Source organism: Suncus etruscus, chromosome 4 (genome assembly GCF_024139225.1).
Source record: "Suncus etruscus isolate mSunEtr1 chromosome 4, mSunEtr1.pri.cur, whole genome shotgun sequence".
Classification (NCBI taxonomy): domain Eukaryota; kingdom Metazoa; phylum Chordata; class Mammalia; order Eulipotyphla; family Soricidae; genus Suncus; species Suncus etruscus.
In genome coordinates, this window is record NC_064851.1 from 148530748 (window position 1) to 148674926 (window position 144179).

At 33.1% G+C, this 144179-nt stretch overlaps 2 protein-coding genes and 1 non-coding gene across 3 annotated transcripts; 1 reads left to right on the top strand and 2 right to left on the bottom strand.

The window, feature by feature from the left end:
• Positions 1-483: 483 nt before the first annotated feature.
• Positions 484-82868, top strand: LOC126007258 (A disintegrin and metallopeptidase domain 3-like). The gene is made up of 18 exons (XM_049772715.1): positions 484-488; positions 11868-11946; positions 17608-17684; positions 18585-18759; positions 21828-21893; positions 26994-27065; positions 27256-27422; positions 32863-32944; positions 42207-42343; positions 45402-45594; positions 50830-50928; positions 58188-58383; positions 61330-61420; positions 61659-61839; positions 64771-64869; positions 75892-76006; positions 77581-77743; positions 82814-82868. Exons 1-18 carry the CDS (start codon positions 484-486, stop codon positions 82866-82868), a joined length of 2052 nt encoding a protein of 683 aa, XP_049628672.1.
• Positions 5593-5699, bottom strand: LOC126008473 (U6 spliceosomal RNA). Its single transcript, XR_007495802.1, has one exon. It is a non-coding gene; the product is annotated as a U6 spliceosomal RNA (small nuclear RNA).
• Positions 82869-96839: 13971 nt separating the features above from the next.
• Positions 96840-111778, bottom strand: IDO1 (indoleamine 2,3-dioxygenase 1). Its single transcript, XM_049772716.1, has 10 exons — positions 111680-111778; positions 108277-108372; positions 108033-108155; positions 104976-105094; positions 102525-102539; positions 100583-100682; positions 99986-100103; positions 98914-98965; positions 98190-98338; positions 96840-97192 (listed from the first exon to the last, which is right to left on the bottom strand). The coding sequence occupies exons 1-10, from the start codon at positions 111776-111778 to the stop codon at positions 96840-96842; spliced, it is 1224 nt and encodes a 407-aa protein (XP_049628673.1).
• Between the last annotated feature and the right edge of the window lie 32401 nt (positions 111779-144179).

The following is a 144179-nucleotide window of genomic DNA, read 5'->3' on the forward strand; positions in this document are numbered from 1 at the left end:
CAGAGAGTTTATAAATCATACTTAGCAGACTCAAGGGTGACACCTGACTTTTGCTCAGTGACACCATATATTGCATCAGTGATTAATCAGTTTATCATCTGCAGCCCCAAGTACCATAATGTCTGTACTCTCTCTGGTCTCAGCTTATAGATCTTTTTCTTTGATAGTGTCATTATTTAGTTTATATTTGTGCAACACATGATAACAATTACATAACAAATGATTTACAACAAACACATGTTTAATAATATGTTGATATAAATCACATAATTATATATATTTATAAATCATTCATTGTACATATGTACATAATAAATTATTAATTGTACATATAGAAAGAATAAACTTTATTTAATCCTCTTTTATGAGCAGTTAGGTTGTTTTAAATACTTGGTGGCTATAGTAAACAATGTTATAGTAGTCACATGGGACATATATCTCTTCACATTAGTGTTTTTGCATTTTCAGGTAAATAACCTCGAAATGGCGTAACTGGCTTATATGGAATTTCTATTTTTAACATTTCAAGTAGCTGCCATAGACCTTCTTAAACTAGTTTCAGATATTTACATTCTTACAAATAATTTTAAATTATTCTGTTATGTTTATGTCCTCTCCAATTTTTCTTTTTGTCTTTTGGAAAATAGCCATTCTAACAAGAAGTAGTTCAATGGCCTCTTAATTATCTTTTGCTAATAAGAGGTAATGAGCATATTTTAATATACCATTTAGGTATCTGCAAATGTTCTTTGGTTAAGAGTATATACAGATTCTCTGCTTATTAATGTGTTGCTTAATATGTTGTGATTTGTTGTTAGTTTCTTTCATTAAATATTCTTTTAGTATATTAATAGATTACATTTGATGTAGCACTATTTGCTCATTTTCTATTTTGTTTCCACTTTAAAAATATTTAACTTCCTCTGTATGTTTTTATGGAGCATATTGACTTTGCATTTTATGCATTAAGAAATCAAATACAATTCTTTTCATGTCTATAAGCCACACTAAATAGAAAACGAGAAGTCTTGGAACCAGAGCATAGTACAGTGAGAAAGGCTTTTGCCTTGCATGCTGCTGATCTGTATTAAATCCCAAAGCATTGCCAGGAGTGACCAGCACCTGAGCACTGCTGAGTGTGGACAAAAACCAAAACTAACAACAATAGCAACAACAAAAGAGAAGTCAATTCCAATATCATACAAATAATTTATGTATTTAATAAACATATTAAATATTTTCTCTTAATGAATAAAAAGCAGGTGTTAAATATCTAATGCTTTTCATATAGTTAGTGATATTATCAAAATAAAATTTTAATGAAGCTATTTTACTAAAAGATAATTTCACCCTAATATATTAAATTCTTAAAATTACTATCAAATAAGGAAAGGTTAAAAATACTAATTTTAAGTATAAAAAATGGAAATAAATGAAAATAGTATAAAATAGACACGAGGGCAAAAACTGAATGCTTTTGCTACATATTAGAAAAATACACAGACTTATCTATGCTTAAATAAAATTTTCTTCTGTTAATAATTTATTACTTCAGAAGACATTTTTTGGCAGAAACTTAACTACAATAGGAAATATTGGAACATGAAAGCTCTGAGAACTATCTGTGGCAGCCCCCAAACTAAAAACTAATCTAAAATAAAAATAAATCCTTATTTTGACTCTTTCTACAAGTCAATATTTTACTTTCTGTATAAATATTCCATGTAGAGAATGCATATTATATGCATGTAAACATTACTTGACAACGAAGTTTTTTTTTTTCAAATGTGAAATTGTCCGTGTCAAAATGTTCATATTAAGACTTAAAGTAAAAACTTTTTTCAAATCAATTGCTTTGGCTCACCACAAAGCAATAGATCTACAGAGATGAGGAATAACTATTTTGGTAGCGAAGCTTACAGCCCAATTCTTCCTTCCCCTCCCCCTCCCTCATCAAGCCTAGATTATGGACCAGGAGCCCACGAGGGGTGGCCGTTGAGCAGTTAACAGACATCACCTTGAAGCAACTCACTGCCCACAAAATGCTGTCTCTCTTACTGATCATCTCAAGCCTGGGCAGGCTGACAGCAGTACATCAGAGTAAGCGAAGGAGACTGCACTATAGTAGAATGCACGATAGTACTCTGCACTACAGGAGGGGGAACCCTCTGGCCCATTGATCCTCACCCTTGTTTGGCTTCTCCATCTTTACAATGAATCCAAGCCAGCTGAGATCCTTTCTAGGAGTGTCAGTGCCCTCTACTTCCGGCATCCTCTTGGGTGGGCATGCTGGGTGGAGCATGAAATCCAGGCAGGGATAGATGGTCCCTCATTAACCTGACCTTGCAATTACTGGAGAACTTCTTTATCTAAATTTACTTGAGATAGAGGAAGAGTAGAAACTGGATGGGGAACTAGGGATCCCTTACTTTTCTCTAATTCAATCCCTGCTGGAGAAATAGATTGGAGAACGTTCACTCATATTTTGCTTCTTGCAGATTCTGAAGCATCACTACTACAAATTACAGTGCCAAAGAAGATTGGGACAGATAGCAGTAACTACGATATACCAGAAATGCATGTAATTAAGAAATCGCTTAAAATTATTGCTTTACTTTTTAAGATTATATGGCCTGAATTAAGTCTTTCATATTAGTTGTAACATTTATGTTCTAATTTACTGTTACTTTTGTTTTCACTAAAGCACTTTAATTTTTCTCAAGATAACATGAAGTTGAATATAAAAATTTTTAAATTCTATAATTTCTATCACAAAATATTATCTTGCAAAATATAGAATACACACACAAAGAGAGTGAGAAAGAGAGAAAGAGAGGAGAGAGAGGAGAGAGAGAGAGAGAGAGAGAGAGAGAGAGAGAGAGAGAGAGAGAGAGAGAGAGAGAGAGAGAGAGAGAAGGCACAAATGATAATACTGCAGGTTGGGAGCTTGCCTTGCACATTGCCTTGCACATGGTTAACACAGATTTAATCTATCACTCCTGGTAGGCTCAGGGGACCAGATGGGATTGCCAGGAAACTAACCTGTGTCGGTCCCAGGTAGGCTGCGTACAAAGCATTACATATATCTAAATATCCAAGTATAATTGGATATTTAAAATATCCAAACAAAGATAATATTTTAGAAAAATTCTGAGATATATAATTAAAAGAGATAGAGAAATTATAAAGTATCATTAGTCTTCATAAATTTATTTGGCATACTTAAATAAATGAAGGCAGTTATACAATTTAAAATTGTATACAATTGTTATACAATTTAAAATTTATTATTCTGTATTTGATATGAATATATGTATATATAATGAGAAATATAGATAGCTTCACTTGTTGTACCATTAGTTCTTTGATCCAGGAAAAAAATCACAAAATCTGAAATAAACTAGATTAAAAAATCAAAAATAGGACCCATAGAGATAGCACAGCAGTAAGGTGTTTGCCTTACACACAGCTTATTCAGGACGGACAGTGGTTCAAATCCCGGCATCCCATATGATCCCTCGTGCCTGTCAGGAGCGATTTCTGAGTGCAGAGCCAGGAGGAACCCCTGAGTGCCACCGAATGTGACCTAAAAAACAAAAAAAATATATATGTATATATATTATATATGTGAAATTGTAATTCGATTAACTGTTTCACAAATTCTGCTAATAAAATGTTCTAAAGATCTTAGACAATATTGAATGAGATAAATACATTTTCCAGATAACAAAAATCAAAATAAGCTTTCATTTCATTTATTTTATTGTGAGAGTAATTATTATATATAAGTTGAAAATTTATATTACCTTTTACTAAATTATAGTTATTTTACTTACTATATTTAAAAATGGAAAATATAAAATAATTTCTACCATATCACTAATTTGGTTTTCTCCCTGCAGAGATAGTACATATATAACAATATTTAATGTGTAATGTAATGTATATTTGTACATATATACTAATATATTATATTCTTAATATTAGAAAAATATTAAATTAACCCATCAAAATATTTAAAATATATAGTCATTCAAAAATATTTAAAATAATTATACATTTGACTGTTATATACAGTATGTTATAGCAGAGAACATCCTCAATATTAATGATCCCAAGTAACATTGATAGCACCAGAAAAGCAGACTACAAAAAATATCATTTATACATTATTTCACATATATCAACATATGTTTTTGGTTCAGAGAAAAATAAGTAGTTAAACTTTAATAAAAACAACTCACTACAGGAACTTTCAAAAGAAAGAAAAGAAAAAGCTAAAAGCTAAAATCTTAGTTATTTACTAGGATATAACAGCAGGGGTTTGGGGAGGAGGGAGATGGGGAACATTGATGGTGGGAATGTTGCACTGATGAAGGGGGTGTGTTCTTTTTTTGACTGAAACCCAACTACAATCATGTTTGTAATCATGGTGATTAAATAAAGATATCATAAAAATAATAGAGACATTCTCGAACAACACAATAAAGGAAGAAGTACTAAAAGTTGCACATATGTCGACTTTACATATAGTTTTCTTATGTTTACATGAAGTTATAAAATCCATCATAAAACAAGTGAGAATTTGGTATGATTGAAGAATCATTGCATATGTATATGTCTAAAACTTAAACAGTTTAATCTGTTAGAAAAATTTACATTTTTATAAATGAAAATTAAAATGAAATTTTATTATACAAAATGTGCCAAAAGTTTGTATTTTAGAAGTCACAGACATAGTCTAAAGAACTAAGGAGGAGCTTTATGATATGAGAAATCTGAGAACCAATGGGAGCAGCCTCTCACAGAGCTATTAGCCTCTGAGGAATTCAAATATAAATTACCACTATCAGATTAACATTCAAAAAAGCATTCTAGACATGAACAAAAGGTACCTATCATTGAATACTGATATTTATAGGGTCCAATTTATCTTGACAATATTTTGACAATATCATCCTACTAAAACTATTTTATATTCAATAACATATATTTGTTTTTTGGCCACACCCAGTGATGCTCAGGGCCTACTCCTGGCAATGAGCTCAGAAATCGTCCTTGGCTTGGAGGTCCATATGGGATACCTGAGATGGAACTATGGTCTATCCTAGGCTAGCTTAAGCAAGGCAGATGCCTTACCACTTAAGCCACCATTCTGGCCCCTCAACAAAAATATTTTTAAAATGTATGATGATACTACAAATTAAAAGGAGAAAAATAATTTGTTATTCTTAAACAATGCCTATTGATTTTTATTAACTGAAGTTGTGAGAACATTGTAAGTATAAGAATTGAACCTATAAGAGGTTTACATTCAGATATGTAGTAAACTGTACTTAAAGACAAAATTACATTACTTAAACATGTGGTATATATATACCATATATACATATATTTACATATATACATATATTTACATGTATATAAATATATATATATATAAATATATATATATGGTTTTTCTGCCACACCCAGGGATGCTCTGGGATTACTCCTGGCTATGTGCTCAGAAATCACTCCTGGCTTGGGGGACCATATGGGACACCAGGGGATTGAACCACAGTTCATCCTATATATATGTGTATATATATTTAAAATATGGAACACTTCACGAATTTACATGCCATCCTTGCGCAGGGGCCATGCTAATCTTCCCTGTATTGTTCCAATTTTAGTATAAGTACTGCCAAAGCGAGCACTACATGTGGTATATTTTAACAGTACCAGTTATGTACTAAACCACTAAGACTACATGTTTTACAAAATGTTGCATACTCTGGATACTTGGGAAAATAAAACAGCCACATATTGCAAATATATACGGAATAAACTCATATGTGTGACTTAAAGTTACACCACAAAGTAGCAACAAAGGTCCAAAGGAAGCAAAATGGGAGAACACTTCATATAATTGAGCTAGGAAGGGTAATTGGAAGGGAGACAAAGAGAACCATGGGAAAGGGAGAACTGGTACCATGGCAGAGTATGGAGTTAAAGTTATGTACAGGAGATTATGTACAATTCCATTACATTTTGTTTCATTAACAATATTATCAACATATCAATTCAATTCATGGGAAAAATCACATTACAAAAAGAAGGAATATGAAGTTGAAGATACCCAATTGAGTTTCAATGAAGTGTGCAGTAGAATTGGTTGAGGGGGCTTCTTATTCATTGTGTACTGGCCCCAAACATTGATTGTGTGTGTGACCCTCAGTTTGAGGCATTCATAAAGAGTACAAGAAGATGAATATTCCTTGCATGTTTGCTAGTAAGTGAATTTAATCTTTCTTCTTATTTTTTCTTTATTTTGCGGGGGAGTTTGGGTCATACCCAGTGGCACTCATGGGTTACGCTTGGCTCTGAGTTCAGAAATCGCTCCTGGCAAGCATGGGGGATTATATGGGAATTTGGGATTTGAACCATCGTTCAACCACATGCAAGATAAACATCCTACCGCTGTGCAATCTTCAACCCTAATCTTTATTCTTAAAAGGGGATTTGTATTATATATTTCAATAATATTAATTTTCACCACTAAATATTTATAAATGTGTAATCATTTATTTGGTTTGATTTGGTTTTGGAGCCACACCTGGCTCAGAAATTACTACTTGCTTTGTACTCAGTCATTATTCTTGGCAGACTTGGAAGACCATCAGGGGATACCTGCAATTAATCTGTGTCGGCCACATGCAAAGCAAGCTCTGAAACCATTGTCCTATCTCTGAGGTGTCTGTCTAACTATATTGAAATAAAATATCACTGTGAAACTTAATGGATGTAAATACCCTCACTTTAAAATTAACTTGAACACCTTAATTCAATAAAAATATAATGATAATCAGTTCAGTTATACATTCAAAGATTAGATATTATATTTATATATGTACACTTATATAAGATTTACATTTTATATTTTATGTTTAAATAAGAGTAAATCAATTTAAAAATGAAGATTGACCAATAATTTGAAATAGTTAATTATTATTTTCCTTGAATACATTTCTATAGGTTACTTATGCCATCAAAATTTTCAAGAACACATACACTTTCCATCTCAAAAAACAGTAAGTATTCTTTTTAGTTCTAACATTTTTACAATAAAATAAATACTATTTAATCATTTTCAGATTAATGTATATATGAAAGATGAATAAATGCATGCCATTCCTTAAAATTATTACAACTGAGAAAATGAATACATTTGTGATTTTTGTTTACTTTTAGGGCTTTTTAAGAATATATTTATATGAATCTAAATTCAATTTGCTTATTTTCATACTATGGTTTTTTTCATTTGCCAACATATACATATTTTCATCTCTTAAATATTCTGTTTTTCTTTAACCATGTGAATAAGTGGTGATCATCCACAGTTTTATACTCTAAATGTATTTCTTTTAAATAACACACAAAAATTTATCCTCAAATTTCTGCACTTATAAGAATGGCAACTAGTGCTTTGCAAATGTAAGATTTTGTTTAATAATACTTTCTATTAACTTTCGCTATTTGTATAAGTATTTTTCAGGGGATCTCACTGAGCTTTGCTTAGGTACTACTCTTGCTTCTTGTTTTAGCAGTTACTAGTGAACTCAGAGGACCATTTAGCGCCTGGGTTGAACACATGCCTTCCACATATAAGTTATTTGCTTCAGATCCTGACTATATCTGTTGTATATCTTAGTCGTTTTTAATAAATAAGATTTTATAGTATGCAGTACTGATAAGTTTTAAATTATTTTCAGTAATCTTTGCTATAGTGATCTTCAATATACATCATTGTATACATACTTTTACAAAACAGTTTTTTTTAAATTTTAGAGATAAACATATGGGATTCTGTATCAGGAAGTATAGATATAAACAGACATAATAGTAATAATTATAGTAATATTTAATAAATTAACTACTATTTATTGACTATAAACATTGCCATGTATCTTCTAACCAAGTTGCAGGTAATAACTGATATTATTTTCACAAACACTCTAAGGCAGGCATTAATTAATATTTCATTTTAAAGTAAACTATTATTTTGAGAAAATGTTGCCAATTCTAAAAAGGTGGACCTGGGAACTGGAGAGTATCATGATCAATGCAGTTAGTCAGAGGGAAAGATACTGACACAGAATGATATTTTTTCATATGTTGTATATGAAGAACTATAATGGTAGAATAATTAGTACCAAAAATAATGGAAACAACAAACGTAAGAACTAATTTTCAATAGAAAAATACATCATTGAGGGATTTCGGGTAGGGCAGGGAGCATCAAATTCTATGATAGATGGAAACATTGAATCATCGGTAGGAGGTGATACTGAAAAGTGATATAGTCTTATGTATGAATCTCTATCAGCAATAGTACTGTAAATCAGAGTGCAATATATAGTATATGTAATACACATATATACATACATATGCTATATACATACAAATGTATGTATATATGTTCCTCTTGTATAAAGACTGGTAAGTGGGAAGTAAACGGGGTGGAAAGGACATTGGTGGAGCGAAATAGATATTAGTGTGAAGGTATTAGCACTGAAACATTGAATGCCTGACAACCAATCATAAATAACTGTAATTGCAAGGAGATTACATTTAGAAATATAAATAAAATATGAGCCTAAAGATAGTACAGCAATTAAGGCATATGTCTATGATCTACTCAATCTAGTCTTAATACACAGTACAACATGGCCTTCTCTGCATCTTGCTCTGTGGATCTTAATGTGTTTGGTTTTTTTTTGGGGGGTGGTCCGCACCCGGCGTTCCTCAAGGATTACTCCTGGCTCTGTGCTCAGAAATTTCTCCTGACAGGCTTGGGGAACAATATGGAATTCCAGGATTCGAACCACCATCCGTCCTGGATCAGCTGCATGCAAGGCAAATGCCTTACCACTGTGCTATCTCTCCGGCCCTGGATCTTATGTTTTTGATGCATCATTGGAGTGACATCGTGGTCCCTGTCACTACAGGACCCAAGCAGCAGTATATTACTTTAAGCAATGAACTGGTGCCATTAGCCAAGTATTATCAGTAATAGGCTCTGTGCCCCTGAAGTACAATTAGGGAACTCTTTGTCAAAAAATAGTATGAAGGGGCCGGAGCTGTGGCACAAGTGGTAGAGCATTTGCTTGCATGTGCTAATCTAGGATGGACCGCGGTTCGATCCCCCAGTGTCCTATATGTCCCCCCAAGCCAAGAGCGATTTCTGAGCACATAGCCAGGAGTAAACCCTGAGTGACACCATGTGTGGCCCAAAAACCAAAAACCAAAAAAAAAAAAAAAAGTAATAAAGCCTAAAAATGCATTTACAATTTCCAAAATATAAACAACATGCTTAAGTTTAATAATTCATTTTACTATAGGTTTTTACTTTCTAAAAACTAAGTTATTTTTGTTTCCCTATATTTTCATATAGTTTTCCAATAACTATTTATTATTATTACTATTATCTCAATATGCCTTATTTTTAAGGTCAGAAAAATTATCATTTTCAAGTGTTCTCTTATACCTCTAGTTATATATGTCTAAACTTTGTTATCAATAATGTCTATCAAACTGCTATATATTTTATGATTATAAATTTTCAACCCAGAATCATAATTTAATATATTGTATAATATATTTTGAAAGATTAATAATGAGAAAGACTATTTTGAGACTAATGTTTACTATTAGGTTCTTACCATAAACAGCATACATGAAAACATTTTGCATACATAAAAACTTTATATGGGAAGCAATCGTGAAATTTATTGTTTCAGCAATCAGATATCTTGAATTTTCTAACTAGTGCTAATAGTAACTTTATGTGACATTTGGCACATACTCTATTTTTTCTTTGTGCATATGCCTGTTGATAAATAAAAACAACATATTGAGTATTCTCTAAATATAAATGCTATAAAATTGTATATTTCAACTACAAAAATAAATGATAATTTAAATTTTTATGTTTATGTTTTAGTATATGACAAAATTATGTCATTAAAAAAGAGTAAAAGAATACAAATAAAGAAAAATGTTCAGGGAAAACCAGCCCTCAGACTCTGAGCACATAAGAGATCACCATATTCATGGGCTGTCAGGGTGCCAGGGACTATGTTGGAAAGATTTGGTGGTGGACATGATAGGATAACATTTAGAGCTATAAGCATTTACAACCTTGTAAATAATTGTTTTTGTGGAAAATTTTAAATCAGGTCACCATTACTTACAAAGTTCTTCAGAATAAACTTTCAGGCATAAAATGTCCCAACATAATTCTATCACCAGTGTGACTTTCCCTCCACCAATGTTCACAGGCTACCTATTTCCAGTTTGTCTCCTTGGTAGGCACGTTCTTAAGTTTAATCAGTGTAGGTTGGGTCTACTGTTTGCAGTATCTTCCTTTCCTGTCTTCCTTTCCATAATCTAAGGTCCACTGTAATTATTATATCATACCTTTAATACTGTGTATTTTTTCAATTATTCTATATACAGTATAAAATGAGGTGTATGCAAACCTCCTGTCTGTAGTTTTCAGCCCTTGGATCTTAGTTAATGTACTTACTCACTGAATTAATTTACTCATGTAAATTCTTGAGGTACTTAATTTGAGGGTGAGTTTAATGCTCTGATCTGCTGCCCTGAGATTCTAAATTTTAATGAGACTAGTTTGCGAGTCACATTAGCAGTTCATTTTTATTTTTATTTTTTTGTTGGGTTTTGGGCCACACCTGGTGGCATTCAGAGGTTACTCCTGGCTCTATGCCCAGAAATCACTCCTGGCAATTTTGTGGGACCATATGGAATGACAGGTATTGAAGCTGGGTCAGCTGTGTACAAGACAAATGCCCTACCTACCTTGTACTTAGGGCATACACCTAGTTCTGTTCTCAAAGATCTCTACTGGAGGGGCTTGGGAAACATATGTAATGCCAAAACTTGAACCTGGGTAATTGTACATAAGTCGAGTGCACTCTCTAGTTTATCTCTCACCCAGGAATACTCTTTTCTTTTATTGCAAGTCTTATAATTCTCATAGCCATTATTTGTCAGCGTGATTTATTTAGCAAAAATGATATTAACTGACTTGATTCAATCAGAAACTTTAAATGTCCCTGTGTCTTTCTGTTTCCATGGTTTGTCATATCCATAAGATTATTGAACTAACTTTTGGAATGTAAAGGTAGGGAAGCACATCTAAAAGACACTATATATGTCTTACTCCTTATGCTGCATTTAGGAATCATGCCTGGCAGGTCTTGGGAAATCAGGGATCATACCTAGCCTGACCTTTTGCAAGACAAAATTTACCCACTGTACTATTACTTTGACTCAGTGATTTTTTCCTGTCCTTCTAATACACAACAAGGCATCTTTCAAAGTGAGGATACACATTTTTTAAGGAATCAGAATGGAATCAAAGAGGAATCAAACTTGTGAGGCTATTTGTTGTTAGTTTAAGGCATTGAGAATTTAGGATTATTTTTTACCAGAACAACATGAAAACTAACCTGAAGACTAAAAATTATAGTAAAAAAAACAAGGTTTCAAATGTTTTTTTCTATTCACACATTTTAACATTGATGCCATAAAGTTTTTGATTACTGAATTTAAAAGACTTGTTTATGGTGATCTTATGTAACCTTTGGTTTTACAATGTGCATGTTATTATAACACTCAAAAGTGTTGTAGTTATATTTATTTACAGAATATATTATCAAGACAAAATATATATGCTAAGATTATGAATTTATTTAACATTAGATGTTTTCCCTTGCAAATAACATTAAATTTATATATTTTCATGCTAATAAATATTGTTATATCAGCACAATAAAATGTCATGATTTTGGCTGTATTAGATTCTTTTTAGACCCTCATTTCCGGATATATTTAAGAAATAGAACGGGGATATTTTCTTTAGATTCTTCATTTATAAACGTAAGTCTTATAATTTTAATTATAATTCTATAATATTAATATTTTAATATGGTTAAGCAAATATGTGCTTAGAGAAAAAGAAGTTTATGCCTAAAAGAACTGCTGTTCAAACATTTTATAAATTCAAATATATGCAGCATATTGACTTCAACAATAGTTACCTAAATCTGCAATACAGAAGTTATATATTAAAAAATTATTTTAAATTATTGGTAAGAGGTTTTTAGATAAAAGATGAACAAATAAGTAAAGAAGCTACAAAGATGGAAATTATAGAATAAATTTAACTGAAATAATGGGACCTGAGTCCAGGAGAAAATAGTAGAAATAGTCTTAAAAAAAGACTACAGAAAAGGGTGATTTCAAAGCATTACTGACACATAACCTAGTACTTCTGGTGAAGCACAGATATTTTTATTGTATCTCCAAATGCAAGTATAAGTAAAATATTAAAGTATACGTGAAGGTAAAACTCAATTTTAGGACTCATATAATTATTAAAATCAAGTATGATTGCTCACATTTTTTATATTTCTTTGAAAGTGTAGAAGTTTAACAATAACTCGTAAACATTTTACATATCTCTACATATATAATTAATAAATGTATAAATTACACATGGAATCTGTTTTCAGACATTTTTCAGTTTTAGTTTTAAGTTTTGATGAAATTTATAAAACAAAGGTAATCACAATCAACTTGGTTCTGCATATGAAATTAAGTAATATTAGCAGGGAGTTTAAATAAAGGAAAACTCCAGGACTTTAAACTTTAGTTCTGCTGAAACTCCTTCAAATTTTATGACATAAGACCAAGTATACAGAGAGTTTGTGAGTGTATTTTTAGGGGCAATAAGGGCGGTGATTTTATATTTTTAAAAAGTAGCTACATATTTTTAGATCAAAGCTATTTACAGAGACAAGAAAATATATAATAGAATAGCTACTATATTGGAAAGTGTCTAATGTTTAGAGCAGGTGGAATACCAACTTTAAATGTCAGGTATTTAACAAAAATTAGAAAAACTTAGGAGAAAAATTATGTTTTTGAAGTAACCCACTTTTATATCATTTTCTCAATATAAAGCTAAAATCTAGCAACAATGAGATTAGACTCTTTATATAATAAGACTTGAAAAAATGCTGGAATATTTAGTTATAAGTGTCTAGACCAGATATAACACCTATCAGACTTATAAGTCACTACTCCAAAGAAGTAAAATAAGATAGAAGAAAATGGAAGTATTGATATATTAATGGTTTTGAAAAATGAATATTGTCAAAATGACAGGCTACCCTTAATATTATACAAATTCTTAATAAAAATATCCAGGACATTTATTCAGAAGCCCTCTGAATAGTCCTCTGAATAGCCTCTTTTTTTTTCCCTAGAAAAAAATATGTGTCATTTCTCTTTCAAGCTTATATTATATCAGAAATTTATCATAATCAAGACAGTATGACATAGATCAGTAAAACAGAATTCAGAACACAAAGACAAATCACGAAGAATACTGACTTAGCCAATATTCACAAAAGACTACAAAATATTAAATGGAGCAATGAAACCTTTTTCAACAAATGTCAACTAATAGTAACATATAAAAATGACCTTAGATTCTTGACTCACACAAAAAACCTAGTTCAAAATAGATTAAAGACTTTGATGAATACCTAAATCCATCATTTATTTAGAGAAGATGTGCACAACTAGTACTGACATTAAATCTAGAGTTATATTTAATGGTTCAGTGACATTGGGCAGGCAATCAAAAGCAGAAATAAACAAATGGAGAGCCATCTGATCATTCAGAAGAGCATTTCTTTAATTCAATGAGTCATAGCACAAAACATAAAAGAGAAACACACTGCAAAAGTCACAATAGAAAAAGCAGAACCCTACCACACTTAATGAATGAATATGGTAGTTATGAAGATGTAACTAGTACTAGCCAACTATGCAGCCTCTCTAAGAAAGGCTTTAGAGAGAAAAGTGTTAAGAAGTCTACAAAGAACTCAAAGAAAATTTGTATGGAACAAAATAAATAACCAATAAGACTCTATAGGATATGAGAATAGATATGAAAAAACTACAAACAGTAATAGAATACTGAAAAACTTGGTAGGTAAAATGAAAAAACTCAATGAACTGAGCTCTCTCATGGACAGAGAGAGCTGTTGAGGTAGAATCAGTGAACTGGAATTCGAGCTTCATAGCACCTCCATACAACAGAAGACATGGGAAAGAGCCTTTTTAATAAGCTAACAGAAAATAAAAAAAATCCTCCAAATATGTAAACAGATAGCAACAGAATTCTGGAATTAATTTAATAGAAAAGGCATGAGAGTCATTGGAGTTCCAGAAACCCAGGGGAAAGAAAAACCCATGAAGAATCAACAGTCAAGGACATTGTTGCAGAGAAGTTCCTAGAGCTAAAGACTGCATGCAACCACATCCTGGATGCCTGATGAGTACCAGTTAACAGACCCAAAGAAATAGAGATGAAATACTAAAAGCAACAAGATCAAAAAGGGAAATTACACACTAAGAAGCATTCTTCAGATTTACAGCAGATTTGGGGCTGGGGCAATGGCGCAGTAGTATGGCATTTGCCTTGCATGCGGCTGACCCAGGACGGATGGGAGTTCGATCCCCCAGCATTCATCTGGTCCCCCAAGTCAGGAGCGATTTCTGAGCAAATAGCCAGGAGTAACCTCCTGAGCATCACCGGTTGTGCTCTGCCCCCCTCCCCCAAAAGATTTATAGCAGATTTATCACAGGCAAGCCTCCAGATCCAAAAATATTGGTGGGATATAGTGACAAAACTCAATGAAATAAATGCTTCATCAAGAATACAGACTTTACAGACTCAAAACCAACCTTAAAAGAAAAAATGAAAGGTCTGCATCAAAGCAAGGCAGACTCAAAAACATACTAACCTCCTACACAAAATGCCAACAAATCCTATGAAAATCATCTCTCTCAACATCTATAGACTATGCTAATTAAGAGAGTTGCAAAGTGAATCAGAAAAATGAATTCTCTATTTTGATTCCTGCAAGAAACATGTCTGAACAGTCAGGCAAACAGACACATTGTCAAAGATTGAAAGACTATCCTTCAAGCTAACAACTTCCTTAATAAGACTGGAGTAGTCATACTAATATCAGAAAATACATACTTTAGGCTTAAAATGTTATGTGATTAAGATGGAAATTTATTATTAATCAAGGGATATGTAAACCAGGAAGAAATCATACCCAATGAGGGGCCAGCATAATACTTAATTAGCCAATCAATTCAAAGAAATATACCAACAGCAACACAATAGTAGACAGAGACTTTGACACTGTACTTTCACATATTATAGATCATGGAAGCACAAACTTGTATATATATGTATATATTGTATACACACACATATATATGTGTGTGTATATATATACACATATATATATATTCCTTTCCAGAAATCTGTATACACATTCTTTTCCAAAGCACATGACATTCTCTAAGACAGACCACATGCTGGGTCATAAAATATACCTGCATAAAATCATCCACGACTGAGCAGAAAGTTTCCAAACACCACAAAAAAGAGAGTAAGAGAGCATGTATGGAGCCTGTAGTTATTCCCATGACTGTATGCTTCAAGGGCGGTGAAATCTTGTATCTCTTAGGCCAATGGAATTAAATTTCCTTTTTAATCTCCCCAATATTTACTTACCTTTACAAAAGAGGTGGAAAAAAGAAAGCACTTTTTTCTGTCTTTCTTTTTTTTTTTTTTCGTTTTATTTCAGGCTCATGATTATTGCTTGGTTGTCTGTATTGCGATGGTGGTTTTTTAGGTTTTTTTTTTTTTGTCATTGTGGTTTTCTTTTGTTTTGTTTATCTATTCTTTTTTCTTAATTTTTGTATTTTTGGGGTTTTTTTGTGATTTTTCTTCCTTATCCCTCTCTTTTAAATTGATATTTATAACCCTCTAGATGGACCCCTCCCAGATTTTATTGTTTTTTATTTTTTTTGCTTTTTTTGGTTTTTTCTTGTTTGTATTTTTTTTTTGTTTTGATTTTTATTTCCCTTCAAACAGAACCACGTAACTTGAATCATCTTGTTCTGCCTCATAAATTGAGGGGGGATGGATAGTACAAGATGAAACAGTTGTATAAGCATTGAATAGAAAAAAATGATCAGTCTTAAACACCAAATCCAAAGCTAATGACAACAGAATCGATACCCATTCTACAACAAATTATGTCACTTATGGAATTGAACCATTGGAGTCTGCAGCTACATATGAACATATAATTTAATAAATTAATAAATAAAATTGTTTATAGAAATAAAATGAGATTAAATCAAATTAAGATTCTTTATTGCAAAGTAAGTGATTAATACACCCATAGACTGGTAGATAGTATTTTCTCACCACTAATCCTGCAGAGTTAATATCTAAAAATATACCCCTATAAAACTTAATGAATCAAAAAGGGGTTGGAGTGATAGCACAGCGGTAAGGCATTTGCCTTGCATGCAGCCAATACAGGACGGGCCCCGGTTCAAATCCCGGCATCCCATATGACGATCTCCCAAGCCTGCCAGGAGAGACTTCTGAGTACAGAGCCAGGAGTAACCCCCTGAGCACTGCTGGGAGTGAACAAAAAAAAGAAAAAGAATGTTAAAATGTTGAGAAGATATGTACAGGCATATCCTTAATAATATGCAGGTGGTCAATAAGTATATGGGGAAAATGGGTACCACCACTTCTTGAAAAAATGCAAATTAAACAACAGTAGAATAAAAGAGAGAGAAAAAACAACTAGTGCTGTTAGATTGAGTTAGAAAGGAAACATCATCCACTGTTGGAGGGATGTGAATGGGTTCATACACATTTGAGAATAATAGGGACACTTTTCAAAAAAGTAGTATTTGACCTTCCATATAATAAAGCAATTTCACTTATTGGTGTTTGCCTCAAGAGCCAAAAAGCATTGTTGTGAAAGTGCACTTATGCCCCTTAATTCATTGCAACACTATTCAAAAAAGCCAAATTCTGGAAACACTTTGGTGTTTAAGAGGTACTTAGGTAAAGAAATTATGGTTCATCTGTGTTTATTGAATCACTGTTTTTCTTAAAGAAAAGATAAAATCTTTTTCCACAACATGGGTGGAGCCCGAGGGTATCATGCTGAGAGAGGTGGATGATCTCTCATAGAGTCTACATAAAGAATCCCAGCAAATAATGAAAGCAACAGTACTGAGTTTACACAACTGATTTTTTCTAGTTAGTGGGGAAGGTGATTTGGACATTGATGGAGGCAAGAGGGCATGCTAGCGGTGAATGTTGTTTGGAATTGTCTATCTATAAAACCATTGTATGTGGTATTGTAAATAATTGCCCCTCAAAAAAATGGGCTATGGTAGAAAAAATAAAGCTTGTCAAAATTTGAAAATTAAGACATTATTAAGTTTAGGGGGATAATAGGAATTATTAGCAATGAACTATAAGTGGAAGAGATAGTAGACAGATAAAAAGGAAATATAATACTCGATCAATATTATGACAATTGCTAAATATGAATTTAAATTATGCCTTAATTTAATCTGTATAATACTAAAATAAATTTATTTATGAATAAATCTTCATGCAATCCTTCTTAGGATCATTGCTTTTATCAAGGATATGCTGCTGAGATTACTGAATCAGTTGTGACACTGAGCACTTGTTCAGGACTCAGGTAATTGTTTATTTCAGAATATCCATGATTGAAAATTTATTATGTTTTTCTGAACCTTTTGACAACTTTGGACTTTTTTAATCAAATTTGTTTGCTGTAAATCTTTTCTTGTACTAGTTGGTCCTCTGGTCTTGTGCTATGGTCCCCAATAAGTAATTTTTTATTTGTAACCCTCTTGCAATTACCTAATGGTGTCACAAATTGCCAAAAGGCTCCAGTTGATAAATACTGACTTAGTGTGTTTATTTAAAATTAAGAAGCTTCTTGAAGGGAACTGAGCAGTGGTTGGATCCTCCGGTGTGCCATATGGTCCCCCAAGCCAGGAGCGAATTCTGTGCGCATAGCCGGGAGTAACCCTTTAGCGTCACTGGGTGTGGCCCGAAAAATCAAACAAGCAAAAAAAAAAAAAGCCTCTTAAAGAAAAGAGTGAAGGTAACAAAATAGACTTCAGAGATGTTCTTTTTATATATTATTATGTTCTCTTGTTACTCTATTTTTCTGTTTTGTTTGTCTCCCAGACTGCTAGGTAGTCACAAAATACAGAAAAATCTTCCTCTAGTATAAATATTACATGTTTTTATTACAATAAAAGTACAAGTTATATACATTTTACTTGCTGCTGATTTATATTTTATTTAATTTGGGGGTGTACCTAAAATTACTAAGGGGTTACTCTCTACTATGCTCATGACTATGAGCATACTATACTCATCTATGACTATATTTCTGCATTCCGGGTGTAGCTCTTAAAATGACATGAGATGCTAGGGATGGAAGCATGGCATATCACATACTAAAAAATTAGTACATGATCCTCTATACTACCTATCTGGGCCATTATTTACATTTACATTATAGTCAATATTAATTACTTTTTTATTTTTATCTTAAAATATTCAGGGGACTATTTCAGCTGGAGAATGTCACTTATGGAATTGAACCATTGGAGTCTGCAGCTACATATGAACATATAATTTATCAAATAAATGATGATAAATTTGAATCTCACCTTTTAAAAGAAAAACATCACACCCAATTTATAGATCCATCCTATAAGATTATTGTAAAATCAGAAGTGAGTAATACCATTTATGAAATCTTTATTCTAATTTAAACTTATTTATATTGAAATCTGCTGCATTTTGTAAATTTAAACTAATTTTATAATAAATTTAAACTAAACATTTAAACTAATTATATTTAAACCTTTATAAGCATTTAAAATATACTTCACACTTATATACAATAACTATGTCAATGTAATAGATACATACTTGATAAAAATAAAGCAAATGACTATTGAAAGGGCTAAGATATAGTTCAATAGATAGATTATATGCCTTGTATATGCCAGGTCTTGGATTCAATACCCAGCACTGCTTAGTTTCCTAGTGTTCCATGGAGCACTAGTTTCTTTGAAAAATATATCATTTTAAGTTAAGTCAGAATTAAGCAATAAGAAATACTAGTAGATGAAAATCAAGAATAATTAAATCAAATTAAAGTAGCTTAAATAAAAATAATACAACTATAATGCATTCATATGAATTTCAGTTAACCTACAAAGAAAAATAAATAAGTATTTGCTGAAGTAATAGTCCAAGAGGTGAGGGAATAGAAAAGTAAAAGTCTGTATCAATAAATTTATGGTGACAGGGTCAAGAGGACCCATCTATGGTAGAAAGCTTGCCACAAAGGTAGGGGAGTGAAGTTAGTACAGAGAAGGAACCATAATGAAAATGATAGATGAAATGATCATTCTGAACATAAACTGAGTGCTCAAAGGAGATAAATTGATATGCATTTACTCCTTCAGTAATAATATTGCAAACTACAGCATCTAAGTTTGAATTCTACTGCCAGCTAGTGCTGAAATTTCAGTCTGTTCATGGACCTGCTCTAGTACTGATATTCCAGGCATGTCTGTCTGACTAAGGCACCTTAGCAGCAGAGGAATTCACTACCAGGCTAACTTGATCTTTGCTCTACATCTGGTTCTAGACAAAAATCCCAGTTTTCACTCAGCACATTTGAACTTTGTGTCATAATGCTGACGGATACATATGACTGTGAGTTGCATAGTCATTATCTTTTAAGTGTTTTTCCTTATTTTTTTATAATATATTTATTTAAGCACTAAGATTACAAATATATTTGTAGTTGGGTTTCAGTTGTTAAAAAGAACACCACCCATCCATGGTGGCTTTTGTATTCTGGTCACTGTTTCCTTTGAGGTGCAGAAGCTTCTCAGCTTAATATAGTCCCATATGTTTATCTCTGCTTCCACTTACTTGGACAGTGGTGTTTCCTCCTTGAAGATGTCTTTAGTCTCAATATCATGGATCATGGAGTGTTTTAACTATGTTTATTTCTATTTGCTTTATGGTTCCAGGTCTGATATCAAGGCCTTTAATCCATTTAGATTTATCTTTGTACATGGTGTTATTTGGAGGTCTGAGTTCACTTTTTTGCTTGTAGCTGAAAAGTTTACCCAACACCACTTGTTGAAGAGGCTTTCCTTGCTCCATTTTGCATTTCTTGACCCTTTATTAAAGATTAATTGATTGCATGTCTGGGGAACATTCTCTAAACACTAAGTGTCGCATGAATGAATGTGATGCAAATAAATCATAACACTAAATGCAAAATGTATGATAAAATAAAAATTATTAATTCTTAAGACAGGATTACCTTAAAAGGTCATATTCATATTATTTTACATATTAACATTTATGAAGATAAATGAAAGGATAAAACTGAATAGGTATAAAGAAAAATATTCTTTATAATTGGCAAAATGTCTAAATAACACTATCATCAAAGAGAAATGTTAATAATAATACATTTTTTTTGTTTGTTCTGGGGCTATACATGGCCATGCTAAGGGGTTACTCATTGCTCTGTACTTAGAAACAACTCCTGGTAACATTTCTACCATGTTGTACTGGTGAAGGGGGGGGGTGTTCTTTTTATGACTGAAACACAGTGACAATATATATGTAATCATGGTGCTTAAATAAAGAAAAACATTAAAAATTTAAATTAACAAACAAAAAAACTCCTAGCAGGCTCAGGATGCCCCATTCGATGTACTATTGCTTAAGCCCCATTAGAAATAATACATTTCTGGGGCCCGGAGAGATAGCACAGCGCTGTTTGCCTTGCAAGTAGCCAATCCAGGACCAAAGGTGGTTGGTTCAAATCCCGGTGTCCCATATGGTCCCCCGTGCCTGCCAGGAGCTATTTCTGAGCAGACAGCCAGGAGTAACCCCCTGAGCACCGCCAGGAGTGGCCCAAAAACAAAAACAAAAAAAAAAAAGAAAAAGAAAAAGAAATAATACATTTCTAAAATGGAGCAAGAGGCTAGAACATAAGCTTTATATGTCTTAGCACTAGATTCAATCCCCAGTCCCGATGGTGCTCCCTCCCATCCAGTTAATACCTGTAAGTAACTATCTGGAAATATCCCCCAAATGAAAATGACCCACAGAGTAGCAATACATTTAATGAATTACTAATAATCATATCAGCACAGGTGATTATAGTGTGTTAGATAGAAAGGACTAATTTCTGCAAATAAAAATGTTAATATAAACTTTTAGAACTGATTGTAAACTAGTGACAAAAAATATTTTGAGTTGAGTCACATAACTAATGATGTAAAATATTTTTATGCAAAATTTAGCTGTATAAATGTGTGTATATCTTAGTGCCAACTTGCAATTATAACTTAAATGCATTTTGTTAAGTATAAAACAAATTATTAATGTAAGTTATTAAAGGTTTACTATTTCTGATTCAAAAGCTACATTTTAAAAAAATAAATGGAAATTTTTAAAAGGCAAATGATGTTCTTATAGAAAGATTGTGCATTAAAGAAACATTAATAAATAAGAATTTATTGATAAATAAAAATTTTTGGATCCGAATAATATAGTATTAAATCTTCAGATGTGTTAATAAATTTATTAATTGGAATTTAACTCATGTCTATAATGACCATATTATTTGTATATATTAATTTTTATAATATGTATTTTTGTATTAAGCATGTCTCAACTTATAGTTATATGTACATATAATGTAAAATAATAATTCCAAAATATATTTTAATTATTTATTTTATCCATGTCAATTTCACAGAAAAATACAGATAATGCTCTAGTACATAGATTTATGAAAATAAAAATCATTATGGATAAATTCTTGGTAAGTAATAGTAAAATATTTTCTCATGTTATTTTTTAACTTTATTTATTTATTTATTTATTTATTTATTTATTTATTTATTTATTTATTTATTTATTTATTGGTTTTTGGCCACACCCAGTGGTGCTGAGGGGTCTCTCCTGGCCCTGCACTCAGAAATTGCTCCTGGCAGGCTTGGGGACCATATGGAATGCCAGAAATTGAACCAGGTCCCTCTCCAAATCAGCCGCATGCAAGACAAATGTCCTACCACTGTGCTATCTCTCCGGCCCCACATGTTATTTTTTATGTTTAAACTAAAATGGCAGATTTAAAATAGCAGATTACCTATGATATAGTTATGATTTTGCTGTTCAATAATTATTACTGAATAAAATAGAAATTTATCTAAGAATATTTCATCCAGATAAATTATCATTTAAATTGTATCATTCAAATTATAACATTCAATATGATATAAAATATTGCTGTGTCTTACAAGTTCTGTTGCTTATTACCTCATTCTCATTTGTTTCCAGAGATCTTTTAATTTCCTATTTGGTCCATTGGTTGTTCAGAAATGGGCTATTTAATTTCAATGTGTTTGAGTCATTTTCCAATTCTCTTAGTAATTAACTTCATAATCTGGGAAGATAGTTGATACAATTTATGTCCCCTTGATTTTATGGACCTATATCTTATGTGCCAGAATATGGTCTACCTTGGAGAATGCCCCACATGCATTGAAGAATAATATGTATTTAGCTTTGGGGATGAACATTCCTATATATATCCCTACTGATGCCTTCTCTTCCATATTTTCCCTCGAAGCCAGCAGTTCTTGCTGAATCTTAGTCTGTTTGATCTATAAATAAGTGATAGAGCAATGTTGAAGCCTCCAACTACTGTTGTTTTGATAGCCATATCCTTTGTGAAATCTATTAGCACTTGTTTTGTCTATTTTGTTGGTTCCTTCTTGGATGCATATATGTTTAGGAGTGTGACTTCTTTACTTGACTTTTATGAAGTGATCTTCTTGTAACTTTATTGAGCTTGAACTTTATGTTGTACATTAGCATGACCACCTCAGCCTTTTGAAAGGAATTGTTTGATTGAATGATTATCTTCTAAATTTTGACTTTGAGTCAGTATGAGTCTGAGAACTCATTAGTGAACTCACTGGAAATGGCCTTTGTTGTTGAGTTCAAATTTTCTTACTTGTAAGCTTTTCTTCCTAAATACTAATTCAATATTGTGATGATGTGTTATTCTAACTATGCATTTTTTAGGTTTTTTTTTTAGCTTGATCTATTGTATTTCTGAGGGTTTTTTTGGTTAGTTTTTCATTTTAATTTCTGGTCTTTGTGATTTCTTTATTTCCCCTAATGAATATAGCTGAGGGTTTGCAAATATTACTCTTTCAGATGATAGTTTTTGATTTTATTAGCTCTTTATACTGATTTTTGAGTATTATTTTCATTCTTTATTGGTGCATATATTTTACTTAATTCCTTTTGACTATCGTGAAATTCATATCTACATATTATTATTTTACTTAGCTTGAATTCAACACCTCCCAACCATTCTTTTTTAATATTTTTATTTAAACACCTTGGTTACCAACATGATTGTAGTTGGGTTTTAGTCATATAAGATGACACCCCCCTCATCACCAGTGTAATATTCCCATCACCAATGCCCCAAATATTCCTTCTCCCCTCCCCGCCCACACCTGTGCTCTAGACAGGCTTTATATTTCTCTCATATATTCTCATTGTTAGGATAGTTCTCAATGTAGTTATTTTTCTAACTAAACTCATCACTCTTTGTGGTGAGGTCCATGAGGTGGGCTGTAACTCCAGCCATCCTCTCTTTTGTCTCTGAAAATTGCTGAGAAATGTCTTTCGTTTTTCTTAAAATGAGTGAGACCATTCTCCGTCTCTCTCTCTCTCTCTCTCTCTCTCTCTCTCTCTCTCTCTCTCTCTGACTTACTTCACTCAGCATAATAGATTCCATGTACATCCATGTATAGGAAAATTTCATGACTTCATCTCTCCTGACGACTGCATAATATTTCATTGTGTATATATACCAAAGTTTCTTTAGCCATTCATATATTGAAGGGCATTTTGGTTGTTTCCAGAGTCTTGCTATGTTAAATAGTGCTGCAATAAATACAGGTGTAAGGAAGGGGTTTTTATATTGTATTTTTGTGTTCCCCAGGTATATTCCTAGGAGTGGTATAGCTGGTTCATATGGGAGCTCAATTTCCAGTTTTTGGAGGAATCTCCATATCCCTCTCCAGAAAGGTTGAACTAGTCAGCATTCCCACCAGCAGTGGATGAGTTCCTTTCTTGCCGCATCCCCACTAACACTGCTTGTTCTCATTCTTTGTGATGTATACTAATCTCTGTGGTGTGAGGTGGTACATCATAGTTGTTTTGATTAGCATCTCCCTGATGATTAGTGATGTGGAGCATTTTTTCATGTGCCTTATGGCCATTTGTATTTCTTCTTTATCAAAGTGTCTGTCCATTTCTTCTCCCCATTTTTTGATGGGATTAGATGTTTTTTCTTGTAAAGTTCTGTCATTGTATATTTTGGATATTAGCCCCTTATATGATGGGTATTGGATGAATAGTTTTTCTCACTCAGTGGGTGGCTCTTGTATCCTGGGCACTATTTTCTTCGAGGTGCAGAAGCTTCTTACCTTAATATATTCCCATCTGTTAATCTCTGCTTTCACTTGCTTGGAGAGTGCAGTTTCCTCCTTGAAGATGCCTTTAATCGCAATGTCATGGAGTGTTTTACCTACGTGTTGTTCTATATACCTTATGATTTCAGGTCTGATATAGAGGTCTTTAATCCATTTGGATTTTACCTTCATACATGATGTTAGCTGGAGATCTAAGTTCACTTTTTTGCAAGTGGCTAGCCAGTTGTGCCAACACCACTTGTTGAAGAGGCTTTCTTTGCTCCATTTAGGATTTCTTGCTCCTTTATCAAAGATTATATAATTGTATGTCTAAGGAACATTCTCTGAGTATTCAAGTCTACTCCACTGATCTGAGGGCCTGTCTTTATTCCAATACCATGCTGTTTTGATAACTAATGCTTTGTAGTAATGTTTAAAGTTGGGGAAAGTGATGCCATTCATATTCTTTTTTTCCCAATAATTGTTTTGGCTATTCTAGGGTGTTTATTGTTCCAAATGAATTTCAAATGTGCCTGATCCACTTCTTTGAAGAATGTCATGGGTATCTTTAGAGGGATCACATTAAATCTGTACAATGCTTTGGGGAGTATTGCCATTTTAATGATAATCCTGCCAATCCATGAGCAGGGTATGTGTTTCCATTTTCGTATTTCTTGGAGCAGAGTTTTATAGTTTTCTTTGTATAGGTCCTTCACATCTTTAGTCAAGTTGTTTCCAAGATATTTAAGTTTGTGTGTCACTAATGTGAATGGGGTTGTTTTCTTAATGTCCATTTCTTCCCTATTATTATTGGTGTATAGAAATGCCATTGATTTTTGTTTGTTAATTTTGTAGACTGCCACCTTGCTATATGAGTCTATTGTTTCTAGAAGCTTTTTGGTAGAGTCTTTAGGGTTTTCTAAATAGAGTATCATGTCATCGCAAACAGTAAGAGCTTGACTTCTTCCTTTCCTATCTGGATTCCCTTGATATCTTTTTCTTGCCTGATTGCTACAGCAAGTACTTCCAGTGCTATGTTGAATAGGGGTGGTGAGAGAGGACAGCCTTGCCTTGTGCCAGAATTAAGAGGGAAGGTTTTTAGTTTTTCTCCATTGAGGATAATATTTGCCACTGGCTTGTGGCAGATGGCCTTAACTATATTGAGAAAGGTTCCTTTCATTCCCATCTTGCTGAGAGTTTCGATCAAGAATGGGTGTTGAACCTTATTAAATGCTTTCTCTGCGTCTATTGATATGATCATGTGATTTTGTTGTTGTTGTTGTTGATGTTTTGTAATATGTTGATAGATTTACAGATGTTAAACATCCTTGCATTCCTGGGATGAAACCTACTTGATCATAATGAATGATCTTTTTTTTGGGGGGGGGGCCCACACCTGTTTGGTGCTCAGGTGTTACTCCTGGCTAAGCGCTCAAAAATTGCCCTGGCTTGGGGGGACCATATGGGACACCAGGGGATCCAACCATGATCCTTCCTTGGCTAGCGCTTGCAAGGCAGACACCTTACCTCTAGTGCCACTTCGTCAGCCCCATAATGATCTTCTTGATGAGGCTTACTATGAATACGTCCCCAAACCAATATATATATATTTTGGGGGGGGACCCACTTAGTGATGTTCATAAGTTTTCCCAGTTATTCACTCAGGAATTACTCATGCCAATCATATGTGGGATCATACGTAGTATCAAGTATCTAAACTGGATTGGCTGTTCTTAAGGCAAGCACTTACACACTGTATTTCTCTCCAGACCCGGATCTGCAATGTCTTTATTATTTTATAAAAATTATATATAAATATATCTAATCATATATATATAATATGATATTATATATAGCAATATGTCTAATATACAGATATCAATATATCTATTTAATATAGATTTTAACAATAGATCTTAATATATTGTATTAATATTATATATCATATAATATATAATTATGTATAATATATGCTATTATATATTAAGATATAATACATTTAATATATTATAATATTTCATATATTATATATCACAAACTAAATTTTATCTTATTTAGAGATTATTGACAACATTATTCACTAGGTTTACAGAATGCACCATTTTCCCAGAATATATATTTCTGTAATTTTTTTGGATGCAAAGAAAGTATGCTGGATTAATATAAAGTGTATAGTTGGAGGTTTAAGTACTGGAGCTTATCTATATAATTTATCAATAATTGGAATATTTTTCTCATTAATTTCTGTATTTATATAATTTGTGACCATTTTATTTTTATATTTAATATTCCTAATTTACTAAGTAGTTGACAAATTTTAATTCTATTTTTCACTTTAATATTTCAATATTTTATATTAACTTTACATTCACATAGATGGTAATTTTTTACTTTTCACTAGTAATTAGGAAAATATCTTCTTTCAGTATGACTATATGGGCTCTGAAGTGACAGTTGCAACTGAGAACATTGTCAATATATTTAGTCTTATCAACACTGTGAGTATTGATGTTGCTTAACATATTTATCAATTCAGAAATATAAATTGGATGTGTTTTATATAAAAGAAAATATACTTTTAATTATTTTGGCAACCTAGATATCATCTCCAAGAATATTAAATTTGTTAGATATTATAATAATTAATAATAATAATAATAATTATGTATCATGTATTTCTGTTTGCAGATGTTTTCCCAGTTTAAATTGACTGTTTTCCTATCTTCATTGGAAATTTGGTCTGATAAAAATTGGATTCTAGGCGATGGAGATTCTGGTGAAATACTACAAATATTTGATTCCTGGAAAGATAAATATTTGCCTCACAGATCCTATGAAATTACATATTTATTAATGTATGAGTTTTAATTATATTAATATAATGTTAATATCTTTGTAATATAAATATTAAGATATTTTAAATTTATTTTTACAACAAATTACAAAATATTTTGTGAATATTTTTATTATTTTTATATAAACTATTTAAGCACCATAGTTACAAACATGATTGTAGTTGGGTTTCAATCATTAACAGAACACCCTTGTGTGAATATTGTGTTGCTCAAGTGAACAACAAAAGCAACCCCAAAACTATATTATATGAGACACTAATTTATAATAGCTAATTATCTCCTCAGAATGAACTGTTTATATATTTGAAAGTAATATTATTTAAAATTTAGAAAGTGGTGGATTAGGTGTTAGATATAGTTTAGATTTCTTTTTTTATTGCAATCTTTATTTAAGTACCATAATTACAAGCATGATTATAGTTGGATTTCATTCATAAACAGAGCACCCCCCCTTCACCAGTGAAACATTCCCACCACCAATGCCCCCAATCTCCCTCCTCCTCCTCCCCTGCCTGTATTCAATAGTCTTTCTACTTCTCTCATTCATTAACATTGTCATGCTAGTTGTTAGTGTAGTTATTTCCCTATCAGCATTCACCACTCTTTTGGTGAGCTGTATATTGTGAGCAGGTCTTCTGGCACTTAATTCTATTGTCTCTGGAATTATTACAATAATGTCTTCCTTTTTTTTTTTTTTTTTTTTGGTTTTTGGGCCATACCCGGTGACGCTCAGGGGTTACTCCTGACTATGCGCTCAGAAGTCGCTCCTGGCTTGGGGGACCATATGGGACCCGGGGTATTGAACTGCGGTCCGTTTTAGGCTAGCGCTGGCAAGGCAGACACCTTACCTCTAGTGCCACCGCACTGGCCCGTCTTCAATTTTTTTAAACCCATAAATGAATGAGACTATTCTGTAATATCTCTCTCCCCCTGACTTATTTCACTCAGCATAATAGATTCCATGTATAGCCATGATTAGGAAAATTTCTTGACTTCATCTTTCCTGACAGTTACATAATATTTCATTGTGTATACATGCCACAGTTTCTTTTTATCCTCTTGATTTTATGAAGGTATTTTTATGTGCCAGCATGTGGTCTATCCTGTAGAATGACCCATGTACACTGGAGAAAATGTGTATGCAGGTTTCTGGGAATGGAGTGTCCTATATATATCTACTAGACCTCTTTCTTCCATTTCTCTTTTCAGGGTTAGTATATTTTTGTTGGGTTTCAGTCTGTTTGATCTACCAAGTATTAACAGGGCTGTGTTAGGTCTCCCACAATTATTGTGTTATTATTGATATCCTCTTTCAAATTTGTCAATAATTGTATTAGATATTTTGCTGGTCTCTCATTGGGTGTGTATATGTTTAGTAGTGTGATTTTTCCTGTTGCACATATCCCTTGATTAGTACTAAGTGTTCATCTTTGTTTCTTACAACTTTTTTGAGTCTAAAATTTGTGTCATCTGATATTAATATAGCCACCCCAGCTTTTTTTTTATTTCTATTTTGATCATATTGGCTTACATATCTTTCACAGTAGTATTTTAGGTACATATTAACATTGAATCAAGGGAATACCCATCACGAAATTTGTCTTCCCCACTTCCCCATTCTCTTCCTGCAACCCATATCCCCCACCATCACCCCCCGGGCTGCTAGAGTAGGTCGTCTTCTCTTTGTCTAGTGTACTATTAGTGATCATATATCTGTTTGGTCCTGGTATCCTCCCTTGTTTTCCCCTCTATTTGAGAGGTGGAGCTCGATAAATCGAGTTAATGTGGTTTCGTTTGAAGAAAAGAAAAACAATAGAAAGGAGTAAAAAAATAAGAAAAAATAAAAATTTAAAAAATCAAATAAGCTGAAAATGGTGGAGTCCTTCTATAGGCTTTTGATGTCAGTTTGAGTGAGGACATGAAAAAGGTAATTGAAACACCACATCAATACAGAAAGGAATATCAAATTAACACCCAGTGAGCACTACAGCAATAAAGATAAACACCACACAATAGTCTCGGTTCTGAAATCAAACCATGCCGGAGTACAAAAACAAAGAGAAAGATAAAATAAAATAAAATAAAATAAAATAAAATAAAATAAAATAAAATAAAATAAAATAAAATTGGAGACATCAATTTCAATATCTTCACCAAAATAAAGATGTCAATAAAAATTGATCAATCAATAAATATATATGTGGAAAAATGATTATTTGTGCTTTTTTTTTTATCCTGCACAGGCACAGTAACTATTGGGGATATTATAGAGGAAATTCCCTTGGCTTAGGAGATACATGGTTTCTCCACCCCTGAAGTATACTGTCATGGGATTAACTATAGATGCCTTGCATGATAATTTACTCTCCCCTCGGTGCTTTTTTGGTGTATAGAAGACTTCTGCTTCATCATGGATAGTAAAATTGGACCTCTGTATCTAGAGATCTTGGTGTCTGTACAGCTCAAGGAATGGAGCTTATGATGAAGTCTTTCTTTGTGGTTCTAGCAGTTCTGCTTCTTCTGTGTCGTTTTAATCCATCTTCTATAGTTGGTGGTCTTGGTCATTATGTTGCTCCTAGCATGGAGCCTGGGCCACCCCAGCTTTTTTAAAGGTGTTGTTTGTTTGGATGATTTTCTTTAAGCCTTTGATTTTGAGTTTATGTTTGTTCCAATTATTCAGGTGTGTTTCTTGTAGGTAGCAGAAGGTTGGATTTATCTTAATGATCCATTTAGCCACTCTGCATCTTTTAACTGGTGCATTTAGTCCATTGACATTGAGAGAGATGATTGTCATAGGATTTAATGTCATCTTTGTGTATAAGTTTGGCATGTCTGTTGGTCTGTCTTGTCTTAAAGTAGACCTTTAAGCTTTGCTTTTAAGACTGGTTTTGCATCTGTAAAGTTTCTGAACTGTTGCTTATACTTGAAGCTGTGTATCCTTCCTTCAAATAAGAACATGAGTTGGGCTGGGTGCAGTATACTAGATGAAGCATCCATTTCATTCAGTCTTGTCACAATATCCCAACACTGGCCTTGAGAGTTTCTTGTGACATGTCTGCAATAAATCTTAAGGATGCTTTTTTAAATGTAATTTCCCTTTTTAATCTTGTTGCTTTTAGTATTCTATCTCTATCTGTGGGATTCGTCATTGTGACTAATGTATCTTGGGGTGCTTTTCTTCAGTTCTCTTTTAGCTGGTACTCTTCATGTATGTAGGATTTGGTTGCATGCAATTTTTAGTTCTGGGAGTCTCTCTGTGTTGATGTCTTTGCTGTTGATTCTTCCTGGGGATCTTCTTCCTTGGCCTCTAGACTCCAGTGATTCTTATGTTATTTCTATTGTTTATCAAAGACTTCTATTTTCATCTCTTCACATTCTTTGTATACTTTTTATTGTCTGATTGTTTGCCTTAAGGTTCTTTTCCAATCTCTTCCGCTGTATGGTGTTCTGCATTTTATCTTCCAGTTCACTGATTATTCCTCAGCTGCTGCTACCCTGTTGGAGAGGCTTTCCTTTGAAGTTTTCAGTTTAGCTACCATGTTTTTCACACCTGTTCTTTCAGTTTAGAGTTTTCTGATTTCTATCTTTGTGTTCTCTTCAGCTTTATAAGTGCTTTGTTTGATTTCTATGAGGATCCACCATATTACTATTCTAAACTCCTTATCTGAGAGATTAATTAGATGGTTGGTATTTTTGTTCTCTTCAGCTTTATCTACACTTTCTTTGATTTTTATGATGATTCTTCATATTACTATTCTAAACTCCTTATCTGAGAGATTAATTAGATGTTTGGTATTTTTTGTTCTCTTCAGCTTTATCTACACTTTCTTTGATTTTTATGATGATTCTTCATATTACTATTCTAAACCTTTTATCTGAGAGATTAATTATATGGTTGGTATTTTTTGGGTCATCAGAACTATCATCTTCATTCTCTGTGCATGGTATTTTCCTACAAGGTTTCCCCATTATCATGCTTATAGTGTAATTTTTTCTATGTGTTATGATGAGGTTCATTAGTTAGAAAGAACATTTGGTCCTGAAGCAATGTGGAGTGGCCATGCTCTTCTGGAGCCTCTAGGAGACAGTTTTTGCTGGGACTTTCTTGGCCTTCTTAGAAGAGTTTCAGGAGACAAAAGAGAAGAGTAATGGGTGAATGCAACAAATCCTTTCTGTCTCTCTCCCTGTTGCTACACTCCTTAAGATGTCTAATTTGGGGGCCGGGCGGTGGCACTAGTGGTAAGGTGCCTGCCTTGCCTGCGCTAGCCTTGGATGGACCGCGGTTCGATCCCCCGGTGTCCCATATGGGCCCCCAAGCCAGGAGCAACTTCTGAGCTCATAGCCAGGAGTAACCCCTGAGCGTCACAGGGTGTGGCCCAAAAACAAAACAAAACAAAAAAAAAAGATGTCTAATTTGTAAATAAAACTGCCATTCTATTCTTAAAGTAAAATTAGCTAACAATGTAATAGTTGTATAACAAACTGCCTTATTATAAAAATTAGTCATCTAATTAACTTCTAATATCTAAGTGATATATTTGTAATTACACTAAACATTTATTAAAACGGTCTATAGCTTTTTTGTTAATGATAAATGTATTTTAATTGAAGTGAATATTTAAGCACAATTATAAAAATATTAAGCAACATGGATATATCTGATATATATTTATAAAATCACTGGTAGTTCCTGTGCAATTTACAGTCAGATTTAAAGATTCAAGAGCAACTTTTACTATGGAATAAAGTGTATCAGGATACTTCTGTAACACATTTGTTTCTTGTTGTTTTTGTTGTTGTTGTTCTTTTTCTCCTCCTCCTCCATCTTTCTTCCCTTTCCCTTCTCCTTTTCCTCTACTCTTTCTCCTTTTTCTCCTTCTTTTTCTTCTCCTCCTTCTTCATTTTTCTTCTTTCTTCTTTGCAATACTTAGGGATCCTTAGGTGCTACTCCTAGTTCTGTGCTCAGAAATTTTTCCTGACAGGCTCAGAACACCATATGGGAAGCCAGGGATCAAACCGGGGTAAAATGCATGGAAGGCAAATGTCCTACAACGATATGCTATCACCCCAGACAGTAGATCTGCCTTTTGTTTTTACACACTTTTTCTTAAGGACTCCTCACACACATGTTGAGAAATAACTTATGTGTAAAAATTACGGTTAAGCAGTCTTGAGTTATATCTATATGTTGGTGATAAAATTGTGCATTTAGGAGTTAAATTAGTATTACTAGGTATTTTAGTGTTTATATTTATAATGTTAATCATTAGAACTTTGATGAATTATGGATAATAGAATACCCATCTTAATTATTGAAAATAATAGGCTACTATTTATGTAATTTCCATATTTTAAATAAAAGTTTTATTGAGCCCATGCTTTTAAGTCTATTCAATAATCAATAAGGTAAAGCACATTTATTTACAAAATGTATTTTTAGTTTTAGGGACCACCCTAATCATGTTGGAGCAACATTTCATGGAAAGGCATGTGACCCAAAGTATTCTTCTGGGATTGTTCTGGTATGCATTTTACTCATACCTTTAAAATATTTAAGTAAAATATTAGATGTTATCATCCTATTATCACTATTACATTTCTGAAGAGATTTTCTGTAACTGAAATACATTTACATTGTTGTAAGCAATATTCACGATGTTTTATCTTTTGTAATAGAATGTTTATCTTTTTATAATCTTGCCATTTTTTCCTATAGCATATGATTCCTAGAAGCAATCTTAATAATCTAAGCTACATAAAATAGAAAAAAAATTATATTTCATGCAAAACTGATGTCAGACAATGGTTCTATTTCTTGTTGGGGGGTCACACCCGGCAATGCTCAGGGGTTATTCCTAGCTCTATACTCAGAAATCACTCCTGGCAGGCTCAGGGGACCATATGGGTTGCCCGTATAGGAATCACCATCCTCCTGCATACAAGGCAAATGCCCTATCTTCATGCTATCTCTCTGGCCCCAATGGTTCTATTTCTATGCTTAGGTTTAGTTTAGATTGTTTAATTTATTCAGTTTAATATAAGGCCTACAGATTCATCTATGTTGTGACAACAAGCAATATATCATACAATGGCCAAATATCATTCTTCTGTGTGAATGACTTTTTTGTAAATTGCCATAATTATACAATAAACATATAAAATTGGATTTTTAAGGGACCCATACCAGGCTTTTCTCAGGTATTATGTCTGATGGGGATCAGGGGACCATACATAATGCTGGGAACCATAGCCAGGGTGGCTATGTGCAATGTAAGCTCCATACCTTTGTACAATCTTGCCTACCTAAAAATTTAGATATATTTTAAGATTTTTATCTCCTCTGAAAAGAGAAAGATATCAGGCTTAAAGCCATAAGGTATATAAAACAGCACATAGATAAAACACTTCATGACACTGAGATTAGAGGCATCTTCAAGGAGGAAATAGCACTCTCTAAGCAAGTGGAACAGATAAACAGATGGGACTATATTAAGCTGAGAAGCTTCTGCAACTCAAAGGAAATACTGCCTAGGATACAAAGCCAACTACAGAATGAGAGAAACTATTCACCCAATATCCATCAGATAAAGGGCTAATATCCAACATATAAAAGTTATTGACAGAACTTAACAAGAAATAAACTTGTAATCCCATTAAAAATGGGGAGAAGAAATGAACGGACACTTTTGTCAGAGAAGAAATAAAAATGGTCAAAAGGCACATGGAAACATTCTCCACATCACTAGTCATCAGGAAGATTCAAATCAAAACAGCAATGAGGTACCATCTTACACCACAGTGACTGGCACACATCACAAAGAATAAGAATAATCAGTTCTAACAGGGATGTGGAGAGAAAGGAACTCTCATTCACTGCGGTGGGAATGCATTTTAGTCCATCCTTTATGGAAAACAATATGGAGATTCCTCAAAAAGCTGGAAATTGATCTCCCATAAGATCCAGCTATACCATTCCTAGGGATATACCCTAGTTACACAAACATACAATTCAAAATCCCTTCCTTACACCTATATTCATTGCAGCGCAACTTACAATAGCCAGACTCTGGAAATAACAGATGTCCTTCAACAGATGAATGGCTAAAGAAACTGTGGTACATATACACGATGGAATATTATGCAGCTGTCAGGAGAGATGAAGTCATGAAAATTTTCCTATATATGGATGTACATGGAATCTATTATGCTGAGTGAAATTAGTCAGAGGAAGAGACACACACATAGAATAATCTCACTCATCTATTTGTTATAAGAAAAATTATGGACATTATTGTAATAAACCCAGAAACAATAGAGATGAGGGCTGGAAGGACTGGCTTACAACATGAAGATCACTACAAAAAGTAGTGGTAGAGTTAGGGAAATAACTATACTAACAACTATTATGAAAATATTAATGAGTGAGAGAAGTAGAATGACTGTATCAAATACAGGCAAGATTTGGGAAGAAGCAAGGGGGGGCATTGGTGGTGAGAATGTTGCATGGGTGAAGCCGAGGGTATGCTCTTTCTGAAGCCCAAATACAATCATGCTTGTAATTATGGTGCTTAAATAAAGATTAATATATTTAAAAATATTGCTATTTCAATTTATTTAGACATAGACACATAAGTTATTTTTATATATTTTATGTTCATTATCTTGAGCAATTATATTGATTTCCAAATATTTATATTTACATAAACCAAGTATTAATATTAGAAAAGCTGAATTCTCAATAGCATGTATTATGTTTATTACTATCCTATTGTATCCGCCCTCATGGATGCGAAATGATACTCATAGTTTTGATTTATTATACCAAAATACTTTTGGTTTCTTTACATACCAAATGTAATATTTTTGGATTTTTTATTTTTATAAACATTGTATATATTCTTTGGAGAAAAACTATTTAACTTATCAGTCAATTTTTAAATCAGATTACTTAATTTTCTGTTTTTCAATCATAGAATGTTTTAATATTTTATCAAACCTGTATTATATACATTAGTCGAAACTATTTTCTCCCATTTTTTAAAATATTTGTGAACTTTGTTAGTTGTGTCCTTTGAATCAAGAGACTATATATTCCTATAGTAACATTTCTTTGCTTTGGCATTATTAGTATGTTGTTAGCATCTTATCAAAAATGTCAAGGCCAATGTTATTAAGCATTTTATCTTATTTATTTCTTTTCTAAAATTATTTTAGTTTAGGTCTTATATTTTAATATTTACTACATTCCCATTTGAAAGTTTTCTATGTTATATAGCATAGAATCAAACTTTTTTCTTGTTTTTGTGCCACACCAGTGACACTTAGGAATCCCAACTCCACTTAGGAATCATTCCTGGCATGCTCTGAACATAATATGCACTACTGGAATAGAACCTGATTATATAATCAGGTGCAAGTCATGTGACCTACCTCTTGTACCACATTTTGGCTTTAGCTTTTTCTTTTTCTTTTTTCTTTTTTTGTTTTTGGGTCACACCCGCCAGGGCTCAGGGGCTACTCCTGGCTCTACGCTCAGGAATCACTCCTGGCAGGCATGGGGGACCATATGGGATGCCATCATTCTGAATGAAAGGCAAACACCTAATCTCCATGCTGTCTCTTTGGCCCCAGCTCTAGCTTTTTCTTTTTCATTTGAGCAATATATGTTTTTTAATTTTTTGAAAAACAAATATTTTGAGAGTATTTTTAATTATTTATTGAGATATAATTAGTTTATAACATCTAATGTTTAAAATGTATTAAAAATTTAGGGGCCAGAGAGATAGAATGGAGTTAAGGTTTTGTCTTTCATGCAGAAGGTCATTGGTTTAAGTCCCCACATCCCATATGGTCCCCTGAGCCTGCTAGGAGTGATTTCTGAGCATGGAGCCAGGAGTAACCCCTGATCGCTGCCAGGTGTGACCCAAAAACAAAGCAAAAAAATTTTTAAAGATTTAAAAGATTTTGAATCTATTTAAAGATGTTATTTCCCCTTTAGTGGTCTTGACTTACTTTTATTGTTTATTTAACATACTGTAAAGATTTATTTTTAGGCTCTCTATAATAGTCTATTAATTTGTAGCTCTATTTTTATCTTCATGTCATACCTTTTTAGTTATAAAGCTTTTTAATATGATTTGAAGTTAGACATTTTTAGTCCAAACTTTTCCATTTTTCAAAATCATTATTTTTCAATCTCCTTTGAATAGTATTTGAGTTTTGAAATTAGTTTATTGAGTTTTTTGTTATGGAGGTCATAGTGTCCTAAAGTAATCATAGGTGTACTGGAGGCACCATTAGCTATTCTCAGCTAATTGCAAATTTAATTGAAGACAACTTTAATACAAGAGTCTGACAATGTATTGCTGCTCAGATCTTATCGTGCCAAGGATCCAAGTAATAATTGGCAGGCAGCCTTTATATCGGTTCTCAGAAATGCTTATGGGATATTACCATAACTTGTTTTATAACAAATGTACTATATCTGATTTCCTATTTTTTAGGGGGTTTACATATGGCAGTGCTCATAGACTACTCTTGGCTATTCATAGTGATACTCAGGGAACCAAATAAGAAGTCAGGGATTGAAGCTCTGTTGGCCACATGCAGGATATATGTCATATTTGCTATGCTATCATTACTTCCCTTCTGATATTTATTTAAAAATAAATTTTTAGGGGCCTGAGTGATAGCAGAATGGTAGTGTGTTTGCTTTGCACACAGCTGACGCAAAACGAACCTGGGTTCAATCCTTGGCATCCCATATGGTTCCCCCAAAGCCAGGAGCAATTTCTGAGCACATAGCCAGGAATAAATCCTAAGTGTCAACAGGTGTGGCCCAAAATTAAAAAAAATTAATTTTTACGTATAAAAAACTGTTGAGATGTAATTATTATTTGTATTGAATATAATACGCAGAATACTTTGGATGGCAACAATGTTTATATAAATATTAATATCAAATAAATAATCCAAGAATATGTAATGCATTGACTTGTATTTTACTTTTGCTAATTTATTTCAAGAAAAATACAGTCGTTTTCTAAAAAATTATAGTTACAAATAAAATTATGTTAATTTGGATCAGTCACTGTTATTTTATTTTAAAGTGCTATAGAATATTGTTTTAGTCATTTACTGATTCTAACAGCTTTATTGATAAAATTTGAGGGTTCTATAAATGCTATCTTCTCTGTATGTGAGCAGAGTTAATATTACCTCTTCTTATCCAAAATATGTAACTTTTATTTTATTCATGATGTATTTATTTATTTAACTTTATTATTGCTCTTACTGTTTCAATCTCTGCTAAATAAAAATTTTAAGATGAATTGTTTTATCTTGCGCATGCCCTTTGGAGAGAAAAAACTGAGTAATTTAATCTGAGATAGTATTTCTTGTCTGTTGATTTATATCATCTTAAAAGGAATTATTTATTGTGAAATCATAGTTTGCTTTTGGCCCTTCAACCTGTAAAAGCATATTTCACTGATAGGTATTCACATATTGAAAAAATTTTAAAGGAACAGTGACTTGATAATGATGTATATATCTTCTAATGTGGTATTGAATTTAATTAAGTTTTTGCACCAACATTTTAAAAAATATTATTGTATTTATTTCTTGTTCAATGTCTGGATTTGATTCCAAAATATTTTAGGTCTCACAGAAAGAGTTTGGAGGTTTCTATTTCCATTTAATTATTTGTTCATTTTATAAGTAAATGTGATGTTAAAATGTTCATGGTTGTTCTTAATGTGTGCATATAAAACCCTTGCTTTTACTAAATTAGAATATGTTGTCTCATGTGAATTTCTCTCACAGCATTTTCCGATGTTCTATACAGCTTTTTCTTTAAGTAGTTTATATGAATTACTTGTTTAGGGTTGAAATAATAGTACATCTGACCTGGGTTTGATCCCTGTTTAGGTGTCCCCTAAACACCACCATAAATGATTCCTGAGTGCTCAACTAGAAGTAACCCCAGAACATTGGTGGGTGTAACCCAAACAAATCAAACAAAAATTATTTGTTAAAATTTTTGATGTTTTATATACTTTTAAATTCTTATATATTCTTTTATTTAATTGAACTCAGAAAAAATTTATTTACAAGGATGTCCGATTATTTAATGAGCTTAGTATATATAGCATTTTGGGGAAATAATTCTAAACATTCTTTTAAAAGTGCATTCTGAGCTTGAGAGTGAACTCGGTGGATTGAAATACTCAGAAGGGCCTGGCTAAGCTTTTTATTGGCATCACATAGTCCCCCAAGCACCACTAGAAGCAATTCTCAAGCATAAGCAACCTTCAAGCACCTATCTTGGAGATGCTACAGGTTTCTACAGGACAGAAAATATAGATAACAGTGCTTGAGAGGCTGGAGCCATGGACAGCTGGTTGAGTGCTTACCACTCAGGCAGCCACCTGGGTTTGATCACTAGCATTTCATATAATCCCCCAAGCACAGCCTGGAGTAATTGGGGGGGGGGTTTTCACACCCGACCGACGGTGCTCAGGGGTTACTCCTGGCTGCACTCAAAAATCATTCCTGGCAGGCTTGGTGAACCATATGGGATATTGGGAATCGAAACCGGGTCCATCCCAGGATGACTGCATGCAAGATAAACTCCTTACCACTATGCTATCTCTTTGACCACAGCTGGAGTAATTTTTGAGTGAGTCCTGAATAAAATCTGAGCTTCCTTGGGTATGTCTCCCAAACAAAAGTGGGTGAGATCTTTTTAGTATTCTTTTAAATTCTGAAACTTTATTCTAGAGCCACAGGATAAAATTGGGCACATGACATAAATTTCTGGAAGATTCCAATGGATGTGTTTAATAAACATACTAATATGAAGAACATTATAAAATACAGTTTAGTATTTAAGGTTTATAAGTTTAGAAATTAAAATTTAGAATTTGTATTCACAAAAATATCTTTTAAAAAGCTTTGGTTAAAAATAACTAAGAATTAAAGAATGGATTTCCAAAGTTCATAAAGAAAATGTTAAATTATATTCTGTCATTGAATGTATCAAAAAAGATAGATAAAAATTATATATATCCAGAATCTAATTCTATAATTCAATGTACATCATGTACGAAGGTAAAATCCAAATGGATTAAAGACCTTGATATCAGACCTGATACCATAAGCCTTATACCTTAATAAGGTATATAGAACAACAGGGAAAACACTCCATGATATTGAGTCTAAAGGCATCTTCAAGAAGGAAACTACACTTTCCAAACAAGTAGAAGCAGAAATAAACAGATGGGAATATATTAAGCTGAGAAGCTTCTGCACCTCAAAGGAAATAGTGCCCAGGATACAAGAGCCATCCACGTTGTGGGAGGAAACTATTCACCCAATACCCATCAGATAAGGGGCTAATCTCCAAAATATACAGGGCACTGACAGAACTTTACACACACACACACACACACACACACACACACACACACACACACACACACACAAAACCATTTAATCCCATCAAAAAATGGAGAGAAGAAATGGACAGACACTTTGATAAAAAAGAAATACAAATGGCCAAAAGGCACATGAAAAAATGCTCATCATCACTAATCATCAGGGAGATGCAAATCAAAACAACGATGAGATACCATCTCACACCACATAGATTGTGCAGATCACAAAGAATGACAACAATCATTGCTGGCAGGGATGTGGAGAGAAAGGAACTCTTATCCACTGCTGGTGGGAAATGCTGTCTAGTCCAACCTTTATGGAAAGTGGGTGAGATCTTGATTAACCCTAACTGAACCCAGTACCACATGCACATGATACCACCTACCCCCACAGCTCTACTAGATTTCACCTAATGGTCCATTAACTCTATTAACCCTAGCAACACCACATTTACATACTCTAGTACCAAACTGTCATAAGTTACTACAGTTGAAATTACATGAATAGATATTACTGAGAAAATTTCTAGGAAAAAAAATGTAGTTACTCCAGATTTTAAAATTTAAGGTTTTACAATAACCTGGCCCAACCAGCAGAAAAAAAATCAGGGACACACTTGTCTCACAGTTAATCACTGGTTCCCTTAGGGAGGGGAGGGCAAGTTCCCTACTGTGACAAAGCCCTGTACAGATTTGCCCTGCAACTATCACTACGGCAATGGTCCAGCTTCAAGGCTTCTCCACTATTCTTTGTAGATATTCTTAGACCCCTAAAACTCCAGGTTTGCTGGTTTTATGGCTGTCATCTCTGGGGACCCTTAGATACAGGCTGGGCCACTTCCCTTGTTACCTTTGTACTTGCAGAAACCCCTGGAAGCCATAACCATGATTCAGAGTCATCTGTCAGATGTATGCAAGCCACCAACATCACAGACACATTTAACTCTAGAAAAAGAGACCGAACTAGCTGGAAACACTCATGGAAATACTGGCCCCACAGCTCTGCAGATCCTCAAATAATGGGCCACAGGCTTATGCAGCTTCATGACACATCCATAATTTTAATACTGATTTCATAGTAGAAATTCACCAAATTAAATGTGAAATTATCATAAAAGTGAGATAGCCTCAACAAAGTCAATAACAGAATGCCTAAGTGGCAATATACAGCTTAGCAGATCTTAAGATATATAAGATTCTATTGCAAGATATAACAATTTTCACAACTTTTATTTTAATGCATTTTTCTATCATTTCATACATCTAGTTGTACCTCACAATATTAGTTAAATTATTAATACCTGCCAAGAGGCAGGCTTAGGGAAATTTCGGAAACTGATGGCTAGAGAGGATGTAATTTGGTGGAGGGATTGATTTTGAAATATTAAATTTCAGAAATAACTATTATAAACAACTCTATAAATCAGTGTCTAAAATAAAGAAATTTAGTAGATAAAAGAAAAATAAAATAAAATGTCTGCTCAATGTTCTTGAAAACATATTTATTCATAATTGTGAACATTAAAAATAAGATGTGCTTCAATAATAATCAGGTCAGTAATTTCATAAAAAGAACAGATTTATTAATGATTTAAGAAGTCATCAGGGGGACTGGAGGGTATATTGCATGTGGTAAATCAGGCTTTGATCTTTATCACCCTAGATGACCCCTCAAGCATTTACAGGAGTGATTCCTGAGCAGAGTCAGGAGTAAGCCCTAAGCACAACCAGGTGTGACCCTATGGCAAACCAAAAGGTCATCAAGCCATAAAAGGACATGAAAGAAAGATAATGTATAAGGGTTTATGTAATAATCAATTTTTCATAGGTCTTATTGTTGAGTTTCAATAATAATATTCAGGAAAAAGAAATAACTTTTGAGATATTAAAATAAAAATTTTAGGAGTTTGTACTTGGCTCACATAATTCTTCTCAAATTGTATCCTTTAAAACAAGGATTTTAGTGTCCTCTGACTTGGATAAATTAATAATTCTACCCTACAGCAATTTCTGAGATTGCCATTTATTGTCAATTACACTCTTATGAATGTAGTTGCCATGTTTTGACTTGAAAATTGATATTGTTAATGAAGTAGTACTTAAACTTTAAATTATTTTTAGAGTTTAAATAAGTAATATAACATAATTCTATAGGACCATTTTTTATTTTAATAATATCTGAGTTTAAAAAATAATTATTATTAATTTTATATATTTAAAATAAAATAATGAACTTTGGTATATATGATTAAAAATTAAGTTAATACCAAAATAGATATCTGAAAATTTTGAAGATTTGAAGGTAGTAACAAGCAACATTTATTTCTGTTTATTTTTTTAAATTTAGTATCCGAAGATGATAACTTTAGAGTCATTTGCTGTTCTTATGACACAGTTGATTGGAGTCAATTTGGGTTTAACTTATGAGGAGAGCTCCCAATGTCAATGTCCAAGAACTGCATGCATAATGAACCCTGAGGCTATGTAAGGTGTTTTTTTTTTACCATTTTCTTTAGAAATATTTCTATAATTCCTTGATTATAAATTTTATAATATAGTTTGAGAAAAACGTTGTTATTCAACACTGTGATGCATTAAATTATTGAATCTCATGAGAATTTTATCTTGGAAAAAATGGCTTACTGTTTCCTATTTTGAATTTTATAGCAGGAAAGCTAATGTTAATTGTGTTTTAGTAGACTATTGAGGTTGATATATTTTATTCTGAGTATATAGATTAAGTAAGTATCTCTAATATTCTAACTTTTTTTTTTTGCTTATTTGAGGAAGGCAATACCATTGTTGCTAAAAGATATTATTGACTTTGTGCTCATGATCATTTTTGTGCTAGGTATCTAACCTAGGCTTCTTGTTTGCAAAGCAAGTCCTCTTTGAGCTTTCTCCTGCCCTCCTTTTTTCATATATACAAGCTATTTAAGACACATAAAAAGAAAATATACTATGTACCATATACGTATAACTTTATAAGACAAAGGAAAAAAATCAATAGAGAAAAATAGGAATAAATAATGAAATAAAATCCTGCATGTTGAATCACAAATGTAGGAATGAACCTGAATCTAATTATGCAATAGTGAAGCAGATGTTGGAATTTGGTAAAAAAAAAAAACAAATAGATTATAATTGAAATGTATTTGATTTATGCAGTATGAATAATAAAAATAATCATGGAACTTGAGAGATATTACACAGGATGTGAGGGGCTAGTATTCTAAGTGGCAGCCAGAGCCTTTGTTTGGAGTTCTCAGGTGTGGGCCAACAACCACTACCCCCCAATTATCTATTAAAGTTAATGTAGCTGATATTTAAATAATGTTACAAATCAGAGTCAATATATCTCATAATAATTCTAGCAGTATATTTAGAGGAAAGAGATAGTATTATATATAGTTTTTTTTATATTATACTTAGCAACATAGTAAAAATTTGGAAAATGAAACAAATAAATAATGAAATCTTTAAAAAGGTTTAAATAGACATATGTATAGGGGTTTGAATTCTAAAGTAGAATTAAGAGACAAATCAGATCTTAAGGGAGAGAGAGAGATCTAAAAACGTGTGAGCCAGCACCATATTAATGATATTAAATTAGTATGAATAATTAAAATCACAAAAGGATTTATTTATCTCATTACTTAGTTTTGGGGCCACACCTAGTAATGCTCAAGATTACTTCTAACTCTGTGCTCAGGGATAACTCTTGGCAGTACTCTGGGAACCATATGAGGGACTAGGGATATAATCCCAGTCCTATGCAAGGCAAGTACCCTACACACTCCATTATTACACTGGCCCTTAATCAAAATTTTAAGTAGGGAAAGATATATTTTTTAGGAATAAAGTACAGGAGCAGAGATATTTGCTTAACATGTGGTCTAATCAAGTATAATCCCCAGCACCACACAGTAAGTACCCAAAATACCATGAGAAGTGAACTCTCTGAACTATCAGTTGTAATATTAAAAAAAAAAACTTTCAAAAATTGAGGTTCAAATTTTATGTCCAACTGCCAAATAGTGTCCCATGAATAAAACTGGGCTCAGAATGCAACCATAAACACAGAATTGATCAAGATATTCATGAGACCCCAAAGAGTAAATATATGAAAGTAATTAGCAAATAGTTCTGGGGAACTGTTCATGGGATAATTTTCAAAGAGAAAGCAACTCAAGAGGCATGTCTTTATATTTGAAAAGGGTAGAAGAAGATGAATGAAATGAGGAATAACAAAACAATAGAAATTTTATGGGCCTGAGCAATAGCACAACGGGTAGGGTAGGCACATGTCTGACTGAGGTTTGATTGTCGATATCTTATATGGTCCCTGGAGTCTGCCAGGAATAATTTCTAAGCTCAGAGCCAGGAGCAACTCCCGAGCGCTGTGCTATAGCATGTGCCCGCCCTATGCCCAGGAGTTAATTTTAGAAATTAAGGAAGGCTGTATGTTTGAATGGCTTCCCACACCAAAAGACTAACTCAATAGGATCAGAATTTTGTTAAAAGTCAATAAAATGTAGTCAGTAAAAATACTCTTGTCATAGATGCACAACATTTAACAATCCAAAACCGAGGGGATATTTGTCAAATAACTAACCTGAAACCATTAAACTCATAAAGTTTATGCATCCAATAAAAAGCAGTATTCACACACTAGAATTAAAGAGACAGAATTGTGATCCAAAAGATATGACAGTGAGTAAGATATTTTCCTTGCATGAGAGTGACCTGAGATTGATCCTTGTCACTCACTTGGTTCCTTAAACACATAATGTATGATTCCTGAATGCAAAACCCTGAGTACCACAAAATATGGCCCACTCTGCCCACCAAAGGTAAAAGAACTAAAAGCAGGGAAATTAAAAGGGGGATTTGGCTGTAGTTTTAGGATTAGACACTAAAAAGGTACCCTGATCTTCTGCTATTGATTTTCCTATATAGAATAATTTATTTATATTCAAAATTACATATAAAATATTTAGTTACCAAAATATTTTTTGCTAAATTAATATTGTTTTAGGATACAAAGTTATTGTTTGTACTATATTTACATAATCAACATCTACTTGATATTTTTACAAAAAAATAAACGCATTAGACACTACACAGACATAGAAATGAAAAATAAAAGGCAAAAACGATTTAAGGTTGAGATATGTAACCTTGATTTTGTTACAGAAATAAATAATACTGGCTTTTTTTATTAACACAATTAGCAGTACATATTCCTTAAGTTTTCAACACAAATTCTGTGTTGAAATTCTGTATATAATTTTATTGTACTTTTTTGTTTTTTTTTGTAATAGTTTTATAGATGATAATGATAAATAAATATTTCCATAGTAAGTGAGGAGAATAATATATAACACAATTACCTAAATAATGTATCTTTTGTTGAGAAGCAAATGTTTTATTCTCTCTTGACTCGTCAGTAAAGTGAAGGGATGAATCATTTATAACACTTTAAGCAGATTATTTCGATAGTAAATTTATTCCACTTATTTGGGTATAATTTAATTTATAGACATTATCGTGGTGCAAAGTTTTTTAGCAGTTGTAGCAAGGAGGAATTTATACACATAGTTTCCAAGCCTGAATATGCCTGTCTTCAGAAGAAAACAGGTTTTGAAGCAATCCAACCAAGGAATAAAGTAGAAGTAATATGTGGAAATGGAATTAAGGAATATTCTGAGCATTGTGATTGTGGCCAACCAAAGGTTAGTTATAAGTATTAGTGCATTATCTAAAAATTTTATTTAGTCATAAATATGATATAAAGAGATTTTTTTTAAAAAAATGAACATATTTTATCATACACTATTATATACTTCATTAATTTGTGAGGTATCAAATAGCTGACATGTCCTAAGATTTTAAGTATGGGGTAAGTGTAACATGGACTACAGAACTACAGAAGTAGTTTTTTTATTGTGTTCTACTATTTTTCTTCCTTCCTTCCTTCCCTCCTTCCTCCTATTTGTTTATATTTGCTTCTACTTGTTGGTCAGTGATACTGTATCTTTGAAGATGTCTTTAACTTCACTATCTTTCCAAAATTTTCTTCTATGTACTTTATGATTTCAAATCTGATATCACAAGTTTTATTCAACTTGATTTTGTTTTACATACAATGTGCTACAAAGTTCTGAATTCAATTATTTTCTTTACTTTTCTTTTTTTTTTTTTATTTTTGGGTCACACCCAGCAGCGCTCAAGAATTACTCCTGGCTCTACGCTCAGAAATTGCTCCTGGCAGGCACGGGGGACCATAGGGGATGCCAGGATTCAAACCACCACCATCCTTCTGCATGCAAGGCAAAATGCTCTACCTCCATGCTATCTCTCCGGCCCCTGAATTCATTTTCTTGCATGAAGCTCACCAGTTTTTCCCAGCATCAGTTGGTGAAGAATCTTTCCTGTTCTCCTTCATATTTTTTTGCTCCTTTATTGAAAATTAACTTATCACCTGTGATCTGTCTAAAAATATTCAATTCAATTCTAGTCTACTGATCTGCAAGTTGTCTTTATTCTAATAGCAAGCCAAATATAATTACTACTGATTTTTAATATAGTTTAAATTTGGGGAAAGTTATGCCTTCTATCTTCTTTTTGCCAAAGATGATTTTAGTTATTCTTATAGGTTTGTTGTTTCAGGTGAATTTCAGAACTGTTTGATCAATTTATTTCAAAAATGGTATCTTTATGAACTGCATTGAATCTGTATAATACTTTGTAAAGTATTGCCATTTGAATGATATTAATACATAAGCAGGATTTGTGTTTCGATTTCTTTGTATCCTCTTTTGTATTTTAAAATATGTTTTGTAGTTTTCTTCATATAGTTCTTTAACCTCTTTAATTAGTCAAATTTGAGGGGCTTAATTTTCTGAGTAACAATTGTGAATTTCGTATTCTTATGTTATTACCTCTTTCTTCTCTTTCATTATTGCTATATCAGAACATCATGAGCTTTTACATGTTAATTTTATAACTTGTGAATTTACCATAAAATTTATTATTTCTAGAAAGTTTTTTGGTAGAGTTTTTAGTATTTTCTAAACATATTATTTTATCATCTGCAAATAGTGGAGTTTGTTTTACTTTTATATTTTAATGCCCTTGATAACTTTTTATTGGCTAATTGTTATGACAAATACTGATACTTTCTGTATTTGAAAAGAAGTGGTGAGAGTGGGCAACCTTCTCTTGTTCCAGATATTAAGGGGGCAGGCTTTTGTTTTTCCCATTAATGATATTGTTTACAGTGATCTTCTGGTAAATGGCTTAAACTATATTGAAGAAAGTTCATTCCATTCTCATTTTATTGAGTTTTATCATGAAGGGGTGCTGGATCTTGTCAAATGTTTTTTCTGCATCTACTTATATGATCAGAAAATTTTTATTTTTATATTGATATGGTGTAGTTTGTTGATTAATTTGCTTATTATTTATTATTATTTAACAACCATAATTGCATTCCAGGATGAATCCTATTTGGACATCATATATAATGTTTTTTGAAACATTATTGGATTTCATTTACCATTTTTTAAGGTCCCACCCAGCATTATTCAGGAGTTATTTTTAGCTCTGTGGTCAGAAATTATTCGTGCTAGGCACGGGGGGTGGGAGGGAATCATACGGGATGCCAGGATTTAAACCACCATCTGTCCTGGATTGGCTGCATGCAAGGCAAATGCTCTACCGCTGTGCTATCTCTCTGGCTCCATTGGCATTATTATTTTTTTAAAGATCTTTGCATCTTTGTTCATCAAGGATATCAGCCTGTAAATGAGATTTTTATGATATTTTATCTGCATTAGTAGCAGGAAGATGTTAATGTCATAGAAATTATTGGGATTGTTTCTGTTTTATTAAATTCCTGAAAGATCTTGGGAAAATAATTAGCAGTAGTTTGTTTTTAGAGGTTCACTGCTAAATCCATCTAGGTCTGGGTGTTTGTATTGAGAAAGAATTTTTATTATCATTTCAATTTCCTTAATAATTGGGGTATTCCAAATCACCTTGGTAGGTTACAGTAGTACACAAATTTTCTCATTTCTACCAGGTCCTCTCTTTTTGTGACACATAGGTTCTCAGGTAATCTCTGGTGATTATTTTAATTGATGAGTTGTCTTTTGTGATGCCTCTCTTTTGTTTCTAATTCAGTTTATTAGGGTTCTCTGTCTCTGCTTGAGTCTTGCTAGTTGTTTATCGATCTTATTTTTTCAGATAATTAGTTCTTTATTCAATCCTTTGGATTATTATTATTTTTTTGGATTCCAATTCATTAACTTCTGCTCTAAGTTTTATTATTTCTTAACAACTGCCTGCCTGCTTTCTGGTTCTTTTGTTGGCCTTTTTCTATTTACTAAAAGTGTGCAGTCAAATAATTTATATGAACACTTTCTTCTGATGAATGCCTGCATAGCTATGAAGCTTCTTAACACTTTTTTCCCTGTGTCCCACAAGTTCTGGTAAATTGTATCCTCATTGTCTTTTGTTTCCAGTCATTTGATTTCTTCATTGACTCATCAGTTGCTCAGTAAGGAGCTATTAATTACTAGCTGTTTGTATTCTTTCTTTTTGTTTTCTATTTTCAGTGTTTCGTGTTCAGAAAAGATAGTTGCTATGATTTCTATCAACTTTATTTAGTTAAGGTATGCTTTGTGTCCCAACACATAGGTACCCGGCAGTGCTCAGAGGTTACTCCTGGATCTGCCCTCAGAACTCACACATGATAGCTTGGGGGGCTGGGGCATATGGGATGCTTGGATCAAACCTGGGTTTGTCCCAGGTCAGCTGTGTGCAAGGCAAATACCCTACTGCTGTGATATCACTCTAGCCTCACATGGTCTATTCTTGAGACTATCTGATGTCACTAGATTGTATATTTCACTTTGGGGGCATAGAAAACTATACAGATTTTATTAACCCATTCTTTTCCATTTCTTCCTTCAAAGAAATTATTTCCTTACTGTGCTTTTGTCTATTTGATCTATCAAGATGTGACAGAGCAGTGTTGAAGTTGCCTTTTACTGTTGTGTTACCAGGTTCAATCCAAGCATCCCATATGCCTCCCCACCCCAAGCCTATCATGTGTGTTATCATTATCTTTAAATCTCTTAGCACTTATTTTAAGTATTTTTCTGTTCCTCATAAGATGCATATATGTTGAAGTGTGTGTTTCTTGTGATTGTATATGTCCTGTAGACATTATGAAATCACCTCTACTGTTCATGTATGTCTTAGTCTTATAACTATTTAAAATCTTATTTTTATTTTGTATACTATGAATTCTGTTCTAGTCTCATATCTTTAATTCACTCTGAATGATGTTTTATGGTGCCATGGTTTTAGCAGTTTTTCTTCTTTTTTATTTTTTACTTATACCCAGCTATTTTCCAGAGCATTTAATCCTTTTTCAAATTATAGTTCATAAATCTGAAAATTTATCTGTGATTTTTAATTCTCTTATGTCTGAGAGTCTCTCTGTATACCAGTAACACTCAATCTTTGTGACAACAGCTCCATAAAACAATTTAAGGTCAGTAAATGAAATAAATCTCCCATCTTTTTGTCAGAAGGCTTTTTATTATTTGGGCAACTTTATAATTTCATACAATTTTTTATAGAATTTGTTCTATAAAAATAAAATTATAATTTTGAAACACTGACTGTAATGCTTCGGGTTGGTTGATTTATTTTGATAGTATTAAACACTCCAAATCCATAAACATACAATTTATTATCATTTCCTCTATTATCTCTCTTAATAGCGAGATTATAGATTATAGATTTCAGTATATAATTATTTAAACTTGAGTTGAAATGTAACTATGTTGATTTCTAAATATTTAATGATTTGGAACATGATTTGGGGACATGAATTGAGGACATGGACTACACTTTTAATTTATGTTCATTCTAGTTGCTTGCGTTTTTGGCCCACTACTCTTGTATTTTATTATTGTTTCTAAATTTTTTAGTGGAATCTTTACAGTTATCTATGTATGTTATGTCAAAATCAAATATGACAGGTCAATTTATTTTTCTTTTTCAACTTGGATCAATGAGATTTTTTTTTCTTACTTGATTGCTATGAAGAGGATTGTCAAATATATATTAAATAGAAATAAATTTTTTGGTTACTATTTGAACTTAATTTTGATGAGTCAGAGATTACGAATTCTTTTATATTCTAGGATAATTTTTATGATAATGCAGCAGACAGGGCTTTGGGTTATCCAGGCATGCCATATATTTCACTAAGGCAGTTAAGTGATTTCTGAACACATAGCCAAGTGTAACCCCTGAATGCTGCTTGGTGTGACATCAAAACCAAATTTATATATATATCACTGAAAAACTAGTGATTAAGTGATAAGTAAATTAATATTAAAATAATAACGAAAAAGTAAATAGCAATAAGTAAAGTGATTTATATTTATGGATTTATATGTAGATATATTTATTTTAATACATTTATATTTATGAATAAAATTTATATTATATTAATAGTGATATGCATTTTATTATAAATTTTATTTATTTTATTATAAATGTATATTATAAAATATAAATATATTTACAAATAATAAAATACAGAGGACTGTGTCAGAAATATTGATTATAAATATAATAACAGCACAATGGTAATAAAAATAATTGTGTATGATTAAATTTTCAGCATATAAAGAAAATAATAACATTGAAACAAATGTAAGCACTTAAATTAGATTTAATTTTACTACATTAATTTTTAAAATATCTTATGAAGCATTTTTAAATCAGTTTTCAATAGTATAAAGAACTATAAAGAAAAACAAATACTATTCCTTAAAATTTTTATGATATAGAGCATAATATTTTCCATAACTAGTCTATACTGTATAGTCTTAGATGAAAAATAATAACACATTTTTCTTCTAACCCTGTATATTTGTTTGTAGTTATGCACACATCCAAAATGTTGTGACCCTAAAACCTGTAAACTTCTTGGAAAGTCGAAGTGTGGCAGTGGAACTTGTTGTGATAAAGACACATGTCAGGTAAACTTTATAACTATTATTTCATAATTTTGGTTTAATTTTAGATATTTTCCTTTTAATTAGGAATAATATAAATAATAGTGTTAATATTGGTGTTTTAGGTTTATAATGCTAATACAATCCAACTAAGATCAGAATGAGTATCAATATTGTCCCTAATTACCTTCTTTTCTAGGTCTGTTCCTTCCTTCAAATATATAGGGAATATCTCAATATTTTTATTTATTTTTTGTTTTTTTTTGTTTTGTTCTTTCTACATAATGTTTTTCTATTTCTTTCAAGTTGTAATGAAATCCAAACTTTTATCTTTATTTTCAATATATGAGTATTTTGTTCACTTATATCTTGCTGGACAATTGGTGTTGTTTTCAGATGTTGGCTCTGATAAAGTTCATCAAAATGAATGCAATCATGCAAATATATCTGAATTTATTTATATGCATTCTTGAGCTGTGTAAAGAACTGAAATCACTGTCCTATGAAAGATCAATTTTTAATTTAAAAAATATCATAATATATTTTATAGCTGCTAAACAACAATCTTACAAATACTCAGTGACAGATTTTACTTGCCACATCATACATTACAGTCAACACTGGTTCTTTTTGATTGCTAGGTCTTTCTCAAGAGGGTCAGGTAATGTCTCATTGTTATTTTAATATTTTTTCTGGAATTACTGATGATATCTAATTTGTTGGTCATTAAAAATTTTAATTGTGATTTATAAAGTTATTCATAGCTGGTTTTTTTACACACATGTTTCAGGATCAATCCCATCACCATTGTCAACCTCACACAGGCACCTTTTTATGTTCAGTTGTTAATGTTTGGTCTCATGAATTCATTGCTGTTGACTCTGGCTTGTATATTTAGTTTTGTCCTTTTACTAACATCATCAATATACCTGAGACCCCTTGGCTCTGTCCTGATATTTCATATTTATTTTTCTCCTTACTCACTATACTCTAGAGCCTAAAGTATCCTTGACACCCCATTTTACCATTGCTTGCAGTTATTCTAAATACCACATATAAGTGATATCAGCCTGATTTATCCTCCTTATCCTTGATGATTTCATTTAGTATAATATCTTCTGGTTTCATCCTTGTTGCAGCACAAGTGAATGATTACATCATTTCTTACAGTTATGTAATACTCTACTGTTTATAAGTACCACATAGTTATGATTCACTCATCTGTTTCTGGTTATCTAGGTTGATTCCAAATATTAGTAGTTGTACTGAGAGCTGTGATGAATAGCAGTGTGTATGCAACCTTTGGATTAGTTTATCTGTCCTGGGAATAGTTATCCAAAAGCATAATTGTCCTGTCATATGACAGCTCTGTTCTGAGTTTACTAAGAACACTCCATACTGTTTTCCATGGTGTTTGGAAGAGACTTGCTTTCCCACCAGCAGTGGATGGGAGTTGCTTTTTCACCACGTCCTTATTTTTTATTTTGCCAGTTTACATTTTATTATTCATTAATAAGTTGATGGACATTTGGGTTATTTTCCCTTTGGAGTTTTTATAACAGTGTTGCTGTGGATGTTCATGCCCATTTATTGTTTATATTTAGGTAGCATTAGTTTACAAGAGTTAAATATTTCTAAGTTTTAGGTGTACAATGTTAATCTCACCACACCTTCCATCAAAATAAAAAATATCCTTCCAGCTTGTCTATAGGACCCTTTAATCTAGCTACTCCACAACATACACAGGTTTTTGTGTTGACATATATTTGCAGAGGCTGGAGAAATAGCATAGTGGTGGAGCATTTGCATTGCATGCAGCTGAAAGGGATGGACCTGAGTGATTCGCAGCATCTGATATGGCCACCAGAGCCTGCCAAGGATGATTTCTGAGTGCAGAGCCAGGAGTATCTCCTGAGCATTGCTGGTATGGTCCTCCAACCAAAAGTGAATATCGTATTTTCTGGCATATGACAACTTTTTAACTCATGAAAAACATCGTAAACGTCTTATGCACCTGTATAGGGCATGCTGAAACTTACTCCAGATTCAGGGACAAGTGATCTGCCCCCCTCTTACCACTGCATCCCATCCAGCTGCCAGGTGTCATCACTCAGTCATCTGCTTGTCCTGATTCATCTTTCAGGGCACACAGAGGAGCTGAGTTACTGAGTGCTGCATTCCATCCAGCCTCCGGTGTCATTGCTGGTATGTGGCTTTCTGGTACTCAATCTTCTGTTCAGCTTTTATGGGACACAGAGGAGGCACTCTGTCTTCCTCTCGCTGTCTTATTAATCATTGCACCCCAGCCAGCTGCTCTTGGAGGAGTCTCCTTTCCCTGCTCTCAATGTTGATCACAATTAACAAATCACAGTCACTCGCTACAAATGACAAATGTAAAATGATTGTTGGCACTCCAAAGTCTAGCTTTATTAAAACATACACTGTTAACCTTTGAGGGTTCTAGTCTTTTTCTCTTACGTTTTTTAATTTCCATTTGGTGTGCCTTAAAAGAGAGGTAGTCTTAATATGGCGAATATAGCTCAAACCCTATATTTTAACAGGAAGAGTAGGGGGTCGTCTTATACACCCAATCATCTTATATACCGGAAATATGGTAAATAAATAAAACATACGTTTGCAGATCTCTTGAGAATATGATATACCTCTGATTAGATTTCTGGGTCATCCAGTAACTTTCCTGTTTTTTCCTCATGTTTAGTTTTTTTTGTTTGATTCTTTGAGCACTGAAGGTACATATATTAAGTTAATTTCACTCTTTGTGTGAAATTTATTGTTTACATAGTTATAGTGAAATGACTCTCTTTCTGTCATTTATGAGCCACTCCCACTGGCCCTCAGGGATTATTCAGGCTCTACACTCAGAAATCATTTCTGGTAGACTAGGGAGACCATATGGAATGTCAGGGTTAGCTGGGTCCGCCATGTGCCCTACCCAATGTGCTCTCACTCCAACCACAAAAATAACATTCTAACATTCTTATGTTGTCGTAATCACTTTTCCCATCTTGCTGCCAAATAAAAATTTACACTCATCATTTTCAGTGGTAAAGCTAAGGGGTGGTGTGTGTTATAGTGGAAGGAGTGCGGCCATTCTGACCATATTTGGGTGATCTTGAATGAAATCACCTCACCTCTCTGGAGAGAATATTGTTTTCTAAATATTTTTCCAGACTTAACATTCTTTTTTTATATTTCTTTTTTTAAACACTATGGTTACAAAATAGTTCTCCTAATAGTTCTGCACTGTATTTTCTTTTCTTCTAGAAATTGTTCATTTTAATTTAATCATACAAAGTCATTCCATAAGTGCTTTATATTTTCTTTATTTTTCTTAGTTATTATCTACTTCACCTATTTTCTTCATTTTTACCACTAATATATTTTCTCATTACCCTTCTTCTTCCAGAGCTCACATAACCCAGAATCTGAAACTGATACTTATTAATTTTTCTGATATTCCTGATATTTATTAATTTTTCTAGATTACTTTTTCTTAATTTGTTATTTTTTTCTTTTTTAAAAAAAATAATACCTTTATTTGAAAACCCTGATTACAAACATGATTGTAGTTAGGTTTCAGTCACAAAAAGAACATTTCCCTTTACCAGTGCCCTCATTTTCTCTCCTTCTCCCATTTGTATTCAAGACAAGCATTCTACTTCTCTCACTCATTGACATTGTCACCATAGTTGTCATTGTAATTATTTCTCTAACTGCATTCCCCACTCTTTGTGGTGAGCTTCATAATATGAGCCAGTCCCTCCAGCCCTCATCTCTATTGTATCTGGGCATTATTACAATAATATCCTTACTCTTTCTTAAAACCCATAGATGAGTGAATCTATTTTGTGTCTATCTCTCTTCCTCTGACTTATTTCACTCAGCATAATCGATTCCATATACATCCATGTATAGGAAAATTTCATGACTTCATCTCTCCTGACGGATGTATAATATTCCACAGTTTCTCTAGCCATTCATCTGTTGAAGGGCATCTTGGTTGTTTCCGGAGTCTGACTATTTTAAATAGTGCTGCAATGAATATAGGTGTGAGAAAGGGATTTTTAAATTGTATTTTTGTGTGCCTAGGGTATATCCTATGAGTGGTATAGCTGGATCATATGGGAACTCAATGTCCAGTTTTTTGAGGAATCTCCATATTGTTTTCTATAAAGGCTGGACTAGACAGTATTCCCACCAGCAGTGAATGAGAGTTTCTTTCTCCCCACATCCCCATATCCCTGCTGGCACCATTAATTTGTTGTTTTAATTTTTTTTGTTTATTTTATTTTTGGACAATAATTAATTTCTCAACTTTGATCATTCTTCTTCAGAGTCTCTCTTTTTGTTAATTTTACCTACTATGTCTTCACTGATAAATTCTGGTTTAATTTTTATCATATTTTTTCTCAATTTAGTGACTGTCATTTTGAAGTCCATGCATTTAGATGTTTCTTATATGCTTATTTTCTTCTAGGGATTTTGTTTTTATTTGTTAATAAAGGTAAATTTGTATTTCATAACGGTCTTGAATTATATAAAATCTAGGGGTGAGAACTTAGTTTTGTGAAGGCTTGTGTAACAATATTTGACTATTATTTGTAGATTCTACCTAAAAAATATTTTGTGTTAATTAAGATCACTGCTGGAACTTTACTATCAAAATCTTATTAGGTCAACTGTAGCCTAGGATAAAAGACCAGTGCTATCACCCAGAATTTACTGTTGTCAGTGCCAAATCATTCCAATAGTACACCAGTCTAAGCAACACATTGTATCTGATGTTTAAGAGCACCCAATAGATCTGCATTGCTTTCTAGACCTAATAGCTAACAGGAAACCATTGTTAGCCCATACCCATGCTCAGATTTACCTGGGAATTATCTGACCCAATATTAAATATAATCAAGACTGAAAATTTTCATAAATCACTGAACTGGAGACTGAGAATGTATGTAAAGTTTTCTGATATAAAGTGGGAGGTCTTGTCTCATATATGCTGGTATGTCCATTCATTATCAGTTGTTATTGCTCTTGATTATAATCTGTTCTCTCAGACTGTAGTGGTTAAACTTCCCCCAAAGATGAGTGACTTCCTGTTTATATAGGGCTAATTAAGTCATTTTTGCATTCACTTTTTAGTATTGGAAGGGGCACACCTGTATGTACTTTTGGCTTTGTATAAAGATTACTTCTAGAAGGGTTTGAGGTATATATGTATTGCAAAGGATAAAAGCCAGATTGTCTGCAGAAAGAAAAACATTTTATCTACTATACTACATTTTAGCCTTTATTTATTTAGTTTTCTTAACTCTGAAAATTTTAAAAATTATTTTCTTCATGTGTCTAATATGTGTGAAGCTTGTTTCAAAATTCAGATTATTTGCTACTATTGTCTTGATTGAAATATACTATGTTATGACAGACTTATGAATTTTAGTCCTCTGATTATTGAGTAGGTTGAGAATTATACTTGTAGAAATGCAAACAAAGAAATATAATCATTAAACAGAATTTTATAAATAAAGGAACAGCTAGCACCTAGCATTGAAGTTAGCACATTTTATGAATATAATAATTTCTAAGTAATAAAAATATAAAAATAACAGCTATTTTTATAAATTGCTATACATTTAAAGTAAGTTGATTTTATTTAGAAAATATGAATTTAGAGAGAAGTAGAGGGGAGAATTCTTCTACTACTTCTGAAAAGGAAAAATCTCAGGTTGAAATGTCAAAAAAATTCCAAAGTGGAGAATAAACATACTATTCACTTCTTTGTAAATATTAGTGATAGAATATTTTCACTATAGTAACTTTCAAAAAGGTATTTAAATATATTTTTATTAAGGCACTTTTATTTAAAGTTATTTGTAATTAATGGTTGGAAATAAAATGTTCCATCATATTCTCATTATCAAAGTTAACCTTCCACCATGCCTACATTCACTTCTACCACTAGCCTGTGTCTTGAAAATACACATTTTTAAATTTTGGTTATTGTAGTTTGGATCTCATGCCTTAAGTAACTTCAGTAACTTAACAATATAGTAAAAGTTTTTCTGTGTTTGCTCTGATTTAGATATATAAATGTACCACACCTTTTCCTGATTTCCAATCATTCTGTTCTCACTTCCTTCTTTGATTTTTTTTTACCACCCCTGTCCTCATCTCTATATTCTAGGTTCAAGATTAATTTAGGTATCTTCTTTTTGATACCTTGCATTCCCTTATCCAATTATTTTATATACTACATATAAGTAAAATCATCCAGTATTTTTCTGATTCACTTCACTTGATGAGAAATCCTCTAATTCCAAGTTTCAGCAAATGGCATGTTTTTATAATTCTTTACAGCCATGTACTTTTCTATTGTGTATTTATGCCTAGTAACTTCAATATCCACTCATGTTGTACATGCAGAAAAATTTTAATTTTATACATTTTTTGTTGTTTTATTTTTTGTTTTATTTGGGAACCAAACCTGGAAATGCTCTACATTTAGGAGTCACTCCTGGAGGTACTTGGGGGACTATATAAGATGTTGGAGAACAAAATTTGGTGGGACACATACAAGAAAAGCTCCCTATGTGCTGTATTCCAGCTCCCACATTGTTTTTGTTTCAATTTCTTTGCCAATCAGATCAGATCAGATAATTGTAAGTATCATACAATTAATTTTTTTAAAATTATAACTTATTTACAAGTTTAAGTTCTTTAGAAAATTACAAAGGGGCCAAAGAGACAAAAAAATTAAATAAAACTGTGAAACATCTTAACTAACCTTTAAATTAAGCCAGTGATGTCATTCACATATAGTGCTTTATAAGTATAACTTGCATATTGTTCCAAGGCAAGGTAATCAGTAATCAAAAGATTCCTACCTATAAACCAGTTATTTTTAATCATTTTAAATTAACAATGATCTTTTCTCCCTATAGATTACATATTTTCAGATTATTTATTATGTTGAGTTTACATATATAATATGTTGTACATAGCTTTCTTACCTCATGTGTTTTTGAAGTTCACTAAAGTTCATATAATATACCAGTATTTTATTTACATATTTAAGATATTTTTGTCTGTTCATAACAGAATCTAGCATATATTATTTGCATTATCAAATATCCTATTGTTTAAGCAAATTTATAATATATTCTTATGGAGTGCAATTGTAGAATAATTAAAATAGGAATTACAAATTCAGTGATTTATTTTTGCATTTTCAATATATTGCTTTGTTTCCCATTTTCTCACAGATAAAAGAAAGAGGATTTCTCTGTAGGGAAAGTACTGGTTTGTGTGATTTTCCGGAATTTTGCAGTGGAATATCTGAATCATGTGGTCCTAATATAAAAGCTCTTGATTTAGAGCCATGCAATAATTTCACATCCTATTGCTATAATGGAGAATGCAAAGATCCAGATAAACAGTGTTCAAAGTTATTTGGAAAATGTAATATTTATCTTTTTGTCTGGTATTTAATTTAAAGTTGTATTTTACTAAAATTAGTAGCACTTCATAGTCATAAAGTGTGATATTTTTATAATCAAATTTAAAAGTGAAATTGAAAACTACAATAGAGCAAATCTATAAAATGTCAAGAGATAAAATGGAATGGATCTAATAACTACAGTGCCAAATAAGCAGATTTGGATTACTCTGGCTCTGCACTCAGAAATTGATCCTGACAAATAAGCAAATTTGGAATAAAATTTTGTGATTACTGGAACCTGTAATGATATTTTAATTATAGAATAGGAGAATAAGTAAATTTGTTAGTTTTTATGAAGGAAAATACTCATTTTTCCATTTTTTATTTTCCATTTCTTTTTTTTTTTTTTTTTTTTTGGTTTTTGGGCCACACCCGGTAACGCTCAGGGGTTACTCCTGGCTATGTGCTCAGAAGTTGCTCCTGGCTTGGGGGACCATATGGGACACCGGGGGATCTAACCGCGGTCCTTCCTTGGCTAGCGCTTGCAAGGCAGGCACCTTACCTCCAGCGCCACCTATTTTCCATTTCTTTTTTTTTTTTTTTTTTTTTTTGGTTTTTGGGCCACACCCGTTTGACGCTCAGGGGTTACTCCTGGCTATGTGCTCAGAAATCGCCCCTGGCTTGGGGGGACCATATGGGACGCCGGGGGATCGAACTGCGGTCCTTCCTTGGCTAGTGCTTGCAAGGCAGGCACCTTACCTCCAGCGCCACCTACCCAGCCCCTGTTTTCCATTTCTTAATGTGTTATTTTAAAATAAGATTTAAGTTAAATGTTTGAGTTAATTCATAAATAATTTAAATTAAAATAAATTAAAAATAAAATTTTATCTCTTAAAGATTTGCAACCCTTTCTCCAATTTTTTGACTTTTTTGTGATTACTGTCAAAGGTTTGTTTATATATTTTTGATCATCTTTAAAATTTATTTCCTACAAGTTAAATGTACCAAGTTTTTTTGTTTGTTTGTTTTGGACTACACCCATCTGTGATGAGATCTTACTTTTGACTGTGTTTTCACTAAAATATGTCTCCCTTGATATCTTTCTAAATAAGTTTCAATAAAATCTATCTTTCTTCATCAAAAGAAATAAATTCCTGTTCTACTCATGCTGCTTCTATAGAAATGCAATAGATTTTTATTTCTTTCAGCCACTTTTGGCTGTGTTTAGCACTTATTCCTGGCTCTTCCCACAGGGGATTGACTGACTGTTGCTCTTGAAAGGCAAGCCTATTACTCACTGTACTGTCTCTCTGGCTCCTTTGTAATTTTCTAAAGTCTTTAACACTAAATTAAATAGAAAAGGACAGAATGAAGTATCTACATTTGTTCCTGCTCTTTCTTTCTCTTTACTTATTTTTCGATTTGGAATCAGCACATTAGTCAAGGCTTACTCCTGATTGTTCTCAAGGATGGCTCTTGATGGTTCTCAGGCAACCAAATACAATGCCAGGGATCAATGCAAGTTCCTTAGCCCCTAGTCTATCACTCTGGTTGGTGTTTGTTCCTGCTTTAAAAAAAAAGTTTACATTTTTTATTTATTGAATTTAATATCTGATGCGGTTTTTTATATGGTCTTTATTATGTTTTACTGTGTTCTTTTCTGTCTTATTTAAAACTTTTTCATAAATAAGAATTACATTTTACCAAATGTTTTATTTTTTAAAACTATCATATAAATGGCATGGTAATATGCCGTCTAGCATATTACATTAATTTATATGCACATATTAAACTATTATTCTCCTAATTTTTGGAATAGTCACAATATTTTGTGGTATACAGTACTGAATTAAATTTGTTCTTTTTATTAAAATATTTTGTAATGATATTTATTATATAACTTATTCTTTTTATTTATTTTTAATTTTTAAAATTTTTTTATTGAGACCAATGTGCATTACAAGTCTTTCAAAGTTATATTTACGGTACATAGTGACAGTGAAGTAGGGCCATTCCCACCACCATTGTTGTCCTCTGTCCGCCCCTGTTCTCAGCATGCATCACATATCTCCCCCTTTTGCCCCTGACCTGTTACTGTAACAGGATTCTTTTGTATATAACTTTTGTAGATTAAGTTTCTTAATTCTGTTGTCGTTGAATTTGGGTTTGGTATTTAGGTCTGATCATATATTATTTCCCCTCAATGTTCATCCGACTCTTTGCTCCTGGTACTACCACTTTTTCTTTTTTCCCTCAATTTATGAGGCAAAACAAGATGATTCAAGTTCTGTAGTTCTATTGGGAAAATAAATTACAGAAAAGAAAAAGAAAAGAAAAGAAAGCTGGGAGGAGTCCTTCTAGGAGATATCAATATCAATTTAAAAGAAGAAAGGGCTGGTGTGGCAAGGTTTTGTGTTTTTTGTTTGTTTGTTTGTTTGTTTTGCATAGGCACAGAAAATAAAGTGATAATGCATGGCACAATTTTACTAAGGTGCCATAGAGGCAGGCTGGAGGTGGGGGACAGAAGGGAAACTGAGGAAATTGGTGGCATGAAATGAAAACTGGTGGAGGGATGAGTTTTAAAAACATTTTATGTTTGAAATTCAACCATTAATAATTTTTAACTAGCTCATGATTTAATTAAAATTGTTTTGATAACTAATAACATGGGCCCGGAGAGATAGTACAGTGGCGTTTGCCTTGCAAGCAGCCGATCCAGCATCAAAGGTGGTTGGTTCGAATCCCGGTGTCCCATATGATCCCCCGTGCCTGCCAGGAGCTATTTCTGAGCAGACAGCCAGGAGTAACCCCTGAGCACCGCTGGGTGTGGCCCAAAAACCAAAAACCAAAAAAAAAAAAAAAAGAAAGAAAGAAAGAAAGAAAACTAATAACATAAAATGTTAATAAAATGTTATATAATGTTAATATAATTTTAAATAAGTAATTTAAACTATTTGTATTTTCAGTTGCTAAGGTCTCAACATATTTATGTTCACAAGAAGTGAATTCACAAAATGATAGATTTGGAAACTGTAAGGAAGGTCCATGTAATTTTGAGTGAGTATTGAGAAAAATGTACATTTTACGAATGCATGTATCTATTTGCATTTCAAAGAGATTTACTTAAAAGAATAAAGTATATTAATTTCCATATTGTATTTCTATAGATAATATACTATTGATGATTTTGTATTTTTAATCTAAGTCATATTTAAAAATTACTCATATCTTTAACTGTTAGTGCATAATTTGCCTTTCTAAATGACATAAGAGAACTCCCTTTTGCCTTTACCAGAAATCTACTTTGCGGAAAGTTAGTTTGTCATTGGACACATACACATATAGCAACAAGCAATACTCTTGATATTCAATATACTTTCCGTGGAGAACATGTATGTATGTCATCATCATTAAGAGATAGAACAAGTAAAGATATTACTGTTGTGGAAACTGGCACAATGTGTGGTGATGGAAAGGTAAATACATTTTACTTGATTTCTATATATGCTGTGTGTATGTATGCATGAGAACGAGGAAGTGATAGAGTTTAAAATTTGCATATTAGGGGGCTGAAGAGGTGGCGCAGCTGTAGGGCGTTTGTTTTGCCTTTCATGAAACTAACCTAGGACAGACTCTGGTTCCATCCCCCGGTATCCCATATGGTCCCCCTAGTCAGGAGTGATTTCTGAGCGCAGTGTGGCCCAACCCCCCAATTTACATATTAGTTTTCTATAAATTTCAGTGACCACCTTACAATCTTAAAAGTCAGAATCTGTTTTTCAATTTCATTGAGATGAGAGGTTAATAAAACTGTTTAATGATAGCTTTATGTGTATAATGATCCACCTCAATATCTTCTGCCTGAGTGTCGGCTTCCTTCCCCTGTTGTCTCAAGGACACTCCCATTACCCTGTACCCCCACTCAGGTAAATTTAAAGTACCACTCCTCAGTTTTGATGATTTTAGGCTATTTGTTGCTACGTTGCTATTTTTCTTTATATTCCACATATGAAACAAAGCATACATCTGTCTCTCTCCCTCTGACTTGTAACCTAATATCATCCATGTAGTTGCAAGTTGCATGAAATAATCTCTTATAGTGTATTCCATTTTGTACATATACCACGATTTCTGTATTCATTTGCTTTTTTTTGAACACTTTGTTTTCAGTTCTTGACTCTGGTGAATATTGTTGGAGTGAACACATGGACACCAATGTCTTTTTGGGGTACATGTCAAGAAGTGAAATCACTGGGTTATATGGAAGCTCAGTTTTCCATATTTTGACAACAGTCAAAAAATATTTTAAAACGATTGTTTTTTAAAGTGTTGAAGCAATCAACGTTCTCACCAAAAGTGAAGAATGTTCCTCAAAATCCCTGATAGTTTTTGTTCTTTTGAACAAAAGAGAGAACATGCTAGAGAGAAATGTAATTCTTACTAGTATAAGGTGATAATCAAATTTAATATTGATTTACATTTCTCTGGTGATAGTTATGGAAAGCATATGCAAAAGCTAGCCGGTTTTTATGTTCTGGAGTCCCACCCTGAAAATGGCCTCTGGGAGAGCGAGTTTTCTGGAGACTCTTTTCGCCCCACTCCCAAGAGTTTCACGCAAGAGGACAGTAGACAGACATACACAGGTAGCACTCACAGTTTTTCACAGTTGGGCCCCACTGGGCAGGCATAGTTTCGTGGATTTTCCAAGCCTGATGTCACAAACAGGGGACCCCTGTATGCTATATCCTAACATTGTGTAGTTATAATATATATGTAAATTTATAGTCATACATTTTAATTGTACACATAAAATACCCAATATATATAAGTACAAAGAGACCATGAAATTGAACATATGTGAAGAAGCATATAAAAATATAAGTGAATGCTGCACTTACTTTTGATACTGACAGTATTATCTGATGTAAAAATTATTATTACATATATTGTCACATAAGTTAGAAATAATTGTATATATTTGTATAAGGAGTCTAAAATAATTTCATTTTCTTTCTGACATTAAATTAATTTTAGATATAAATATATGTTGACATAGAGCTGTTATAATGTATTATAATAAAGAAAAATGAATGACAGCTATAGATTAGTCATACCTTTTAGTATGCTTATCTGACACAAGCTATTTTTTTCTTAAATACAATTTTAAGATTATTCAAAATGATATATAAATTTGCTTTCTAAGTCACGGTGAGAAATCAGTATAGAAATTTAAAAATACAAATTCTATTCGGTGACTGGAGAGATAACACAGTGTGTAAGTTGCTTGCTTTTCACATGCTCAGCTGGGTTTCAACTTTATATGGTTCCCTGTGCTGTGATAGAAATGATCCCTGAGCACAGAAGTAGGAATAAACCAGGACTTCTCTGGGTGTGGCCCTACAAATAAATCAACAAAAAATATGTTTGGATTGTGTGTGGAAATAATAGTGAATTGGAATGTCTACTGAAGCATCTATTATATTTTTGGAAATTGTGTCTTTTATGAGAATACAAGTTTTTTATAAAATGCATACATATAATACAATGGGGACATAAAAATGTTCATATCATCTTATAATTAGGTAAAATAATTAGAGAGCCCTTCATAACTCCGCATGACTATTATTCCAAATAATGAAACAAATGTTAAAGAGGACGTGAGAAGATAAGATATTAGTGAAATTAGTAAATTGACAAAGATATTATGAAAAGAAGAAATGAGATTCCTCAATTAAAAAATCACATTTCAGTGATTTTTAATAAAAGCTTCTAAAAGGCATGTTTATACCTCTATTTAGTATACTAATATATACAATTCATTTTCAGAGTATTGGACAAATAAGATATGACATATATACAGAATAGAATACTTAGTTTGGGGACATAAAAATAAAATATTTTATTTGAAACAACAGATTTACCTACAGAAACCTAGAGAGTTATTCTTGTAAAGTAATTAAATTAGAAAAGAAAATCTTTGTAGTTTACTAATATATCGATACAGTGAAACAAAACAAATGTTTGGAATTAAACTGTTCTTTAGACCAGCATTCCTTAATAGAGCAGTATGTCTGTAAGCCTGTATGGTCACAGAATAAAGATCCTGCAAATGGAATTCCAACCAATAGGACTGGGAAACAAAATAATACATGTTCAAAGGAGGACGCAGTTGGAACATATTTCATGTATACAATTTTTAATGATAAGATCTATTTGTGAGTACAAAAGGAAAATAGGTGGAAAGGTATGTAAATGTCATTAAAGGGACTCTATTATATAAGAATTTATGCATTTATTTAGACTTTTGCAGTGAACTTAATACAGTGTAGGCTATTGTACGTGGTTTAACATCTCTTTTTTCATGATGATTCTCCAAACTAAATTTTTGTTGTCCTTTTAACTTACAGTTTTGTAACAGAGGAGATTGCATTTCAGTCACAGAATATCGAAAAGGATTAAATATACTAGACAATTGTATCTCTAGTACACATTGCAGTGGGCATGGGGTATGTAATGATTACTTATTTTTAGATATGACTATGTTAAATAATGTCAATAATATTTATTGAATGGTTCAGCTTTTTGGTAAGTAAATTTTATTTTGAAAACAAATTACAGTATAAATGCCTTTACACTTACGTATGTAAATTTTGTAAGCAATTTGTCTTCAGGCTTTATAAGATAACTACTGAAATTTACTTGTCAATTTATACTGTTATGAATGTTTATTTGTTAATTAATACTGATAAAACACTTACAATGTTTGTACTGCAATGGGAAAGGCATTGTTTTATTGTCATTTAGATAGCATTAAATTTTACTTAACTATTTTTACAGAGAAAAATAGACATTATTGTATATATATTTTTTGTTTTATTTATCTGATATCTAAAATTGTGATCAATAAAAGTGGGTGAACTGATATATACACTACTTAAATTTTCTTAAATATACTTATTAGAGAAAATATAAATCATTTAATATACCTATAATGTAATATAAATTTATTTTTGTTCATATTATATTCAGACTACTTTCTCAACTGTTAAAATTCCTTTACATCATCTAACAACATCCTGAATTAGCATTTATTTATTTCTGTAGTCTGAATAAGTTATTGGCATTTGCTTTTAAATCCTCCATTCATTTGAAACTAGCATTTGGTTGTTCATAAATTTTGTAAACTGTTTATGGTTTGTAAGCATTTCTGTACCTTAAATATGTGACTAATATTTCCTGATATATTAAGGCTTTATCTGTTTTGTTAGTAATTAAGGAAGAGTAATACTTTTACCTGTCTCATTAATTTTTTCTTCAGAAGAACCTACATATTCCAGAATTTTAAGATTTTTTTTTTTATTTTCAACTAATTTTTAATCCATCTTTAAGTCTAATTCTAAACCCTTCTATTTGTGAATTAACTATTTTATTTCTGAAAATATTATCATATTCATTGGTTGTACCTAATTGTCATCTAATTGTTAAACAATATTTGACAAATCATATTTTTTGGTTTGGTGGGTGTAGTTTGGGTCTCCAAACTTCAATGTTGTTGACTATATGGTTTATATTATATTTGCCACAACTTTACACTACCCTTGTTCCTGAAGTCCTTACCCTTGCTCCTTCCCGTTACTTCCTGTTCACCTTTTCTTACTCCTCTCCCTCATTTTTCCTCTTTTTTGTCTTTCTCCTCTCTGTAACATAGAATCAATGATAACATAAGTATATCCCCTCTTTGATAACTTGAATTCTTTGTGCCATTATTCTGTATATCATAGATAAATTAGATCATGCAGTGTTCATTCTTTTCTTACTTAATTTCATTTAAGTAACTTGCTTTCATCCATGTTGCAACAGATTTTTTTAAGTTTATTTGATTTGTGCAGTTATCTCTGATGTGAGATATTTTACTAATCTTAATTTGGGTTTTCTTGATAATAAGTGATAACGAGACATTTTTTATCTGCTGTTCATCTTTGTGTCTCCCGATAAGTGTCTTATACATTTATACAATTATAACATACACTTATTTATTTGCACATTATTGCTAGGATTTTGTATATTAATCCTATATCTGATGTATTGTGTATGAATATTCTCTTCCATTCGGTTGAATGTTGTTTAGTTTTAGCCTGTGTTTCTTTTGCCCTGCAGAAGCTCTTTAGTTCTGTCTTTGATTACCATTTTGCCAATGAAATTACATCATTAAAAACACTTTCGAAGTCAAGTCTTGGAGCATTCTGTCTATATTTTACTCAGTATATTTTATAAGTTCTAGTCTGGTCTGAAGTCATTTGATTCATTTTGAGTTTATAGATAATAATCTCCAAACATATGTTTCTAGTTTTACCTAACACCATGGTTGAAGAGGCTATCTTGACCCCATTTCATATACTAAAGTACCATTGTTGAAAATTCTCTAACCATATATCTTGGTCTGTGGCTAATTTATTCAAATCCATTGGTTGAAGAGTAAGTCCTCACTCCAGACTCATATTTTATAATTACTGTAACATATAGGTTCAAGTTAGGTGGTAATATACTTCCCAATTTCTTATTTCTTAGTATGAATTTGATTATTAAGAGTTTTCTATAATTATATATAAACCTTTTTTTAAAAAAATTGGGCCAATTATTTCTGACTCTGCATTTAGGGATCACTCTCCTTGTTTAGGAGACCCTTTAAGTGTAGAGAATCAAATATAGGTCAACCATGTGTAAGGCCTGTGTACCTGCTGTACAAATGCTCTGTCCTCCTATACAAATTTTATGTCCTTGAATAATGCCATTGGAATTTAGGTTGTATATTATAATATACATGGGATTTATTTGGAAAACATGAAATGTTTTCCATTTCCAAAAGATCTTCCTTCTCATTTAGGAGACTCAAGTTTTCATGGTAATTGTTTTTTATGGTAAAAGTTTTTTCTTTATTAAGTTGATTCAGATGGACTTGGTATTTTTGGAAAATATTTTAAATAGAATGGACTTGCTGATATCTTTCACTCTATTCCATTATTTGCACATAAAATGATAACCAATTATTTTGGTTTAACTTTACATGTAGCAAAGTACTTAGCATGTACTTTTGCTGTGTTGTTTCTAGTTTTTTTTAACAGAATCATTAGTATTCTAAGTATATTATCATGTCAACTGAAAATAAGGGTAGCTTGAATTCTTTGCCAGCTAGACTCCCTTTTATTTGTTTTGCTTATTCTATTTTTAATTGCTAAACTTCTAGTCCAATAAAAACTTCTATATCCAATAAAAACAGAAGAAGTGCATGTCCTTGATTTGTGCTTGATCACAGAGAGAATGATTTTAATTTTATGCTATTGAGATGATTCTGGCTTAGGCTTCAGCATTGGTAGTTATTTTCTGGTGATAGTTCCTGCCATACAGAAAAAAACAAAAGTAAACAAGTTTGACATCACGATGTAAAGTTGCAAGTGAAAGAAACTCAGAATATAATGAAGACACTTCAGTGCATGGTAGAAAATATTTATATATAACATATTAAACAATTGATATCCAAGATATATAAAGTACAAAACAACAAAAATTAAATCACACTATTTCTAAATGGAGTGAGAAATGGTCATATTTATAAAGAAAAAGGCAGGTGATCAAAGTCAATTAAAAGTAATCAACATGATTTCTGATTAGTAAATAACAAATCAAAACAGCACTGAGATAGCACTTCAGGCTAGTGAGAATAACACATAGCAAGAAGTATACATAAAACTGGTACTGGCAGGTGTGTGACAAATAAGGACTACCCATACATTGCTGATTAGAATATCATGTTTCAACATATGTGGAAAACAATACTGATATTTCTCAATAATAGAAATGTAACCCCCACATGATCCAGCAATATAACTTAGCAACTATCCTCAAAATATAAAAATAACTGAAAAGATATAAATATGCATATGTTCATTGCTGCACTTAGTATAATACCCAAGAAATAAAAACATTCCAAATGAAAACATTCCAACTATAGATGAATGCATTGCGACCACCCAAACCTGCCCACAGGGACGGGGGTCACCAGTTATTTGTGGGTCACGAAGAGGACTTAACCTGTAAAAGAACTGGGGAGGGGAACTAACAGGACTCAAGACAAGAATCTGATCAAGAGTCGTTTATTGCAAAGTTCAAAGAGCTTATATATCAAGCCACATGGGCCTGCGGAAAGAAATGTGTAACATGAAGGCATTTACCATTAAAACATTTACAATTACCCAATGTTTTTACTAAACATAAAGTTAAACCTAGCTCTTAACTCATGCTTGAAAGGTCAGCAGGAACAAGGCTGGCAACATAGTTTAGCGAACCTCCTCAGGCATCCTGTTAGGTAGCACAATTTGTGCTAACTTTTTCTTGTTTTTTTACTCATTTCCTAAGCCCTCAGGGTGGGGGGCCTCCAGGGCAGCTATACCAGGAAGTTCTGCAAAGCAGCAGCAGAAGCAGACCAAGAGTGTGGGGCTGTCAGGTCCCTGACAATGCATCAAGAAGCTGTGCTATATATACACAGTGGAATACTATGCATCTCTAAAAATGAACATTAAAGCATCATGGAAATAAAAGGACAGATGGAACTAAGATAAAGAGTGAAGTAGCAGCAAAGAGTCAAAGACAGCAGAATGAGAAGTTAGTTGAATATTATTAAATATTTTCTCCACATCTAAATAAATGACCATATGATTTTAATATTTATATTATTTATTGTTATATACCCATTAATTGATTTTAGTGTGTTGAACTATTCTTGCATGCTTGGGGTAAATCCCACTTGACTGTGATGCAGGATTCATTTTATATATTGTCATATTTGATTAGGATTTTGCTGATGTCTATGTTCACATGGAATACTAATATTTTCTTAGAAATGTCTGTCTAAGACTTTGGTATCACGTTAATGTCTCAGAGAAGCTGATCATGAAAATTGCTATTCTAATTGTGAGAAAGTTTTTTTCTTGAGAAACATTCCATTTATAAGTAAAAATAATTGATGAACTACTTACAACAGAGACTTTAATTTTTATTTAGATTACTTATTACTACTTTGGTTTTTTTATTAGTAATAGTTTGATTAAAATTGTCTACTTCCTCTGGCTAAGTCATAGGAAATTATGTTACTCATTATATGAATCTATCTCCTGTAGATTCTTTTGATTATAAGATGGTAACTATTCATTTGTGTAACTGATGTGTCTGTCATGACATTTCAAGTCTTTCATTTGCTAACAAACGTTTCTGTTCAATTGTCTTTTCTTGTATGAAACTTTATTTGAACACTCTGACATAAAAAGTTGTTCCCATAGAGTTGATTCAGACATTCAGTGCCAGTCTCACTAGCTTTCTACCATTGTTCACAATTTCTTATACATCCTCCAAACTTGCTCTCTCAGCAGACACAAAATAATGTACATTATGTTGCTTCTTACAACATATCTATGACATTGATATTATTGAAGCAAGTATCCGAAGATTTGCCAGCTGTTAGGTGGTAGTTGAGTCCTCTGTGTTACTCATTTGAACTCAATGAATTTAGTGACTTCTGTACAATCATCCCATCTAAATTTTCCTGTGCTGCTACTGGGCTTTCAATTCTGGAAATGGAAACACTTCAGAAGCAATGGATATGGGAAAAATAGCTGCCTGCATCTCTGCTAAATCTTTCATGAAGCTGAACTTGGTGTGGGAGACAGATGTGGGCAGATGAAATACTGGGTTTTTGTCAGGGTGGAGACTTGATCTGCCCCCATCACACAAGGCTTTAGAGATCTGGGTCTGGCAGCAAACTAGCTTACCTAGAATTAATTAGCTGTCAGCATCTCTCTTAGATCAGTCATGAAGTTTTTTCCTATATTTAATTTTTTGATCTGATCATTGAAATAATCAGTGCCTTTTGTTCAGGACATTAACATTGAAAAAATTGTTGAAAACAAATTAATTCAGTTTTTGTTCAGTTTCTTTATGTTTATGTACTATTTGTTTCATTAAACTTTATTTGCATTTTGAATATGCTTATTTAGTGTTTTTTACATTGTTGGTTTATGTCCAGAAGCTTCTAGACAACAATTTTATAATTCTATTACCTCTGTTTTAGGAGAGTATTCCTAGAGATAATTTTCCACATTCTAGGTACTTCCAGGATTAGCACATTTTAATATATCTATAATAATACATTTTTTAAATTTTTTATTGAGACCATTGTAATTTATTTTTTTATATATATTTTATTTAAACATCTTGATTACATACATGATTGTGTTTGGGTTTCAGTCATATAAGGAACACCACCCATCACCAGTGCAACATTCCCATCACCAATGTCCTAAAATCCCTCCTCCCCACCCGACCCCCGCCTGTACTCTAGACAGGCTTTCCATTTCCCTCATACATTCTCATTATTAGGACAGTTCAAAATGTAGTTATTTCTCTAACTAAACTCATCACTCTTTGTGGTGAGCTTCCTGAGTTGAGCTGGAACTTCCAGCTCTTTTCTCTTTTGAATCTGAAAATTATTATTGCAAGAATGTCTTTCATTTTTCTTAAAACCCATAGATGAGTGAGACCATTCTATGTTTCTCTCTCTTTCTCTGACTCATTTCACTCAGCATAATAGATTCTGTGTACATTCATGTATAGGAAAATTTCATGACTTCATCTCTCCTGACAGCTGCATAATAGTCCATTGTGTATATGTACCACAGTTTCTTTAGCCATTCATCTGTTGAAGGGCATCTTGGTTGTTTCCAGAGTCTTGCTATGGTAAATAGTGCTGCAATGAATATAGGTGTTAGGAAGGAGTTTTTGTATTTTATTTTTATGTTCCTAGGGTATATTCCTAGGAGTGGTATAGCTGGATCGTATGGGAGCTCGATTTCCAGTTTTTGGAGGAATCTCCATATTGCTTTCCATAAAGGTTGAACTAGATGGCATTCCCACCAGCAGTAGATAAGAGTTCCTTTCTCTCCACATCCTCGCCAACACTGTTTATTCTCATTCTTTGTGATGTGTGCCATTCTCTGTGGTGTGAGGTGGTACCTCATAGTTGTTTAGGTTTGCATCTCCCTGATGATTAGTGATGTGGAGCATTTTTTCATGTGTCTTTTGGCCATTTGTATTTCTTCTTTGTCAAAGTGTCTGTTCATTTCTTCTCCCCATTTTTGGATGGGATTAGATGTTTTTTTCTTGTAAAGTTCTGTCAGTGCCTTTTATATTTTGGAGATTAGCCCCTTATCTAATGGGCATTGGGTGAATAGTTTCTCCCACTCAGTGGGTGGTTCTTGTATCCTGGGCACTATTTCCTTTGAGGTGCAGAAGCTTCTCAGCTTAATATATTCCCATCTGTTAATCTCTGCTTTCACTTGCTTGGAGAGTGCAGTTTCCTCCTTGAAGATGCCTGTAGCCTCAATGTCCTGGAGTGTTTTGCCTATGTGTTGTTCTATATATCTTATGGTTTTGGGTCTGATATCGAGGTCTTTAATCCATTTGGATTTAACCTTCGTACATGATGTTAGCTGGGGGTCTAAGTTAAATTTTTTGCAAGTGACTATCCAGTTGTGCCAGAACCACTTGTTGAAGAGGCTTTCCCTGCTCCATTTAGGATTTCCTGCTCCTTTATCAAAAATTAGGTGATTGTATGTCTGGGGAACATTTTCTGAGTATTCAAGCCTATTCCACTGATCTGAGGGCCTGTCCTTATTCCAATACCATGAGACCATTGTAATTTCAAGTCTTTCACAGTTGTATTTCAGGCACATAGTGACAGTGAATTAGAGCCATACTCACCACCAGTCTTGACCTCCCTCCACCAGAATAACAATATGCATCTCATACCTCCTCCCTTAGCCCTGTAGACACAGGACCAGTATAAAGGTCCAGTTTGTGTTTAGCTTATTATAGTTTGGGTCTTGGTTCTATTGTTGACTTTGGCTTGGATATCTATTTCTGATCATTTTTTCCCACTTGATGCACCTGAGAACACTTGACCACTAGGTCGTATCCACATTTCTTTTCTCAATTTGTAGGAAGACATAGAAATATGAGGTAAAACAAAATGATTCATGTTCTAAGGTTCTATGAAAAAGGTGGGGGCCCCTATCTAGAAAATATAAATTAAAAGGAGGCAAATGTGGCAAGGTTTTATTTTTTTGCATAGGCACAGTAAACATTCGGGAAATTAGAAGGAAAATTCCTTGGACTAAGAGATACAGGGTGTCTCTACCCATGAAGCATACTGTCAACTGACTACAGGCTCTGGGCTCATTTGTTGTCCAAACCCAAGTCTTTGTTCATGGTCCCAGGAAAAGTTCTACTCAGTTGCATTTGTCGTAGTCTTCTGTAGAGATCTTAGCAAATTATTTTTATGTGGGTTTAGATGTCTGTTAACTTGAGTATGTGTGTATGTGTGTGTTTGTGTGTCTATGTTAGGTCCTGGACTAAGATGTACACATGTTGTCCATTAAGAATTAACTCTGTTTCCCAGAATCTTCAGGATCTCCTGGTTAATTTTGAAGTTACAATGCTTTGAAGACTTTTCTCTTATAAAAAAGGGTTGGGCTATAGATATCAGTTCAGAAGAAGAAAGGAAAAATTAAAGAAAAGAAAAAAACAAATTCAAAAATAAATACAACAAAACAAAATAAAACGACAGGCAATGACCAAAAATACAGCAGCAGCAGCAGCAGCAGCAACAACAACAACAACAACAACAAATCATCCCCAAAACCACAACCACAGGAAAAAAGGGGAGGGGGAAAGAAAAAGAGAAAAATAAAAGATGTTCTGGTGTGACAAGGATTTATTTATTTATCTATTTATTTATTTATTTTGCATAGGCACAATAAGTATTGGGGATATTAGAGGGAATTCCCTTGGCCTATAGGAGGTACAGAGTTTCTTCATGTTTGACACAAAGTGTTACGGGAGCAATTACGGGCTCCATACTTGCTCATTCTCACAACCCCAAAGTCTTGACTTTTATGGTGCCAGGAAACTTTCTGCTCAGTTGTAGATGACAAACTGAGTCTTTTGTAGCTACAGATCTTGGTATTTCAAAGGATCATAGGACGACATTTAAGATAGAGTCTTTTGTTATGATTTGACAAGATCTGTTCTGTCTTCTGTAATTAGTAATCTTGGTTTTTACATAGATCCTAGGCTGAAGCCTAGAAAAGAGTCTTTCCTTATGGCACCAGAAGTTCTGCTCAATCACGGTTGTCAAAATCAGAATTCAGGATTAGAGATCTTGGTTTTTGTACAAATCCTAGGCCAAAGCATAGGCTAGTATCTTTCTTATTGGTCCCAGGAAAGCTTATTCCCAGTCGTGGTTGTCATAGTCCGTCTTTTGTAATTAGTGATCTTGGTTTAGCTCTAGCTTTCTTCCTTTTTCCCCTCTTCTTTCATTTTTTTTCCAACAGAACCACAGAACTTGAATAATTTTGTTTTTTCTCCTAACTTGAGGAGAAAAAAAAAGATAGTACTAGGAACTACCAGTTCTATGAACATTGAGTGGAAATAAAAAAATAATCAGACTTAAGCACCAAACCTAAAGTCAACAATACCAGAATTGATACCCAATCTACATCAAGCTATACACAAATGAAACCTCTCATACTAGCAGTCCATGGGGCAAAGGAGGGAAGTATGGGATGCATGCTGAGAACGGGTGGAGGGAAGACAACACTGGTGGTGGGAATGGCCCTAATTATTTGTCACTATGTACCTTAAATATTACTGTAAAAGACTTGTAATTTTTGGTCACAATGAAAATTATTTTTAAAAAGGTTGGGATGCTATATAAGCCTCATTGTATGATTACTTATGTTTTAAATTTTTTTTATTACTTTTGAATAACTCCTGATAGGTGAAGTTGCTTCAGAATTCAACATTTATAATTTTTTGTACACATTTTGGAAGTATTTTTGTTCTTTTTGGGGAGCTCATTCTTAGATGTTTCTCAGATTTATTCTCATAATTATTTTATACATAACTTTATATGTGTAAAGAAAATGTGAATAATTTTATGTTTCCATCCTTAACCTGAATCAATTATTTTATTTTTTAACAACTTATTTAAGCACTGTGGTTACATAAATGTTTGTAGGTAGGTGGGTTTCAGTCATTGTATTAAAGTAAGCTTCACCAATGTATCTTTTCCACCACCAATGTTCTCCATTTCCCTCCTCCCCACTCTCCACCTGTCTTCTGGATAGGTATTCTACTGCTCTCTCTCACTGTCATTATCATGGTAGTTCTCAGTGCAAATAGGCCTCCAATTGCATTCACTGCTCATTCTAGTAAGCTTCATATTATGGTCAGGTCCTTCTGGCCCTCATCTCTATTGTACTTGTGTAGTATTACCATAATATATTTTATTACCATAATGTATTTATTTTTATTACAAGTAATATTTATTACATTATTACATTAGTAAGACTATTCTGTGTATATATGTACACAGCATTTTAATTTTCATTTCCATCCATGTATAGGCAAATTTCATGGCTTCATTTTTCCTTAATGGCTGCATAGTATTCCATTGTGTAGATGTACCACAGCTTATTTAGTCACTCATCTTTTGCTGGGCATTGGGTTGTTTCCAGATTCTAGCTATTATAAATAGAGCTGCAAGAAACATGGGAGTTCAGAAGTAATTTTTGTATTGTATTACTGTGTTCCTAATGTACATACTAGGAGTGATATTGCTATATCATATGGGAGCTCAATTTCTAGTTTTTTGAGAAATATCCATATTGTTTCAGAAATGCTGAACTCAGGGTCATTCTCACTGGCAGTACATGAGAGTTTCTCTCCACATCCCCACCAACACCAATTGTTCTTGTTCTTTGTGATGTGTGCCAGTCTCTATGGCATGAAATGTTACCTCATTGTTGTTTTAATCTGTATCTCCTGATGATTAGTGATGGGGAGTATTTTTTCATTGTGCTTTTTTGGCCATGTGAACAGAAATATCTTTTAATTTCTTCTCATTTTTTGATGGGGTTAGATATTTTTTCATGTTAAGTTCTGTCAGTACCTTGTATATCTTGGATATTTGTGCCTAATCAGATGAGTTTTCGGTGAATAGTTTCTCCCATTCTGTGCGTGACCTGTTTCCTAGTCAATGTTTTCTTTGAAGTGTATAAACTTCTCAAGTGAGAAAATTTCTCCGTTACTGACTCAATTATTTTTAAAATCTAGAATGATTTACAAAATGTAAATTTTTATAGATGTGAGTTCTAGTATATTATGATTTCTACATCAAAAATAATTCAATTGTGTTTTAAATGTTTTCTCACAAAAGAAAAATGTTAAACACAAGGAATTATCCCTCAATAGTTGAAAATGTTTTATATGGGCATTTATTAAATTTCATGTTTATTTTCTCACATTAAGATACATTTATTATAACTTCTATTCATTATATAAATTAACATGATATGTAAGATACTTTATTTTAAAATTTCCATAAGATATTCTTAATTATTATTTTATTTTGGTTTTAGACTTGCAATGAACTCTTTCATTGTCAATGTGATGTTGGATATAGTCCTCCAAATTGTACACCATCACCATCATCACCAGGAGGAAGTCTTGATGATGGGAATTGGATTCATGCATGTTAGTACCTAGACCATGTTAACACCCTTGGAAAGATATACTTTGCCTATGAGTAAAATTACCTATGAAATATGATCATGATTATAATTTTAGCCTTGATCACTTCTAATAAATTATATAGTTGAACTTTGCTTTTCAAATGAATGACTAAAGTAAATTTTAATAGCAAGATCACTAAATTAATCTATATTTATATATTAATTCATAGGTTATAGTTTTTAGTAGAAAATACAATTGCTATATTTAGTGTTCAAATTTATTCTGTTCAATCATTGCCATCTATTTTACTATTCTAATTGTAATGTTTTTATAATATATGCAAGAATATCTGATTTTCTGATAATATAATTAAAATCAAAACAATATCATGTAATACAAATATTTGCCAATATAAACTTGCAATACAATTTTTTTAAATGTGAAATACAGAATAGAGAGTTGTTGATAGTTGTGTTTATTTCATTCAATCATACAGAGATCCTTTCACCAGTATTGAGCTCTATTGGCAAAACTATCTATATGCATGTATATATGTCTCATATATACATATATGCACATGTATGTATATATGTATGTATATATGTACATATACCTTATATTTGTATATATGTATATATACCTATAACGGTATATATACATAACTTCCTATAGATATATATGTATATATATTCTTTATCTCATTTTTTCCTTTTACCTTTTTAAGCAACATGACTTCATATATTGTTACTGAAAGGGTATCATGCATATCACTTTACTTAATTTTATTATCCAGTTCTTGTCCTGAGTAATCATTCCAAACTATTCCTAACTAACTGCACTCCTCCACTCATTTCTATTGTCTTTGATATTATTCTCATGCTATGTTTTTATTTCCTACATAATTTTCTATTTTAACTTGGTTTATGATTCTAACTTGTATGAGTGCAAGTGTATTATTGGTTAAGTGTTCTAAAACTTCAAAGAAACACAGTTTCCAAAGTACATACACAACCAATATATAATCTTTCCACAATTAATATATAAAACGCTTCTCAAAATAGCTCTTACCCTTGTTAACTCATTTTGTCATCAGAATTGAAAAGTTTGTTTTCATTGAATAATATCTAGTTTCTTGTTTTGTTCTTTATATATATACTACATTAAGTGATATTGTCTGACATGTCTTTCCTTCATATATTCAAAGTTATAAAATACACCATTTAGTCAGTCACACTCAAGTTATATAAAAAACATATATCATCTTTTTATTTTCACTAATATTTAAATTAAAAAAATTAAATCAAAATGTAATCTTAATAAGTATAAGTTGCAGTTAACTAGAATAGTATAATAGAATAACATATTTTAGAAAATATCACATAAGGAAGACTGCTATAATAGGTGAAAAATAAGTTTTGCTAAATACAATGAGTGTTAATTATACAATGTAAAATTGGATATTAATATAGATTATTATATAGCAGTTTTTAGTTAATTTACCTGTGATTGTTTTAATCACAGTTTATTAAGAAAATTTCTAGAATGCTTTGAATATGAATTTTTTAAAAAAATCAAACACATGCTTATGTTTTTAGCAAGTAGAGAATATCTTGTAATTCGACCTGTTACTCGTCAAGGAAATAAACTTTTGACCAGTATCTACATTTTTCTACCTTTACTCATTTTAACTACTATCATTGCTTTCAAATGGAACAAAATAAAAAGATTTTGGAATAGAGAAGAAACATATACTGAAAGGTAAGTAAATATTAAATAATAGAACTAGTAATGAGCTTTCATCTGATCCAGCAATTCTATTTCTTGGCAATTATCTTAAGAACTCAAAAATTCTTGTTTTTACAAGACATTTTTAATATGATTTTTATTTTGATCGTAGTGGCTTACATATTGTTTACAATAATATTTTAGGTACATGTTAACTTAATGTCAGGGGGATTCCCATCACCAAATTGTTCTCCCTACACCTCCGTTCCCATCCTACCTCCCATATCTTCCTCCCTCACTCCCGGGATTGAGAGAATACGTGGTCTCCTCTGTGCCTAACTTGCTACTTAGTGGTCTTACACCTGTTTGGTCTTGGTAGCTCCCTTATTTCCTCCTGTAATTGGGAGGCGGGACTAGATAGATCAAGTTACATAGTTTTGTTTGAAGAAGAGAAAAGTAATAAACTGGGGTAAAAATCAAATACGCCAAAAATGGGCGGAGTCCTTCTAGAAGCTCTCATCATAGGTTTGAGAGATGAAGGGGAAAAAGGTGAATCACCCCAACAGTACAAAAAGAAGTGTCAAATAAAATATCCAGTGAGCACTCCGACAATAAAGGTAAGCACCACATAAAAGCCATGATCTTGAAATAAAAACATGAAAGAGCACATAAAGAAAGAAAAGAAAGGAAGAAAATAAATATATAAATATAAATGGAGATAACAACTTCAATAACCACATCAAAACAATGGAAACGACAAAAACTAGATAGATAAATAAAAAAAGGAGAAAAATTGTTTTGTGCTTTTTTTTCCCCCTCCTGCACAGGCACAGTAAATATTGGGGTCATTTGAAAAGGAATCCCCTTGGCCTAAGAGTTACAGGGTTTCTCCACCCTTGGAGTATATTGTCATGGGATTAACTATAGACTCCGTACAGGTTCATTTACTCTCCCCTTGGTGCTTTCATGCTGTTTAAAAGACCTCTGCTTCGTCCTGGGTGATAAAGTCAGACCTCTGTATCTAAAGGTCTTGGTTTCTACACAAGTCAAGGGGTGGAGCTTATAATGAAGTCTTTCTTTGTGGTTCTAGAAGTTCTGCTCCCTCAGTATTGATAAGACATTTTTACTTCTATATTGATTTCACCACTTTCTCTGTAGTTAAAATCTGGAAAACATCCAAGTGACTGGATTAAAAAAACTTATATATATATATATATATATATATATATATATATATATATATATATATATATATATATGCACATACAATGAAATATATATACACAAAGAAATACTACTTGGATTTAGGGGAAAAATAAAATCAAGTAATTTGCTGCAGTTCGGATAGATTTGGAGAAGAGCATACTGAGTCAAGTTAGCCAGAGAAAGAGGGACAGTCACAAAATGATCTTTCTCATATGCAGAATATGAAGAAACATGGTGGCACAATAATCAATACTCAATAGCAGCAAAAACTAAAAAGTAGTTTTTAGTGTAAACTTAACACAAAAGGGGAAGAGAATGAGACACCAGATAAGTATGCAAAGAAGGAAACACTCTGGTATTTGCATGCTATTAAAATATTTTATGCATAAAAATCCTACATTAATAAGTTTGTAAACCATGATGCCTAAAGGAATTTATTAAGTAAAATACATGAAAGCAAAAATGCAAAAAATATTAAAACATTACATGTAATTTATTTATACTTTTTTATTTTATTTTATTTTATTGGTTTTCGGGTCATATCCAGCAGCACTCAGGGGTTATTCCTGGCTCTATTCTCAGAAATCGCTCCTGGCAGGCTTTGGGGACCATATAGGATGCCGAGATTTGAACCACTGTCCTTCTGCATGCAAGGCAAACGCCCTACTTCCTTGATATCTCTCTGGCCCCATTACATGTAATTTTAAAATAGCCTTCAGCCTACTAAACATAGGATATTTGTAAAGGATTATACTTATGTTTCGAATTTTAGACAATATTTTTATAAGCCCAGAAACACTTCAAATTACTCAAAAAATCTTCAGTGGCTTTCCAGATACTAGGCTACCTTGGTTATAGTTGCTTTAGGAATTTCTGCCTACTTTCCAAGCATCTTCCCATTTCATTAACATCAACTTGTTCCAAATTGATTGATAGAGATAAAGAAACAAGTTTTGTGAGGAGAACAAATAGCTGGTAAGAGCAATGTAAGATGGCTTTGAGTGAGGAAAGCAACAAAGTGTTCATTAGTCTTATAAATAATTAATATTGTTCACATGTTTTTAAAGTTATAATGAAAGAATATGCATAGTTTCTTTTTATTATAATTAGTGGAGGGAATGTTGTACTGATGAAGGGGGAGTGTTCCATTGTATAACTAAAATCCAATGATACATGTGTTTATAATCAAGATGCTTAAATGAAGATAAATGTAAAACATTAAAAATAAAACTAGAAAAAATGAAAAAAGTGCTATAATAAAATAAAAAAAATTGTACCATACAAATCTCAGTTTTGTTCAGGGATATTTAGGAAAATTAAATGCACAAAGAACAATGACAAGTCTCATTTTTTCACAATAAAATTAGATTTTCTGTTTTCTTTTTATGTAAAAGAAAACAATAAAATGTTATAAAAGTACACCAATAGTACTATTTACCAAGTTAATTAATTTTACTAATGATACTAATGTTAGTAGAAATTGGCTAAATTATGGGGCTGAGCAACAGCACAGTGTGTAGGCAATTGCCTTGCATGCCACCAGTCCAGGTATGATCTCTGGCATCCCTATGGTCTTCGAAGCATGCCAGAGATCATTTCTAAACAGAGTTAGGAGTAACCCTTGAGGACTGCGGAGTGTGGCCCAACAACAACAACAACAACAACAAATAACAAAAAGAAAAGGAACACAAATTAACTAAGTTCAGTATATTTGTCAAAAATAGAAACGTATTGGGGCCGGAGCAACAGAACAGCAGTAAGGCGTGACCCAGGATGGACCTGGGCTCGATCCCTGGCGTCCCGTATGTTCCCCTAAGCCAGGAGTGATTTCTGAGCGTAAAACCAGGAGTAACCCCTGAACGTCACCGGGTGTGGCACAAATATGAAAACAAAAAAAAAAAAAACAAATAAAAGTTAGAAATGTGTTAATTTATATAGTCACATGATAAAGTGTTATAAATTGAGTGAAGTTAATGGTCTCTGGCTTCCTATTTTCTTATTGAAGATATCTTCAAAAAGTTACAACACTTGATAGAAATTATCCTAACTTGTGAAAGAAAAAAATTATACTAGAGGTATTATTGATTACAAACAACAAAAATCAGTCACAAGTTGTGGAGTAACTATGTTTTTAGAATTCTGAAGGTAAAAATATTGTAGAACCAAAAAATTGAGTGGTGGAGAAAAAACAAAAATATGACAGAATTGGAACCAGGATCCAAGTCATCTCAGGTGCATTGGTGGTGTTAAAAAAGGACCAAAATAAATATCCAAGCCAAACTCAACAGCAATTAAATCACAAGATCCAAATGTTAACTATCAAAACTTAAAATGGGCCTTTATGTTGGCAGTCTGGGGGACTGGGGTGGTGGCATGGGATGTACTCTGGGAACATTGGTGGAGGGAGGTCAACATTGGTGGTGAGATCATATGTTTGAAACCCAACTTTGAAGAACTTTGTAAATCACAATGTTTTCAATAAGATATATTTTAAAAAATGCTGTATAATCAAAGGAAAAAATGGCAACAATCAATTAGATGCTCAGAATTAAGTTATTCTGGGGCTGAATCAATAGTACAGAAGGTAAGGCATTTATTTGCATTGCATGCAGACTTTCGGGGTTCTATCACAGACCTCATAAAATTCCAACAAATTATTTCTGAACCCAGATCCAGGATTAAATCTTAAAAGCAGCCACCTTTGGACTCCAAAGCAAAAGCAAAGCAACATAATTAGGTTTCTCTATACTAAGTATACATAATTTGTAACACCTCTTCTTATATCTTTACATTGTCTATAAAATTGTTACTCTGTATACATATGTCTTGGCCATAATGTCACTCTACACAAAAATATTAAAATTCAATATGCTCTGTGTGGATTTATACATACTGAGTTAGCCATTTAAAATCTACTTTATGTTTGGCTTAGGATACTGGGGTTACACCATTGCTCTTTAAGGGCCACTACTTGTTCTGTGCTCTGGGATCATTTCTGGATATACTTGGGAGGTTTATGTCCAGTGCTGGGAATTGAACAGGGACAAGCTACGTGTCTTAATCTTTGCACTCTCTCTGTCCCTAAACAAATCTTATGATCTGTGGCTAAAGGATTAGAGCCATAAAGTAGTAATTTATATGCTAAGATGCTACCAAAGTAGAACAGTTACATATATAGGTGTTGTGTTTCTTTTTTAAGGAAGTAGGGTAGGACCCAGAGTGATATTGTACAAGTGCTAAAGTACTTACCTTGTACATAACTCTCCCTGATTTTATCCCCATCTTCATATAAGGTCACCTGAATATTGGTAAAAGTGATTTCTGAGCACAGAATGGGAATAAGTCCTGAGCTAAAGGAGTGTTGGCCTCAAACCAAATATATAATATATATAAAGCATCACAGTGTAAATAAATAATAGTTGGAGATACCCCATTAGTAAATGTTATAATATTCTTTAATTGCTTATTTGATGGAAATTGGGAGGTTTTTTATACAATGTAAGGGCTTATATTGTTTCCTATTTAGGTTTTGAGAAAAACACTACTATATATTATCAGGCTATTTTTTCTATATACTAAGTTTTCAGTATGAAACTATTGCAAAATACTTAGCATTTTTATTTATGTAACTTTGGGGAGATGAAAATTAAAAAACTAGGTAGCAGTTTACTCAAATGAATATATTTTAGGTGGCAATGTATTTTGAAGGTTTTAATGTAAATATTTAAAATTAGAGAATTATAAAACAGAATATATCACTGAGTAGTATATGAAATGTAAAATTAAATCTGGCATATACTAATTGGACATTAACTTAAACCTACCTGTTTTATTTGTCTTAATTTTAAAATGACAATGCTTTCTATTCCTAAAACAAACTCAATTTCTCTCCTACAGTTCTGTAACAGAAGACACTGACAGTAGGAGCAATCAGTCATATTCTCTAAGGTAAATTTAAAAATTCTAATAATTATAAGACACTTTAATTTATAATGACAATTTTTATGTTTCTTCTTTTTTCCTCCTACTCATATCAAATAGTATAAGGACTCACCCAAAACTTTTAATATTAATTTTGTCATACAGTAGTTTAGAAATATTTAATATTCTCTAACATAGCCAATACTATTATAATAAGAAGTAAATTTAATGGACCAAACAATTGCACAGTAGTAGGGCATTTGCATTGCATGCTGCCAATTCAGGAGCATCCCAAGTTTCATCATTTGCATACCATATGGTTCTCCAAGCTTGCCAGGAGCAATTTCTGAGCTCAGTGCCAGGAGTAACGCTGAGTTCCACCAGGTGTGCCCCCCCAAAACCAGAAACAAACAAAAAGTAACTTTAAGAAAAACATTAATGTTTTAAAATATTTTAAGACCATTTACTTACTTCATTCATGATGGATTAGTTTATACAGATTGTCTCCCTCTACACTATTTCTTATTTATATTCCAAAATTATTGTTACTTTAAAAATGAATAGATATTTATTCTGGGTTGTTTGGACCACACCCAGTGACGGTCAGGGGTCACTCCTGGCTATGCTTTCCGAAATCCTCCTGGCTTGGGGGAACTATATGTGATGCTGGGAATTCAACTGAGGTCCATCCTAGGTCAGCTGCATGCAAGGCAAGTGCCCATCGCTGTGTCACTGCTCCAGCAATGAATGAATTTTTAAAAGAATTCAAGCAGTTGAGATCCTTAGTAAAGTTTTGAGTTAGATATTAATTATAGATAAATTATTGTCCAATTCAAACTCCAATGAACTGCACCATTTTGAAACTTAATTCCTAAATTTTTGTAGATATGGGAAATTAATTTTACACTAAATTCCCTCTTAAAGTTAGCAATTTTGTTTTAGTATACTTTTGAAAAATATGCACCTTTGTATAATTTTCAAATTTCTAAGTCAAATGTATAAAAAGCTATTTTGATTAGAAAATACTAAAGAAATTCATCCAAGATTGAGATTAGACTTCAACAATTACTCCTTTCATGCATATAATTCTGGGTTTTGACAGAACTGCAGTCAATAATGTAATTATCTCTTCTCCCATCAAAGAATTTATATTTTTAAATCTGAAAATAAAATGATCTTTCTATAAATCTGTAATAAATACTAATAAATATATTTAATAAATAAATATATTAATAAATAAATACATAAATCTATATATAAATATTTTATCTCCTTTTTACCAATATTTTTTAAGATCATTTCTTTTTTTTTTTTTTTTTTTTTTTTCTGGTTTTTGGGCCACACCCTGTGACGCTCAGGGGTTACTCCTGGCTATGCGCTCAGAAGTTGCTCCTGGCTTCTTGGGGGACCATATGGGACGCCGGGGGATCGAACCACGGTCCGTCCTAGGCTAGCGCAGGCAAGACAGGCACCTTACCTCCAGCGCCACCGCCCGGCCCCTAAGATCATTTCTAAGGTGAGAATTTTTATATCTTTTCACTCTCTTCTAATATGTTTCATAGTTTTAACATTATCCTATCATCACCTGGACTAATCAAAATAAAGAGTTTGACATTCCCAAAATTTCTTTCAAATCTTAGATATCATTTTTGTTTATTTAGTAATTCCCACTCCCTGCAATATTCTCTTGGCAACATTTTTATTATTATAATAAGATTTTAGGTAGTGCTTTAGACAACCTTTCCTTAAGCAGTACATATATATGTATATTTGTACATATATATGTATATTTGTACATATATATGTATATATGAAACAGGTAAAACAGGTAAAATACAAAAATACAAAGGTGTGAAGAATAAAAGAAAAATAGCAAGTTTTGAGAAAATAAAAATAGTATATTTTAGGTTAGACTAAAATGAGTATAAATACAAACATTCTGGCATAAAAATGATATATCTTTACTAATGATCTGTTATAGACTAAGTTATAAACCAGTATAGTATTATAAAATTTAATGGAAAGAGCAAACAATTAGCTTCATTTTAAATATAATGAGAGGGAAATTTGTTGGAAATAAAGAGAGGACTTCTGGAAGTAGATAAAAATAGATGTATTAAAGTAATCATGTGTTCATTTATTTCATTCTCCCTCTGTTTTATATTGATCATATTTTACCTACATAGATTGTTTAATCTATTTATATTATAAAATTTATTACAGAAATCAAAAGTTATTCAGAAAAATATACCTGTATTCAAAAATTTTAGAATATAAACATAGATAAACAATATAATCAATCTCTGACTATACTCATACAAATAAAACAGGTTTTTATCTATTTTTTTTTTTTTTATTTCTTTTGTAAAAGTCAATCATCTGAAAATCTATAAGGCCATAGTTTGGAAACAAAAAAAGCATGTTACCACCGAATTACTATTTACAGTCTGGATGCAAGATTGGAAAGGAAATCTGATTCCATTTGCTATGGATTTAAGCATTCAATCTCATAAGCCAAAATAAATACTGTGAGTAAAAGTGTATAGGTGTGTCTGTTGATTTTCATACCTACTATGGTCCTGAGGAGGATATAAAGAGTTGATTCCCTTTTCCTATCCATTCCAAACATTGGAATATTAGAAAGTATTAATAAGTAAAAACAATATCTATGTCCTTAAATAGTCACTAGGTATCATCAATGAAACTTTAAAACTGGTTACTGATTAGTTATACCTATTCAATCTTCAGGTAATATTTTCTTATTGTCATATAAACTTTTGTCTAGGATATACTGATATATCTTAATATATATTTTTATATCACATATATATTTTAATATAGTCTAGACACAAGCATATATATGTATAAATGTATATGGAAATACCATAAATTCTATGTTCTTCTTTGGATTTGAACACTTCTGGGTAAGTTATCTAGCTTGGTTTCTCTTCTCACTTTTTGTCAACAGTCATTAAGGAACTATACATGGATTAGGGGACAATATTACCCCAGAATTTGACTTAGGAGTAACAAAGACAGCCATTTCACAGATGATTTTAGCTCAGAAATAAAAATTACATCTTTAGAGAAGTGAAGAATTTTATTTTCCAGTTGTCCATCATCATTGTTTGTGTAAACAGTGGAATTTTATGCAATATAATCAAACAAATAATAGAAATGATGCACCAAAATTCTTATGCCATAGATGAGCCTTTCAAATATGTTAAGCTTATAACTTGTTATAAATGCTGTGCATTTATTTGTTTATAATATATAGAAAAGACAGTTCCATTTCTTTTTTTGTTTGTTTTTTTTTTTGTTTGTTCTTTTTTTTTGAGTCACACCTGGCAGTCGTCAGGGGTTACTCCTGGCTCTATGCTCAGAAATTGCTCCTGGCAGGCTCGGGGGACCATATGGCACTGGTTGGCAACCTGCAGCTTGTGAGCCACATGTGGCTCTTTACACTTTTAATTTGTCTCTTCTGTGTGCCCGGCGGCTGCTCCAGGAGTCAGGGCTCTGCTCCTAGCCTCTGTCAGTGCGTGCCCTGTGTGGCTCTCAAAATAAATTTCAATCGTGGTTTTGGCAAGATTTGGCTCAGTTGATAAAAAAGGTTGCCAACCGCTGTGGCATATGGGATGCCCAGATTTAATCCACCGTCCTTCTGCATGCAAGGCAAATGTCTTACCTCCATGCCATCTCTCCAGCCCCGACAGTTTTATTTCTCTATAGGTTTTGAAAATAGGATAAAGGGTAAAATTTTAAAATGCTCATAATTCTAAGAGTGAAGAGATTTGTATCAAAAGTTCTTATAGATATTGACTATAACGAGAATTGCACATATATAAATATAGTGACATTCCTAGTAATTCAATTATGATTTGTAAATAAGTAATGTGATTTAAAATAAACAGATTATTTCCCCCTTATTTTTCATTTTCACTACTTTGGTTCTTTAGGGGTACTGGTAATCATTAAATTTAGTAATTTTTGATTACTACTATTTCAGATGTACTTATTCCATCCACTCATGCTCAATCTTTACACCTGACTAGAGTTTATTTTATGCTACTGTTGAAAAAGTCATTCTTAAAATAAGGAGTTCTGGGAGGGTTTGAATGAGTGATATGATAGAAACCAAGTTAGTATTGGTCATGTGAAACTTGATACTTTCTTCCTCAAAACCAGACATTATATTGCCATTTCCTCTAAAATGGTGACACTTTCTTCTCTTGCTATGTCACTAAGACCTTCTTATGCCACTGGGCTTCATCTTAAGTGCTGATTAATTTATAAAAGTTATACTTGGAATGTATTTTATAGCTGTTTTTAATTTCCATGTAATCCTGTATTATAAAAATTGGCACACAATTGAAGTAAAATGGTTTTATATTTTTACTTTATTAATAGATAGTGAGCAGTATCATGAATTAAGTAGAACATTTTTTCACAAAATAACTAATATTTCCTTTTTTAATATATTTTTATTTAAGTAACAGGATCATAGTCATAACCAGAACATCCCCCTTCACCAGTGTAACATTACCCCCTCCCCCTTCCCATCTCCTGCCTGTATTCGAGACAGGCATTCTACTACAGGATTTTGTTGAGGGATCTTTGCATCTGTGTTCATCAGGGATAATGGTCTATAGTTTTATTTCTTTGCAGCAGCTCTTTCTAGTTTTTGTATCACAATGCTGTTAGATTCATAAAAAGGTTTATGGGAGTGTTTCTTTTTTTTTTAAATTTCCTGAAAGAGCCCATGAAGTATTGTTGGTAGTTCTTCTTGAAAGGTTTGAAAGAATTCATTAATGAATTCATCTGACCCTGGGCTTTTTTTGGGGGGGGTGAAAGAATATTGATTACTATTTTAATTTACTTAAAAGTGATATGTCTCTTTAGATATGCTAGATAAGGGGTCTCAAACTTAATTTAACTGGGGGCCGCAGGAGGCAAAGTCAGGGTGAGGCAGGGCTGCATAAGGGATTTCACCAAAAAAAGTCCTCAAATGTCATTATTAACAGTTTTAATTATTTCTTCTGCACATGAATAGAACATTGAGTAAAGATCTTGAACAGTTCTTCTGAACATGGCATCTTTTGCCTATTCTTTGCTGCCAGAGACTTGATAGCATTTCTTCTCACAAATCTGAACCACATTTGGCTTTAGAGAGGAAGCAGTTGAGACCCTCAGTATGGCTTGAAGATGATCATCATTAAGTCTAGACCTGTACTTTGACTTATTGAAGTTCAATGTGGAGAATAACTTTTCACACAAATATGTGCTTCCAAAAAGGCACATGGTGCGCTTGAACATTCAGGAAAGCTCACGGATGCTGGGGACAATTTTCTCAAAAATTGCCCATGCATGTCTGCTTTTCCACTAATCTCCCTGAACTTGGCTTTGAGATCAGAGTTGCATTGCAAGTCAATGAGCTCCATTTGAAGCACAGGAGGGGCATCTTGCACATCAAAGGAAAAGGGCTCAACAAAAATTTGGAAAGTGGCTCTGTGCTTTTTGAAGTCTGCAAATCTGTGATCCAATTTCTTCTCTAGCTTAAAAATAGCATCAACATATTTCTCACCACTGAATGGTATGCCTGCATCCACAAGTTCCTTGCATGCTGGGAAATGGCAAAGGTTTGTCTGAGAGAGCTGGGATTTCCATAACACAAGTTTTGTGGAGAATGTTCTCACATTGTCATAGGCAGCACTGATAAGCTGCCCCAGGCTTTGTAACAACTTGTTTAGTACATCAGCTTATGTGTGATGTCAACAAGAAAAGCTAAGTCGATGAGCCATTTGTGATCACTCAACTCAGAAACAGCATTCCCATCCTTCTCCATGAAGGCTTTCACTTCTTCTCTCAACTCAAAAAATCTTTTCAGGACATTTCCCCTGCTGAGCCAACGTACCTCGGAGAAATAGAGCACATCCATATTCTGACTACATTTCCTTTAAAAAAAAAAAGCATGGAATCTCCTGTGCTTTAAACCCCTCGATCTGATATGGTTGATGCATTTAACAACAACAGACATTGTCACATTTTCACATGGCAGGCATTTACTGCAAAGGGCCTGCTGATGGATAATGCAGTGAAGAGCAATGGCCTTCTCTACACCCTCCTCTTCAAGTATTTTTGAACAAGTGCCACCAGTCCAGTCCATTTTTCCTCCCTGTCATTGATGGCACTCCATCTGTTATGATTCCAACAAATCTCTTCCATGGCAAACCTGCGTTCTCAATGGCATCACACAGATGCCGATATATCTCATTAGCGGTGGTCTGGCCATGCATTGGAATTATTGTGAGCAGCTCCTCTATCAATTCAAAATTGTAATCAATGCCCTGGACTTACATTGTGAGCTGCGCAGTGTCTGTTATATCTGTGCCCTCGTCAAGAGCAACTGAGTATACATCAAAACATTTGGCTTTCTCACACAGCTGATAAATGACACTTGAGATGTCAGAAATGTGCTCTGCCACAGTGTTGGCAGAAAGGCTGATTTTGCTAAACTGACCTTTCTTTTCCGAACAGATAATACTTGCATCCTGTAACATGAATTTTTTTTAACAAACTCTCCTTCTGTGAATTGTTTCCCTGCCTTAGCAATCATCTCACTAACCGTGTAACTAGCTTTGACTGATGCAACATTCTCTTTGGTTGCTTTCTTGAAGAAACCTTATTGCCTCATTAGACATGCTTTAAGACTGGCAACCCACTTGGTTCTCTCATTTCATTGATATTTTGCACATTCCTCAGCATGTTTAGTTGAATAATGGCATTTCAAGTAGTATTCCTTGTGCACTGCAACTTTCTTCGAGCAAATCAGACATGTGGGGATGCCCCTGTGCTCAACAAAGAAATATTGCGTCTCCCACTTTTCCTGAAATTGTCTGCTCGTCATCAATCTTTCTCTTCACTGCAGGCTTTGATGAAGTCATGATGAAGGTATGACAAAATCTAATTCTGTAATAAACTTCTATCCCTCTCTCTCTTCTCTCCCTTAGGCCTCTGATAATGCAAGGGACAGCGGGCAGGAGCAGAGGAAATGACGTGTGCACAAGGCGCAAAGTATTCGCGATTATTCGCTTACCAAATATTCACAATAAAAAATCGCACTAGTAAGAACTAGTAAGAAATTAGTAAGAATTAGTAAGAAAAAAAATCGCAAAAAATTGCATTGAACATTTGCATACCCCGAAAGGAACTGCTCGGGGTATGCGAATGTTTAATGCTATTTTTTTCTTACTAATGAGATTTTTATTGCGATTATTTGGTAAGCGAATGAATAATCGTGAATACTTCGATATTTGAAGGCCGGCTGTGGGCCACAAAATGTACGGAGGGCTGCAAACGGCCCGCAGGCTGCGAGTTTGCGACCCCTTTCCTAGAGGAACAAATTCTGAAGAAGTTTTGAAAATGAACTGGATAGACATCTTATGTTGCATGATCAACTGTGGTCAAAATAGCAAATTGTTACAAAAACTTTGCCAAATCATTCCTAGCTAAAGGGAAGGCTTGGTTAGAAGCTAAACCCTATGTTAGTAGCATAGATGTGACCAAATATTTTAGAGTGATTTACATAGATTTGCATAGTTGGAAAAAGAAGTTATAAGAAAAATTATAGGCACTGGATCGTGGGAGAAAGGACTCTAAGAAGAAGGCAGAAGTCTTTCTATTTCAAGGTAGTCCATCTGAGTATGAAGAGCTTCATGGGTGTTTTCATATAACCAGGTCATCACCACTAAACTAGTTATCTTGTCACCATCTAAACTTGTTTCAATATTGTACAGATGTATAAGATAATTTTTTAAGATTGGGAGGAAGATGCAAAACTAAAGATTTTTGAGGCTATAAGAAATAAATATGTGAAGAGCAAGTTGAAGCCACAGAGGCTTGCTCAATTATGCTGTTCAGTGGGACATATAAGACTCGCTTAGTACATGTTGATTTGTTTTTTTTCCCACATTCTATTGGTTAATTTATAGGCCCTTCCCTTGTCTCTTTTTTATATATTATATTTACTAACACTATTAATTAAATACTAAGAAATTTCCAGGAAACTTTATAAGAGCAAAAGAAAAGTAACATTCATGTATTTGCAATTTTTTAATAATATCTTTATTTAAGCACCATGATTACAAATACGTTTGTGGTTGGGTTTCAGTTATAAAAAAAGAACAGCCCTCCTTCACCAGTGCAACATTTCCAAATATTTTTAAGTGACATGAATTGACCTAAATTAAAGCTTCTACCTCCATGTTTAACTCAAATCTGGTAAATATCACATATTTGTAACTTTGATAAAAAGTTTACAATTATATTACCTTAACTATAAGTGTGAAAGACTTAAAAAAAAGAAATATTCCCCTAGACAGATAAACTTATATTCTCATAGAGGACAATAGACAAAATAAATATAGATGATTTTTATTCCTGAAAAAACCATTTACAATTATATTAACTATGCAAATAGTTGAAAACTATAATTACCTACTATTGAATAGCTGATTAAAGTGAAGAATTCATTCTTGAATCCCAGATGAGAACAATTTAGAAGAAGACTTTGTTCATAGCAGGTAGCATTTGAGTGATTAGAAAAGAAATGCCCAAAACTTTAATTTCAGTCAGTCCTAAATTACACTCCTGAGACTAAGATATCTAGATAACATCCCATGTTAGTGATGGTGAGTGGGATTACAAGTAGGTTCACATCCAACAAACGGTATGTTAATCTGGATGAATAACATCACTGGATTTCTTGGCCCCTATGATAATGTTTAATTTTGGTTTTATTTATTTCCCTATAATTAAATTAAATTAAAGCTGAATATTTTTCATATACATATACATATACAATAGTAAGTTTTCTAATATTTTATATTATATTTCCTTTCTAAGTTATGGTAACCTTTGAATAATTAAAGGTAACTTCATTTGCGGGCAGTTTTATATAAACAAAGTAATGTTCCTAGGGCTAAAGTGTTAGATATTAAAATTGGAACCAGGGGCCGGAGAGATAGCATGGAGATAGGGTGTTTGCCTTGCATGAAGAAGGACAGTGGTTCAAATCTTGGCATCCCATATGTTCCCCTGAGCTTGCCAAGAGTGATTTCTGAGCATAGAGTCAGAAGTAGCCCCTGAGTGCTGCCGGTGTAACCCCCAACAAACAAAAAAACAACAAAAAAAAATGGAACCAAAATTGTGGATTTCTTATTTTCAGTTAAAATTTGAAGTATAAAATTAAACTCTAAAATGTGATGATGTTTCAGGTAATCCATTAAAAATCAGCATGCACTGTCTTCAAATATTAACATGTATCTATAGCATATGTTTTATTTTTATTATGAAATGATATAAGCTTATTGAAGTAACATTGAAAAAAGTTTACAATCACCTCAAACTCATGCTAAATAAAATGTATTTTCTAGTGTATCAAGAGAATTTTCCTGGAATTGAAATTATTTCATTGTATTAATGTGTATTTAAGGAATAATGGTAAATTATGGTAAAATAACATTGATATAAGTGACATTATTTTTTTCTTCAGTTTACCTTAATGTGTTCCATTTATCTTTTCAGAGTTAGGCTGTTCATATTTTTTACAAATTGAAAATGTTTCCTTACACTGTACCCATGCAAACCTCTTAACTATTTTTATTCCTCTTTCATATTTAAGAATATATCCAGCTGTAGCCAGAGATAGAAAAGTATATAGGGCACTTGCCTTGCATGTAGCTGACTGGGTTCCATTCTGGAACCAATTTTGTTCCTGTGAGCACTGCCAGGAGACCCCCCTGGGCACACGGTACAGAAAGAGGTACCAAAGGTAAAAAAATTAAAGATTATTTTATAATTTTAATAGATCTTTAATTTTTTCAAGAGTATGCAGGGCTGTCTGGAGAAAGAAACAATATTCAGCTTCTCTATCTCTTATAATGCAAACGTAAGTTTTCATACTATTGTGGTAACTAAAATACTTTAAATTACTAAATATTAAAAGATCGCTTTTCTATTAGACAGCAGAAAAAATGTTATTAATGGCTAAAAATCTATAGATATATCTCTAACTTTTCCTGAATGATAAAGGCATAAAATCCTTAACCAGGTATTTTATATTTAAAGTCACATTAAAAGTATATCTCTGAAAATCAACTCCTGAGTTATTTATTGTCTACAATGGCACACCAGTCTATGTAATAAAAACTTATTAAATATGTGCATCCATATTTTTATAAAATACTTTCTTTTTTTAATTAATATCTTTATTTTATTTTATTTTGGTTTTTGGGCCACACCCAGTGATGCTCAGGGTTTACTCCTGGCTATGCGCTCAGAAATCGCTCCTGGCATGGGGTACCATATGGGATGCTGGAGAATCGAACTACAGTCCATCTCTAGGCTTGTGCACGCAAAGCAGATGCCTTACACCCTGCACCACCACTTCGGCCCCTAATACCTTTATTTAAGCACCATATTTACAAGCACGTTTGTAATTTCCCTCCTCCTCCACCCCCTGCCTATATTCTAGGCAGGCATTCTATTTCTCTTATTCAATACCATTGTCATGATAGTTGTCCATGTAGATATTTGTCTAGCTGAAAATGTGGTAAGCTCTGAGCATAGGGCAGAACTTCCAGCCCTCATCTATATTGGCTCTGGGTATTATTACAATAATGGCATTTCTTTTCTTTTATTTTTGAGGGGGATGGAAGAACTGGCAGCACTTAGGGGTTACTCCTATTTCTGCACTAAGAAATCGCTCCTGGCAGGCTCAAGGGAGCATATGGGATACCGAATTGAACCTGGATATGTCCCAGGTTGGCCACATGCAAGGCAAATGCCCTACCACTGTGCTATTGCTCCAGCCCCTGTGTTTTATTTTTCTTAAATCCCATAGATAAGTGAGACTATTCTGTGTCTTTCTCCTTCTGACTTATTTTACTCAGCATAATATTTTCCATGTCCATCCATGTATAGGAAAATTTCATGACTTAATTTTCCCCTGATGGCTGCATAGAATTCCATTTCGTATATGTACCACAGTTACTTTAGCATCTCATCTGTTGTCAGGTTTTTGGGTTTTTTCCAGATTCTGTCTATTGTAAATAGTGCTGCAATGAGTATAGGTGTGCAGAAGGTATTTTTGTATTGAAGTTTTGTTTTCCAAGGGTATATCCCTAGTAGTGGTATGGCTGGATCAAATGGGAGTTCAATTTCCAGTATTTTGAGGAATCTCCATATTGTTTTCCATAAAGGCTGGGCTAATGAGTGTTCCTTTCTCCTCACATCCATGCCAGCACAGATTGTTCTTGTTCTTTGTGATGTGTGCTACTCTCTGTGGCTTGAGATAGTACCTCATTGTTGTTTGGATTTGCATCTTCCTAATAATTAGTGATCTGGAGCTTTTTTCAAGAAAGCAATAGTCATTAAAATAGCATGGTATTGTAATAAAGACAGACTCTTAAATCAGTGGAATATATTTGAGTATTCAGAGTGTTTCCCTGACATACAATCAATTCATCTTTGATAAGGGGACAAGAAATGTAAAATGGAGCAAGGAAAGCCTCTTCAATAAGTGGTGCTGGGACAACTGGTCAGCCACATGCAAAAAAGTGAAGTAGGACATCCATCTAACACCATGAACAATGGTCAAATCCAAATGGATTTGATATCAGACCCCCAACTATAATGTATATAGAAGAACATGTAGGTAAAACACTCCATGGCATTGAAACTAAAAACATCTTCATGGAGAAAACTGAACTGTCCAAACAAGTGGAAGTGGAGATAAACAGATGGGACAATATTAAGCTGAGAAACTTATGCTCCTCAAAGAAAATAGTGACAAGAATTCAAAGGCCCACCCACAGAATGAGAGAAACTATTCACCCAATACCCACTAAATAAAGGGCTAACATCTAAGATATGACAGAATTTACCATATTTTCCAGCGTATAAGATAACTTTTTTTTTTTTTTTTTTTGGTTTTTGGGCCACACCTGGCTGTGCTCAGGGATTACTCCTGGCTAACTATCTGTTCAGAAATAGCTCCTGGCAGGCACGGAAATGAAAAAAAGTCAACCGAAAATCACGCCGAGTATATCCTGAAAAAAGGTTTCAATGTGCCACTAAACGAAAATCGTCTGGATATTGCCAAGAAACGAATGTTCCCATTCGATCCTGCACCAATCACTGCAAGGCCGCTTGGACTGCCTCTCTAACTCAGCCAATCCAAGCAAGCTTTCTTTGCATGCAAATTAGACAATGTTCTGTACCCGAATTTACACTGTAAAAAGCCTGCTCAGATTGCCCAGAGTCAGAGAAAAAGTCTAAAATTAGAAGGTCATCTTATATGCTGGAAAATACGGGAACAAGGAAAAAAAAAAAAAAAAAAACATCTGACCCCATCAAAAAATGGGGAGAAGAATTGAACAGACACATCCTTAAAGAAGAAATACAAATGGCCAAAAGGCACATGAAAAAATGCTCCACATCACTAAACATCAGGGAGATGCAGATCATAAAATAGTTTCTTTTGAATGGAATAGACAATTTGCTTTTGGAGTAAATGAGTTGACCATCTTGATAGGGTGCTAGCCCCTGAACAAAATAATCTTTTTTAATATTGCCCTTCAAGTTGTGAGTCCTTGGATTTGTGCCTGTTATATTCAGTAGAGGAGAAATTTATTTGAATTGTTAAGAGAAGATAAAGCAGTTATCTTTCAGAGAGACTCTAAAACATCATTTTGATAATTATGCTCACTCCTGCATGACAGCTTATAGTTACCATGAAAATGGGCAAAAGCTGTCAAGAACCTGAATATTTCCATTTATTTTGGGGAAAAGTGGGTATAATAGGGTAGTAGGTGGAAAATGTGAAGCCATGAAAATGGCTAAATAAAAACTACTATTTTATCTCTTTTAGACCTCCCTCTCCCTGATTTTGCAGTAGTCTTTATTGCTTTCTTTCTTTTTTTTTTTAAATGCCTTTTACTTTATCTCAGCTGGGTATTAGTTTCCTTAATGTGCCTCACCTAACTAAATAAAAGTTTGTTTTAGCAATTTTGTGTCCCTGTGGAATCCTTCTTGGGAAACAAAAAATTTGGGCAATGATGCGCTGTTCTTCCGTGCCTGAGCTTTCCTGAAATACATTTCAAATGTGCGACTGTAGAGATAGTACGTATAAGGCATTGCCTTGCCCTCATTGACCCTGAGCACCAGCAGGAGTGATTTCTCAGTACAAAAACAGGAGTAAGAACAAACTTCCCTTTTCTCTTCTCTCTCTCTTCCTATATATTTATGCATATATTTCAAAAACTGCATATATATTTCAAAGATGACCTCTTATAGTTAGCCTAGATTAAGATCACCAAATCATTTATGTATTGAATATATATTTATTAAATATTTCTTGAACAAATTTATATTTAATAAATATGGAGAGAACCAAGGGCTCTAGGTTCTGATAAACAGTACAATATACCTGGCATCTAAAATTTATCATGCAATAAAAATAAACAGAAAATCAAAAAGTAAACAATTAAACAATATTATATTGTTTCATGGAAAGTGTAGATATAAAAGCATCTGAAGGCAGCATATTTAGTAATAACAATAAGTGAAGTGATTTTATGACATTTTATTATGCATTTATTACATTCAAACATGGCTATTTCCATTATAGGATATAATGAATTATAATCTTTGAATTGTTAAGAGAAGTAAAGCAGTTATCTTTCAGAGAGATTCTAAAACATCATTTTGATAATTATGCTCACTCCTGCAGGACAGCTTATAGTTACCATTATATATAAATAGATTATAATAGTTACAGTTTATCTCTATTTTTATAGCAAGAGAAAGGCAGATATACAGTAATTATTTGTAAACTAAGGTGTTGAGTGTTTTAATTAGTGCATCTAATGATCAGTAACAATATATATACATATATATACATAAATATATGCATTTCTGCATTGACAAAATGTACCTCATTGTGTTAATCTATATTTACCTCGAACATCTCAGTTCTACGTTTTACAGACTTCAGAAAAGTCATGATATCTGTGCCTCCAGTTCCTATTTGGCCCTGTTCTGATGGCTTGTCAGATGTTTGTTTTCCCTCGGACTGCAGTCGAGCGGGTCCAACAATGTACTTAGCTACAATATTCAAATGGTAGTTTCTCAAGGAAACCATAGCCTTCACACACTTACTATAGATGCTCTTTAAACTGTCATTATCTACTGAAAGGACAAATTCACGGACTGAGGGGCTTGTCTGTAATGATTCAAGAAAGTTCTGATGAGCTGGAGGCATATATGTTCGCATTTCCTGGAGAAATCTAGCAGATTCTAAAGGAATAGAGAAAGATTCATTATAGGAAAAGTTTTCATTATCCAAAGGGGGAAGAATGCTAAGTTTGATCAGAGTGAGAAAAATATCAAAACAGCCATCAAACCTAGGCCAGTTTTGTTAGTACAGAGGCTTATTATTTAGAATGACAACTGCTGTGAAATACACTTTATTCGAAAAACATTAAATAAACCTTTCTTTAGTGTTTATTAACAAAACATTTGTGCTTTCTTATTATAGAAAGATGATGATATATACTATATGTAGAATAAGTTAAAACTATCATAATACTGAGTCCAAGGTTTATTTAAGTAAGTGAATAAATGAAAAATTAAATATTTCACCCAGCTCAAAGCTACATACTTTGACTAACATATATATATATATTTATGAAAATAGAATAAAAATAAATTATTCCTGGAGCTTTCAATATCCCTCTCTAAAATGCTAAAAATGTTGCACCTTTGAGCACTTCTTTATAAATGTTTCGTCTTTAAATTTTGATACTAGCATTGTCCCTGGGTTACTAGTTTATCAAGATGACTGAATATCAGGGCTCTCTTCATTAATGATAGACTTCCTTCTTCATTTAGATCACCTGTTCTATTTCACTTGCTGAAGACATTCTCTTTTTGAATAAAATCTGCATTTTCAGGACATATGGTATCAGCTTCACTATAATAAAATAAGTTTTATACTCATATTTAAATGTCAAAGTCAAGGGAATAATAAATTTCATTGTTTTCTAGATGGTTAAGGGAATGAGTTAACCACTTCTGCTGTTCATCTGTAAATGGAAGGAAGGTATTATGTCATACTTTCTACTGAATAGTGTCAGAAACATTATTTGAGATGCTAAAAGCAGTTATTTCAATATTAAAATATTATATTAGAGCTATTACATGACAAGCATGAGGTCAAGATACAATCTATATTATTGTAAATATATACTCTCAAACTAATATAGAAGTTTGATATTTCTCAGTTTCTACTCACCTCCACCAGCATCCTGTTTGATGCCCAGAAGAATATCAAAGCATTGAAAGATACTGCTTTGAGCTGCACTGCCCCCTGCAAACTTCATTGGTGTGTCCCAAACACCCTCATATAGCAGGCCTTCTGGCAGCAAGGAACTTCCTTTCCAGCTAGGTAAGAAGAAAATAATTATATATGGACCAATTGTTCAAATGTCAGAAACAAAATCTTACAGATGAGAATGAGTGAAAGGTAGTGTTAATATATTTTACATCCTTTGTGCATGAGAATATGAAAAAATGATTTTAAATTAAAATTTAATAAGCATTCTATAAATTTTTGCATTGCATTAATTACTCTCGTTAAAAGGTCTAGATGAATTCCTCCCCCCACCCAAATGCTTGGCTGAGTAATAACATAAGTTTTTACTATTTCTCTATACTCAGGGAATTAGATAAACTCTTTTTTTTCTCTTTCTTTTCTTTCTTTTTTCTTTTATTTGTGGGGGCGGGTTAGGCCACAACCAATGACACTCAGGGATTATTCTTAGCTCTGTACTCAGAAATCATTCCTAGCAGACTTTGGGGACCATATGGGATCATGGGATCGAACCCCAGTTGGCCTTAAGTCGGCCACATGAAAGGCAAACGTCCTATCACTGTGCTTTCCTTCTGGCCCAGGAATAGGTATATTCTTTATGAGAATTATATAAAAGAAAATCTCAAAATAAAAAAAGGTTACATACCCTGACAAGTATATGCGAAGAACATTGAAAAAGAGTTTTGGGTCCACATAGTCTGTAAAAAAAATGGGGTGTGCTTAATGATAAAGCAACATTAGATACATAGTACTGAATGGTATGGGAGAGGAGGCAGATACAGGAATCAAACGTCAAAAAATGAATTGTGAATTTCAGCATAAACTTCAGGAAAGATTTTAACTATTCTGTGATGAAAAAGACAAACTCCCACTCTCGTGCCCTCTCTCAGAGGAGTCCACTCCTGTCTGTGCCTACTATAAAGGCTGTCATAAAACTAATTGCCAATTTGAGCAGAGAAACCTGGGTCCAGCTGCCACTCATAGGTCAGTAATTAAACCCTCAACCTTCTTTAAAGTGACTGCTAAAACAATATATTAACAGCAACAACATAAAACAAAAACCCAGCAGTTTCATGACCCACATAACCGAGACTTTTTTTAATAAAACTTGCAAATATTTTTTAATTAAAGTTTGTCGTCGTCTTATCCATATTTTAAAACTCAACATTAAAATTGTATTTGTTTTGATAAGTAAGGCAACTTTCCTTTTGCAATAATTTGTCACATATTATTTGGAATATTTTTATTGGTGCTAATTTTGCAATAAAATTTGATCACAAAGTAGAATTTGTTGAAAATTCCAATTAAACAGATTTAGGGCTTTTCGGTAATAATAATAATAATAATAATAATAATAATAATAATAATAATAAACATTTGGCAAGTGTCTCCAAAATGTGTTCTGTGGAAAACAAGGACATTCCATAGGTAGACATATTTGTAATTTTTACTTTCCTATATACTATTTGTGCAGATTTAGTTCATTTTTTCAGTAAAAATGTAAATGCCTATAAATATAAAATGGACTTAGGGAAGATTACTACCAAGCAAAGTAAATTTTTAATAAGAATATATAAAGTAAAATTATAGTCTATAGTCTGTCTCTGAGAGTGCTTTTATTTCCACAGTCTTCCACTAAGTCAATTACTGCACACATCACATGGTCAGAAATCTTTCATGACCTGCCTGGTTTTTTTATATGGCATAAAGGTACTTGCCATGAATTTGGTGAAATACTTCAAGAGCTTTGTGCAAACAGGAAGTTATTTCACTCAGTGCATTTTGCAGCGTATTCTGGTCTTGCTCTTGTACTGCCTTGAATATACTGGGAAATACCTTTAGAAAGGAAGGAAGATAAGCCTTTAATATTTCTAATACTTACAATTGTCATAAAATAAAATATAGAATTTCAATTTCTTATGCTGAGTCTGACTCCAAACTTTATATTTAGTTAAGCTTTGATTGTCTTTATTCACTTACAGAAAATGTCAACATAACTATATATATTTATCTCTGTTATAGTCACAACCATTGGATTTATATCACTGTAATATATAACTTCAATCACAAATTACATTTTAAGTATTTATTATGGTTTCAAATTTAATACTAAATAGATAGCCCTTACATTTTATATAAAGACAAAAACAAAATTTTCATTTATACTTGATAATATTCCACCTCAAATTAAGAAATTAAACAATTAAATGCTGCATTCAGACAGAGTAAAGTTATTTTACAATACAGTTATCTTACTAAATTGTTGTCCTGATATTCAAATCAATCTATAATGTTTTTTGGATGGAGGTACTTACTTTGATGGCAGTAGCAGCTGCTAATTCCACCAAGAGTGAAACCAAGAAGAAACCTTTACTGCAGTCCCCACCAGGAAATGAGAATAGAATATCCATGTTCCTAAGAAAATCAGGCAGGAAGTGAACACATTATCAAAATGTTAGATATTTGTAAAGAATACTTCATAATTTTATGTACTTTTTACTTTTCCCGTTTTTGTAAATTATCTTATTAAACAAGTTGGCAAGTTTAGTAGCTCCATAAAGTTATTGCAGACATTGATGTTCTATCAGTTGCATAGGATCATATATTAATCTGGGACTTGAATATCTATTCTAAAATTAAGAACAAAAAAATTCCAAAACTCCTTTTACCCCAATATTTTAATTTTTCATAGACATAATGAGGACTTCGTTACTAGTTCTTTTGTCCTTAGTTGTTGTTTTTTCTCTAAAACAAATATATTTAACTTATTAATTTTTTGTGTACTTGCTTCAGGCTCTCAGAGATAACAGTCTTCTGAAACAATTGGGGAATTCAGATAGTTAATAAGAAACTATTTTTTTAAACTATTTTTGCATTGGTACAAGCATGATATCAGTTAATATGAAAGGTTTTCTTTGTTTTTATTTGTTTGTTTGTTTTTGGGTTATGCTTAGCTGTACTTGGGACTTACTCCTGGCTTTGTATTTAGAAATCATTCCTGATAGTAATAAGGGGACCATCTGGGATGTTTGGAATGGAAACCAGGACAGTCAAACAAAAGAAAAGTGCCCTACCTGCTATTGTTCAGACCTCAGTAACTAGGAGTTTTAAGGTGGCTAAATATATGGTCTATTAAATCAGGCAATTTTTGCAACATATTTTCTATGTGAATATTTGAGACAAAGGTATTTCATATTTCTGCTTCAGTGTTCTCTTCTGTAAAAATAAAAAATTTTCTAATGTCTTTCATAGCATAACTTTTACTTTAATACATTGTTTTTAAAACTTAGATAGCTAATAGGTTAAACATTATCTATTTTAGATCAATGTCTACATTTTTCACACTATTTAATAGTTAAAAAGTATAAGCTATGTTATTATAACCCTTCATTTGTAACAATGCATCAAAATTTGAAAGCATTCACACTTGCTTTTGCTCTGCTGTGAACATTCTCTTATTTTCCTTTCTTTTGCTCATTTCTACTCACTCCTAATATGCCCTAATATCCTAAAATCAATTCCTAAATATCTTCCTAAATTCTTCCTTTTATCCTATTTATTAACATTCCCAATACCAAAATTTCATACCCCATTATTTTAGTCTTATAATTAACAAAACTTTCATATCTCTTTTCCTCCCTTTTAGTCCAGCTTCAACCAGGCATACTTATTTCTAAGATATTTACATTTATTTTCCTCATGCTTAGACTCTATTTATTACATATGTAAAGCTTTATAAGGACTAGATTAAAATAACAAATATATATTTCTGTTCACTGAAGTTACCCAAATATAGATACATAGATATCTGAACATTTTTATTTATGTATATGAATTGTACTTACATATGTCAGGAACGTCTTAGAATTAGTTTTAGCTATAATATCAGAAGTTATTACATAGTAATATATATATATAAAATTAAAATAAGAATTGTATGCTCTTTAAACAATTACTATGTTTTATTTTGCCTAAATTTAATGACTCATTTTCAAAAATGTATTTGAAGAATATTATAAATTGTATTTATTTGAAAAACAAATGCCTCCTTTTGTTTATTTTTGTTTGGGTGGATCAAATTCAACTGTTCTCAAGAGAACTCTTGCCCTCAGGTTTCAATTCTGGTGAATTCCAAGATCATAGGTAATACCAGGGATTAAACTGGGTACATTTTCATGCAAGAGAAGCATCTTGCCCACAGTGTTATCTCTCAGGCTACACATAGCTTATAGACCAAAATAAGAATCATGTACTTACTCATAAGTCATAGGCCTTTTGAAATCAATCACAAAGCAGTGAGTCCATTGGAAGTGAAAAAAAGCCAATTTAAAATAAAATAATTAGTTTACTGCTATGAAATTAAATTTGACTATTACATCAAGATACGTCAATATACAATAAAATAAAATATGTGCCTTATATATTTCTCAAGTGATACTACAAGTTTGCTTATATCTTTTAGTTAAAATTAAAAATGGATTAGGCCTTAGATATAGCATTGAAACAAGGCGTTTGCCTTGCATGCAGAAGGAGGGTGGTTCAAATCCCAGCATCCCATATGGTCCCCGAGCCTGCCAGGAGTGATTTCTGAGCATAGAGCCAGGAGTAGCCCCTGAGCACTCTTGGGTGTGACCCAAAAACAAAAACAAACAAAAAGAGTAAAAATGGATTAAACTCATTTAATATTAGATTCAAGATCATAAAATACATAAAAGTAAACATCAATGATATAATCCATGATATAAAATTTAGAATTATATTAAAAACTTAAGTTATTTGTATGTCAGGACAAATAAAATAATAATAAACAACTGGGGCAATAGCAAATCAAAACTTTGTAACAGCATGGGGCCAGAGCAGTGGTGCAAGCGTTAAGGAGACCGCTTTGCCGCACTAGCCTAGGATGTACTGCAGTATGATCACCTGGTGTCCCATATGGTCCCCCAAAGCCAGGAGAGATTTCTGAATGCATATAGTCAGGAATAACTCCTGAGCGTCACCGGGTGTGGCCCCCAAACCAAACCAAATCAAACCAAAACAAAAAACAACTTTGCAACAGCAAAATAAACTATCACACACACACACACACACACACACACACACACACACACACACACACACACACACACACAGGGCAGGAGCGGGAGAGAGAGCATGGAGGTAGGGTGTTTGCCTTGCATGCAGAAGGAAGGTGGTTCGAATCCCAGCATCCCATATAGTCCCCAGAGCCTCCCAGGAGCGATTTCTGAGTGTAGAGCCAGGAGTAACACCAGAGTGTTGCCGGTGTGACCAAAAAAAAAACAAAACAAAACAAAACAAAAACCCAAAAAACTAAAAAAAGAAGATGAGCAACTTTAAAAATTGAGAGAAAATCTTTGCATATAATACAAATGTAAAGAGCTCCTTGTAAAAAATTATCAATAGACACTTCTAAAAAAACAATAACCTACAGACGAATGTAAAAACACACAACAGCATTATTAGGGAATTGTCCAAAAGTCACATGATATCACCTCACTCCTGTGAGATAGTTTATTTATATAACACTTGTTGGAAATGTCAAGTATTTATAAAGATTGGAAAAAGCAAAGTCTAAAACATTGTTGCATGAATACCAGTAGGTGTAGTAGCTATGGAAAAGGTATAAAGCTGGCTTTAATTATTTTTAAATAAAACTTCCATGTGAATAAAATTACCACTTCTAGAAATTTAAACAAAGATTATAAAAACATAAAAGGGTATTTTTATATCCTTATATTTACAATTTCATTATTTGAAATAAATCAAATATGGGATTTGTCTAAATACCATCAACAAATTAGTGAATGAATAAACTGGTATATCTACTCAGTGCAATACTACTATTTTATTTCAAAGATAAAATTGTGTCCTTTGGGAAAAAATGGATAAGACATAAGGTGAGGGGCCGGGCGGTGGCGCTAAAGGTAAGGTGCCTGCCTTACCTGCGCTAGCCTAGGACGGACCGCGGTTCGATCCCCTGGCATCCCATATGGTCCCCCAAGCCAGGAGCGACTTCTGAGCGCATAGCCAGGAGTAACCCCTGAGCGTCACCGGGTGTGGCCCAAAAACCAAAAAAAAAAAAAAAAAAAAAAAAAAAAAAAGACATAAGGTGAATAGCTTAAGTAAAATGGGTAAAAGAGTGAAAGACAATTTGTGGAGTGTTTTACTCTATATGGAATATGAATTCTAAAATTATTTCACAAGAAACAACAAAATGTTCCCCTAAGCCCAGTAAAACCTATAGTAATTGCTATAGGGAAAACAAGATTTGAGTAAAAGGCAGAAATATCTGCTTTGGTAGAAGTTGGCACAGAACTTTGGTGTGGATGTGGTAATAATTACACATGCATAAAGTCACAAAGTTGCCACACCTTTAAAATCTGTAAAATTGCAAATCAATAATAAATCAAACATTATATTTATTATTAAACATTACAGTATTAAACATGCACAGGAACATATCTATGCATGATATTAATATATTGGTATATTATAATCTATATATTTCTCATTTAAATCATTTACCTTTGTTAATACAAAATATTTGTAGTAAAAGATATATTGTACAAAGAAGTTGCACTTGCATAACATATAAAAACTGGATTTCAAAATTGAACAAATAATCTAGTCACTTGATTTATATATACCCTTTTATAATTCCACTCACATCACGATTTACAGACATACCCATTGGGATCCTTTTTTTTCCAGTTTGCCAAAACACAGTCTGCATAAACCAAGATAGGAGGCAGTCCAAGTTTTTTGGAGAGTTCACAGTAAGGAATAGCAATATTTCTCGGAAGAATCTAATTAAAACACAATATTGATCTTTGAAGTTATTACATTTTTCTTATTTGTTGTATTCCACAACAGCTGTTTAATATGCTGTCACTTAAAGTAAATAAATATGCTTCTTGCTCTCCTTCCTTACTTTATAAGTTAGTTTTCATATTATTAAAAGTTGACATCTTGTATTATTATTGGTGTAAACATAATCTGTTCATAGACAGAAAAAGAAAGTAGCAAACAGAAGGAATAAGGGCTCTACAGCAGACTTTCTAATGATCTATAAATTACCTGCACTCAATTATTCATCATCCTTTTCAGGAATATATGTGAAGCAACTAAGACCCTATACAAGATATTTATTAACCACTGTCAATATAAAGATAGCATTGATAATTTAAAAAAAGCCAAAGTCATCTGTAACCAAAGTTTTTGGATCAGACATATGCTATAAGGATAAATATAAGTTTGTTTTGCTACAACAGAAACTTTCTCTGAATACTATTTAGAAAACATGACCAGTGCTAGAGAGATAGTACAATTGTAAGGAACTTCTGTGCACATCGTTAAACCAGGTTAAAGTTGCATGGTCCTCTGAGCACCAGCAGAAGTAATTTCTGAGTAACCAGGAGTAATTTCAGGGTAGCCAAGAGCAAATATAACCACAGGGCGTTCATAATACTAGACCTTGAGGATCATCTTGATATATTTTTATTTTGAGTCTAAAAGATGAATATATAGACTTGATTTTGAAAACTGAATCTCATTTTTTTGCTCTTGTTTTTTCATGCTTTACATTTATTTCTTATATTTTTAGGATTGATAAGCTTTCTTTTTTTTCTTTCTTTTGGTTTTTGGGGGGACAGGGAAGGTTTGGGTCACACCCAGCAGTGTTCAGGGGTTACTCCTAGCTCAGGCTTATGAATAAAATTTTAGCATTATGATTTTTAAATATGTGTATTTAATAAGACTAAGTACAGGACTTTGTATTCTCTCTGGGGTGGAATTTCTAGTGGAATTTCTGTAGTTGGGATAAATGAGTATATAATCCATGCCAAAGTTCTGTGAAAATAATAGTCAGACCCTAGTGAAGTAGGATTAGATTAGTATGTCCAGATATGGTTATTTTACCAAGATAACAAAATGTTAAAAGGGAATCATTAATTATGAAATACACATATGAATTATGCTGTTTCTGCTGCTGAGTCATGTTGATGGCAAATAGTTTATACATTTTAAAATATATTTTAATCTTACTTAGATAATTTACAAAAAGAGGGAAATAAAAATGGAAGAACCATATTTACATGACAAATTTAAAATAAGTGGAAAAAAGAAAATGTTCATTCACATCTTAGTATATGCGTAGTTGATAAAAACTCAGGTACTAATTTCCTGATCCATTTTAAGCAAAATATGATTTTATTAGCATATCTTTCTTTTGTCTTTTATTTTCTTTTCGAAAACTTCTTTAACTTTTAAATACTTAAAATATTTTAAATTCATTCTCTGAAGGTTTTCATAGAAGAAATGTGATATAAAAATTATTTTCATTAAAATATAAATTTTCTTAATTATTATCTTCAATCATGTATGTCTATTAGTGTATATATTTATACATGTATGAATATGATATGTACATTTTGGTCTCCATATTTTCCCAAGCCTTTTTATCCCCTTTCTTTCTGCTTCTCTATGATTTGGATACATTCTATTAAACTTTTAAGAGGTTATTCAAGACCACAGTATGCTTCATGCTTCCTACATAAAGCATTTCAAGCCCACAGTAACTAATAAAATACTTTGCACTTTCACTCCTTTGTACCTTGCTTATTCTGCCTTTTGTTATATGTGTATTTATTTGTTTTCAGAGGTTAATCCTGGCTCTGCACCCAGAAATCATTCCTGGCAGGCTCAGGGGACCATATGGGATGCTGGGAATTGAACCTAGGTTGACAGTGTGCAGGGCAAATGCCCGACCCATTGTGCTATCGCTCTGGCCCCTACGTATGTCCTCTTTTAATTTCTAATGCTAACACAGATAGCAAGTATCAATCTCTAGATTGGTTAGTTCTAAGTTTTAAATTAGGCTAAAAGATGAGAAATCTTTTGTGTTTACCCTAGAATCTACATATGCAATATCATAATTATAAGAAAGTACAGGATGTTTTTATAATAAAACAGAAAAACTTCTCCCTCTTTTTTTCACTTATTAGGCAATGACTCATCACAGGTGGGGTACTTATATTGTATTTCTAAACAGGGTTGGAAAGTAAAGTAAAATAAAATACTAAATATTTTGGTCAAAAAATAAAAAAAATTTTTACTAAGTGACAAAGGTTTCTTGAAACAATTATTTATTTTAAAGGTCTACACTACATCCATATTGAATTCACATAATTTATTTTGCACCAGTCAATATGAGATGATTTTTTAATCTACAATTTTTTTACAAGTACTTAGAGTAGAATAGAACAAATGAGTTCCATGTCCATTGACATAGAAAGCAGTTTATCATTAATTAAGAAGAGAATGTTCCTATTTTCCAAAGAAATAAGTAGAATATACATTATAGTCAAGTAAATTAGTCATAGAATCAGAAAAATAATATAAAGAAATAAAATAAACTACTTAAAATAGAGGATTAAAACATTAAGTAGGTGAATGAAAATTTTAAAATGACTCCAAAGGATGACTAGGAAGGTTGTAACAAAATTAAAAATACTCATAGTATAATTTAAATAAAATATACAGTATATACAAAATATAGAAATTGTACTGTATAAGTAAAGGACTAAATTTCTAATAACTACAGATTTTATGAGCTCGCATTAAGCCAGATTTTTCTTTTTCTTACTTTGAAATACAAAACAGTTTTAATACTTTTGAATTTTTACTTGTATTATATTATTTGGAAAAATTTCAGGCAAACTTAAAAATTTTCAAAAATCTCCAAACCTTTTTAACATCTTCCTCATCACCTTTATTCCACACGTATCCCATAGTGATGTATCCTAGCACTAAGTGTGCAAGGCGCTGCAGTTTGTGACCTTGGAGGTCATCAATGCTGAGTTTTGGCAGCTGAGAATAAATGGAGAGGTTGACTCAAATTAATGTGGGTAAAATGATAACTTAAAAAATAAATTAAAAAATGTATATATAATAAGTTATATTAGAAGATAAATGTGATACTTGTTCAAACCTTTTCAACATTTGCACGTAGTTCTCCATTCTGAATCAATTCAGGAAGATTTTTAGCAATAAAACTCCAGGCATCATAAGGGTGAGGAAGCTCCTCCTTGAGAGACAGAAATAACTTTTATTACAATTTCTTTCTTTTATTAAAAGTTGCATTGAAAGAGACATAAAAAGGATTGAAAGGTCTCTCAAAGATACTCTCCTTACCTAAACTTATTCTCTGCAAGATCTTCTTGCTATACACCTTCTAACCTATAACATTAGTCTGTTCTCCAAAACCCCAGAGCTCTGGTCTCTGTGCAGTTTCTTCCTCATTTTTTTAGTACTCTCATCTGCCTTATTTTGGAAACCACCTCAAAAGTCTCACAATAAAATTTCCCTAACTACTTCAATCTAAATTCATATTGCTAACTACGAATCTTACCGATCAAACCTTTTCTTAATAGTAAGATGTGTCAAAAATAAGGACTCACTTCTGAGTGTTTATTAAGTTGGGAATCTCTGTTGATAACAATTTGGGCAGAAGTTTTTATTAAAAAAGTCTCACTGCATCAAGGTACGAAATGCATTATCCTTTTAATTCTGTATTTCTATGTACCTGGTATATTACTGAACATGTAGGAAAGGCTGCTTACATATTTGATTTGTAAATAATGTGTCCAACTCAATCCAAATGTAAATAAAAAAGAAATCTTAATCTTAGCTAGCAATACCATTCTATTTCTGATGTTTCTGGCTGTTTGAATTGGGGGAAATGTTTAAAATTGTGGGAATTAGAGAGCTAGTACAGTGGATAATGTTGGTGCACATTTGGGCTTGACTCCCCAACACTCCAATGTTCCTTTGAGACCTGCGACAGTCATCCTTAAACAGAAAAGAGCCAGGAATAAAACTGAGCACTTTCTGGGTAGCCCCAAAACCAAATGAGTAGTAAATAAATAAAATTTGTTTGCTTCCAATTACTTATAGGAGAGTAAGGCTAATAACACAATACCATTCAGAAAGTTGTGATGATGGGAGTTAAAATTATTATAGTGGTTAGGACATCTGCCTTGCATGTGGTGGATGCAGTTTCTGACCTGGGTCTATCCCAGCACCACCTAAGGTCCCAAGGACAGTCAGGAGAGATTTACTGAGCAACCCAAAAATAAAAGCAAATGGGCCTGGATGCAGCACAGTGGTAGGGTGATTGCCTTGCACGCAGCTAATCTTGGTTCAATGCCCGGCATCCCATATGATCCCTCGAGCCTGCCAGGAGCAATTTTGAGCACAGATCCAGGAGTAACCCCTGAGTACTGCCATGTGTGACTCCAAAACAAACTAACCAAACAAACAAACATAACAAATTTGTAATTTGATTTTAAATGACATAATACAATCGGTAATTCATAACTGAATATTAAGAACATACTATTTTTCATGTAATTCATTAGAAAACAATTTAGATAGTGTCCAGAATAAAAGAGCCACCCACTGAGTGGGAGAAACTATTCACCCAATACCCATCAGATAAGGGGCTAATCTCCAAAATATACAGGGCACTGACAGAACTCTACAGGAAAAAAAAATCTAATCCCATCAAAAAATGGGGAGAAATGGGCAGACACTTTGATAAAAAAGAAATACAAATGACCAAAAGGCACATGAAAAAATGCTCCACATCACTAATCATCAGGGAGATGCTAATCAAAACAACTATGAGGTACCACCTCACACCACAGAGATTGGCACATATCACAAAGAATGAGAACAAGCAATGTTGGCGGGGATGCAGTGAGACAGGAACTCTTATTCACTGCTGGTGGGAATGCTGACAAGTTCAACCTTTCTGGAGAGCTATATGGAGATTCCTCCAAACACTGGAAATCGAGCTCTCATACGATCCAGCTATACCACTCCTAGGAATATACCCGAGGAACACAAAAATACAATACAAAAACCCTTCCTTACACCTATATTTATTGCAGCACTATTTACCATAGCAAGACTCTGGAAACAACCAAGATGCCCTTCAACAGATGAACGGCTAAAGAACCTGTGGTACATAAACACAATGGAATATTATGCAGCCGTCAGGAGAGATGAAGTTATGAAATTTTCCTATACATGGATGTACATGAAATCTATTATGCTGAGTGAAATAAGTCAGAGAGAAAGAGAAAGACGGAGAATGGTCTCACACATCTATGGGTTTTAAGAAAAATTAAAGACATTTCTCAACAATTTTCAGAGACAAAAGAGGAGAGGGCTGGACATTACAGTGACCTTATGAACCTCACCACAAAGAGTGATGAGTTTAGTTAGAGAAACAACTACATTGCGAACTATCCTAACAATGAGAATATATGAGGGAAATAGCCTGTCTAGAGCACACATGGGGGAGGGGAGAGGAGGAGGGATATTTGGGTCATTGGTGATGGGAATGTTACACTGGTGGATGGGGGTGTCATCTTATATGACTGAAACTCAACCACAATTATACTTGTAACCAAGGTGTTTAAATAAAAATAAAAAAAAAACTATGGTAAAAAAAATGAAAACAATTTAGATAAGTGCAGGTTGACTTTGATTTTGGTTATTTTGCCTTCAGAACACACTTAATGATGTCTAAGAATTATTCTTGGTTCTGCAATCAGAAATTATTTCTAGAAGTGCACAGGAACCATATGCAAATTAGGAAATATAACCAAGTTGATTAGCCTTATGCAAGGCAAGAACTTACCCATATTCTATTTCCCCAGCTCGAGAAATGCAATTTTTAAGAAAAAAAGTTCTAACAGAAATTTGTTATCAAACTTGTAAGTAAATATTTTAGACTTTCACTTAACAAACAAAACTGAACAAGTAACATTAGTACAGCACACAGTAATGTGTTTACTGTAACATAAACCTAGTCAAAAAATGGAGCACAGATTTTATAAAAATTAAGCTTTAATCATGCAGAAAAATATTTTTCCAAGACCCAATCATCATTTAAAAAATCAAATTTCATCTAGCTAACTTTAGATTTATATAGCATATTTTCAATTTTTTGTCTAATTAAAGAACTACAATTTACAAAGTCAGTGATATTTGGGTTTTAGACATGAAACATATTAGACACTTTAGACATATTTCAACACCAGTTATACCACCAGTGTCAACTTCCCTCCACCAGTATATTAATACTTTCTTAGTTTCATCTTATCTAAAGCTAGTTAATACAAGTCTGAAGTGCAGCTAAACCTCAATTTCTAAAAATAAAATCTCTGAAGTTCCATATCCACATATTAAAATTTGCCTCCAACAATGGCACTACTTTATCAATTTGTTGTGAAAAAAAATCATTCACTAGAAGTTAATTAGTCTAAGGAAGTAATAGTAAGATAAGAACATACTTGCATCTATAAGTCAGTGTTCTGTCTTACCAATGGCCTTGGCAGAGCAAACCCCAGATTTTCATCTATATGATATTCTTTCTTGATGTTCCAACAACTTTCCATAGGAGCTGCTGTATCATGTGCCATTCTTGAAGTCTTCTCTGATCCTCCTCAGTCTCTCAGATGTTTGAGAACATCTATTTATTACAGAAGTTGCTATATCCAATGACCACACCTTATGACATAGGCAGGAATAAATGGCTTTCACTTTTAGAGCAGTTTCATTTTCTACTTTCCTTATTCATAATTTGATAAATGGTAGAACAAAATAATCTCTGTTCATAAGGGGAATTTTTTTATTATTACTGTGACATTTTACTGCCAGAGGAGAACATGTAACTTGGTAGACATTTGGTAACTTTTGAAGTATAACAGTACAGACACACCAATTCCTCATAAAGGATGGTGCCAGAATGATAGAGTATTTTGAGTGATTGGGTATTCTCCTTGTGCACAGTAGACCTGGGTTCGATACTTGGCTTCCCATAAGTTCTCCTGAGCCTGCCAGGAGTAATTTTTGAAGGCATATCCAGGAATAATCCTGAATGCTGCCAGAAGTATTTTCAAAACAACAACAACAACAACAAAAAAAGAATATTCACACGACAGACCTTTGTTGAGAAAGTTTATACTCAGATACATCGATTTATTTATTATTTATTTTTTGTTTGGGGGAGCCACACCCAATAATCCTGACTGATTAGCCTTTCCTATTGGTGCTCAGGGAACCATGAGGTGTTGGGGAGTGAATCATATTGGGTAACATGCAAGAAAATGCCTTCATCTCTGTACTACAGACCTGTAATCTAATACCAAGACAAACCATTATAACAATCTTGGAAATGATCACTTTGGAGCATAATTAGATGATAAAAAAGATATGTCAAAAGATTTCTAAAGAGATACAACATGAAATAACCTTACTACAAGATGAGTCACAGCAGAAAAAATTTGCAAAGTGATAGGAATGATTCGCCTTATTTCAAACCATAGTGTCTAAATCACAGTATCTAAAAGAGGGTAGAGAAAGAAACAAAGTGAGAATGGGAGAAAAGAGAGAGAGATAGAGAGAGTAAAATGTCTGCCCCATAGGTATCTAGGAGGAAGGTGGTAGGGAAACTGGGGACATATTGGAAATAGTGCACTGGTGAAGGGTGTTGTACATTGTGTGACTGAAACTCAATCATGAATAACTTTGTTCTGTGAAAAATAAAACAATTGTATTATGAGTGACCTTGTAACCATGGTGTTTAAATGAAGTAATTAATAAAAATTAAAAAAGAACTTTGGGACCAGTGAGGTGGCGCTAGAGGTAAGGTGTCTGCCTTGCAAGTGGTAGCCAAGGAAGGACCGCGGTTCGATTCCCCAGCGTCCCATATGGTCCCCCCCAAGCCAGGGGCGATTTCTGAGTGCTTAGCCAGGAGTAACCCCTGAGCATCAAATGGGTGTGGCCAAAAAAACCAAAAACCAAAAAACAAACAAAAAAGAACTTGAGTTGACTTTTAGGATATTTATAAAATGTTGCCAGTTAGTTAGCTCAATAATATAGTACCTAATTTCCTTGTGTGAGGTCCTGGATTTAATCCACAAGATAGCAACAATTGTTTTGCATAATATATAAATACATATGTATGAGCTATAAACTATGTTCTATTCTGGGGAGAAAGAGAAGGTAAGGAAGAAATAACCACAGAAGGAAGGAAGGAGGGAAAGAGAGAGGGAGGGAGGGAGGGAGGGAGGGAGGGAGGGAGGAAGGAAGGAAGGAAGGAAGGAAGGAAGGAAGGAAGGAAGGAAGGAAGGAAATTATCCTTTCATTAGTCCAATAATGTGACTCAATCCTGCCTTAATGTAATATAGCCAGAATATAATTATTTTATTATTTATAATCATTATATTTATATTAAAGTCATATATTAATATTTATAATAAATTTTATAATATAAAATAAATATACACATATATTTATAATATTTTAAATATATAGTGTTTATATAATATATAAATATAATACATATTTATAATATTATTTTAAATATAATAAATAATGTGATTTAATATCACATTATATAATGTGATAAATATTTTAAAATAACTTTAAAATTAAGAGTTGAAGAAACCTCTATAAAGAATTAAGGGCACATTTTGTTTCTTAATGGAATTTACAAGGAAATAAATGAACAAATTGATCATTAATGCACTAGAGCAAAGAGACTCATTAGAGCAGTCAAGTGGAGACATAGAGTAGATAATGGGAGATGTCCAATTAAAGGCAAAATTTTGATGAGCCATCCATCAGCCTACAGAATATGAATATCAACCAGGGAGAAGAAAGAAAGGTAGAATAGAGGGAATTAAATATGTGATTTATGGAAATCAACAAAATTTCACAAGAATAAAAAATTATAGAATAATAAAAAAGTTAAACCATGTTCTTAGGGATGATCTGAAGAGATGACTTTCAAATCAGATCATCAGTACTTCAGATCTGTCACACCACTTACAAGAAGTATAATTTTGGGGACAGTGGATAAAGAACTTGCCTTGCATGCAGCTTTTTCTATTCTATTCTTAGCACTCATATGTTCTACCTGAACAGTGCCAGGAGTACTCCTGAGAACATAGACAGAAATAGTTCCTAAGTATTGTCAGATGTGGCCCAAACTCTTTCTACCAAATAACTATATACTCTTAGATTTTTGATTAATGTTTTCTAAATTATAGCGTCCAAAACCAGAAAGATAGTATAGAGGGTGAAGTTGCTTGTCTTACCCATAGCTGAGCTGGATTCAATCCCAGCACCCTATATGGTTCCCCCAAACTCTGCTATGAGTGATTTCTGAGCAAAGAATCAGGAAGAGTCTAAGCACTGATAAATATGAGCTCTAGACCAAAAATGAATGAAATTAAATAAGTATAGTTCCTGCAACTAAATTTTGAGAAAAGTAGAATGCAATCTGTATCAATAAAGATACTACATAAAAGAATCTTACTGCAGGATATTTTACAGAAGAACATATCTGCTAATTATCCTTTGTTATTAAGTATGCCAAACCTAAAAGAATATATACCATAGAATATATCAAGAAAAGAAGAAAATTAATTAAAAAAGGAAAGAAAATAATTGCAAAGATTTGTGTAAAACTCTATAAACCTGAACAGTTAATCAAAGAATAATCTAGAAACAGTATTGAATTTAGGAACAAAGAAATCACTAATGAGTTCTACAAAATAGTCTCAGTGTTCCAGTACTATTTGAACTGATTATTGTTGGCAACAGCTTTCTGAATCATTTCTGATTCAAAGTGAATCACAATTCATATAAAAATGAAACTAAGATTATCAAAGATTGTTATTAATAAATATACAGCTTATATTATATAATTTTATTTGAATAAGTTTTCATTCTGAATTTTCTGTGTATTTTGAAAATGCCCAGTGTCAAGTAAAGCCTTGATTCTGTATTGATATTATGATTTATGTAAATGGTCATTGTAGAACTCAGAAACCCAAATCTCTAAGATCTACTGGTAAAAGAGGAATTTCCGTAGCACAATTTAATCAACTTCCTCTTCAGAAAATCATCAAGTTAAACCTCATAAGAGGTTCTATACTATAGGGTAATTTTATGGGCCTGAACAGGAAGCAATACAATTTTCCATCCTGGTATCATCCCATTTTCAACAATATTTCAACATAATGAAACTCTGCTAAACTATTCATTTGCTGTTTTCATAAATTTATTGAGCTTCAGAAAATGGACTTGATGCTAGAGTACATTAAAGTTGTATTAACTATTGAAGCAATTTGTAGTCTAAAGAGTAAAACGGCAAAAAAATTAGTGAAACTCTCACCAGCTATAACTTACGTATCACTTGAATAAAGTTCAAGGTGAGAGTTTAATTTTTGTTGTTGTTTTGTTTTGGGCCCACACCCAGTGACACTCAGGGGTTACTCTTGGCTATATGTTCAGAAATTTTTCCTCGATTGGGTGACCCTATGGGGTCAAGGGATCGAACCAAGATCTGTCCTGGGTCAGCCGCATGCAGGCAAACGCCTGGCCCTGAAAGTTTAATTTTATAATAACAAAAAAATCCTCAGGAATAAGATGATAAATATTCTTTAGTGTCAGGGCCAGGAAATTTGTACTCAATTATAAATTTACAACATGGAGATATTGAAATTTATTGTGCCACACTGAAAATATTCACTTACACACAAGTAAAATAGGTGCAATTCTGAGCAAAGAAACTTCTTGACTGAGCATTCATATTTGAAAACTAAAGATAGAATTGATAATTAATATTCGAGGTAAATACATATAAAAGTTGAGAGAAAATGGTTATATCAGTACCACAAATAGCAGAAATCTTTTGCAGCTTTGATATGCATTTCGATTTCTCCCCTATACTCCACTCAGCATAATAAATACTTTTCATTAAATTTTCTTCCTTGAAATATAAATTACTCTGTTGAATTTTATTTCAGATAAGATTCCTGTCAGTACTGAAGTTAACAAAAATGAAAGGCCTGATTTATTTTCTGTCCTTCATTCTAATAAATACAAATATAATTTTGATGTTGAAATCTACATTTTCATGCTATATGATTATAAAAAGGTTACTGTTTGTTCCCCCTGAGGATTTTTCAGCTTTTTTATTTATTTTAATAACATTATTTAAAATTTAATTGTATTTGCTCCATGAAGTCTATGGTGATTTATCATCCAACATCAAATCTGTGCCTATAAGTCATCTATAAGAAAATCTAATATGAAACATTTGAATTTCTTCACCTAGGTTAAAATCAAATGGTAATCATCACAAATTACTTTTATTGATTTATTTTTCTGATAGTTTCATTTGCCCTCCCATTATGTTTTATTAGACTAAGTAATATAACATAAATTTGATTATGTATGCCTCATTTTGTATGCCCTCTGGAAGGTAGGAGGGAACCTGGAGATATTGGTAGAAGGTGGAGGACATTAATCAATGGAATTGGTGTTGGAACATTGTATGTCTGAAATACTTTATTATGAACAACTTTGTAAATCATGGCATTTTTATAAGTAAACTCAATGAAAGATACATGTTGAAGTTCTCCTGAAAGTTAATACACATAATACATGACATTATGGAATTATCTCTAATTGCAACTATAGTGCATATATTTAAACAAAATTCTGAAAACTGCCAGTTGGAAGAGAATACATTCATTGTCTTTATAATTTCATGAGTTTGACTGATGAGTTTGACTGTTTTCTTTCAACTCTTCTCATAAAAATACAGTCAAGATGGCCAAAAAGCACTTAAAAAATGCTCCAAATCACTAATCATTAGGAAGATCCAAATAAAAACATCAATGAGATAGCAACTCATACCATAAAGACTGGCACACATCACAAATAAGAACCAGTGCTGGAGCAAATAAGAGGAGAAAGGAAGTCTCATTCATTGCTCATGAGCATGTAAACTGGCCCAACTATTTTGGAAAACAATATAGATATTCCTCAAAAGCTAAAATCTGAGCTTTCATATGATCCAGAAATACTATGCCTAGGAATCTCAAAACACCTTGTAGAAAAGGCTTCTGCATTCCTATGGTCATTGCAGCACTAGTTACATTAGACAGAATCTTAAAACAACCTAAGTGCCCAAGAACAGGTAAGTGGCTAAATAAACTATGGTACTTCTAAACAATGGAATGCTACACAGCTTTCAGGGAAAATGAAGACATGAACTTTCTTTATACAGAAATGGGTATGGAGAGTATTATGCAGAGTGAAATGGGAGATGGGGAGTACAGTCAGGATAGAAAAGGGTGAATTGTGACAATGATAGTTGGAACTGATTATTCTGGATATAAACAGTGCTGAAAGGGAATAAAGTGACATGCATGGTACCCTTTAATTAAATATAGTACAAACCAGTGTCTAAAAGGGGGGGGGGGGGAAGGGAGAGAGAGAGAGAGAAGTAAAATTCTGCCCCAGAGGCATGCAGGAGATAGGGTGAGAGGGAAACTGGGTACATCATTGGGACATTGATAAAGGGTGGTGTACATTATATAATTGACAATCATGAAAATTTTTGTAACCATGGTATTTAAATAAATTTTAAGAAAAGTATCCAGTCATGGTTCAGGTCAAAATACGATTCTTAATATACTAACTTATTGGTTCACTTGTTGTATGTGGTACTCAGAAACACAGTATAAATTTCTAGTAATTATTCTGGTAAAGATGCTACAAATAACTTTAATTAATAATAAAAAATAAGTGACAGTAGACAATAAAGCAAATGGACTATTTAAAATATATTGTCACTCTTCAAATAGGAAAGTACAATAAAAGAAATAAAGTCAATGTGAAATAAATTACTGAAATGAGGAAAAGAACTATACTTGATAATATTGCCTTGAGAATGGATGCTACCTATTAATTTTATTTTGTTTTGCTTTTTTGGCCACACACCGTGGCTCTGCACCCAGAAAGTATTTCTGATGGTGCTCAGAAACTGTATTTGATGCCAAGAAATAGAACAACATCGCCCACATGCAAGGCAAGAGCCCACACACTATATTATCTCTTCCAACTCCAGGAATTTATTTCTTAACCCTTTCCAAGTCATCCAGTAATTCAAATTTTAATGTGTTAATCCTTTCAACACTGTTTACTCTTTATTTTTTAACTTTTTACATTTGTGGCATTTTCTTAAAGATGTTTGGGCTTTCCATTTATCATACCACATGCACCACCAAGGTGTTTCTTCTCCCATCATGCTAAGAACTCTCATAGTTCTCTCCCACCTTGCAAAGAAACTTGGTAAGCTTAGATTTAAGCTCAAATTTAACTGAGTTTGATCACCAGAATCTTGAAACAAAAATTTGATAGAGGTGCATTAAATACGTAAGGGTTTTAAATAAGATAGTGATTTTAATAAAGTCAATCTGTCTAGTCTATAAGCATAAAATATTTTTTCCTTTTCTTGTGTCTTCTATTTTTAATAGTGAGATATTTTCTAGGTAAAGGTCTTTTACCTTTGTTAATTTTAATACTATGTATTTGCAATAACTATGGAATAAAATAGTTAAAACATAGTTTTCCTCTCTGAATATGGGGATTTGCCTTTAATATCAAAACTGTCTTATTTTAACCCTTTGTTTTACATTTGAACTAGTAGAACGTTAAGGAAATGGCTTGCCCAAGTCCTATTTGTGGTGAAGCAATAGTAAGAACTCTTGATGTTTTAATTCTATTATAAATATATTTAAAGACTGCTGGTTAGGTATTTGATGAACTATTGCAGTATTTTTTTTAGATTCAATCTCCCCTCATTGCACTCCAATTTATCTTCCATTAAAGACTGGTTTGTAATTGAAGACTTTTATTGATAAGTCATGCCATTAGGTAGGTGGCATGTCATTTGGTGAAGATAAGATCTTTTTGCAAGTCTCAGAAGATGTTGTAGAATCATGAAAGCAAGTCAAAAATATATAGTATCTTTGGTACTAAAAGAGAAATCACAAGAAGCTAGAATCAGGTTGTTGCTCACGATACTGTTATGTGTTTATGTGACCAAGAGCATCTGTCTACTTGAGATTGACAGGATTACTGAGATTCAAGGTTTTCCATGTTAAGCCAGCAATGATATGGGCAAACAAAATGATCTGGGCAAAGAAAATGTCAGTAATCAACATTTGTGACCCTAAGTCACTCACAAACACGGCAGAACCCTCTTTTTCACATGAATGGAGATCTAGTTGCTGGTTTTGGTCTTTTGTTTGATTTTTTTGTTTCTTTTTGTGTTTTGTCTATTTGGTTTTGTTGGTTTTTGATTTTTGTGTTTTGTTTATTTTTTGTTATGATTTTTTTCTTTCCCCCCCAAATTTCTTCTTTTTAAATTGATATTTACAACCTCTAGACGAACATTTTGTTGGTTGGTTTTGCTTTTTATATTTCGTTTCTTGTTTTTTGGTTTTTGGTTTTGAGTTATTTCTTTTTCAATTTTCTTCTTTTCTTTTATTTTTTTTTAAATAGAACCATATAAATTGATTCATCTTGTTCTACCTCATAAATTAAGGGGGAAAATGAATGGTACCAGAATCAATGTTCTACTGAGCATTCAGTAGAAATAAAAAAAATGTTCAGACTTAAACACAAAACCCAAAGTCAACGACAACAGAATCGATACCCAATCTTCAACAGGCTATACAGAGGGGACCAATTATACTAGCCATCACAGGGCATAGGAGGGGATGCTGGGAACAGGGTTGGAGGGAGGACAACACTGGTGGTGGGAATACCCCTGATTTAATGTCACTATGTACTTTAAATATTATTGTGAAATTCTGTAGTTCATGTTGATCACAATAAAAATTATTTTAAAAAAAAGAATATTCTCTTTCTAATAGCTGCAGAGGAGCATTACTGAGAATGAACCAATTCTATGTAGATGAGAATTCTCACATACATCCTCCTGATCCCCAACTCCTTTGTTTTATAATCTTATATTCCTTAATGCTGAGTGCTCACATAATTCTAGAGCTTATTATTTAAGGACACCCCATCAACCCGAGGTTTTTCCTTTCCCTCCAAACTACTCCTCTACCCTCCCCTTTCCTTTCCTTTTTCCCTTTCCCCCTTCTCACCGGTTTCCTTCCCTTTTCTCCCTTTCCCTTCCCTTTCCTCCATTTTTTCTTTTTTCTTCTCTTCCATTTCCCTATCTTCCCTTCTTTTATTTTCTTTTCCCTACCCTACTTTTTCATCCCTTCTTTTTCCTGCCCCACTTTGCCTTCTTATATTAAATAAAATTTCTACTGGTTTAGACATATTATCCCTGCTCTAAATCTTGATTAACTGAGGAAAAAAACCTAGATTGCTATGTATCATGAAAGTTTTATAAATACAGAGTAAAATCTATAGTTTAGTTTTCCAGAATCTCAGTCCAGTGATCATAAAAAACTCCATTATATTTGTATAACAATTCAAGAAAATTAATTTTATTTTGGGATCATAAGAAAGAAAAGGCCTAGAAACCTTACATGTCTTATTTAGTATTAAATATGTATATGAAGCTAAGAAAAACAATTTAAAATTTGAATAGAATAACAAATACAGGAGCCAGAATGATAGTACTGTGTGGCTTGCTAGTGATCAACCCAGGTTCAATTTACTACATTTCATCTATTTCTTTGAGAAATAGTGAGTGCAGAGCCATAAGTAAACCTTCAGCACCACTTAAAGGGGCCCCCAAATAAAGCAAAAACACAAATATTCACTTTGGTTCCTTGTTTTATGTGAAACTATGACAACATTAAGAGCTTGGAACAGTCTGAGTAAGATGAGTCAGAGTTGATCTGTCTCATGACAGATGGAGTTATAACACTTAGGAATTTTTTCTATTCCTGGGCTCATACAAAAATAAAAACATCTCAAGCAGAGTTTACTGTGTCATTAGACTTCTAAAATTTTAGTTTCACTTTTGTTTCTTAAGTGAGAAAACAGTAAGTATCTCCCTTTCTGGGAATAAGTGGGTAGTAGGAAATTTCTATGAGAACTTGTCCAAAATTGCTTCATCAGGAAATGGTCTGATAAGAGAATGTTGCAATTGATCACAAGTTAAAAATAATTGCCAATGCTATTGCTAACAATATAGTAAGTTCTTCTTTTCTTTGATTTCAAAGCCAGTAATGTGTGGATGTTTCTTAATTCCACACTTTCTGAAGATAAACTTTGAGGAGGTTTGTTGTTTACTGTGATTACTTTACAGTCGGTTTGAAGAAGGTACAATCACATACTCATTTTGAAGAAGGCAGTCAAGTGAATAAATAAGCAAACTGTCTGGTTTTGTAGGGAAGTGGCTGACTTAATCTTAAATGCTTGTCCTTATAATTTCTATAAACTCTAAAGTACACCTCAAGGGGTTAGAAAATGTAAATCTTTCATATTCAGGTTCACAAATATTCCATTAAACTTATATGCCATGTCATGTTGTGTGTGTGCACAGTGTGTTTTGTGGAGAGTGTGGGTGTGAAGTAGTTTTCTTTATGCATAAATTATACCAGAAAATTCAGTTATCAGGAAAGAAAACAAAGAAGTTTATACAATTAAATTAGATTGCAATAGAGCAAGAGTCCTTTATTTTTATGTTGAAGTAGTTGTATTTCAGTATTATAATAAAGTGTCAGATTTTCTTTGCTTTTGGACTTGAAATGAAATATTGACTCTTCCAGGTTCTTAAGCCTGCTGAATTCTTACTGCTAGCGTTCTGGTAGATCTTCTTGTCTTCAATTTACTGATTAATAGTGAAAATCATAAGAATTATCAGCATTAAAGGACCTAAATGAGTTTAGGAGCAGAGAACTGAGCCCTAGAAGATCATACCAGGTTCCCAAAACAAATTACACACACACACACACACACACACACACACACACACAATCACGGAATCATACTTACACTACTGGGAACTCCCTGTGGAAATGAGGCTTTGAAAATCTATTCAAAGATAGAAACTTTAAGTTTGGCCTCACTAGTGAGCAGGTTAAGCATGAAGCATCATAAATATATCTGCCAGAGTGTAGAAAAAAAAACAGGTATAGGCAAAAATACCTATGACCCCACAACTTTCTAAATCTTAATCTTCACAAAATTTGATTGAAATTTTATATTAGATCTGGTGAAATCTCTAGGATAGTAGTTACTCAGATACATAAACATAGTTTGTCACCAAAGAAGGGGTACAACAAACAGTTATCTACCTGCCAAAGATTAGAAGAAAACACTTTATTGACATTGCATCTGACTGAGGATGAAGTTAAGAGTCCAAAAGTCAGAGACTATACTTTCTCCAAATACTAAGAAATTAGTTCAATTTTACTAAACTTAAGGGCTATGATAAAAAAAAGTCAAGGTGGCCCGGAGAAGCCACACACCAGGAGTTGGTCCCTTGCACTGGCATGTGGTGGGCACTGGGCTGGACAGCTAGCCAAACAACCACCGGACTGCCAGTCAGTCTGGGGGCCCAGATTACCCCACACCAGAGGGTCTTCATGGCCTGATCTAGTAACCTGGGCCTTTGGGGATGGGATGGGGTGGAGCAAAACTCCTCCCCTATCCATTCATTTGCAAGCTACAGAGGGGAGAGTTGGGCCTGGAGAAGCCACACGCCAGGAGTTGGTCCCTTGCACTGGCATGTGGTGGGCACTGGGCTGGACAACTAGCCAAAGAACCCCCCAGACTGCCAGTTAGTCCAGGGAGCCAGACTCCCCCACGCCCGAATGGTCTTCATGGCCACATCTGGTAACCTGGGCCTTGGGGGATGGGAAGAGGTAGAGGAAAACTCCCCTCTCCATTCATTTGCAAGCTACAGAGGCAAGAGCTGGGCTTGGAGACCACACATGCCAGGAGTTTGCCCCTTGCACAGGTATGTGGTGAGTACTGAGCTGGACAGCTAGCCAAAGAACACCCCGGACTGCCAGTTAGTCCGGGGGGCCAGATTCCCCCACTCCAGAATGGTCTTCATGGCCACATCTGGTAACCTGGGCCTTGGGGGATAGGATAGGACAGCTAGCCAAAGCAGATTTATCTCAACCAGAACAGCCCCTCTGCAGGGTGTCCTTTTTTTTTTTCTTACCGATAACTATTTTCAAAAGCGCATGGCGCATTTGCGCCCGCACAACATATACCCTCTTTAGCATCGTCTTGGAAAAAGAACTGATTAGAGGCTCTTCTGCTTAGAGGCTGCCTTTTATACATTGCCATTTTACCACTGTAGTTTTATAACCCCTGAAATCTCCCATTCCATGAGGGCCTCAGTGAAACCACATTTTGGAATAAAGAAATTAAGACCAATATTAATATTGCTGAAATTTAAATCAAGTTAATATGACAAGTGTCCAAGACGACAAAAGATCTGCCATCAACATTTGTGTTTGGGGATTCACCATTCCCTAGGGGAGGTTCAAAAGCATTTAATTTATTTACCCTGTTAGTAGATTGAAACACATTATCAAGTTGCAGTAAAGTACCACGTGTTTCCTGTGTCTGTGCAAACAAAGATACTACCAAAATGTATTACATATGTTAAAGGTATCAAGAGGAGAAAATACCATAAGATGAATTTTACAAGTTACCATAGGCCACCGGTAAAAAGCATAGGCCACCGGTAAAAAGCAGCAAAGCTGGGGCCGGAGAGATAGCATGGAGGTAAAGCGTTTGCCTTTCATGCAGGAGGTCATCGGTTCGAATCCCGACGTCCCATATGGTCCCCCGTGCCTGCCAGGAGCAATTTCTGAGCCTGGAGCCAGGAATAACCCCTGAGCACTGCCTGGTGTGACCCAAAAACCAAAAAAAAAAAAAAAAACAGCAAAGCTGCAAATTGAGTAGAGGCAGAACAAGCAGTTTAAACAATATTGTATTTTTTTTTTTTACATCCATGTGGAAAATCTTGATTTCTTCTCATTTTAAGTGTCCGATCTTTCTAAAAATCACTTAAATGTTGCTTCTATTTTTGCTGTGAGTCTGGAGAAGCTAAGATTCCTTTATTATAAACTTCTTCAAACAAAAATACTAGAACAATTTTTCAGATAAAATTAATTTTTTCTAATAATGGAATAGATTATTAAGTCTATTGAATAATAACAAATTTTCTCAGATATTGAGAGCTAAATTAGAACATAAGAGTTCTTAGGACTTTCAATTACTTTTAGAAAACCCACATTATTATCACATACAGTTAAATATTTATTTTGCATGAACTTTAACATGATGAGAAGCATTGCATGCTTTCCTCAAGAACCTCTAAGAGTGAACTCTGGACATAGTCATGAATAATCCCCTCAATACCACCAGCTGTTGCCCCAAATTCAAACCAAAACAAAAAATTAAACTGTGTCATTATACCCTTGAACAAAAACAAAAACAAAAAAAGTGGGGATCAAAGAAGGGAAGCCAAGCAGACCTTTTATCCACCTTAAGATTGACAATGTCAGATTTGAAACATTGAGTAGATGTCAATTTTTTTTTCAGATAGAGTGGGTGTCCAAAACCAAGCAAAAAACAAACAAGGCCACCAAGTGTGGCAATAATTACTGTTCTGCTATGTGGGGTGAAAATAGTTAAAAAAAAGAAGCTGCTAATAGCATCTGGCAAAGAGAAGCTGAAGCATCTTCTTTCAAAAGTACCTTTAGATAGAGCACTATTATTAGCTCTCTAACCTAAAAGTGAAAGCTGTAGAATGTCTGCAAAATTCAGCTGTAAAATCTGAATTGAGGAAATAGATATAAGTGACCTCAAATATGGAAAAAGAAGAGAAATAATGAGAAAACTGCAATCATAAATCAGGGAAAAGAAAAACATAGATGATTTATTTAAAATCATAACACATGGGCTTAGCAACAAATGATAGAAGCCAAGAAACAAATCAGTGTCCTTGATGCCCACATATATAAAAATCATTTAAAAAGTTTATTATCCAGCCTAAAGATGAGCCCTCACCCTGTGACTTGTAGCAGGATGTAAATATTAACTTATGAGAAATTTTTGCTCCCATGCCTGTGCACTGGAATTTCTTCTCCTTTTAGGGCTCACATACCCTCATTCTCAGAGGAGATTTAGTATCTCTATGCAGGTAATAAAGCCATGACACAGAATTAGCTTTCAATTATGTCAGTAAATCAGAACTGTTTCCCTCTCCTATCAAGGTCTTTAGAACATATAGTCCTATGCCAGACATGAAATGCAGCCATGGTTGGCACCTAGAGAATGCCTGTTGCCATAGCAGAACAAATGGTGGGACATCTAAATCCAATGACTTTTTTTTTTTTGAAAACTTTTAGAGATCCTAGGCAAGGATATTTCAATTAAGAATTAACTCAATTCCAATTTTTTTCAGAAGGGCATTAAGTTGTAAATAAATAGGAATTAAGGCTGCCTTGTCACCAGTCCTAAAGTAGATGGATGATACTAAGGCCACATACTTTGAGATGTAACTACTGAGCACTTTGAAGATTTAAAAAATGACCCACCACCAAGATGCAGAAACCGTGCACTAAAAGCTAAATATTACCACAGAATATGAAAAGATCATCTAGAGTTCAAAGGCATTTCACTGGGACAATATGCAGATTGTTTTATGTAGAAAAATTCAGGTCAAAGTAATTTCGAAAATTTCAAATGATATTTTAAAAAGAAAAGCACCATGTAAGTATGCAGGGTTTATTGTTTATCTTATTTCAAATCTTAGACAAAAGGTATTTAGTTTTCTTTCCATTGAGTATAATGTTTGCTATGGGATAGTGGTAAATGACTGATTATATCGATCATTTTGATTATATTGATCTTGCAATTTACACTTATTGAGAAATATCATAAATGGGTGCTAGACATTATCATATGCTTTCTCTGCAAATATTGCTATGAACATATAATTTTTACTTTTTATTTCATTAATGTGGAATATTTTGTTGATTGACTCGCATAGGTTAAGCATCCTTGCATTTTTGGAAGAAATCCTAGTTGCTGTCCAGGTGAATGATCTTGATGAATTGTTAGATTATATTTGCTAGCATTTTATTGAAGATGTTTGCAACTATGTTCATCAGGCCTATTGTCCTGTATTTCTTTTTTTATAGTGTCTCTGTCTGCTCTTGGTGTCAGGTTGATGTAATCTTCTTAGAAACTCTTTGGAAATGTTTCTATTTCTGCAATTTCCTGCATGCTGGTGTCCACTACCCTCTTGCAGAAGGTGCTTTGTGAGAAACACGAGGAGGCCCTTCAACCAATTGTAGCCAATCAGGGTACAACTGTTAATGCATGGATGTGTGTATGTCTGTCCGTGCTGTAAGTAAAACTTTTTCTCTATACCCCCCATACTTTTCTTTTGGCCTCAGAGCATTCGCCATCTTTATCTTTTCAAAGTGTGCTACAAGAGATAAAGTCACTGCTTGCAACCAACCTGACCACATGAAGCAGCTTCTTCCACTGGATCTTTGGTGATTCCGATCAGCAGCTGCAGGAGATCATCATCATCCTGACTTCTCTTCACTGACAGATGATTTTGTCAGCTGATCACGTTCCATTATTTCCCCAATCTATGTGCCTTTTTAAATAGAAGAGAGGAAGTTGTTGTCATATATCTGTAAAATCATTCACTTTTTTTCTTTCACCGTTTCCGAGTTAATTCATCAATAAGGTCTAAAAAAGCTGCTCAACAATCCCTGGCCTAAATGTATGTTTTCCCACAACTGTCTGGTTTTCTGTGTGAAACTGCAGGTTAAGAAGGACACACAATATATCCATAATATACCCACAACACATGGATAAGTATGGAGAGTATTTCGTTGAGTAAAATAAGTTGGAACGAGAGGAATAGGCATAAAATATTCTCACTCATTTGTGGGGTATAAGAAAAAGAAAACACCCTAGTCACTATTTTCTTGAAGTGCAGAAGCTTCTCAGTTTAATGTAGTCCCATTTGATTATCTTTGCTTCCATTTGCTTGGGCAGTCATATTTCATTAAATTTGAAGATTCCTTTAGCTTCAATTTTCAGTTCAAAGAGTGTTTTTCTCTATGTACCTTATGGCTTCAGGTTTGATATCAAAGTTATTCTAATCTAACCCATTTTTATTGGGCCTTTGTGCATGGTGTTGAGAGTTCTGAGTTCTTTTTTTTTAAAATTATCTTTAATTTATCTTTTTTTGCATGTAATTGACTAGTTTTTCCAGCACTGGTTTAACACTGGTTAAAGAAGGTTAATTTGCTTCACTTTGTATTTATTGGTTCTTTATTAAAAAATAATTGTGGGGGCTGGGCGGTGGCGCTAAAGGTAAGGTGCCTGCCTTGCCTGCGCTAGCCTTGGACGGACCTCGGTTCGATCCCCCGGTGTCCCATATGGTCCCCCAAGCCAGGAGCAACTTCTGAGTGCATAGCCAGGAGTAACCCCTGAGCGTTACTGGGTGTGGCCCAAAAACAAAAAAAAAAAAAAAAAAGAATAATTGTTCATAAATCTGTGGGTTCATCTCTGGACATCCTATTCACTTTGTCTAAGGGTCTGTCTTTATTCTAGTACATTCCTGTTTTAATGACTCCTGCTTTATAGCACAGTTTAAAGTTGGAGAAAGTTACTCCTCACATTTTTTTGCCAAGGATTGTATTAGCTATTCATGGATGTTTATTTCTCCATATAAATTAAGGAGCCTCTGATCTGATCCATTTCTTTGAAAAAATATTATGAAAATTTTTATAGGGATTACACTAAATCTGTTCAATATTTAAGAAATATTTTTATTTATCCTCCCAATCCATGAGCAAGATAGTCTCCATTTCCTCCTGTCCTTTTTTTTCTTGGAGCAGTCTTTGTAGTTTTCTTTATATAGCTCTTTCACCTCTTTAGTTAAGTTGATCCAAGGTACTTGATTTTATGAAGGAACAATTGTGAATTCGATAGTTTTTTAATGTTTATTTCTTCTCTTTTTTTACTTATATATAAAATTGTTATGGATTATTACATATTAACTTTGCAGCATGCTGCTTTACTATATAAGAGTATTGTTTCTAGAAGATTTTTGTGGAGTATTTTGAAGTTTGTGACACAGTATCATATCATCTGTAAACAACAAGAACTTCATTTCTTTTTTTATAATAATATATTTATTTAAACAACATGATCACAAGCATAATTGTAGTTGGATTTCAGTCATAAAAGGAACACCCCCCTTCACCAGTGCAAACTTCCCACCACCAATGCCCCACCTCCTACTTGTATTCAAGACAGGCTTTCTACATCTCTCATTCGATCATATTGTTATGCTAGTTCTCAGCATGGTTATTTCTCTAATTGCACTCACCACTCTTTGTGGTGAATTTCCTATCTTGAGCCAGTCCTTCTGACTCTAATCTCCGGGAATTATTTCAATGTCTCTCGTTTATCTTAAAACCCATAGATGATTGAGACTATTCTGTGTCTATCTCGCTCTCTCTGACTTATTTCACTCAGCACAATAGATTCCATATACACCCATGTAGAGGAGAATTTCATGACTTCATCTCTCCTGATGGCTGCATAATATTCCATTGTGTATATGTACCAAAGTTTCTTTTGCCATTCATCTGTTGAAGGGCATCTTGTTGTTTTCAGAGTCATTTCTTTTATATATAGATAGATGCCTTTGATGCTTTTTGTAAACAATATGGATATTTCTTTAAAAGCTATAAATTGAACTTCCCCATGATCATAGGCATATACCCCAGGAACACAAAAACACAATACAAAAATGCCTTCTGTATCCCTATGTTCATTGTTGCACTATTTACAATAGCCAGAATCTGGAAACAACCCAGATGCCTGATAACAGATGAGTGGTTAAAGAAACTTTGGTACATATAAACAATGGAATAATATGCAGCTGTCAGGAAAAACGAAGTCATAAAATTTTCCTATACATGGATTGACATGGAAACTATTATTCTAAGTAAAAGAAGTCAAAAGGAAAGAGATAGACACAGAATAATCTCACTAATCTGTGGTATTTAAAAAAATAAAAAACAGTATGGTAATAATACCGAGAAACAATAGAGATGAGGTTTGTAAAGACCAGTCCATGAAGAGTCACAAAGAGTGGTGAGTGCAGCTAGAGAATCAACTACACTAACAACTATCATGACAATGGTAGTGAGTGAGAGAAATAGAATGCCTGTCTTAACAACAGGAGGGGTTGGGGAAGAGGGAGATGGTGGCATAAGGTTGCACTAGTGAAGGAAGTGTACATTTTATGACTAATACCCAACTACAAACATGTTTATAATCATGGTGCTTAAGTAAAGATAATATAAAAAAGAAAATATAGGTGCCAGAGCAGTGATGCAAGTGGTAGAGCATTTGCCTTGCATGTGCTAACCTAGGACAGACAGTGATTTGATTCCCAGGCATCCCATATGGTCCCCCAAGCCTAGGGCAATTTCTGGGTGCATAGCCAGGAGTAACCTCTGACCATCACAGGGTGTGGCCCAAAAACAAAAAAAAAGAAAAAAGAAAATTATGGTAATATTATCCACAGAAAATAGGGATGAGGACTTGCTGTACCAGTCTATGGTAGAAAGCTTGCCAGAAAGAGCAAGGAGTACATTTAATGTAGAGAAGGATCCACTATGACAATGATAGTTGGAGCTGATTACTCTGGGAACAATCTGGGTGCTGAAAGAAGATAAAGTGATATGCATGATACCTGATACCCATTCATTAACCATAGTACAAGCCACTTGTCAGAAATGAGAGAGAGAGAGAGGAAGAGAGAAAGAGAGAGAAAGAAAGAATAAACTGCCTACCTTAGAAGTAGGCAGACTAGAGGGTGTATGGGAGAAAAACTGGGGACATTGGTGGCAGGAAATATTGCACTGTTGAAGGGTGGTACACATTCTATGACAAGAACTCAATTTTAAACAATTGCAAACATGGTGCTTAAATAAAGTAATTATAAAAAAATTAAAAAGGACAAAATAAAAGTAATTTATAATATGGACCTTAGTGGTGGATTTGGAGTTGGAGCATCACATGTCTGAACTCTACTATTAATATCTTTGTAAGTTAGTTTAAATTAAAAAGTGACAATTAATAAAAGTGAACAAAATTCAAAGATATATGGATAACTTTAAGAAAAATAAGTATTGCTGCAGAGAATTAATTGTTGCAGAAGAAAAAGAGACTGGGAATTAATTATTGAGAGATGAATATGAGAACCGAGTCATAGACTCAGATCAAGGAATCCCAAAGAATTCCAAATCAAATAAATTCAAACAGAAAATTAATGAGAAACACTTATTATAATGGAATACTGAGAACAGAATTGTCAAAGAAGGAACTTACTCAGAAAAGAACCCATTAAGATCAGATAAACTCTGTGGGTGATAGTACATGGGGTAGGGTACTTGCTTTGTATTCAACTGATCCAGGTTCATGCTCTCTATATATACTCTAGTAGGTGTGATCCCAGTGTTCAGAACTAGAAATAAGCCCTTGGGGGTCAGAGAGATAGCACAGTGGTAGGGCACTGTGAACAGATAGTTGTTTGAATCCCGTCATATCCATATGGTCCCTGAGCCTGCCAGGAGCGATTTCTGAGCGATTTCTGAGAGATAACCCTGAGTGCCGCGGGGTGTGACCAAAAAACAAAAAAACAAAAAAACAAAAAAGAAACAAAACAACAACAAAACTGCATATCTAAAGGCCTGTATGACATAATCAACAAGTTCAATGAAATATACAAATAATGATGTTCTATCCAGTTTTATCACCCAAGTTAGAGATAGTGTTACAAAATGTTAAAGATTAAACAACTAAATAAGCTAATTATCATCAATTAAACTCTGCAAGAAGCAGTAATTGGTGTCCAGTAAAAGATTTATAAATATTATGTGGAAGTAGGGGCCAGAGTAATGGCGCAGTGGTAGGGCACTTGCCTTGTACTCGACTAACCCAGAACAGACCACGGTTTGATCCCCTGGCTTCCCATATGGTTCCCCAAACCAGGAGCAATTTCTGAGCGCATAGCCAGGTGTAACCCCTGAGCACCACTGGTGTGGCCCAAAATCAAAAACAATTATGTGGAAGTAATGAGAGAATAAAACTATATAATAGAAGAAAGATTTGGGGTAATACTGAGGTCTTATGCCATATTCTCTGAGCTCACTTGCTTTTTACTTGATAGGGGATCTAGAGTCAGAACTTCAGAATTAAACTACATATTAATTTCTAGGCAAATATGCTGAGGACACCGTTAGAATAAGCAATGCAGCATGACTACTATATTAAAGGCAGATATCAATGTATATGTCAAATAAAAGACCAAAGAAGCAAACAAAACCTTAAAATTTCCCAGAATCCATATTAAAATGACAATATATTCCTTAATTTTAAACATTTATTTAACATCAGTGGCCTAACTTCACCAATCAAAAATCATAATTAAGTGCCAGAGTGATAGTACAATGAGTAGGGTATTTGCCTTGCATATGGTTGACCTAGATTTGATTCCCAGCATCTCCTATATTTACCTCACATCACCAGTAGCATTTCATGAGTGCAGAGCCAGGAGTAATTCCAGAACCTCACCAGGTATGGCTGCCAAGTAAAAACATAAAAATTAGAAGGCAGCTAAGTGGCTGAGAATCCTGAACTGAAGCTTCTTATCAAGCTAAACTATAAGGACAGGCACAGAGTTAACAGCTAGAAAACAATCATAGGTAGATAGCAGTCTAAAAATCCTATTATGATCATAGATGCAGGAGTTTGTTCTTTTTATTCTAACTGAAACCCAACTACAAATATTTTTGTAAATTTTAAATAAAGCAAACTTCAAGTTTGCAAAGATTATAAAATACACATAAACATAATAATTGGATGACAAACATATTTATACACCCAAGAAGTTAGAACATTCATTATGATAGAGATATAAAATGTAAGGCTGTAAAAATAAATAGATTTGAGAAAAAAAACTTACACAAAAATAGTATAAAATTTGATTTCTTTATAACACTTGCTAAAACAGCAAGACAATAAATCAATAAAAAAACATTTATCATAAGAGAAGAGACAGTAAAGCTATGTTTATTAGATATATAGTAAGAATATCCACCCCACGAGAACAAAGTACATCATCTTCTACAGTGCACATGGGTACTCATATAGATCACATGCTGAGGCATAAAACAAACAATAAAGTCAAGAATAGAAATCTCAGATGGCAATGTTTTGAAGGTTGAAATAACCCATGCAAACACAAAAAGAAAATCTAATAAAAAGATCTGTGTGCATCCTTTGATGAGCATGGCCCAGAATCCAACATTACTCAAACCAGCCAACCTTGAATTTTGATGTGAGTCCTCTTCATGCACTTTTAATCCCCCAAACCACCTGGACACAGATATATCTACAGCTGTGGAGAGGGCATCCATACCAGTTCAGTCAAATGAGACCTCCAAAGTCAATAATCAACTTTTGGGAACAATTTAAACCACTTGTGAAAGAAGCCTTGGGATAGTATCAGTCAGTTCGCCACTTCTCTGAACCTGAGTGATAGAAACAATATAAAACAAAGAAACTGGTCCATGTCAACATAGAGTAGCAATATTCCAGGAAGGTTACAATTGAATCTTACCTTTCTATTCCGTCTACAGATTTCAAAAAATCAATACTATTGACACTTAATTACTTGATAATTGTATTGGGAGAGATAATCAATATATTTGAAAAGAACCTGAGATTTGTATGTATGTGAGGGGTGAGACAGGTTCTTGAAATAGAAGTAGAGGACTTAGAAGATACAAAAACAAACCTCAACAACATAATGGATATGGCTGAAGTAAAATCAGTGATCCAAAATATATGATGCACAAATTCATCAGAAAAGAATAGGTCATAAAAATATAATGAGGAAAAAAATGAAGATTAAAAGAAACATTAGTGACAGTACCAAGAATCAAAATGTCCACTAGAAGAAGTAAAAAGAGATAGAAAGAAAGACTAGTTTAAAAAGTAATAGACAAGAATTTCCAAAATCTGAAGGAGATGGAAGCACTGACCTACATTACCAAAGAGAATCAAAGTGAGCTTAAACAGATAAGTACCAAAATATACTGAATCCATATGACAAAAATATGACAAATACATACTCTATAAAACAACATAGGACATAAAACCTCACCTAGAAGGGGGGAAATGAGATTCACATCACATTTTTCTAATAAAACTCTGCAAGCAAAATAAATAGAAAGAAATATACTAAGGATTCAAAAGTTCATTACTCAATATTCTGTATGGTTCCCCTAGGAATGCTAGGAGTACCATATTTTTCATATCATAAGAAGCAGTCCCTCCTTAAGTGTATTTTATGGAGTGAATGCTGCCTGGGGCTGAAGCCGGAGTGCAGGGGAAAAGAACATTTAAAAATTATGTGTGTCTTATAGAGCGAAAAATATAGTAATTTGTAAGTACAGGAGTAATCTCTGAACATCACCAGGTAGACTCAAAACCCACACACAGAAAAGCAAAGTAGTTATGCTTTTACATCATCAAATACAATTCAAGCATAAGAAAATCGCAAAATATGGTGTATAACAAACACTGTTTAAAGAATTTATAGAACAAAAGGACTTAGTGTCAACAACGTATATGCATTGAATAAGGAGTAACTGGTAATAAACATAATAAGATACCTTGATAGCAACACAAAAATAGGAGACTTTATATTCTATTTTCATCATTGAAGAGATTAGCCAAATAGAACAGAAATAAATAAGATCCCTAATTAGGAATTAGACAAACTTGAAATAACACATAAAACATAACTCTATAAATACAAAACATATATTCTTCTGTGCATATAGAATTTGGCATAGGTCAAATGGTGGGATATATATTTCAATACCCAAATCCATGAAAATATAAATCAAATAAAGTGTATTTTAGACTATAATGTCATTAATTAGAAATTAATCATAAAGAGAAAATTGGCTAAAAATAAGCAAAATTTTTGAGTGAAAAGTATACTGTTAATATCAACTGGATGAAAGAAAATTGAAATGCTAAAAGATTTCTGAAATGAATGAAAATGAAACACAGTATTAAAATCAGTGAGACATAGCAAATTCAATGCTAAGGAAAACATTCATAATAAAACAGCCTCGTTGGGAGAGAAAAATTCAAATCAGTGATCTAAACTCATAACTTGAAAAATTAAAAAAAGAATTAAAAAGTCCTAAATTAAGTAGTAGGAAAGAAAAATAAAAATCATAGCAGAGAAGCTGAAAAGATAGTACAGGGACTTAACTTTTGCTTTTAATATGGCAAACTCTGGTTCTATCCTTAACACTGACCAGTGGGAGTGATCCCTAAACACAAAGAATAAACCCTGAACATAGCTAATTGCCACTTTACCCTGAATCACTACATATATCAGTGACATGGAAATGTAGACTACAATATAAAGATTCAATAAAAACTGAAGCTATTATTCGTTTGTCTATTTTCAAAAGAACCAAGAAAACTGAAAAAAAAAGCTTAGCTTAAGTCACAAGCCAAAAACAAAAACAACAAAACCCCCCCACATAAAACAGATATATCAAAAATGAAAATGAAAGAAATTATAACAATCTATTCATAAATAAAAGAAGCATAAAATACTCTTAAAAACCCCTATGTCACTAAGCTAGAAAATCTAAAATAATATATATAGACGAAGATTGGTTTAGGTTAAGGTAGAAAGCTTGAATAGGCCAATCATGATTAAGGACATTAAAATTTCTAATTTAAAATCCTTCCTCTCCCCCTCCAATACTGAAACCTTGATTCCAAGGATTTCAGAGTGAATTGGAAAGTAGTTTTATTTATATTTTGGGGAAAGCTCCTAAATGATGCATTCTTGGCCACGTCAACAGTAATTTCAGAGTCCTCAAGGGTCCTCCTTGTTACACTGCATGAGCAGCCCTTTGGTGACAGAATACTTGGGCCATTTTGTGGACCATGAGGACCTCCAGGGCTGCTCCTGTGATGTTCATGATATCACTTATGCTTGGAATCCAACAGAGACAGGCACATGCTAGCACTGAACAACTCCAGAACCTAAGAATTTTTTGTTTGTTTGTTTGTTTGTTTTTGGGCCACACCTAGCGGTACTCAGGGGTTACTCCTGGCTGTCTGCTCAGAAATAGCTCCTGGCAGGCACGGGGGACCAGATGGGACACCGGGATTCGAACCAACCACCGTTGGTCCTGGATCGGCTGCTTGCAAGGCAAACACCGCTGTGCTATCTCTCCGGGCCCAAGAAAGAATTTTTATGAAAATGAAAAACAAAATTTCTCTTACTAATACCTGTGATTCTTATAAAAATTTAGTTTACATTCTATATATTTTCTCATGAAAGAAAAAAACATAACCTTAGTTTATATTTTTTTATCTGAAGGTGACTGTCTTTAACTTTACAATGATATATTAGCTTTTCTATTTGTTTTTGAGGGGTCAAATTTAGAATTTTGTGAGGTTCCTGTGTTTTAAAATATATATACTCTAATATATATATATATATATATTTATATTTATATGTATGGGTGAGTAGGTCTTGTGACGCTTAGCAGTAGCAGAAGGTGGAGCTTCCTGCAGAGTTTAGTAGAGATCAGGATCAACCATTGTGGCTAATGTGTATATAGCATGTGCCCTAAACTAGACCTTCTAAGATGACCCTATGTTTGATAAATTTATTTTTAATTATTTTACTTTATTGGGCAATTCTCTTTTGATTCACTGAGCTTCTATACATGTCTTTTTTAAATGGTTTTACATGATTCAGTTCTGTTTGCCTTGTAAAAATTTCCCAACATACCAGGGTGCCTTCTTTCATTTTGCAACTTCTTATAAATGACCATGTTTTTTTTATCCGTATGTTTTTTTTATATTAATAATTTTTATTTTGACCAAAGTGGATTACAAATCATTCACAGTAGTATTTTAGGTACATAGTGACATTGAATCAGGGGCATTCCACCACTAATGTTGTCCTCCCTCCACTCCTGTTCCCAGCTTGCATCCCATATCTCTCCTCCTTTGCCCCCCAGGCTGCTAGGAAAGTGGTCCCTTCTGTGTCTAGCCTGTTGTACATTGGGTATCGATTCTGTTGTAGTTGGGTTTGGATTTGGTTTTCCAGTCTGATCATTTTTTATTTCTACTCAATATTCATACAGCTATTTGGTATTGGTGTCCTCCATCATTTCCCTCAATTTGTGAGGCAGAACAAGATGGTTCAAGTTATGTTATACTTATGGTTTTAACCACAAAATGATTCTTTTATTAAAGTATGACTCCTAATTGTATAGTTCAGATATTTGATGTTGAATTGTACACCAGAAATCCAACTATTCACTATATATTCACAGGTTTACATTCTATGGACACTGTGGACTTATATACCTAAAAATTAGTATGTTTGCTTTCATTTTCATTTGCATGTGTATCTCAGTTTCAATTTGGGTTCTCACAAGTTCATTGAGCTTCTAAATTTACATGACATTTAGTATTTGGATATGAGAAATCACATTTCTCTTTTTTTTACACAAAGCACATACATGTATTTATTCAGATTATTTTCTATTAAAAATAATTCCAGGGGCTGGAGCAGTGGCTCAGTGCTTAAGGCATCTGCCTTGTGAGTTCGATCCCCCAGTGTCCCATATTGTCCCCCAAGCCAGGAGCGATTTCTAAGTGCATTAGCCAGGAGTAACACCCAAGCGTCCCTGGATATGGTCCCCCCCAAAAAAAATTTAGTTCCAGATCTTAGGTGTAGGAGGTCTAAAAATGGACACAGTGATGCTATTATCTTGTCTTAGTTCTTCACCTTTAAATTTAATCACTTGGTATCACTTTCACTTTCTAAATATTTTTTGAACACAAGCCTGCTCTTCCCCAAATTCAGTCACTGACTATTGGTTTACAAACAGATTTTAAAGATTTAAAAAAATAGGTTTTTGAAACAGATGTTAGAAACAAATTTTAATGTAATTTATTTTTCAAATTAGTACAAGAGAATTATCTAAAAATTTAAAAAGATTCAGGTTACCAATTTACAAAGATTCAGGTTACCAATTTACATAACAGATGCTTTTTTTGTGGTTTTGTTTTGGGTCCATAAATATTTGTACTCCTATCTTTTTTCTGGAATCATATCGGTCAGTGTTTGGGAGAAGATAAGTAATGCATGGGCTCATAACTCAGTCTGTGCAAAACAAGTACCATATATGCAGTGCTATCTTTTTATCTTTAAAAACTTATACATAGTCTTAAAAAATCTCATTTGATCTACAATCGACCCTATTTTACTATCTTTTCTTCTTCAAATTTACCTATAGGAAATCACCTCCCATCTCTAAAACTGATCAAAATCAATTTCCTTTAGTTTCTCAGAGCCTAACTTCCCCTTTCTTTAGCAATTCTCAAGCTTATATACACACAATGAACATATTTTTACTGTATAAAAACATTAGGCATTGCCTAGTATGTTTTAAAAACACATTTGTTTCTTATGCACAGTTTTAATTTTAGACATCTTCTTACAAAGCTTAGATAGTATTTATGTACATAATAGATTCTCAATAATTTTCATACCTAACAAATCAAGGCTGAAAAATTTTAAATGTCTATTCCCTAAATCTACTTCTCACAGAAGTCTAAAATTGAGAAATATTTCCATTTTGGTTTCAGAAAAAACTTCCATCTAATTATAGGTTTTCAGAGAAATTATAATGAAATTCTTTGATAGGCTTCAAGCTCAAGTGAACAAGGGATATCTCTTGTAATTATTCTGTTTTACACCTTCTCATTTTGCTAGTTTAATTTTTTCCCACCATCTTTCTTTCTCAACACTGTGAAACTGAATCTACTTGGGGACACAAATCATGGTAACTGAATTTATCAACAACTAAATCTTCCCTTTCTTGTTTAGCAGAATGACCTATGATTAAGATGACTCATGTTTTTCTTTAAATGTTCAGAGCTTCACAACACAATTCATGGAAAATAAGAACTCAATAAGTATTCCTTTCAGAACAGGGACAATCTGATTATGAAGGACAATAATGTAACTATTTAGAGACTTCACCCCTTATCACATGGTCAGCATTCCAGTGACTCCGAGGTTAATCTTATTTTCCATGAAGGTCACATAAAATTGCTGAGTCACAAGAATTTATAAATTTTGAAATTCAGAGTTGAACATAGGTAATTACAAAAATAATTGATATGAAATACCATGTACATAAGATTATTAGTTTTCAAAAGTGTGTGATGGAATATCACTTCTGGAACACAGGAGAACTGATATTATCCCACAGAGTCAGAAGGGATAAAGTAAGGGAAAAAAACCCACGTAGATATTTGAGCCCAATTAAGCTTAACATGTTATGCATCTTGCAGAGGGCCCAAGTTTCACCTCCAGAACCACAGAGACCTTTGAGAACTAGTGCAAACTATCCCCTGAGCAACATCAGTAGTTCCCTCAATCCTGTACAAAAGAAAAGTGGAAATAATTTGTATTCAGGAGGACCCACTCTTTTAATTAATTTTTCTTAGTTATAAAATAGAAATTGTTATCTCATAAAATTACTGTAAGGCCTACATCACTTTTAATGAATCTCCTATTTCCTGCCTAATGCAGAAATATATTTATTTGCCTTTATTCTTTTCTCTCTATAATCATTTTTATCTCACCAGTCTAAAGTGGCACATGATTTCAGAAACACACATATACCCACACATACATGCAAAATTTTACCTTTACTGAGTTACACACACTTAGTGTCAAAATAAATGCAAATAAATGTAAACAATATGTTGAAATGTTTGCTGAGTACATGCACATTATTTGGCACTCTTTCATATGTATGAGGATGATAAAGTGAACATAGAATTAATTTTCCTGCTGCATTAAATGTCAGTGTTTTGTTAGTAGAACTAAAGACATATCAAAATAATTTTAAAAATATCTAACTGTAACAAACAAGAGAAAATCTAGTGATGAAGTAAAATCTTCAAGAATTTTTCTACCATTAAGCACATTATAATATAGTCACAGTAAGTCTATTGTTCTCATGCCAAATATTCAGCCAAAGCTAATGGAAAAGCCCAGACTCCAAAGCTTGTGGCAAACAAGAATCTGAGACAATTTTGCAATTTTATGGGCACTGTGAACTGCTCAATTTTATGTTCCTAATAAAATCCTTGGGTTTCATTTGTTTAAAATGCTATGGACATATAAGTATCTTGTTGGAGAACTTGTACTCAGCACTTATCTTATTGTAAGTGTCATTGAGAAAAGGCCAGGAAGGTCTAAATGCTCTTCAGTAAAAACATGGGAAAACATCTTTGTACAGAATTGGAATTGCTCTATCTTTTCTACTGAGATGAATAGTGTCCCCTCGAAATTCCAATATACCCAGAATGTGTGATATCATTTAGAAATAGATTCTTTACAATGTAAGTGCGTTCAAAGTGTTCTTACTGTATTAGGGTGAAATCATGATCCAATATAAGAATATAAAACTATATAAAGAAGGACAATTTATTCACAAAGAAATGTAAAAATCAGAAAATACATCATAATATGAAAGATGAAGAGGGTGTAGAGATTCACCACAAGCATTTACTCTATATTCTGTATTTTTACTTAAAACAAGTTACCTTGTGCAATTATGTAAATTTTTAAAATGAGCTGAAGCTTGCTTTTCTCTGCCACTTTTGCCAGGTTAACTCATTATCTACACATGGACCATGCAGTTAATAAAACAATATTTTGCATATTCTCCTTTCATCATATATAAATTAATTCATTTAATATAAACCATTTACTTGTAGAAGAATATGAAATATATTTTGTAGAAATTTTAATATAATACATGTGTGGATATGAATATGACATAAATAATATATTTTATAGTTAAATTAATTAATATAACTTCCATCCATCAAAATATACCACAAAGAAAATGAAAATCCAAGTCTCAAGCTGAAAGAAGATACTATCTGCCTATAAATAAGAAAAAATTATTTGTATCATAAATATGTGAAGTCTTGAAATTAATTAAAAAACTTAATGAAAACTATGCCACAGGTTTATGCTTCATACCTATATTTTCCCTTGAACACATATCTCACCTGCTTGTCTTTATGTTATTTTGCTTGCCTAATTTTATTTTGGAGAAGCATGTGTTCTCTCTCCAACATGTACTTCTCCCTCTATCTCTGGCATTGCCAGACAGAAGAATATAGAACATTATGATATGCACAATTTTTAATTAGTTTTGTTACTCGCAATATTGAAATTAGTCATTTCTATACAAGGTTTCCATTCTTTTGCATATAAGATTTGGCTGGTAAATACCCTTAGAAATGAAAAATTGTTTTCACAACAAAAATATAGTAACCATAAAGTTGAACTGCAGTTGAATGCATAAATAAGGATTATCTCAGCCATTCAAATGATGTTGCATACTGTTTAATGATAGTATGTTTTTGAATTTTTGAATGATATCAAATAGCAAGACATAAAATGCAAATTGCAACAAATACCTTTAAGAAGCAAGCAAGAAATAATTTGGCGAGAGTCTCTTAAGCAAGGTGATGAGTAATTATTTTTGATTATATATTCTTTAAAGTATGAATAGATACTTTTTATATGCACATTATTAACTTTATATATGCTAAACATATTTTAATCAACTAAAATTTATTAAACTCAGTTCAAAATATTAAGTACAGTGTAAGTACAGTGTAAATGTACTACTTATTTATTTGTAGGTGTTAAAATGTTCGCAATTCTTGCACAACATTTTTACTATAGGGGAATACATCTTTTTGCTCTACAATATTTATTATTCCAGAAATTGTTCAAATGTAAGTTCAGTATCATCAAAATTGTGATCACCTAGTAAGTGGGTCATCTTTTCACTATGACAGAAACATGCAAGTTATTTTTTTCTGTTTGAGAAAGTCGAATTCCATCACACTATTTTCTTAGTTAGTACCTCTTTTATTTGTGGTTCGTGTAATTTGCAATCATGTTCTCATGTGGCCAAAAGTAAATTATGATGCAGAACAAATTGGCTTAGGAAGAAGTTGTTGGTTTTTAAAATTTAGTTGTGCAAAGTGACTGCTGATAGTGGCCTAATCCATTGTAAAGTGTATAATTATAAATAAATTTGGGTCACATTCAAATTAAATTATTAAAAAATAAATGATAAACTGGAGAAATAATTTATAACATGTATTTTATACAGAGATTAATAGAATAATGTGAAACATGTTTCACCAGGGCCTACAAAGATCCTATAGGAGATAATTCCTTGCCTTGCATGCAGCCAGCCCAGATATGACCCCAGATCCCCAGATGGATCACTAAGCACCTCTAGGAATGCTTCCTGGTGCAGAGCCAGGAATAACTTCTTAGCAGAGCCAGATGTGACCTCCCCAAATAACAAAACTCCCAAAACAACCATGTTCCACTATTGGCTTACTGGGTCCTACCCTACTAAGAATTTATACTCCACCCTAAGGTATGATCTGGTGATTGAATTGCTGGGTCCTTCATACTTAGTATTCCTTCTCCACTCTAGGGTGTTTTTGCTAATAAAAGCCCAGGTTGGGACCGAAGAAAGTTGGTTGCCTTGCATGCAGAAGGACGGTGGTTCGAATCCCCGCATCCCATATGGTCCGCCGAGCCTGCCAGGGGCAATTTCTGAGCGTAGAGCCAAGAGTAGCCCCTGAGCGCTGCCGAATGTGGCCCAAAACCCAAAAATAAATAAATAAATAAATAAATAAATACATAAATAAATAAATAAAAATAAAAGCCCAGGTTTCAGGAAGGCACTAGCTCACTCTTCAGTCTTCCTTCACTAAGCTGCTTTCCTTCTTAGGAGTGAAAGTCTTGTGTGGTGGGATTCCAGGCTTATGTGTTGGAATTCCTGAACCTGTTCTTGATTCCTTTCCACTGTGTGGATTATTTCCTGCATCAGTGTTTGGCTTCCAGATTCCGGGTCTCTCCAGATTCCAGTTTTGAAGCCTTAGGCTTCCATCTCATTCCACCAAATCAAATGATCATCTGTAAGAAAGGTACCTTACAGAAAAGTAGTTGACTAATATGCCAACCTCAAGAATAAGTAAAAGTGCAAATTAAAGATTGGAGCAAAGAACTGGAGCACATTTTTTAAAATCAAGATTTACTGATTTATTTTAATTAATTTTATTTTATTGAAACCATTGTGATCTACAATGTGCTTCATAGTTTAATTTCAGATATACTGTGAATCAGGGCCATTCCCAGCAGTAGTGTCGACCTTCCTCCTCTAATGTTCCCAGAATTTATCATATACCACCACTCTTTGCCCTGTGACTTGCCAGTGTATAAAGCCCTTTTCAGTTTGTTAAAGTGTAGGTCTCTTGATTCTATTGTTGTTGATTTTGGCTTGGATATTTAGTTCTGCCCTTTTTTCTCCACCAGTACACTTGAAATCACTTGACCCCTGGCAATCAACCTTTCCTTTTTTTTTTTTTTCCTTTCTTCTTAATTTTATAGGAAAAAATGCCAAAATCTGTGGTAAAACAAAGTAATTCGTGATTCAAACGAAAAGAACATCCGGCGTCTTGCAGATAGGGATATAATGACTGCCCTCTAGCGGACAAAGGAGAAACGACTATATCTCTTAGCTAGAACAAGCACAGACTTAGGGTTACTGGAGGCTTCCGTTACAAAATTTTCTAGTATTTGAGATACTGATAAAATTCGTGGGAGCTTTAAATCAGTCTATTTCTAAAGTTAGGGAATAGATAAAACTAGGAGAAAAGCCTAGGAGCTGAGACTTTTTGTGGAATTAAACTTTGTGAGTACTTTTATATCCTGCATAGCAACCCTTTATCTGACGTGTTGAGTTAAAATATTTTCTCCCAGTCGTCAGTCTATATTTAGTTTTAGTTTTAGCTTGTAATTCTTTTGCCATACAGAAACTTTTTTATTTGGTTTAGTTTTCATTTATTCAGATTGGATTTTGATTGGATTCATTTCATTTATTCAGATTGGATTCTTTATCCCTTGCCATTGGGATATATTTTCCTCCATGAAATTTATGAAGTTAAGTCTGATTCCAAAGGTTTGATCTACTTTGAATTGACTTTTGAGATATGTATCTAGCTTTAATTTGTTACATGTGATTATCCAAATGTTCTACATCATTTGTTGAAGCTAAATAAAAAAACTAAGGAAATGGAAAAACATTCCAATCATGGATTGGAAGAATTAATGTTATCAAAGTGACCATCTAACCTAAACTACAGTATAGATTCAATGCAATCCCTACCAACTTCATACAACATTCTTCAAGGACTTACAACAGTCAATTATAAAATTTATGTGGAACCATAAAAGACACTGGGTAGCCAAAAGCATACTGAAAAACAGAAAACTGGGAGGAATCTCATTATCTAACTTGAAGCTGTACTGAAAAGCATGGTATTGGAACAAAGGCAGACTTTCAGACCAATGGGTCAGAATAGAATATCCAATGACAACCCTCCAAAGATATGGTGAATTAATTTTAACAAAGGATCTTAGAACATGAAGTGAAATAAAGATATCTATTACCTAGGAATCAACATAAGAGGTGAGAGAATTATACCACAAAAACTAAAAAAATGTTTAAAAATTCAGTATTATAAAGTTTTTACAGGATATTCCATAAATAAGTGATATCTTGTGTAATAATAATAGTTATTATTGTTTATGATGGATAACAGTGGAGTAGTATAAAAAATCCAAGGGCAAATGATTTAGTTTGCATGTGTGAAGCACTGGGTTTTATCTCTGACAATGTGTACACTTATATAAATATGCATTAATTTCCTAAACATATTTTTAATTATCACCTATACTGCAATATCTTAATATCTATGGATAAGTGG

Bases quoted from the DNA above. Each gene is read 5' to 3' on its own strand.
- LOC126007258 (XM_049772715.1), top strand. The intron at 27,066-27,255 runs GTGAGTATTGAT...TTCTGTTTGCAG, and splicing joins TATTTAGTCTTATCAACACT to ATGTTTTCCCAGTTTAAATT. The intron at 64,870-75,891 runs GTATGTAATGAT...TTTTGGTTTTAG, and splicing joins CACATTGCAGTGGGCATGGG to ACTTGCAATGAACTCTTTCA.
- IDO1 (XM_049772716.1), bottom strand. From the start codon at position 111,778: ATGGCACATGATACAGCAGCTCCTATGGAAAGTTGTTGGAACATCAAG. The intron at 105,095-108,032 runs GTTTGGAGATTT...TGTTTTAATTAG, and splicing joins ATGAGGAAGATGTTAAAAAG to ATTCTTCCGAGAAATATTGC. The intron at 100,104-100,582 runs GTAAGTACCTCC...TCCTTTCTAAAG, and splicing joins CAGCTGCTACTGCCATCAAA to GTATTTCCCAGTATATTCAA.